General features: G+C 39.7%; 3 protein-coding genes, 1 long non-coding RNA gene and 1 pseudogene across 9 annotated transcripts in view; 3 read left to right on the top strand and 2 right to left on the bottom strand.

Moving 5' to 3' along the window:
- usp43b (ubiquitin specific peptidase 43b) overlaps positions 1-42,654 on the top strand; it is a 73,757-nt gene extending 31,103 nt beyond the window's left edge. The window contains exons 4-16 of the mRNA XM_088343220.1: positions 2,732-2,824; positions 10,874-11,009; positions 14,507-14,651; positions 17,678-17,840; positions 20,529-20,640; positions 26,709-26,812; positions 27,433-27,510; positions 27,603-27,732; positions 30,424-30,754; positions 31,712-31,870; positions 35,107-35,253; positions 35,320-36,342; positions 40,603-42,654. Coding sequence (XP_088199346.1) covers positions 2,732-2,824; positions 10,874-11,009; positions 14,507-14,651; positions 17,678-17,840; positions 20,529-20,640; positions 26,709-26,812; positions 27,433-27,510; positions 27,603-27,732; positions 30,424-30,754; positions 31,712-31,870; positions 35,107-35,253; positions 35,320-36,342; positions 40,603-40,613 — 2,632 coding nt within the window. The 3' untranslated portion in view covers positions 40,614-42,654. The remainder of the gene's footprint in view (positions 1-2,731; positions 2,825-10,873; positions 11,010-14,506; positions 14,652-17,677; positions 17,841-20,528; positions 20,641-26,708; positions 26,813-27,432; positions 27,511-27,602; positions 27,733-30,423; positions 30,755-31,711; positions 31,871-35,106; positions 35,254-35,319; positions 36,343-40,602) is intronic.
- A 4,247-nt stretch (positions 42,655-46,901) lies between these two features.
- grb2b (growth factor receptor-bound protein 2b) lies at positions 46,902-87,999 on the top strand. The gene is made up of 6 exons (XM_088343218.1): positions 46,902-47,109; positions 55,422-55,658; positions 65,040-65,137; positions 81,085-81,207; positions 81,568-81,736; positions 86,231-87,999. The coding sequence occupies exons 2-6, from the start codon at positions 55,581-55,583 to the stop codon at positions 86,414-86,416; spliced, it is 654 nt and encodes a 217-aa protein (XP_088199344.1). The 5' UTR covers positions 46,902-47,109; positions 55,422-55,580; the 3' UTR covers positions 86,417-87,999.
- Positions 69,238-69,327, bottom strand: LOC148374984 (U2 spliceosomal RNA; annotated as a pseudogene).
- LOC148374982 (uncharacterized) lies at positions 86,588-107,403 on the bottom strand. 2 transcript variants are annotated; one of them, XR_015851235.1, is made up of 4 exons: positions 107,253-107,403; positions 94,276-94,403; positions 94,050-94,200; positions 86,588-86,811 (listed from the first exon to the last, which is right to left on the bottom strand). It is a non-coding gene; the product is annotated as an uncharacterized LOC148374982 (long non-coding RNA). The 2 variants fall into 2 exon arrangements; XR_015851234.1 differs by lacking the exon at positions 86,588-86,811 and adding an exon at positions 91,242-91,577.
- bptf (bromodomain PHD finger transcription factor) lies at positions 101,467-143,401 on the top strand. 5 transcript variants are annotated; one of them, XR_015851232.1, is made up of 32 exons: positions 101,467-102,188; positions 103,618-104,440; positions 110,464-110,684; positions 110,781-110,945; positions 111,064-111,213; positions 112,105-112,275; positions 113,132-113,217; positions 113,381-113,733; positions 116,373-116,504; positions 116,612-116,741; positions 116,831-116,966; positions 117,035-117,292; positions 117,468-118,884; positions 118,987-119,111; positions 120,310-120,438; positions 121,482-121,635; positions 121,892-122,000; positions 122,081-122,333; positions 122,900-123,030; positions 123,108-123,165; positions 123,243-123,481; positions 125,386-126,442; positions 126,555-127,894; positions 127,968-128,050; positions 129,862-130,087; positions 130,542-131,071; positions 131,167-131,343; positions 131,409-131,601; positions 135,373-135,457; positions 136,695-136,881; positions 139,821-139,887; positions 142,652-143,401. XR_015851232.1 is itself a non-coding variant. In XM_088343215.1 (31 exons), exons 1-31 carry the CDS (start codon positions 101,657-101,659, stop codon positions 142,686-142,688), a joined length of 9,684 nt encoding a protein of 3,227 aa, XP_088199341.1. In that variant the 5' UTR covers positions 101,467-101,656; the 3' UTR covers positions 142,689-143,401. The 5 variants fall into 5 exon arrangements, 4 of the variants coding, with proteins under 4 accessions (XP_088199341.1, XP_088199340.1, XP_088199342.1 ...); XM_088343215.1 differs by lacking the exon at positions 139,821-139,887 and having other exon boundaries at positions 123,246-123,481; XM_088343214.1 differs by lacking the exon at positions 139,821-139,887.
- The last annotated feature ends 778 nt before the right edge of the window (positions 143,402-144,179 follow it).

Genomic DNA, 144,179 nt, shown 5'->3' with positions numbered 1-144,179 from the left:
AACTGTTTTTTTTTTCTTTTAGAACTTGTTTTTTTCTTCTTGTGAGTACTGTAAGACTGCCTCATTAGTGGACGTTCAGACATTGCACAGTGCACTTCATTAATTAGGTTTAACATGATCAAAATTCAGCCATGGATTTGAATCTGAAGTCTATATCTTGCTATCTATTTAGATCTTTTCTTTGTTACTGCCAAGGTTTTGTTGTTGCGAAGTGTAATTGCACTACTTTCCGTTGCATGGCTGTCATTACTATTCTTTTAAAAAAGAAAATCGTTGCACTTTTGTCATTACTTAAGCCAGTCTCTTAATTTGTAAATAGGGTTAGGGTTAAAGTTAGGGTTGTTTGCTTATTTATCCTGACAGACTTTTGTCTTATTTTTGTCTTTATTACATCTTTACCCTGGAGGGCCATGTCTAATCTTGTTGCATACAATGTTTCACAATGTTGATATAAATGACAATAAAGATTTTTTTAAATAGACTTGCGGTTCTAAAAATGGGTTAAGTGAGTACGAGGCATTTTCAAATGAATTGAAGAGGAGCATTAAATTAAAATAATTTCAAATGCAATCAAAATATATTTATCTAGCACTTTTCAGAAACAAATGTACTCAAAGTGCTGTATGTGACATCTAATGTACAATCAGGATAATCCCACACTTTCTCAATCCCCAACATCCTGAAATTTCAAATACATAAACACACACTTTGATTATTTGAAAATAACAACAATGATAAATCACAATGGCAAATCACAAACTGACCATGATAGGTCAGGAAACTGAGAGAGACTCATCCAAATTGATAAGGGTGGACACAGGAAGTAGTTTAATGCCCTGCTCTCATCAAACAGATAATCAGACCCTACATCCCCAAAATAGGTTAATTTTGTTATAATATCAAACATTGGGTTGTTCAAAATAGTCCTGTCATCAAAGTCTATAAATTGGGTGCTTTTAAATCTGCTGGATTACCCACATATCACCCACCAATTTAAATGTTTGAATGACTTATTATTGTTCAGGAAAGTCTGAAATGATTTACAATTTACAAATAGCATTAGCTTTAAAAAAAGAAATAGTAGGATTTTGAGATAATGTCTAAACGCACCGGAAGCCAATGAAGCGAGGCCAGGATTAGGGTAGAGTGTTCCCCTCCCACGGACAACTGCAAAGTGACGGGCAGCATAATTTTTGTTCAACCCTAGACGCTTTAGGGAGGACTGGCTGACTTAATGATAAAGTGAAGTAATCTTTTGGAGATGCAGCAGAGGAATCGATTAGATAAATAAGTGTAACACAAAGTCATAGTATAGTTATTGTCATGGATCAAAACACACTCGTCTGTAATTTCCAGATACTGTTATGATGGGTGCAGATGATCCAAACGCGGACACAAGGGTCAAGTTGAGAGTTTTAATGGGGTCAAGGGAAATAAGAAAAAGCGTTCTGCAGAGGAAGATGAGGATATAACAGGGAACAAAAATATAGTCCAAGAAATCAAGACTGAAGGAATACGAACATCTTACACAAGCAGGTGTCATGGGTTCAGAAACATGGCATATACAGGCAGAAACGTCAACAATCCGTCGCTAGGGAATTGTCCGTGCGGTTATTGTATGCGGATGGTTTAATGAGCGCCAGGTGCACTTAATCAGTTAATAGTCCATTGGCGCCTTCTGGATGGGGCTGGCATGCTCTCAAATACTTTATTTCAAAAGGCAAAAATTGTTTGGCAAGAGCAAAAACAAAATTCTCATTGCATGATGTGAACTGAAACAAAATAAGACTGCCATCATTTCCTCCCTTTCATTTGGATGTTAATCTGTAGTGCAATTAAAAAGAAATAAGTGGCTCGTTGGCTGAAAAACAATATAAAATACCTAAATGCTATGGGTTTTTTTAGAAGTGAAATGCTGATGTAAGTTAAGATACAATTTCTGTTATAATATAGTAGGGATCCGTGCTTAATTTTGAGTAAATTTGGAGCTGTTTTCTGTTACACATACAAATTTTTTTCCAAATAAATAAACATCCAGTTCTACAGAGCACGTACTCTCAAACTCACACATTTGTCTGTTACAAAAGAATTCACCAGTTTATCTGAAGATGCCAAAATAATGTTCAACTAAAATTAGCTTAGCGTTATACGGCTGTAATCATTCTATGTCTGTTATACTTTCGAAAAAAGAAATGCTCAGCTTAGAATATTCACAGCATTTCAGTATTTTAACCGAAGCGAGCTCTTGCAGACCGATCATTTGACGTTACCTAGCTTCAGCACATTGCCTTAAAGTACTCCCACTGTGGCTTTACAGAGCATTAGCAGCAACGTTGTGTGATGCAACATTATAGGAAGCTTGTCTTTTTCATTCTGAAAATTATAATAGAAGTCCGTATGTGTTTCATTTGGATGATATCTGATTTCCGTTGTGCAGTGGTTAGGACATTCGCCTAACACGCGAAAGATCCCTGGTTCGAGACCGGGTGGAATCATTTGTTGTCCTGGAGAAGGATGGGCGCCATTAGGCTATACTTGCCCAATACACACCACAGGAAATGGTTCCCCTACGACCCTTGTGGTCAAGGGATACACCAACCCAACCGCGTCCACTCACCCACCCCATTTTGCTCAATTGTAAATAGTAAAGAGGGGCAAGATTATTTTAAGGGTACAGCAAAAGTCTGGATGCTAAAATGCTGATGATAAGTGTGTCTTCTGTTTTACACAGATCTTCACTGACATGCCCTCATTGTTTGAAACAGAGCAACACCTTTGACCCTTTTCTTTGCATCTCTCTTCCAATTCCTCTTCGTCAGACTAGGTGAGTAACTCTAAATTTCTTTTCGTGAGCAGCTTCTCTGTAAATCCACCAAAATCAGTTATTTAATTATTCTTTAATACTCGTTGGTGACGATTTCAACAAAGGGAATGTTATGTTGGAAGCAGACATGGGGACTTGAGACTTAGTGACTTGGACTCGAGTCGACTCGAGTCGCTGTTTTTATGACTTGTGACTTGACTTGGACTTGGCAATCTAAGACTCGGGACTTGACTTGTGACTTGACTTGCCCAAGAAAAAAATACTTGGGACTTACTTGGGACTTGAAGGTGAAGACTTGAGACTTACTTGAGACTTGCACATGTGTGACTTGGTCCCATGTCTGGTTGGAAGTAATTGAATCCAGTTGCCTTTCTGGCCTGGTATGCAAATACAAACAGAAGGTTCTGTTTTATACAGCATCCTCAAAAGATTCATTTGAAAAAGCCACTTTGTCAGCTAATGACATCCACACTAAGATGCTTGCATAGCTGCAAATAGGCTGATGCAAGCATTTCGTTTAACAGACTGTTGTGCTTTTCAAAGACGTCAACCTAAACAAAAGTACATTACAGAATGGCAGTAGACACTAAAGGTGCTTTGGGATAACCATTAGCTGCTACTACAGCTGCTTCCGATGTTTTTTTTGTGTTTTCCAGTGAGCAATTTTAAGGTCAGCGATATATTGCATAATCCTTAAGATTTTAAATCATGAGTGATACTGGAAGGAAATGTAAGATTAAAACACGCATGTAAGTCTTACCCTCAAGGTAATCGAGAGAAGATTATGTGGTAGGTGAAGAAAATCATTTCAGATTTTATCTGAGTTTTTACCGGCAGGCAGTACCGGAGAAATGTGATATCTTCTACTAGTTCTATTTAGAAGTCCAGCAGCAGCTACAGTACCTCTCAAGCTAATGTTCAATGGAGTAATGGATGCATAAATGGATAGATAGCTGCAAAAAAAGGCAGTTGTCATGATTAAGGCCGGGTTCAAAATACTGACATATATTATCAATATTACTAAAAACGAAATGGCATCAATGTCCTACTAATGAGAAATTGATACAATTACTTTCACTTGCGCTAGATATTATAAACCGCTACAATAGCTATTATATACCGCAAATTGCATCAACCTCAAGCCACTTTTTTTCTTAGTGCCGTAAGGGATAGTCAAGTCAAGTCAAGTCATTTTTATTTGTATAGCCCTAAATCACGAAGAGTCTCAAAGGGCTTCACAGATTGTTACACTATATTACACAAACTATTTTCAACCGACAAGAGGAGTAGGTTATTCGTATGCAATGGAGTAGAAGTGAGTTTTAAGTTTAGATTTAAACATTTCCACTGAGGTTGCAGATCGAATCTCAGGGGGAAGAGCATTCCACAGCACCGGTGCCCGGATGGAGAACGCTCTCGAACCAGCAGAAGACTTCTTTGCTCTCGGGATCATCAGAAGACCAGCACTCTCAGATCGTAGGCTTCGGCCCGGGACATAGTGGCAGATCAGATCTGAAAGATAAGAGGGAGCAAGTCCATGTATGATTTTGTACAATACTAAGAGAACTTTGAAGTCACATCTTTGGCTAACTGGGAGCCAATGCAGGTTAGCCAAAATCGGTGTTATGTGATCGTACTTTTTTGTCCTGGTTAAGAGCCTCGCTGCGGCATTTTGTACTAGCTGAAGAGACTTGATTCTGGACTTCGGGAGACCGGAGAGTAGTGCATTGCAGTAATCGAGACGGGAGGTAACAAATGCATGAATTATTGTTTCCGCATCAGACTGAGACAGTATTGAACGGATTTTAGCAATGTTGCGAAGATGGAAGAAGGCAGTTCTAGTAATTTGTTTTACATGCATCTCAAAGGATAGTTCAGGGTCAAATATGACACCTAAATTTTTAACTGAGTCACTCTGTGTGATGTGACATTTGTCAATGTTCACAGCAGTTTTTGAGAATAAGTCCCGGCATTTAGAAGGACCAATGACTAACATTTCAGTCTTTTCAGAGTTAAGACGCAAGAAGTTGAGTGACATCCACTCTTTTATCTCAGTGAGACAGGCCTCCAAATTTCCACAGTTTAGTGTGGAAGATTCCTCCAACGGAAGATATAGTTGAGTGTCGTCTGCATAGCAATGGAAGCTGATATTGTACTTGCGAATAATATCACCTAACGGAAGCATGTAAATGTTGAAAAGTAGGGGGCCGAGCACTGAACCCTGCGGAACACCGCAGGTAACATTAAAGGGCTCAGATGTCGTTTCACCATATTTAACACAGTGTGTCCTATCTGAGAGGTAGGATTTGAACCACGAGAGGACAGCTCCTGAGAGACCAATCCATTTTTCCAACCGTTCTAGTAGGATATTGTGGCGCACTGTGTCAAAAGCAGCACTAAGATCCAGCAGCAGCAAAAGTGATGAAGCGCCAGAATCCATTGACATTAGGAGATCATTTGTTACCTTGATCAGAGCTGTCTCAGTAGAGTGGTTAGCCCTGAATCCTGATTGCATGGATTCAAAAAGGTTATTCTCCGATATGAAAGCATTCAGCTGCTGTGCCACTACTCTTTCGAGTACTTTAGAGAGGAAAGGTAGGTTTGACACAGGTCTGTAATTACTTAATATTTCTGGATCAAGGTTGGGTCGTTTCAGTGTGGGTTTAATAACGGCGGACTTAAAAGCTGCTGGAACTACACCTGAGGAGAGTGATGTATTTATAATATTTAGAACTGAAGGCCCAAGGACGCTAAAAAGACTTTTAATAAGTGAACCTGGGAGCGGGTCGAACTGGCAAGTTGTCGGTTTGGCCGCATTCACCACTTGTTTGAGATCATCAAGTGACAGTTCACTAAAACCGGCCATTTTCCCAGGGCAGCCACCCTGTCGTGCATCTGTAAATTTCAGTCCTTTAATACGTGTGGTACTAACAATATCTTTTGCAATTTCTTCCTGTATGCATTGAATCTTCTTAGTGAAGAAGACCATTAAGTCCTGAGCAGAGTGTGTCGAACTGTCTGCGATAGGCTGTTGCCTTGTAAGCGATGCTACAGTGTCAAAAAGGGCTTTGGGGTTGTTCTTTTGAGACGCAATCACCTTCGAAAGGTAGGCCGATTTTGCAGAGGCAAGGGCCGCTTTATACTTTAACAAGCTGTCACACCAGGTTTGATGGAAAACCTCAAGCTTGGTAGCGCGCCATTTTCTCTCCCATTTCCTGCATTCTTTTTTAAGGGTTCTAGTTTCATCAGTAAACCAAGGTGTGCGTCTTTTAGGACGTGATTTTAGTTTTATGGGCGCTATTGAATCCAGCACACTAGTCAGGGTGGTATTGAACTCATTCATGAGTGAGTCAATCGAGCCATTGTATTTAGGAAAGGACGCAACTGCTCCAGGAAGGAGTTCAAAGAGCTCAGAAACTGTGCCAGTGCTTATATTGCGTCCGCTAGATCCCTCAGCTTTATTAACTCTACATTTAGTTAGCACCTCAAATGTCACTAAATAATGATCAGAGATAACAGTAGTACACGGTAGCACCATAATGTTTGAGGTTAAAACTCCTCGAGTCAGAATCAAGTCTAGCGTGTTCCCATTTTTATGGGTTGGCAAGTCAACCAGTTGAGTAAAACCAAATGCATCAATTAGAGAACTAAACGCAATAGTAAGTGAACTGTGTGGGGAGTTCATATGAATGTTAAAGTCTCCCATAATTATAATTTTGTCTGCATAGGTTACTAGTTCAGACAAAAGTTCAGCAAATTCGTCTAAGAAAGTTGTGTATGGCCCAGGTGCACGATACCTACAGACGTATACCACCAAGTCAGTATGAAAAACTGAGGACGACTCTGAACGAGATGGAAGAGAAAGGAATTATTCAGAAGTCGACTAGCGACTATGCATCTGCGCTTGTTCTCATATGGAAGCGGAATGGAGAACTAAGGGTATGTACTGATTTCAGAAGGCTTAATGCAAGAACCATAAAAGATGCCTACCCACTACCGCATCAAGCTGATGCTTTGGCCGCACTTGGGGGAAATGCCTTTTTCTCCACAATGGATCTGACGTCAGGCTACTACAATGTCCCCTTGCACCCTGACGACAAAAAGTACACGGCATTCTCCTCACCATTCGGCCTTCACGAGTACAACCGGCTCCCTCAGGGACTTTGCAACAGCCCAGCAACATTTATGAGGATGATGATGTCAATATTTGGTGATCAGAATTTCATGAGCCTATTATGTTACCTCGACGATCTGATGGTGTTTGCCCCCACAGAGGAAGTTGCACTCCAACGCCTGCAGATGGTGTTTACTCGCCTTAAGGAACACAACCTCAAGCTCGCACCCAAAAAGTGTTTTTTCCTCAGACGGACTGTGAAATTTCTTGGGCATGTCATCAGTGAGGATGGAATTCGGACTGACCCCGAGAAAGTGAGAGCGATAAATGACGTACAAGTCGCTGATCTAATGGAGTCGGATGGCAAGACGCCATGCCCTAGTAAAATCAGATCTTTTCTAGGCATGGTGATGTATTTCCAAAGCTTCATTGAAGCATGTTCTGCGAAGGCAAAACCTCTGTTCAGGCTCACATCTGAATCTGGTGACAAGCATAAGCGCAAGAGAGACCGCAAGAAAGGTCAAGTGAAGCTGACGCCTGCAGATTGGTCCGATGCATGCCAGAACGCCTTTGAAACACTGAAGCACGACCTCGTGACAGGTGTCACTCTGGCGCACCCAGATTTTGATACGCCGTTTATTCTGGCTGTCGACGCATCCTTTGATGGGATTGGAGCAGTCCTGTCACAGCTGCCACCTGGTGGAAAAGTAGCCAGACCAGTCGCCTTTGCAAGTAAGACGCTCTCTCGCTCCCAGCTCAACTACCCTGCACACAGGCTCGAATTTCTTGCCTTGAAATGGGCGGTATGTGATAAATTCAGCCATTGGTTGAAAGGAAGACACTTTACCACGTGGACCGACAATAACCCACTTACATACATTTTGACCAAACCAAGACTTGATGCGTGTGAACAGCGGTGGGTAGCGAAGCTAGCTGCATACAATTTTGACCTGAAGTACATTCCCGGCCCAAAGAACATCGTAGCCGACGCTCTGAGCCGTGAGCCATTTGTACGGTCATGTGTGGGTCATCGCCTTGTTACCGAGCCCTATACTTCGCTCTTGGACCAAGTCAACAGGGTGAACAACAGTACTGTGCAAGAGGTGTTCAGAGTATCCAACAATTGTCACGCTGTTGTAGACGAGAGTGCTGGGACATCAGACGAGTCAGTAAAAAGGGCAATTCCATCAGGCTCCAATGGTTCTGTGACATCAGAAGAGGTTGCTGCTGTCTTCAGTGCTCAGTCCACTGGTGGCGTGGGTCAAGTGATGGGAACAGACGCCAACTTCAATCTTCTGCAGAAGGGAGATCAGTCAACGGCACTCCCACAGAGTCAGCTTGTTGGTTTACAAGAACAGGACAACACAATAAGCAGGACCATGTACTTTGTGCATAGACACAAGAGACCTACCAGGCGTGAGAGAGCTGTCGAGTCGCCTAGTGTGATGAAACTACTGAAGCATTGGAGCAGACTCACCATACAGAATGGCATGCTCTACAAAATAAGGAAAGATCCTCACATGGCCAAGAAAATCTTCCAGTTTGTGGTGCCTGATTCATTGAAACAGAAAGTCCTTCAAGGTTTACATGACTCAGCAGGTCACCAAGGCCAGAACCGTACTTTGTCTCTGGTGAGGCAACGATTCTTCTGGAATGGCTTGGAACGTGATGTTGTGAATTATGTCAAATCCTGTCAGCGCTGTGTAGTAGGGAAAACACCGGAACCACACAACCGTGCACCACTCGTGAACATAGTCACCTCTGAGCCTATGGAGTTGGTCTGTATAGACTTTTGGACTGCTGAGCAAGAGAACAAGTCTGTAGATGTCCTGGTCGTAAATTAGCTCCCTGATCAGAGTGGATACGCCGTGGGAAACCATAGACAAGGAAGAAATCCTGCCACAGACGGCGAGCAACTTGTTTGGCGGTTTGATTTCTGCAAGGGAAGGCGTGCGCCATCTTGGAGAAATGATCAGTTACGACCAGGACATCTACAGACTTGTTCTCTTGCTCAGCAGTCCAAAAGTCTATACAGACCAACTCCATAGGCTCAGAGGTGACTATGTTCTTGAGTGGTGCACGGTTGTGTGGTTCCGGTGTTTTCCCTACTACACAGCGCTGACAGGATTTGACATAATTCACAACATCACGTTCCATGCCATTCCAGAAGAATCGTTGCCTCACCAGAGACAAAGTACGGTTCTGGCCTTGGTGACCTGCTGAGTCATGTAAACCTTGAAGGACTTTCTGTTTCAATGAATCAGGCACCACAAACTGGAAGATTTTCTTGGCCATGTGAGGATCTTTCCTTATTTTGTAGAGCATGCCATTCTGTATGGTGAGTCTGCTCCAATGCTTCAGTAGTTTCATCACACTAGGCGACTCGACAGCTCTCTCACGCCTGGTAGGTCTCTTGTGTCTATGCACAAAGTACATGGTCCTGCTTATTGTGTTGTCCTGTTCTTGTAAACCAACAAGCTGACTCTGTGGGAGTGCCGTTGACTGATCTCCCTTCTGCAGAAGATTGAAGTTGGCGTCTGTTCCCATCACTTGACCCACGCCATCATCAGACGTTTAAAAAACACAAGCGTTGAGCAAAAGCCAGGCACAAATGCAGTCATCCCTCTCATATTTAGTTTCTTTTGTCTTTTATTAGCATGTTTGGTATTGGAGTAATCCAAAAGTAATTGAAAGTAATCAAGTTAGTTACCCTATACGTATGTATATGTGAATATGTATATTTGTGTATATGTATATATATATATATATATACATATATATATATATATATATATATATATATATATATATATATATATATATATATATATATATATATATATATATATATATATATATATATGTGTGTGTGTGTGTGTATGTGTATATATGTACATATGTGTATATATGTACATATGTGTATATATGTACATATGTGTATGTGTATATATGTGTGTGTGTGTACTTTGCGGTTCCACGTTCGCGGGTTCAGAGCTTCGCGGGTCTAAAAAAATAATAAAAAAGAAAATTAATAAAAAAAAAAAAATATATATATATATATATATATATATCGTATCATATATATATATATATATATATATATATATATATATATATATATATATATATTTATTTATTTTAAATTATTTTTTATTTTTTATTTTTTTTTAATTATTTTTTATTTTTTTTAAGCATTTTTGAAGGGGCGTCGCTACTTTGTGGTTCCACGTTCGCGGGTTCAGAGCTTTGCAGGTCTAAAAAATAATAATTAATAAATAAAATAATTGTTGGAAAAAAAAACTTTTTATTTTTTAAGCATTTTTGAAGGGGTGTCGCTACTTCGCGGATTTTCACTTTTCGTGGGTGGTTTTGGTCCCCATTAACCGATTGAATGGAGGGGATTACCGAGGGATTACTGTATATATAAAAGCAATATAAGTCTTTCACTTTGACAAAATGATAGTGGTAAACGCACAAAGAAAAAAACAGTATTTGTTAGGTATTACTTGTATTTCTATCTAAGTCTTATCATTCATTCCACACTTTAACACAAACACAAGTAAAATTGAGTCTTCATGGCCATGCTCTTCAATGGTCAGTTCTTCGAAGCAGGTGCACTTTACAGATATGTTAAGAGCGAGTACTACTCAGTATGTTGTCAGCTTGAAAAGCTGCATGCAAGGGGTGGCAGCCTCTGGAAAGGTCAGACACAAGGGCTCTATGCTTTTAAAAATGCAATAGGTTCCATTATTTGGCAGTCATAAAACTTAACTTCTAATGATTCATTATTAATGTTAAAATGCATTGGTTTATTTATGAAAGTTCTTTTGTCCCCTCCTAGCCATTGCACCGTCTGCTCAAACTCTGAAGAGGACCAAGACTAAATCCAGTTTCCACTAGCCCTCGCTCACCCTCACTGTGTATCTCTTTGACAGGCCCGTGTGTGTGACCTTGGTGTTTAGCACTAAAGGTCAGCGGTACTTGCGAGTTGGTCTTGCCGTGCCTCTGTTCGGCTCTGTTGCCTTCTTGAGAAGAATGGTGGCAGATCAAGGCAACGTTTCCCCGGATCAGGTAAACAAGCATAATTGTGTGAACTTAGAATATTGACAGTGCTGCACTTTAAAACTTGAGCATACAATTTTGAGTTCCTGATTGATTGATTTATTATTTTAGATTTTTGGGGGGATTGGTGTAGTCTAGAGCCTTTACCTAACCGATGGCTTGCAAGCTAGATATGGCTTTACTCATGAGTACATTTGGGTCCGAGATAAAATTCTGGTTATACAAAACTCTTCTATAGTGTTCCAATTCTCATGAGATGTTGCGTCTCGATTGGTGCGTGCATAGCCGACGTAACACTAATCGTATATTGGTTCGGTTCAATGTATAATGGGCACAGTCCCAACTACAGTTTACAGTCAAGGCATCACACCTACAGACTTTTTTTTTGGCTATTGCTAAGGAATCCTTAAAATGGGAGCCCATTAATCAATATACTATGATAAAAACGTGCATTTAAAAAAAATACTTGTTGCTTGAGAAATGTGCGTTTATTTTACATAGCAGGAGCTAATTGTCAGCCATCTTGCTGCTCAGGGTAGCAAAAAAACTCAAAAAGTTGGTCAAGAAAATGGGAGGTAAATTCTGCATTTTGGTCACTTTGGGTCTCTATAGTTTTTATTCTTCCTTGCACTCCTTTTTGGTTGCACTACACAATACAGCAACATCTAGTGGTCAAATAATACACCGCTAATGTAAGTAAAGCCCATGCAAATAATGGCTTCATTTTTACTTTTTCACATTAATTATTTATAATTCAACCTTAATTCCAAATGTTTGTTTGATCTTATATTGTGTAGCAAATTAAAAAACATTTGAGAACAAGAGAATGCTTTTAATCCAAAGTTTTTGTGGAAAACCTGATTTGGTCCAGTTTCACCCCGACCCTAGCTCCAGAGCAGTGCTAGGAATTTATAGACGGAACTATTTCAAGGCAGTGGAGTATTTCCAACGCTGCATTGTTCACATTTTTGTTTTGTTTTCATATTTTTATTTTTTATCCAGCGTGTTTCATCATATTTAAGCTCATCCTGTTCGCTATTAAGGAAAAAAGAGTTTTAAAAATGCTATAAATTTATGACCCAATTTTCCACCCGTCAAAATGATGGACGCCCTGAAAATTTTTCCCATCAACCCATAAACAAATCCGTCAATGCTGGAAAATTTTCGGTCAATGTGACCCTTGCAGACAAAGAATTATTAAAGTTGGTTAGCACATTTGCCTAACACGCGAAAGGTCGCCAGTTCAAGACCAGGTGCGAACATATGTTGGCCTGGAGCGTGAGGGCCACCGGCTGTATTTACCCGAGATACACCACAGAAAATGGTGCCCCTACAACCCATGTGGTTAAGGGATCCAACCAACTAACCAATCAAATGTTTATACGGTCTTGTTTAACTAAGATTCTGTCACAAAACATGGGCTTTCATTTTTCATCATAAATAACCTTTCCTGCTCCCAAGTCCTCACAAATAAAAAGTGAGATTTTGGGTTTGCTTCGGCCTCTGTCCTGCCAAACATCTTAATTGGTTGGGCTCAGGCTGAGTCAGGCTTTAATACATACAGTTTGGGTTGGGCTGAATTTTGTTTTTTAGGCCTGATCTTACCTCTACTGACAATATATATATATATATATATATATATATATATATATATATATATATATATATATATATATATATATATATATATATATATATATATATATATATATATATATATATATATATAGTGGAACATCGGTTCTCGACCATAATCCGTTCCAGAACCCTGTTCGAAAACAGATTTGTTCAATCACCGAAATCGTTTTTCCCATTAAAAGTAATGTAAAATCGTTTTAATCCGTTCCAACACCCTGAATGTTTACCATGAACGTAAACATGAAGCTAACCCATGCTAATCGTACGTTCGCGTTACATGAACGTGTAAAAATAAAAAAAAGGATTATGAATAGGATTTCTTACCTTTGTGGTGGACGGTGGGGAGAGAAAAATCATCAAAAGTTTTTCAACCTCTTCCAAAACTTGCGGCAGTTGCTTGCTTATAGCGCTAACTTCCTCAGCCGCATCACTCGATTTCACAGCCTCCTTATTCTTTACTATCGTACTGATAGTAGATTTAGCCATGCTGTATTCACTCGCAAGATCAGAAATTCGTACACCTCTTTCATATTTCGCTATTATGTCTTTCTTAAAGGCAATAGTTTTACGGAAAACTTGTCTTTTTTCACCTGTCCTGCTTGCACCGACCTTCGGAGGAGGCATAATTAGGGGCTAAAACTCTCAGCATCGCACCCTAGCGTACCGGCGTTCGAACTCCGATTTTTTTGACCGAACAGTTATGCAAGAATTTCTCGAAATTTTTGGTCGAACACAGATTTGTCCGAACTGGAAAAGATAGATAAAACTGTAGTGATATGTAAAAAGGCAAGATTTGCAATACGAGTAGTTGGGCTCCAGCAACATGAGTTTCGTACACAAAAAGCAGATTGAGATTCATTATACGATACAGTGTTCAATAAGTTATTCATTTGCTACTGTTCGGTCCTAAACAATGCATTTTTACTTTTATTTTATTAAAGGGGTCTACAGTTATGATTACTGTTATTTAATGAAACTCAAAACAAGCTACTTTAAGGCGCACCTAAAAATCCAAATTTGGTCAGAAATTTAAAAGTGAGACCTTATAACCTGGTGTTCCTTATATGCTGCAGAATACGGCAGATAATATTGGAAATCAATACAGACATGATAGGTATGTGTTACCATACAAGGTTTAATCATAAAACTTTTTGAGCGTCGATTAATTAAATCTATAAACATCACTTAACTAAATTGCAAACCACTGTACCAGGAGTCAAATCCAAATAGTGGTGGTGAGAGTACCGACACTTTTACCACTAGATCACCAGTGGTACAAAGTCATCCAACAATGCATTAGACATTGTCTTATTTTCACACAATTTTTACACACCATGCCAGGAACACTCATTTGCATAGTGCATTCTGATAGGTAAAACGGTCTTTGCATTTTTATTTGGGTGTCCATATTTTCCCTTTGGATCGATCGATCAATCGTCAATCAATACGTTTGGAGTATTGCTTCCTCCATGATGAATACTAGAAAAAAAGGGGTTATTTCGGACTATTTCTGATGGTTGATAATCACTCCAACCCAATGGTTGGTCTGGTCACCAGCAAATCCAATGTATAAAATAAATAAATATAATTTCAAGCAATAGAAAGACCGCTACTCAGGTTCGAACCCCATTGCATACAATGTTATGCAATTTTTGTCAGAGGCATATAAAAATGCATTACATTAATGCATTAATATGTACCCTTACACACAGAAGCTCTTACTGTAGTCTCAATTTCATGCGCTTTATAGTCCGGTGTGTTTTATGTATAAAAAATATATGACAAAAGACTATTTTTTCGGAGTGTGACTAATCTGGTGTGCCTTATCATTTTCAAACATTTTTGCTGGTATATGTCTTTTTCAATAGGTTATCCTGACTGAAGTTTACTCCACCGGTTTTCAACGCTCCTTCTTTGATGAAGACGATCTAAGCAGTATAGCAGAAAACAATGTCATTTACGCTTTCCAGGCTCCGCCCCTCTACATCAGAGGGGGCTCCGCACGGGCTTCAGGTAGCTTTACATTTGGGAAATCCAGTTCAAGGTTCTCATTCTTTTATGAAAACCCATATGCAATTTAATGTTTATTGTTGTTTGTTACCATTTTTGTCCTTCAAAGTTTAAGAACACTCTCTGTGTTGTTGTTTTTTTCCTTAATTAAACCAACAGGGAGTCCACCTTACTGCAAGGGTCCTAGAGGAACACATTAAAAAATATATTATATCACATAAAATGGAATTATGCTCACACAACCTCTCCTTATAAGCCCTCTTGGAATATATGCTCTATGTTTTCAATGTTGACTAGCAGTGTACATTTAACACCAGGGGGTCTCAAATGTGCAGCCCTGGGGCCAATTTCGGCCCACGGAATGATAGTTTGAGGGCCCCCACCATAATAAGAAGTTTTGTATTATCTATAAATTTTGGCCACTGTTTGGCTTCCAGTCTCGTTCCAAACATCTTTTAAAGGTGAAATTTGTCATGCTAGGGTGAATATTGTGTAGAAAACATCTTAGGTATTCCTTAGAACAGACATTTTGAGCCAGGTTTTCCCTCTGCTCCAGCATCTGAGCGTTAAAATGTTGTAATGCATGAATAAGCCCAAACACTAATAAACCAAGGCTTATATAATGACTGGACCAACAATGGATTTACTTCCAGTATCAGTTCTGTAGAGTGTAGTATGTGTGTGTGTGGAGAGCAGACTCTTTCAGAAAAAGTGGTATCTAAAAATAGTTTGAATGGGTTTAGTCTGCATTCTCCTGGTAGGATGTGGCTTGAAAATAGCCTGAGTGGAAAGAAGCAAATTCACATACTTGGAATTTTGTTAAATTTTCCCCCATGAGTCTCAAGCATTGACTTAACCAGCAGTGGTGAATGTTTATTAGATGCCCTGTCAACTGTAAAATTGTTAAAAACAACAGTCTAAAAGAATGAAAGGAGACAAGAAGCAGACTTGATGAAAGCTTGCAGCGTTTGACAGCAAGCCATAAAAGATTTGATTTAATGAGGAAGGAGTGGCGGCTCTCCTTGGCGGCTGCGGCCCCATGTTACTCTCAGCGGGACAAACCAGGAGGTGACCTCAGCATTTCAGTCTTTCGTGAACATGTTTCACTGGGCTTTTAAAAGGAGATTTCCTTTATGCATCATCCCTAGAGCTGTCAAAGGTCACTTCTCGAACATATTGTCCTCCATGATTTCAAGTGAGTTTTATCACCAGCTTGATTAGAGCAAAATTACAAAATTATAAGCCGTGCATTCTCATTAAAATTTGAATTCCCTGGGACAAGACATCGCACTCAGCATATTCATGTTCAAGAATGTGTAGACTTTGATGAGTTTTGAATAGGTCTTGCCCTTCTTGAGGCATTGAGATTAATGCGCCTGGCACACCCCAATTATTTCTATGAGAGGAAGGACGTGCTAACGGAGTTGGTTGCTACTCTGCAACGATTTCACTCATCACTGTCAGTGGCAGTGATAAATCGTGTCAGGAGAATCACAAATGAATACAGCATTGTGGTTTGCAGAAGAATACCTTTGGCTGATCAATTACCGTATTTTCCGCACTATAAGACGCACCGGGTTATAGGGCGCACCCCGAAAAAATAGTTTTTGCTCCTATATTTTCCATACATAAGGCACACCGGATTATAAGGCGCTACAATGGGAACGTTGACAAAACAGTCAGGTAGTTCAGTCAAACTTATTACCCCCTTAACATTCCGAAAGCTTGCAAAGAAGCAAATACGTGTCTCAGGCATGTACGGAAACAGTGTCTGTACAATGTCACTCAAAGTTCCAAATATCATTCGGAAGGTTAAAGTCTTGGGATTCAAGAAATGCCAACCATTCCTTAGTTTCTATTTTCTTTTTCGCTCGCAACTTTACTGTGCATATGACAATAAACACTTGGAATTGAGTTTAATTTAAAAATAGATATCACAGAAACATCGAGATCAGTCTGAAACAAGATACTGGGTAAATATATAGCCGGAGTAGCTTACCGAAGTCGTTGTGTTCTTATATCCGTGAGTGTAGTAAATCCAGGTGAGTAAAATATTTACAAATACAGTACAGAATAATAAAATACTGTTTCCTCTATACCGTAGTTCAACCTAACATGCTATTCACATTCATCTTTTTCGGCCAATTGCAGGCTTTGTTTTGCCCCTTTAGCCTATGCAAGCCTGTAAATGATACAAAGGATCCGCCCCCTTTACCTCCAAATAACTTTAGCCAATAGTGATCGATTCAACTGATGATTGACATATCTTTTTCGGCCAATTGCAGGCTTTGTTTTGCCCCTTTAGCCTATGCGAGCCTGTAAATGATAAAAAGGATCTGCCCCCTTTACCTCCGAATAACTTTAGCCAATAGTGATCAATTCAAATGATGATTGACACATTGGTTAACCAATGAAACGCCTGTATATAAATCCCAGCATACACCGCGGACTACTCCGCGTTCGGGGGAAAATCTCGTCGGCGGCTGCTTGCTTTAGTTGCAAGACTTTGCGACTTAATGTTGATCCATATATGAGGTGCACTGTATTATAAGGCGCATGGTCAGCTTTTGAAAAGAAAAATGGCTTTTAGGTGCGCCTTATAGTGCGGAAAATACGGTACTTATCATCTGACCAGGATTGTCTGCCTAACTAGTGGTGACCTGCTTGCTGAATGCTAAGATTGTCAATGGTGTGACAAAATGCAGCTCAGCCAGTGTCACATTTCACAGAGGGATATTATAGAATATGCTGTCACGTCAGTCCTTGTGTTAGTCTCAACGTAAGGTGGTGGATCCCTAGCTACATCAGATAAAAGCTCCTGCTGAGAGTTCAAAATGCCATCAGTCCATCTGTTCTATGAATCACTCCCCTAAATAGAAACCCGTGCCCTCATCCGCATAACAGTTACCCTCCTCATTCAACACTCAATGGGCTAAATTTCTACATCAGTCCTGCAATCACTCAACTTACAAAGAAGGAATCGGAAAGACTTTCTACTAATGTTTCTTTCTGTGTGTGTGTCTCCTTAGGATACCATCACAGTCTACCATCTTCAACATATGCCACTGGTCCTGAGGGTAAAAGATTTCCTGCATCTGGGACTGTGTCTTCAGAATTTCTCAACCAGGGCCTTCTGGCAAAGATTTTGCTCTTGGTATGCAACGCAGCAGGAGCCGGCCAGCAAACTGTTCGGTGATTACACAACAAATCCTTCCTTAATATCTATTTGTAAGTATTATGTTATTTCATTGTTGATTGAAACAACTGGTAAAAGGTGTTTCAAAGGTAGGGATAATTTTTAGAGGGACATTTGTTGGACTGATAACGACCCAAAATGACATCAGTTCCACAGCAAAGAAAAAGACTTGATAAATGGTCGCTAGGAGCCACAATTTACTATTGCAATTCCCTCTTTGGCAACGTCATTGACGCATGAGAATGGAAAACCCAAAGACGAAGTCCAGATAGAGACTAAAGTAATTTCTGGGAAAGCTGCAGAGTCAGCAAATACAAAAATGCCAAGGCAGCTTTTCACAGCAGTTTTTGCAGAAATACTTCATGAACTTCTGAGCATTGCATGAACAAAATTTGATTTTGAGCCTTTTAAAATATTAGCACTAATCTGCTATAGTATAGTTAACATAAAGTATATGCTAACATAAAGCAGAAAGCACATAACATAAATAGTTTGTCTCCCTCCTCTGTTGAAGTAGGACGCTCAGTCGTTTTATATTTAGCTCTCCTCTTAGACAGAAGTGCGTCAAGGTCATTTTACCTCCCAGGAACATAAATGCTTCACATCCATCTCCCGGTGAGAGGAGAATAAAATAAAATGACCAAAGACTCCCACATCTGCTTGAATTGCAGACCAGTCCGACTCCTGTCTCGCTCTGTCAGTTGAGGCCGATCAATTAAAGTGAGCTAGCCAACATAACCGTGAGAAAGTCCAATCTCGTCATTTGTGTCTGTTTGTCCTTCAAAACGACTTCCTGCAATTGATCAATGAACCCACCCACCGATCTCTAGCTCATCAAATGATCGTGGGAGACTTGGCTGTGCCAGAAGGATGACATTGATGTCTCATATCTCAAACTGGTTCTGTTTTCTTTCTCTCCTTTTAAGAAAGGGGGAAAAATAGTAATCTCTAATCAGCAAACAAAATGAAAGACCCCTCTTTACTACGCGATTTAGTTATCGCTTGTTCACTCATTCACGGATTTTATATTTCTTTTGTCTTTATTGTAATTGGCATCAACGTATCAAGCATTGTTTTCTGCAGTCTGCGGTTACTGATTAAGGAGAGCGCTCTATTTAAGTTGGTGTAACTGTCTGTGGCAAAGCTCTGATAAGCTGGTGTTACTGTCTTTGTGGTCGTCTGTGATAGGCTGGTCTATGGTGTGAATCAAACAGCGGGCGGGCGCTGCCTCCCAAAACAAACTGGGAAGCTGTTAAAGTTAATCATTATAAAAACTCTTTGGTGGCTGTATTACTCAAATAAAACACAGATATTAAGTTATAAAACTACTTCGTGATAGCTGCTGTCCATGCTCACGCGGCTGTATCTCTTGGCGAACAGACTTACCATTCCGTTGGCGTGGTTTATTATTCGTCAGTGAAAACAGGAAAAGGAACACACACACATGAGCACGACTTCACAATAAAAGAATATAAGATTGATAAACGTACAAAAGATATAATTAGACTGATGATTGAAACGTTACTTTATGTGTGTGTGTGTGAGAAAGATTGTTTTTATATTTAGGAATATAAAAACAAGTTATTTTCATTGCATTGAATTCTGAGAAATGCACATTCCCAAAATGGCCAACTTTACAGAAGCATAGAGGCCGCGAGCTTTTAACGGCTCGTTGCATTAAAAATGAATTATAATATCATAAGTTGGCCTTGGAGGAAAGTCAAACGAGCGCAAATAAATGCCAGCTGGTGCTATGTGGATTGTTATTGCGTCCGGAAAGACTGAAGCGGCGTCAGAAGGGAAAGCAGTAGCCTGGCTGAAGGTCCAGCCTACTGCTAGTGGCTAGGCTAACAACTCTGCTCAGCCACAGTACCTCTGAATAAAGTCAACCTGAGCCTACACCCCCAGTGAGACATTCAAAAAGCTCCCGGAATACATTTTAATATTGCTCCGTCTCCGACATCATGAGCCCCCTAGAAAGACGTTTTTCACCCCCTGGGGTGCCTTGATCCCTACTCTACATTTGGTGGTGATGGAAAGAAGATATAGTCATTAGGTATTAACCTTTTGATTGACCTTTTTCTCTATTTGCAGTGTAGGTCTCTTACTGGGACCACAAAAAAAGAGTGGTTGCCATATAAGTGTATGTGTAAATTTTCAACAATGTATTTCATTTGTTTTATTCTGGTACAAATGATGGTTAGTGGAAATGAATTGAATACTTCATGAACTGATGCAAACGCTTCCGAAGAATTCATTTACTTTGAAAAGGATGTGAGCCTTCAAAAGATGCCGTTTAAAATCACCGGATAATTCAGGCCAAAGCCTCCACGATTATGTGTGTGCCTTTCGGGATTCAACCAGAGAATATCAAGTAAGACGGACTCTTCAAATGCTAACGTTTCCTTTTTCTTTTAGTCTTACCATCAATAGATTTCACATTGTTATTGTTTTAATCGGCAGGCCACGTTCTTTCCTCACCATGCAAAAACATTCCTACAGGGGCTTCTATTTATAAATTGCTAGCAGAAAATGGAAGACTGTCTTCAGTTAAATGTGTTTTATAATAAATGTGTCTTGGGAGCCATCCTTTTGGAGTGATGGTTTTCACTCTTCTTATCAGTCAAGTCAAATGATGGCCTTTCATTTTGCTTGATGAGGTTTCTGTCCTGTTTATGTTTTAGGTTTGGCCCTCCATTCTTAATGAGGGAGGATCGGTCTATTTCCTGGGATCAGCTTCAGCAAAGCATTCTGAGCAAGCTTTACTACCTGATGATCAACGGAGCACCGGCACAGGTACTGGAAAAGGTTAACACGAATGAGTTGGTTAGTAAATACATGGTAGGACCAGCAAGTCCATAGATAATCACAACTCATTTGAGCTCGGCGGCTACATGGTAGAAAACACGATCTCACAGGGCTAGGACTTGTAAATTAAAAAGACAGAAAGAGAGTGAAAGAGTATGAGAGAAAAATGAAAGAGAGAATATATTAGGCCCAAATAGAGATGGAGAGAAAGGCAAAAAACAAGAGCAAGTGAGAGAGACACATGAAGAGAGAGACAAACAAAGAAAGAATGACAGAGGAGAGAAAAAATGATGGAGAGTGAGCGGAAAAGAGCAAAGAAAATGAGTGAGAGAAAAAGACGAGAGAAAGGGACATAGAATGACTGAGAAAGAGAGACACAGAGAAAGAGAGTGAGAAAGGGAGAAGAAAGAAAAAAGCAAAAGAGAGGGAAAAGAGAGGAAGTGAAGCTTATAATGAGAGAGTGACAGAGAAATTAGAAATAGAGAGACAAATACAGAGAGTGGAAGAGCGAGAGATAAAGAGTAAAGAAAATGAGAGACAGAGTGAAAAACAGAAGAAAGAGAGATGGAGGAGATACAAAGAGGGAAAAAAGAGAGAACGCAAAAGAAAGACAGACAAAAGGATAAGCGAGATAGAGAGAGAGAGTGACAGAGAAACAAGAAAGAAGGAGAGACAAGGTGAGAAAGACAGTCGGAAACAGAAAAAAACAAATAAAAATAAAGTAAAGTAAAGAGAAGAAAAAGAGACATATAAATAGAGATCAAGAAAGAGAGTAAGTAAGAGGGAAAGAGAAAGAGAGAGAGGGAAAGAAAGAGAAAGAAATACAGCTACCGATCATTCGTGAGTGGTGCCTGACTTCGGCAATATCCAGTTGATATCTTGTGGACAGCTTTAAAACTGCAGCTCGTTTTTCTCTTGCACTTCTCAGCGTTGCCTCGCATTCCGTATTCAGTCCCTTGGTGGGCCAATACAGCCCGTTGGCTGCATGTTTGACTATCGTGCTATAGGGAATATCCTCCTTGTTATATGGTTTGTGTCAGCAATCACCATAGAAAAGTAAGTAGTGTTTTTAATATAGAGTTATTATATCACTGGTGCAATGGTTTTCTTTTGATCCAGGACAATATCCCATTTCATGTGTGGCTTGAGTATGTAGGCAGTTCCTGGAATAGGAAATAATTGATACCATTGTCAGGCACAAACCACATCTGACCTCAAGCCAATCGTCCTCCTTTGGTTTATATCCATCCTGCATCGCCAACACCTCAGCCTCTCCAGGATCTTTGTGATGTACTGGTCCAGATCTTGACGGAGATCCTGCAAGACACCATCCATTGTGTTATTAGGAGCATGCCCCGATTGTTTCATGCATGTGTAAAAGCATAAGGGGGTGCACACAAATTACCCAGAATCATTTTTAATTGCTACAATGACAGTTTGAAAAACAGACCGGTCTGCTGCATCATTTTTTCCCTTTCATTTGAGAGTGTTCTCCTGACTGGGTTAAGATGTGGGCGGAGTCCTTGGGGTGATCGCTCTATGAGTAAATAGTAACCAATCTCCTGGTATAGGCTTTCCATGGCAGTGCAATTAATTGATTCATTTGCAGTGAGAGTTGGGCAAGGACGCACTTTGATGCACTAGCTTTGTTTAAAATGTAGATGTTATGAAGACCTTGATTGGTTCTTGGTTGGTGACTTCAACATCGCCTGTTTGCATTAGCTTCCATATCTAATGCTAACAATAACGCTACTAAATAATGACCTTCAGACCTACAATTTGAGGACCTCTTTTATTAGCAGCACATCAGTCATGAGCACAGATTGAAGTGGTAAAGCCCCACAGTCTTCTTTTTAAGTACCCCATTTTTTTCTGGGACCACCATTTGCCCTGAAGACAGATGTTTGTTTCACGTTGAAAGCAAATCAATGGCCGCTCCTTTCAATCAATGAAACTGTCGAGTGGATTTTTCCACTACTAATTTTAGCCTCCGTGCAAACTGAAATTCAAAAGAAGTCATTTTTCGAGCAGTTATTTCGCTGCTACTGAATTTGCTGAGAAAGATCTGAAAAAGCTGATAGGGTGACTACTGTTGCGAGAAGAGCATTGTGATCGATTACAAAAGACAGAGTTGATCTTTCAGTCGCAATCTGTGAGAAGAACATTTTGTTTTCTGAGATAAGATCTACTTAAGTTGAAATATTCAGTTTAGCTGCGTGCGTGTGGCGTGGTAAATAGCATTTTGTGTGAAAAATGGCAGTCGCAGTCTTTCTAGCTGACAAACGCTGCAACGTTTTGCAGTGCGAGATAATAAATACCCGTGACCTCATTGAGAGCCTACATTAACGTTAGCACGTTGACACCAAGTGCTTGGTTTGTCCAGAAGACTCTTTTGTGGCATAAAAAAACCTTTTATGTTGTAAAATCTCCATCCAGACTGCGGACCTTTTCCATCAGGCCTTTTATATGAATTTTCTGTTTTTTTCTCATCCTCTTCTCTTACACTGACCGCTGGGATTTTCACAGCATCTTCACATTCAATATCAACCCACACTGCTTTTTATTTACTTGGACTATGTTGTTAACCCAAAATGAAGGGAGTTTTGCACAGTCCTGACTTTTGTTTAATAATTTGGCAATCTATGGCTTTTTCAACAAATTTGCTCCAGAACAAGTGGTTGTTACCCTAATAGACATTATGGTTTTGCCCTGTTGAGGGTGATGCAACTGATTATTGAATTGAATTGATTTTTCTTTATTGTCATTAATATCAACGTTGTGAAACATTGTGTGCAATAAAATTAGGCATGGCACTTCAAGTCATGTTTATTCGTATAGCCCTTAATTACAAGGAGTCTCAAAGGGCTACACAGACCAAAGATTATTGCAAATTACTGACTATTATTACACCATCCCTTGATCGAAAACCTACACGAGGGCAAGGAAAAACTAGCTGTCTGTTTAGCCCCATAATTCCTGTTTACAAATACAGACTAGTAAAAAGTGATTTCGCCATGCCGTAGAGCAACCTAACGTTTGATTCACATTCATCTTTTCCGGCCAATTGCAGGCTTTGTTTTGCCCCACTTTAGCCTATGCGACCCTGCTAATGCTAAAAAGGACCCGCCTCCTTTACCTCTGAATAACTTTAGCCAATAGTGACCGATTCAAATGATGATTGGTTAGGAAATGAAAAACTGGTATATATATATATATATATATATATATATATATATATATATATATATATATATATATATATATATATATATATCCCAGCATACAACGTGGACTACTTCTCCTACGTGGGAAACTTTGCGACTCAATATTGATCAGTGTATAAGGCGCTCTGCATTATAAGGCGCATCGTCAGCTTTTGAAAAAAAATAAAGGCTCTCAGGTGCGCCCTATAGTCTTGAAAATACAGTACTGTAGTTTATAAACTTCTGTACCGTCAAATTATAAAAGTAATCTTTCCGTATTATTGCACGTCTGCATTAAGGACACAATCCACCTTACACGATACTTTGTCGCCATCTCGTGGACGTTATGGAAAACTGCATTTACCTTCTGGACGGAAACTCAAAAAAGACATATTGAACCGAAAAACCAAAACATTTTTTTGTGTGGAGCCGCAAACAATTAAAAGACTTGTATAGGCCCACTAAGAAAGAAAACGTATATTATATTTATATTTAAAGGAAAACATTAAGAATGTATCCTGTTTTGTCCAACAGAAACCCTGTATGTCGAAGTGTCCTTGGGCAAGACACTGAATCCCTAATGCCCCAATAAGCAGGTCGGAGCCTTGCATGGCTGCATGGCCGCTATTGGTGTGTGAGTGTGTGTGTGAAGAACATTGTAAAGCACTCTGGGAGGTCTTTATTGACTTGAAAAGCGCTATATGAATTCAGACCATTTACCATTTATATATTTCCATCATCAAACATTTTTGAAAAACTGCCATGAAGCCACTAGGGAGCGCCAAAGACCCACATGTGGCTTCAGAGCAAGTTTAGAGGGTCGAGAAGTTCAAATTTGTTGGCGCTAGAAAGCATCTTTCTCTAGTTTTGTTGACATTATGACTTTTAGAGAGCCTACAAAAAGAAAAAAAAATGCATACATCATGTAGGTTCGTCAAGCTGTTTTACATATATGAGACTTATATGAGACATAAGCAGAAAAGGGGAGGGGCAACTGTTTAGCCAATCAGAACGCAGAAGACATTACAAGATGAAAATAGCAAAACTGCGATACAGTGAGGGATTACTGTACATTTGTTAGCTTTTCAGTAGGTTTCATTAGGTTTACCAGACTACATGCGTCATTTAAAATAAAACATTTGAGTGCCCTGGGCTTGTTTACTAATTTTCTTTTTGACTTTGAGACGGCTATTTTAGGAAATTAAGTTGAAAGTTTGTGACACAGCAACTATATGAATGTGTGAATAGTTTATTCCTCAGAGGAATTTAGTGTTCTACCATGACAGCTTACAGGACTGAGTGTGGGTTGTTTGTGTTTGAGCTCAGCCGGCATCCACAGACCGCATTTCATAAGGCAAGAGAGGAAATCTGCTTCATTTTTTCAAAGCTGCTTCGTTTCTGTAGCATCTCCTCATAAATTCAAAATCCCGCTCATGTAAAGTAAACAAATCTAGGTCTTTTATTACTAGTTTTGTTTTTGTCTACTTGTGATTGCCTCTTGCCTGGTGGGGTTAAGAAAATGGAAGCACGGAGGCTTGTTTTGTTTTCATCTTTGGCCTAAGCTGCAATGGCCTGCAGTTTAAATATGTCCACTGGGTGGGGCCAAAGCACTACTGAAGCAACTGTCGCTGTATTTGATAACTACCAGTGATCAACCAGAGAACATATGATGTCATTTACTTAGATGAGAAGTCATGGAAATAATCAAGAGAAAAATACCCTTGAATCAATCATTTCAATTATTTGCATTTAAATGAGTGTTGTTTTCGACACTTCCCAGTTTGTATGTGTTTAATTGAAGGAACAGTGTGGACTATGTGAACACTAGATGTCATTGTATTCTGTAGTGCTAGTGAAAACAAATAAGAAGATTACAACTCATGGAGATTCAAAGTGACCAGACAGCACTATTTTTCCAAAAGTACTTTGCCTGGCCTTTTGCAAAGGAAGAAAGAAAAAAAAGACAAAATAGGAAAGAAAAATTCAAGATTAAAGAACAAAAGAAAACACTAAAAGTGGGATTGAAAAAAGCGTGGAATGTAAGAAAAAGTGATTGATTGCTTTCTCTCTCTTTCTCTCTTTCTCACTCGCTTTTGCTCTCTCTCTCTTTTTCTTCTTTTTCTATTTCTTTCTCTTTCTTCCTCATCCCCTCTATTGCTCTTTTGTTCTTTGTTGGTCTCCCTTTAGTTTGCTTTCTCCCTTTTTATCTCTCTTATTCAGTCTTCCCTCTCTCTCTTTCATACTATTTTTTCGTCTTTTTCTGTCATTTTTTATCTCACGCTCTCTTGTTCTCTTTCGTTCTCTCCTTTTCTCTCATTTTCTCTCTCTTTCTTTATCTTTATATTTTTTTCTCTCTATTCATCTCTTTCTTTTGCCCTTTCTTTTTCTCTCTCTCTCTCTCTTTCTTACTTTCTCGCTTTCTATCTCCTTCTTTTGTTCTCACTTCCTTTCTATCTTTCTTTCCCTCTCTCTCCCTCTCTGTCCCTTTCTCTATTTCTTTCTCTCTTTCACTCTAAACTACTACTCTGGCCCTCGTGCGAGTGTTTTTTCTACCATGTGGCCCCTGAGATAAAATGAGTTTGACACCCTTGGACTGCAAGGACTCTCTTCCTTCAACTTTTTTGTTTACATCAAGGTGTTTTGAGGCACATTTTGAGTGTTCTTTCAAACTTCCATCACTTGAACAAATTACCGTAAAAAGAAATTACAGTATATTTGAACTCCAAAGAGTCAACTGAAACACACTTTAGTTTACCTTCTAAGTTCACCCTTTAGCACAAAAAAATATGCTGAAGCAGCATTGCAATGCAAGTTATGCCCTCACATGGTTACACCCTACTGTCTTTCTTCCAGAATAACAGAGTGCTTTTCAACATCCGTGTTGTGGGAGGATCATCGTTTTACAGTTACTTGTCACCGCAGGACAGTCGGCCACTTTACCATCCTGCTGTTGACAGGTCAGTTCCGAGTCAGAATTTTAGGTCAGGACAGAATGTTAGTCATGATTACTTTTTCCTTCTCATTGGAAGCGTGTCTCTGTTTGCTGTGATAAAATATTAGTATAACATAGTTTTTGGTGTGTTTGTAACTGCTGAATTATGTCTTCTGTTAGAGGGTCGAGCGGTCCTGTTTTTTTGGCGCTAGCAAGTATCCCCGTGTTTTTTGTTTTTTTGTTTTTTGTTCTTTTAAGTTTTGTTGACACGACACAGAGAAAACATTGAATGTGTCAATTTTTAACAGAACAATATCAGGCCGGCATCCTAGAGATGTAATTCGTCGTGTACACGAACACTGCAGAGTTTGAATTGTATAGGTTTTTGGGCATGCAAACCAATTTGTTGTTGTTGTGTAATGAGAAAAATACCGTAAAAGGTGACAAAAAACATCTTATACCGCACTGTAAACTGAAAATGTCTTAAGGCTCTTCATGACTATAGTACGTTGACAGGCATTGGCATTGTGACATTTATTGTCTGAAACCTTCGTGACAGTCTGGTGAAGCAAACACTTTGAAAACATCGAATGGATGATGTCACACTGAAAAGAAATCAAGAAAAATGTTGATGCTTTCTTTTAGAGCACTAAAACTCTGCAGTCCAGGAGGACCACCGCATGTCAAGCTCATCATTGAATGGGAGTATAGGATCAAAGATTGGTGAGTAGGTTTTGCTTCAGCCGGGCTTTTTTCTCGCAAACTCTGCCTCAGCTTGACTAAAAACCGATTGTCTATCTCGCTGGGTCTCGTAGTCTGTTTGGGAACATTCAGGAGGAAGTGGTGAAGGATGACGATAGTGTGAGGAATCAACAGCAGCAACATGTCCAGCAATACAGCTGCACCTTGGATGAGTGTTTTCAACTGTACACCAAAGAGGAACAGGTAAGCTATTTCCAAAACACTTAGCATCATTTGAAAAATGTGAGTAGCTAACATTTTAACAACTATGTAAAATAATATCATATAGAGTGATCCCTTGCGTTAACGCGGTTTACTTTTCATGGTTTTTCTACTTTGCGGATTCGGATTGGCTAAGCAGTCTCTGCGCCTCTTCTCTACCTTTGTGTCAATAACGTTGCGGTTTGATTTGTTATTGTACGTAAAATAGTTTGCTGAATTTACATCAAACACGTGCAAAATATTTGTAATTTTACATTTTCACAAAACAATCTGGACCAACAAAAAAACAAGCGGCTGGACGCTATATTGAGCAGAAAATGCTATTAAGCTGATAAAGTTAAACTTTTGGACATGCAATGGCAGTTCAGTACAATGCTTTATCATTCCGCCTACCTTTGTACCCTACAAATTATAATCACATTTATTCAGAAATAATGGGGAAAAGGATTTCCATGTTTGGCATTTAATGTCTTAACGAATTGTTTAACAGTTGAATCAATGCAGCTTTACATCTGAACCAACTCAACACACTAACCAAACTAAAGTAGGATAAACAGTTGAATCAATGCAGCTTTACATCTGAACCAACTCAACACACTAACCAAACTACAGTAGGATAAAACTGTGTTTGCCGCAATTGTCATTCTGCTTTGAAAAAACAATACAAAACTAATACAAAATAAGAGTTTTAGCAGTGAATGGGCAATAACATCAGATACAACTACCAGGCTCAGAAAATACCGCACAATACAATATTGTACTTAACATGAAATGAGATAAATCTTATTTTTAATTGTTTGTGCTAACAAATGTCGTGCTATCACACATTTCCCCTCTATCTCTCAATGCACTCTTGCAGTCTACTTCCTATTGCTGGCTCCTGAAACGTTTTGCCTTTACGAGTGCATCAATGTCAGGTGTCAAATCCTGAGTAGCAATTTCATTCGAGTGTGTTCATTAACCTTACGGAAATAATGAATCTTTCATTCGTTCCATAAAGAAGGAAGATAAAGACATAATGAGAAAAACAGCAATACATTTTAATGAGGATGCAAAAAGGTTATGAGCTGAACAAAAGCAAGAACACTGTATCAAACCTTTGAGGACAGTGGCAGGGAATAGGAAGAGGATGTCAGGCCATCAACATGTGCAAATACTGCTAAAGCCGAAATGTTCGTAAACCATGAATTCAAAGTGACTATTGAGGAAGGGTTTTGTTAGCCCGAACAAGTTTTGAACATGGTTAAGACTGGCTTATTTTGGAAAGGAATGCTCTCCCGCACCTGCCTATCACAATGTCCTTCTATTGAAAAAAAAAAAACACACCGGCACGGCTGACTTAAGAGGAAGAAAAGACAGAACGCAGCGGTGCATTAAGAAGAGCACTCAAATACTGCATTTTATCTTTTCTTTTTTTTTCTTTTTTTCTTTTTTTTCGTCAATGCAGCTGCTTGGGTTGTGGTGGGTCGTGCTAATCTCCGCAATTTGAAGCCATTAGTTCACATTGATGATGAGTTAGCTAGTTAACAGGACAGAACTTCAAATGTGTTTACTTTTATTCATGAAACCTAAATGGGTTTAAAGGGTTTGTTCTTTACTTTCAATTAGTTTTTACCTCACAGATTTTGCCTAGCATGGGTTCTTTTGGGAACGTAACACCCTGCAATAAACGGGAGTTTACCGTATTGTAAAAGACAGTTGTACCAATTTATTCTAGGATCATGCTCCTATTTTGTATTGCTCAAGTAATGAGCACATTTTCCAGAAATGAAATATTTAAAAAGTAATTGGTCCTAACCTATCCTCCTAAAGGCATCCAAGTGAGCTCTAAATAGCTATGAAACACATCGTTAAATCACAAAAGAAACATACAAATAGTTATCAAAGATAAATCATACAGTAGTAAGATAAATAAGATGATATTAAGAAAATGAAATGTGAGTTTATTGATGGTGTGCTAGTGGTTCGGAGGAAGGGGGAGTGTTGCAAGGAGGAGTGACGGAGATCCCAACTTGTATGTTTTTCCCATATTTTATACGTTTTTTGGGTCATTTCAAACAGTATCAACAAACATAACTTTTTTCATACGGGATTTTTTATTCGTCACCCTTTGCAGGCTGGTCATCCTGGAAGGGGGATTACCTCATGTGCGGTCCCTTCTCCAGGTTTTTTCATTTTCCTCATGCTGAAGTTTTTCAGTTTTTCCTTGCCCTCATGTAGGTTTTAGATCAGGGATGGTGTAATAATAGTCTGTGGTTTAATGAGGTCATCGTAGATTGATAATATTGTCGCAGTATGCTACATAATCTGTCTGGCTATGAGTAAACAGGTGCTGCCTTGTGTTTGTAATGTTTATTATTTATTAATTTGGGGATTTGCAACCATTATTACTGGGAGTAATTGGCTGAGGTTGACAGGTATGAGATCGAGAGACTGTTGTTGATGTGTAAGGACTGACTGTACTGTAAACTTAAATTTAAAGTGAATTTTCCTATTTTAAAAACATGTTTTGCCTGGTTTGATGGAACCGGCTGGTGTTGGCGGTAAGCGGTCTTAGTGGTAACCTCTGTGATTTTTGTTTCAAATAAAACTCGTATATCGAAATTTTTGGATTTAGAGGTACTCGTATCAAGAGGTACCACATTCAACCAGACTCTGTCTAATATCTTCAAGCTTGCTCCCGATGACGCTTGGAAGTGCCCACACTGTAAGCAGCTGCAGCAGGGCATGGTGAAGATGAGCCTGTGGACGCTGCCTGACATCCTCATCCTCCACCTGAAGCGCTTCAGGCAAGTGGGCGAGCGTAGAAACAAGTTGACCACCTTTGTGCATTTCCCTCTCGTTGACCTGGACATGACGCCACACGTGGTAAACCGCAATCACGGAGCGCCTCAGCCTGGATGGAAGCAGCCCCGACGATCCGAGCTGGCCCCTTTCGATTTCCTGTATGATCTGTACGCTGTGTGCAACCATCATGGAGGGATGCATGGGGGACATTACACAGGTCAGACGTCAAAATGTCCTCTTCAGGGCATCAATGATATAGTCAAACATTTGAAGAGGACAAAAGCATATAACATTCCAGTGTTTCTAATAGAACTTTGAGACCCTGAGACAAAGCAATCTATTTTGGAGCCAAACATGTAGTTAAAATGAGTCCAAATTGGGATCATTTTCCTGCTTTTGCTCTTTTTTTAAGTTTGCACTCTCCCTGCTGTATTTGACCCGTTCCTTCCCACACTGTGCTGCTAAAGAAAATCTACCACTCCCCCCTCTGCTCAGAGAACAAATTAGCGCTGAGACAGAGCCGAAAACACGCATAGTAACCAATCAACTGAAAGTGTGACAAGACAAAAAATGCTAGCACATCGTTGGTTTTGCAAGCTTTTATTTAATAAGATACCTTGAAGTAATTTTGTTTACTTTGCATTTATATATATCTAAAATTACTAGCATTATTTTAATAATACGTTTATAAGACCCCCTGGTGGCGCGCCAGACACTTCCAATGGTATGGGAAACACGGCATTAGAATTACACTTATATTTTTAACGAGCCAATGTGTATTATTTTGCGCAGGGGTTAGGAACCTTGATTTGATTTGAGGCATTTAATATAGACACAGCGCACACGAAAAACAACATAAACTAATTAACAAAATGAAACAACAGCCAAAATGCACAAAAAAACAAATGTACAATCATATAATACATAAAGTAGAGTAGGCTGAAGCTAAAGCTTTTAAGTGCCTACCCAAATTCCAATGTTTTTCCTTGCAGGGAAGATATATTCAACCTTTTGATTGCCATGATTGCAAAATTGTTCGTTTTCTTCTTTGAAAATTTTGCAAACTCACTACAAAATGCGCCAAATCATATTCACTAAATTGTTAAGAGTTTTATGCAACAGCCATTGCAAGTATGAATTTTTGGAACGCTCAGTGTGGTTTGTGTACTGGCAGCATTTTGTCGCAACTCGGTGGACGGCCAGTGGTACGGCTTTGACGACAGCAATGCTGAGGCAGTTCCAGAGGGAGACGTGTGCACCCGAGGCGCCTACATCCTGTTCTATCAAAGAAGAAAAAACATTCCGCCGTGGTCTGCAAGTTCTTCAATCACTGGTTAGGCCCCTTCATCTTTTTTCACGTTTGCAAGCTTCAGCCCTTCAGCCTCGGGATAGTATTCTTGTACTACAGAGAAAAAGAGGACGCGTCTTTTGCAGCCGAGGGTCATCACTGTATTAAAATAGTTTGTCTTCTGAATTTCCTGAAGCTTGGTGAATCTTACTTTACTTGCGTCAAGAAAAAAGGGGGACAGCAGATAGTCATCAATATCCTAGAATTTTGTTGACGTAGGTCCTATCCTAGGAATGTCGTAGGATTTAAGTGCAGGATAGAAAAGCAAAAACGTGATCGGGATCAGAAACAAGTCAAAAGCCAGGAGAGGAGAGTAGACGTGGTCGAGAACAAAAATGGATCGTTATCCGGGACGGGAGAACAGACGTGGTCGAGATCAAAACAGGTCGTAATAGGAGACTATCGGGAGCAAAAAAACAGCTCAGGCGAAAACAGGCTTGCCGTGTAAAAACAGAGATTCGCAGACGGACCGACAAAAGAGGACTGACACGACAGAGTTTAAATACTGACAGGGAGCCAATCCGTCAACAAGCTGCAGCTGGCGCCACACAGGCAGGGCCAATTGGGCGCCATGGCAACCATGATATATGGGCGGGGCCAATTGGGTGCCATGGCAACCGTGACAGGAAAATAGTTTAGAAGCATCTCAAACGATGCTTTCCACCTCTATGAATAAATTTGACCCTTTAATGTTATTTTAATTATATGTTTCCATTATAACAGTTGAGGCACGGCTTCACCTGCCTCCCCTGAATGCGCCTCAATGCTTACCTCATGTGCGGTCCCTTCTCAAGGTTTCTTCATTTTCCTCATGCTGAGGTTTTGAGTTTTTCCTTGCCTTCATTTAGGTTTTAGGTCAGGGGATGATGTAATAATAGTCCGTACAGCCCTTTTAGACTTCTTGTGAGAAACGGCTATACAAATAAACATGACTTGACCAGAAGCACTGTTATAACGGAACCTTCCATTAATCGTTTTGCACCCCACATACCAAAAACTGTGCCGAATCCCTGTTTATAACTGAATCATATTTCAACTGGCAATTCTAGGATCCCTTATGATACATCAAAATGACTTTAATTTGCAATGCTGATCATTCCAGGAAATTCCCTTTAACCAACTAGATAGAAATACACGACTTTTAAAGGCTTTGTGAAATACATTAAACATGAGGCTTTGCCTCGCTGGACATATAAATCAATTACAGTGACATGTCATGACCAAGCCTATTCCTTTGTCACAATAGTGACGTTCTGGACAGGATGTTCTCCGAAGGAAGTGGTTGCTGAGCATCGTGTCATCAGCAGGTCGAGAAGTTGTGTAAAAAGTGTTGAAATGTCGTGCGATTGAAAACGCAAAAAAAAGGCTGCTATAAAATTTCGATGCCTTTGGCACTCATCTATTACTTTATCTCCAATCGTAATCCACGGGATTTTAAAGGATTTTTAAGGTGCTTCGAGTATTTTTTTATATATTAACGGTTGCTTGTCACACCTGCTTTTTATCAACCCCCTATGTGCGCCTTGAGGTCTCCTGACATGGGTTTGTCATCTATTCCCGGGGCGTACACCAAAACATAAAGCAAGGCGGCAACATTTAATCACCTTGGTCTTTACTTATGAAATAGACTGCAGGAGGACGTGATGCTCCCAAGAACCCTTGATATATTTAAGAGGATCAATACACACTTTTTAGCATGGCTTGGACAGTAACCTTTTTACCAACCTTTTTGGAGCCAAGACAAACATTTTTCATTATTCAGGGTTCGCACGGGTGCTTGAAATCCTTCATAATGCTCAAGGTCTGGAAAACGCGGGAATTTGGGGTGAGGTGCTCTAAAATGCTTGAAATTATTTCCATTGCCGTTTGTCCTGGTAGTCCGACTCAACAAACCATGCTCTTAAAATTCATAAAAGTTTTCAAAAGTGTGTAAAAATGACGCGTTGTCATGTGAAGCTTTACTGCCCCCACTGTTGCATCAGAGACAGGTTTATTAGGCTAGTAATGGTAAATCCGGCAGTTTTTCAAGAAGAGGCTCTTTCAGCTAGGCTCACTGAGAAGCTAACAAACGGCTTTTCAGATTATTTTTTAATTATATATTATCAATAATAATAAAACATGATGCACCAATTTATTTAGTAATTAGTAATTTGGTTACATGAAATATAAATTAAAATATTCACAGACCCTACTGAGAATAAGCTGTGCAGAAATAGACGGATGGATAGATGGATGGATGGACAGATCTACACAATATATATATATATATATATATATATATATATATATATATATATATATATATATATATATATATATATATATATATATATATATATATATATATATATATATATATATATATATATAAAATCATTTTAGATTTTTACACACTGAACAGATTTGAACGCAAAATCATTGGAATCGCAAAACAATAAAATATGAATAAAGCATCTTTACTTTTCAGTGCTAACTAGATGTAATAGAACAAAACATGAACCGTTGAGTATTGAGAAAAAAAAAATCCTGCTACATAAAGTTTCAAAACTAACTACATATAATCAAACAAAACATGGACCTTTTTAAGTATCTAAGTAGGGAAAAAACTAAAATAAAGTGTGAATAATTTAATTATTTACAATTCTATTTTAATCAATTTAGACACAGATCTTGTGAATGACAAGCAAAGAAATATCAATTAAAATGTGTAAAACAAAAAGATCAGCAGTCTCGACGATTGAAGGATTGAACGTGCTTCGGAGCAATCAATATCATTAAAATGAGTACAAATTTGGCTCATTTTTCTGATTTCATACATTCAGTATTATCTTTCTTTTTTTTGTCTTCTGTGTTGAACTCCATTATTACCCAACACCTATAGAGCCTTTTCCGTGTTTGTAAACAAGTGTGATGTACTGAAGCTGTGCGTGCACTGTTGAAGGAGAACGGCTGAATTCATGTCAGTTTATATCAGCCGACATAAAAAGATCGCATATAGGAACAACTCAAAATTGCACAAAGTATGTGCTAGCAGCAAAATAGCGACTTTATTTTAGTCATTTAAGTCCCCCGAAAAACCTGGATTTTTTTTTTCTTTGAAGGTACTGGACATATTGAAAAATTGGCCTTGAAAAAGGTTGTGTAAACTTATTATAAGGAAGGTACATTGAATGTTTTGTTCAAAGATTACATTTAATTTTGAATTATTTTTCATCTGGCAGGCTCCACAAGCTCGAACACATCCAACCACTGGCTAGTGCGGTTAACAAGAAGCAGTGACAGAGATGCACCCTTCTCAGGGCCCCCGATGCCGGACTCCTTTGAGTTCCAGTCGTTCGGAGAAGGAGCCCAAAAAAACGCAGACACAAGTACAAAACATGAAATGACATTTAATTACTATTTTACCACATCAAAAATGATTTTCATTCCAACAGATGGATTTGAGTCGAAACCGTTTGTCCGCGGGACCCAAGCCAGGACCGCCAGCATGAGATCCCCGACCAAATCCAAAGAGTCTTTCAGCAAAGTTCTGCCTTTGCGGTGGTCTTTGGGACCCAAAGAGCGCACCAAGCATTCGGAGGAGGCTCAGACTGGGGAGCTGGTGAAATACCTTGAATCGGGCCGCCGTCCAAGATGTACCCAAAACCCCATCGTGGCGCTGGTGGCCACACCGCCGCAAAGGCACGCCCAGCGCAGAGCGCTTGAAGTCGGGCAGGAAAGCATCTCGCCAAACGGGAGTAGCTTCGGCTGCACAGAATTGTACTACTCGCCCAAAATCCCCGAAGGGCAGTGCAGGCCCGCTACGGAGAGACACCTCGCCAACAGTGTCAGAAGTAAGGAAGATGCTTCCCATAGAGTGAGGTCGCCTTCTAAGAGAGCCAGGCAGGAGCAGTGCAAAATGGTGGACGTGCAACTTCAGAGGGTGGCCCTATTGGGAGCACACATCAGCAGTCATAGCGCGCCTCCCAGCAGAGATTCTACGCTGAGAAGTGACAAGGTCCACTTTGGGGGGAGCACCAGATCACCCAAAGTGGTACATCATGGGCGGGAGGGGCGGAGCCAAGAGAGCCTGCTGGCCTTTTTCAAGCCGGTTTTCATTCAGAAGGAATTCCCCAGGTCGCCGCAAATGGACCACCGCAAACGCGCCAACGGAGTCGGGCACTTGGGCAAGGCGGCGAGCGGTGACGTCGCCAAACTGTCCCGCTCCAACGGATTGCTGAGCGCCGCCAACAATGACGAAAAGCTCCTCTGCCGTAAGGTCCAGTTGTTGAACGGGCAGGCGGAGATCAAGCGTGCTCACAGTTCCAGCAACATTGGGGGCAAGCTGGAGGACAACTTTCATAGATGTGCGTCGCTCCAGAGAAACGGAGACGTCACCGCCTCACATCGCCTCCTGCTCTCCGACAAGCCCGCCTTTGCCACCCTGCAGAGGGCGCCATTTAGCTCCACCTCCTTGGGTAAGCACTGAGCACACACAACTGAGGAGGACCGATCCTGCCATATGGAAAAATAATTGCATCAATAAATATATATACCTGCAAATTTATGCCATACAAAGAAATGAACACGTTATACCTAAAGACAGTATGTGACATGATAGCAATTTCTTCATTTACCTATTCATTTATTATTATTATTATTATTATTATTTTGTTATTTATTCATTTCGGTATCATGTAATTTATTTGGTCACGTATTTTGTCTCAACAAAAAGTTATTTACATTTTGAGGCTTTTCACCTATTGGTTGATCACTGATAAACGAATCAGCCACTATACCCATTAACCAAACGGTGAACAGTTCACCCCCCTCGTTAGAATAACATTTTGTCATGACGAAATACACGAAATAATAAACAACAAGTTACCAAAATGAACAAATGACAAAATGCATAAATAAATGAAGCAATTGCATGTATGTCATACATTTAGGTATTGTGTGATGTATTCATGTATTTATATATGTATATGTCATAAATGTTTTGGTATTCATTTATGAATACATGTATTTCTACATATGACAGGAACAGTCCTTAAATAAATACTGTAATAAATAAATGACAAAATGCATAAACAAATGAATAAATTTCAGTTAGGCCATTCATTTAAGTATAACATGATTTAGGTATGTGTCCATTTAGTTTTATGACTAGTATTTGTAGGTATTTATTTATACATGTATTTCTGAATATGGCAGGATTGGTCCTCGATACATAGTAGCTATCACCACAGTCTATTCAATTTCTTACAAATGACATTTGAAACCTAAAGAAACTTGCTCTAAGCCGATTTTAAATAAATGTTGACATGATTTTGTTGACATGACAGTTTGATAAAATCAGTGTCAAATCGCATTTCCGACAGTTGACTTTGGAAACATTCCGCCTAGTTAACTTTTTTATGTGAATATAGAAAAAAAAGAGCTTGAAACGCTAGAAATTCTTGGATTTTAATTTTGGGTCCAAGGACTGAAAAGCGGTTGCATCTTTTGGTGAGCGCTTGTAAATGCTTGATGTTGTGGCCATGTTTCACAACGAGTCTGTATAAAAATGACACCGACACTGCTTTCGGGAGGCATTGCATTGCATTTCTTCTCTCGTGATTAACAGAAGCTGGCATTTGTAATGTAAATGGTCTGCATTTTATATAGCGCTTTTCAAGTCAATGAACCTTCGCCCCAGCCTGAGGTCAAGAGCGCTCTGGAGAAGGTTTTCATCCAGGTTATCTCTATATATTACTGCATTCATTTTTCCTTCTATCCTGACTAGTCTGCCAGTTCCTGCTGCTGAAAAACATCCCCACAGCATGATGCTGCCACCACCATGCTTCACTGTAGGGATGGTATTGGCCTGGTGATGAGCGGTGCCTGGTTTCCTCCAAACATGGCGCCTGGCATTCACACCAAAGAGTTCAATCTTTGTCTCATCAGACCAGAGAATTTTGTTTCTCATGGTCTGAGAGTCATTCAGGTGCTTTTTGGCAAATTCGGGCTTCCATGTTCCTTTTACTAAGGAGTGGCTTTCGTCTGGCCACTCTACCATACAGGCCTGATTGGTGGATTGCTGCAGAGATGGTTGTCCTTCTGGAAGGCTATCCTCTCTCCACAGAGGAACGCTGGAGCTCTGACAGAGTGACCATCGGGTTCTTGGTCACCTCCCTGACTAAGGCCCTTCTTCCCCGATCGCTCAGTTTAGAAGGCCGGCCAGCTCTAGGAAGAGTCCTGGTGGTTCCAAATGTCTTCCATTTAAGAATATTGGAGGCCACTGTGCTCATTGGGACCTTCAAAGCAGCAGAAATTTTTCTGTATCCTTCCCCAGATTTGTGCCTCAAGACAATCTTGTCTCACAGGTCCTTAGACAGTTCTTTTGACTTCATGCTTGGTGTTTGTGCTCTGATATGCACACTCAACTGTTGGACCTTATATAGACAGGTGTGTGCCTTTCCAAATCATGTCCAATCAACTAAATTTACTGCAGGTGGACTCCAATTAAGCTCAAGGATGATCAGTGGAAAAAAGATGCACCTGAGCTCAATTTTTACTTATGTAAATGTGATTTCTTAGTTTTCTATTTTTAATAAATTAAAAAAAAGTACAAAAAAAACTTTTTCACATTGTCATAATGGAGTATTTTGTGTAGAATTTTGAGATAAGAGATTAAATTAATACAATTTGCAATGAGGCTGTAACATAACAAAATGTGAAAAAAGTGAAGCGCTGTGAATACTTTCCGGATGCACTGTAACTCAGAGTAGTCGGGAATCAAACCTGTGATATCTTGATCCCAAGACTGCGCCCCAGGTCTGTATGTATGGCATTGTCCTATAAGGCGCCATCGCCCCCTATGGGTCACACCCAGGAGCACAGGTCCATGCTACACCGAAATAGGCCACTATGAAATGTTCATTGGTAAATGGTCTGCATTTATATAGCGCTTTTGAAGTCAATGAAGACCTCCCAAAGCGCTTTACTATGTGCTTCACACTTACCCATTCATACACACACTCACACACCAATAGCGGCCATGCAGCCATGCAAGGCGCCGACCTGCTTATTGGGGGCATTGGGGATCCAGTGCCTTGTCCAAGGAATACAAAATTTTGGGTTTGCAATGAGCTCGGTCCCTCAAATCAGGTTAATTGGTCAAGTTGGGGCTGGGTCGGCCTTTAATACCCGCGGGCCTGGGTTGGGCTGGAATTTTTAGGCTCTATTTTATCTCTAAATGATTACGGGTCAATTACGGAATGGTAATATGAGCCATGAAATAAAATTAAAGCAGCGTTTCCCAGGGATAAAAATTGTAATGGGGAAAAACTTCCTATATCTGAAAATGTAAGTTACATATTACTGTCTCAAAAACATTTACACACATATTGTTCAAATCCACAAATATATTTGAGATTTACTAAAGATAAAATGCGCTCGCATGCTTCAAAATAACTAGCCAAATGTAAATTGCAGACATATTTGTGAATCTGCTAAGTACATGATTCCACTGGATTAATTCTTTTAACTCATTCAGTGCCATAATATATAAATACGTTTTCAGAAGCGCTACCCCTGAATGCCAAAATGTAAAATCCGTTTTGTTTTGGGATAAAAAAAAACTATTATAAAAGGTTTGCAGCTCATCAGTAAGTATCAAGCCTCTGGGAATGCATACCTGTCAACCTCCACGGCTCCATGCCCTTACAAACTGTTGTATTTTCCCTCACGAAATACAAAATAATCTTACACCATATTTTTTTTTCAAACGTGTTTATTTATGTAGTTTAACATGTTATATTGTACATGTGTTTCGTTATAGCATACATATTGTTAATTAACATTTTGTTGTGAGATCCTAAAATGCTCGAAATGAATGAGGTTTATTATAAAAAAAAGTTCAAAAATTAAGTAGCTTGGACGTTCACTGTAGCAGGAAGAAATACATGCAAATATAATTAAGTAGAATAATACATTTTCTTATTCAAATTATGAATTCATTTTCTGCATTAAATTATTGTTGGTAATATACTGATTAAAGGGGTCACCACAAACCTGTCTTTTTTAATTTTTTCCTTTTATACTTCCTTTTTTTTCTAAACTTCTTTATACAACATAATAATTCGTAATATAATGCATCAAAGCAAGTGAGCCGTCTTTAATGAGTTGAGCCGAAAAAGCCGGTTCTCTAAAAAGAGACGGACTTCCTTTCACTAGATCAAATCGCTTGCTTCGTTTGCAACGGAAAAAAACAATACCGAGATAGAGGCTTTCGCGGCAAACTCGTTTGACTTGATTGATTTGCCGTTTCGTGATAGTCGGTGTATACCGGACGGTAACTATAATTGACAGATTTGCGTTTTTCCGTACAGATTTTCTTGTACGTCATACACGTCTTAAAATGCATAGTAAACATACTTGGTACGGCAAAAACTTACAGGTTGACAGGTATGGGAATAATTTCATTAGATGGCAGGAATGGCGTTGATCTGATCTTTGTCCACACATCCATTAAATTTGACCATAGAAAAGGTGAAAGAACCCTGTCTTTATTTCCTTTGCAAAGAGCGAAAACACTAGCAATAACTTAAAACTATTCCAAACCTCTTGCAAATATAGGCACTTTGAGGGCATTATGGACTAAAATTTCAGAAAGACTTTTATCGAACAATGTTTGTCTGTAAAAAGTGATCAATATGCTCATTAACTGATCTTGAGCTTTTATTTCCTGTCAGTGCCTCTGTGACGTTCCACCGGGACTCTTGGAGCCCTCGCCCACGGAAAGCAGCGCCGGAAACAAGTTTGGTATCTGCTCTGTTTGTACACTGTTTAGTACTGTTACATCTGACCTGTGTGTGTCTTAAACTTAATCTATGCAGAGTTGAGATACTGCTGTTTTTTGTGCCGATCAGCTTTGTCTGTCATCTGCTAACACCTGACTCTGGAATAATACAGTGAATCTGCCACTATCGAGCCAAATGAATCTTCTATTTTCCATTTTTCATCCCTCTTTAGCCACAAGGTGGCGCCTTTGACCGGGACAAGAAACTGAATTTGTGAGTTGATCATCAAAAGTAAAGGGATAGTTTCACCTTTCAAAAAAGAACAGATTTAAAAGTAGAAACTTTTAGATTTTGCAACATAAAATTCTCAATTAAAATTTACTGTATTTTAAAAGCTGAGACAGTGTTGATCATTTAAACCACAGGTGTCAAACATGTGGCCCGCAGGCCGGATCAGACCAGCCGAGAGATTGAATACCACCGGCGAAACAATGCTGAGAGAAGTGCAAGAGAAAAATGAGCCGCACTTTTAAAAATGTACATTTGATGTTGACAAAGCCAGACGCAACTCAAAAAGACACTGTATTTCTCTCTCACTTTCTTTCTCCCTCATTTTCTTTCTCCCTCACTTTCTTTCTCCCTCTCTTTTTTCTCTTTCTCTCTCACCTCCTCTTTTTCATCTTTCTTTTTCTCTCTCATTCTCTCTTTGTCTGTTTATTTTACTCTTTATCTCTCTCTTTCACTCTCTTATTTATGTTTCTCTTTCTCTCTCTCTCTCTCTTTCTCTCTCTCTCTCTCTCTCTCTCTGTCTTTCTCTTTCCTTCTCCCCCTCTCTCGTTCTTTTTTCTTTCTTTTTTTTCTCTTTCTTTCTCTCTATTTTTCTCCCTTGCTTTCTCTCTCCCTTTCTTTCTATTTCTTTGTCTCTCCTCTGTTTTTGCTCTTTTTCTTTCTTGCTTGCTTTTTATCACTCTTTGTTTTCCTTTTGCTTTCTCTTTTTCTCTTTCTTTCTCTCTCTTGTACTCGTTCACTTTCTCTTTGTGTGTTTTTGTCCCTCCCGTTATTTCATCCCTTTTCTTTAATCTACCACTCAGGCCCCCTTGAAAGTGTTTTTTAACATAAGTTTGACACCCCTGCTAAAACACTGAATTATAAGTCAAAACGTATATACACTGAAAACAATGCACTGTAAATGTGTTTTTGGAAGATCGTTGCACTTTTATGATAGAAATATTTTTTTCGTTTGACTTAGTTTGGAAACCCATCCAAATATTCAAATGTAATAATATTAAGTGGTCAAGTACTGACTGACTGACTGTTCTGTAGGAATATTTTCTACAAGGTTGCACAAATAGAACACAAATTGTTCTTTTACGAAAAATCGAAAACTTCTTTGCTAATATGCCAACAGAACCGAATTTTTGCACCCAGCAGTTTGTGTTTGCGTAAGATTGTTATCATTGGAAGTGAGTCTTGAAGAACAATTCAATGACGTTTCACCTCTGTTGTTAGAACATTCCTATGACCAATTGAACATGTGATTTAGAAACTGGGTGAGAAAGTCATGTCTTCGTAGTCGCGGTAACTATATCACTGTTTTTGTGTGAAGCCTGGTTTTCAAAAGCAGGGGGAAATGCACCACTTTATAACGGTGCCCCTTGAACGTTTCAATTAAAAGCTGCCATTTTTAACGGTTTTATTTTCAGTCATTGTCAATTTTGCTTTTTATACGCTGTATAAGTGGCACACTGGAATTGGGGAATGGGAAGAATTGACCGTCTCCCTGGCGTGGACGGTCCACTCAAGAGTCTTCATCAAAAGGAAAATGGAGGTTGTTTAGAGATTCTATTTTATTACTAACTTTTTTATAAGTCGGCATTTTCTACTGACATGGCATTTCAGAATTGTTTCATGTTATTCTGTGGACACATAACCCTCTTTGGGATTTTCTATATCTGTTTCATGTTCTGACTTTTTCTGGATTTCACATTAAACATTTTCTTCTCACCAGTGATTTCATTCGCGTGGAAATGATTTACATCTTCTTCTAAATGTATTTGATATTGTCAGGACCAGAACGGAAACGGGACCCACTTGCGTGACGTTTACCACAAGTTGGCTGCGCCCACGATCCGGTGTTCGCTGGATGCGTGAAGCAAGTCGCTCTGGTACTCGGATTGTGCCCTGAACGCAGAAGTGGATTTTCCGTGGCGAGCGATGGCGGTGTCAGAGACGGAAAAGGCCGGTCTGTAGCCAGCACAGGAGAGCAAAAATGTGGTCGGGGTCTGAAGCAAGTCGTAAGCCAGAATGGGAAAGAAGACGTAGTCGGGGACAAAAAGACGTCGAAAGCCAGGATGGGAGCGCAGACGTGGTCAGGATCAAAAACGGGTCAAAGCCGGGGACAGACGGGAGCAAAAAACGGGACAGGTGGGAATCAGGCTCGAAAAAAGACTTGCCTAGTATACACTGAGGTTCGCAGACGGACTGACAAAAGGAGAAGGACAGGACTGGGTTCAAATACTGATCGGGAGCCAATCAGAACCTGTGGCAGTGGGCGCCAAATGAGCGGGCACAGCTGAGTCACATCAGTAATCATGACAGATATTTGATGAATCTGAAAGATCTTTTTGGGATTGGTCTCAAATATTATTAATATATTGCTCTTTGGATATGTATAGGCAGCTTTCAAGTTCGCTATCATAAAATCCATATTTGAGCACCCTAACCTTGACTCGGAAAGCTTATGCAATTAAAGGCAAGTGTCAATTCTGCGATTTTTTTGCAACATTACTTTAAAAAGTTGTCACACAGCAGTTGTATGACTTCATCCAACCATCCATTATCTGCACTGATTATCCTCAGTAGGGTCACGGGAGTGCTGGAGCCCATCCCAGCTGTCTTCAGGCAGTGGGCAGGGGACACCGAGAACTGGTTGCCAGACAGTCGCAGGGCACACAGAGACAGACAACTCACTCGATCATTTACACCTCGGGACAATTTGGACCGGCCAGTTAACCTGACATGCATGTTTTTGGGAACGCGTGAGGAAACCGTAGTGCCCGGAGGAAACCCACGCAAGCAAGGGGAGAACATGCAAAATCCACACAAGAGGTTTGATCTCATGACCTCAGAACTGTGCCACACACGCGCTAACCACTGCGACGCCGTGCTGTCGTTCTATGACTTCACATCGGGTCATGCCTGAAATGTCAATTATTACGTTCGGGTTCAGGTCGGAGTGGCCATCTATTGTGCTGATTTTTTTTCTTGAATATCCACCCGTCACTTTTATTTGTTCTTTTTTATCCGTAGAGGATCAGCTCGATGGATTCCGTCCAACTTTTCCCTAGCCGGCGTCCGTAAATTCGGCCCGAATCAAACCTTCTCATCCTGTGTCATCACAAATGAAATATGCAATTTCTTGTTTGCTTGCGGCTCATCCCTCATATCAAGTTAGTTGGTTAGGCTCAGGCTGGTTCGGATCGTGCCAGATTTTTTTTAGGCCCCATCTTACCTCCAACCATAACATACTATTGTATCGTTTAGAAAAATTGATTGATAACTTAGGAATCGTACTGTCATGGTCTAGGTCCAACCATTCAGGCAACACCTGTTGTACTAGTTACGGCAATGTGACCTCAGCTTTTTGGTGTCACCTCGGGAGTTCCACAGGGCTCAGTACTTGTCACCCTCCTTGACAGTATTTGCTTCCTTGACATATCTAATATCTTCCAGAGGGACACATTTCTCAACCTACGTGTATTTAAAGTATAAAAAAGACACAGTTATAACAAAGTTTATGTATTTTTTGCTTAACGATTAAATAGATACTCTTTTTTTGTTTAATGAATGACGTTTTTTAACACTAGGACACACTACATAATACACAATGTCCCTTTAGGTAAACTCACCATTTATATCATTGGATTGTTTCATGCTATTATTTAAAAATAATAGGACAAAATAAATTTGCAAAATGAACTCATGTTTACATAACATACATTTTTTATCTTTTTGAAACAACACATGAAATAATTTAAAGTTTACCTTTCAAATATTTTTGAAACATAATTAGAAAACTTTATTAAAATCACTAATAGATAATGAAGTACTATTTCAGTTTTATCAGCAATTTTTTTTAAATGGGAATCATTTTTATGATTAAAAGAACTAATGTGTAATATTTAACCACTAAATGCCACTGTTGTCTGGTAGAGCATGGGTCAGAAATACACAGTACCACCTGTCAACCTCCACGGCTCCATGCCCGGAAAAACTGTCGTATTTTCCCGTACAAAATACAAAATAGTCGTACACTATATTCATTTATTTTTCGGAGTGATGCATGATGGGAAATCTCCAGGCGGCAGACGCGATTGACAAATTTGCGTTTTTCCGTACAGATTTCCTTGTACGTCATACTCGTCTTTAAATGCATAAAAAACGTACTTTGTACGGCAAAACCGTACAGGTTGACTGGTATGCATTACAGTGTGCCGGCAAGATGCCGGACAATCATGGCGCTGATGTAAGGGGGGATTCCGCGGTTCAAGTTTTTTTTCCTTTTGCATCATAGATTATGAATTTGTGCCTAGTATTCAAGTCAATTTTTGTTTTTTAATGAATGAAAGTTTTTTTTGTACTACAAGGAGACACTAAATTTCACGCACTGTCCCTTTAAGCGCCAACGTTAGCCTGCACCCCAAGTAGAAATAGATGCAATAGAGCATAAGTGAGGTGTTTGGGTCCTTGTAAGTTACGTTAGAGGTAGAAGCGGAGCAGCCCGGGCGGGCGGGGTTTCAGTTCCTACAAGCTCCGGCAGCTACAGGCTGACAAAAAGGAAAAATAAACATGATACGTATCTAGATGCATTTTTCATTGAGCCGTTTGCACTGCTCCTCTTCTCCGTCAGAATGGCTGCCATATTGAATGTGTAATTTCCGCCTCCAATTTAAACCAACGGGGTTCATTTAAGGGTTGGCTTTGTGTACATTTGTACTCGACTCTCACAAGCTGAATCACTCATTAATACAGTAGAGGATTAAGATATATAAACAATTTAATGATTTCTTGAGTGGCATTGACTCCAGTTCCACTTGTAATCATGAACAGTATATGCGTTCTGGTAGGTATGTAGGTAGGTGCAGTAGATACTGGAAGTGTAGATGGATAGATAGATGTAGATACACAGATAGACATAAGTATATATGTAGGTAAAACATATATGATTTTCATTGAATATATATATATATATATATATATATATATATATATATATATATATATATATATATATATATAAAATTTTCATTGAATATATCTGCACCGCTTATCCTCAATAGGGTCGCGGGGGTGCTGGAGCCCATTCCAGCCATCTTAGGGCAGTGGGCAGGGGACACCCTGAACTGGTTCCCAGCCAGTTGCAGGGCACACAGAGACAGACAATTCCTTCGCTCATTCACACCTAGGGATAATTTGGACCAGCCAATTAACCTGACATGCATGTTTTTGGAATGCGGGAGGAAACCGGAATGCCCGGGGGAAACCCATGCAAGCACGGGGAGAACATGCAAACTCCACACAGGAGGTTCGATCTCATGACCTCAGATCTGTGCGGCACATGCGCTAACCACTGCTCCGCCGTACTGCCCATTTACTGTATATATACAGTAATCCCTCGGTTATCGCGGTTAATGGGGACCAAAACCACCCGCGAAAAGTGAAAATCCGTGAAGTAGCGACGACCCATCAAAAATGCTTACAAAATAAACAAATTTTTTTTCTAATTTTATTTTATTATTATTATTTTTTAGACCCGTGAAGCTCTGAACCCGCGAACGTGGAACCGCGAAGTAGCGAGGTCCCACTGTATATAAATGTATGTACGTATATATATATATATATATATATATATATATATATATATATATATATATATATATATATACTGCTCGGAGATGGCTGGGATGGGCTCCAGCCCCCCCGCGACCCTAATGAGGATAAGCGGTACGGCTAATGAGATGAGATATATATATATATATATATATATATATATATAGCCTTTTAATAACTGTATTAAACTTTTTTGCAATATGCATGTTGTTGGGGTAATTCCTAGGTATTGTTTTAAACGATACGCCTTTAGCCCTTCTTTATGGTAGTGCCACATGCAATATGGCGTCATCATCACTGTATGGCAAAAGCAAAATGGCGTAGCAATAGACACATCTACGAAGCTGCTCATCCTAGTTTATTGAAAGGAAGCGGAAACAAACGTCGTCAAGCTTATGCTAACTGCTCAAGTCAGACTCCGAGGACAGACGGACTGGAAGCGATACATGACACACATCGGGGGATTTCTTTTTTCGGCCACTCGGGGAAAAAACTGCGCGAAGAGCGGATAACGACGCCACAAGATTTTACTTTTAGGGTGGTCACGTCAACGCAGAACATCATCGAGTGGTGAGTTTGCTTGTTCAAAGCGTCAAAGTTAGCCAGTTTCCTTTTGGCGACGCAGGCTAGTCAAATCGAGTCCGGCTAGCGGGGCTAACTGCCACTACGCTAGCAACAACAGCTTGCGCTATGAAAAAAGAAGTGTTTTTCTCCCGTTTCATATTTGCCAAAGCGAAGCTCGGAGCGAGGTCCACCTTTGTTTATCAATGCCTTGCTTGAAGTGAAATACGCACTCACTTGTTGACTATTGGCTTCTCTTCTTCAATGATAGATTGGTGTAAAGGAGTCGGAGAATCCTTTTGCTTGTCAGTTATTGTTTTCCGACCGTTAGCCGGCGTGCTAACCTTAGCCTTTTGGTATATCGGGCGCAGTCGTTTGGGGGCTAACGGTTAGGGTTAAAACAGTACAATTTGAGACTAATGTGTTGTTATATTATTAGTCTATTCCTCACAACGCCACTTGAAAAGAATAATTTATAGTTTTGGGGCGCTTTGAAGTTCTAAGCTTTGTTGGCTGGTCAATGTTTTCCTCATTTAAATAAATTATAAATATTCTACCTCTGTTATCAAACACGCTTTTTTATTAGCAAGATAAGGATTTAGTATTGAATTTGTAATTTCATTTAGTAGTAAATGGTTAAAGTCATCAGAATGTGAGAAATGTAAGAATACATCTTAAATTTTATTTTAGATTCGATTTTTTTAAGGGACCGTGCTAGCAATCAAATGGACTGAAACATTTTAAGACAGTGGGGTATTTCCGACGCTGTATTTTTCGCATTTTTATTTTCTTTTACCCTTTTTTTGTTCAAACCAGCGTTATTTTTATCATATTTAAGCGTATCCTGTCCTATAATAACGAAAACAGTTTTACATTTAGTTGGGGGGTGCTTGAACACCCCCCAGAACGGGCTGGTTACGCCCATGGTATAACGTATTCTAGATTAGATAGTGTCACTTGAGGTAGACAGCCTGTCCAAATTTTGCACGCTCTTTTTGACTTTACTAGAAGTGTTTCACATCCTCTGTTGTAACGCTTGTTTCTTGTATTTAGAGCAGTGGTCCTCAACCAGCGTTGTGGGGTTACGTTGAAATGTAATTCATTACAGTTACTAGGGCTGCGGAATTTTGGAAAAAAATACCTAATTGCGATATTTCAGATTCTTATTGAATAGTCGATTTTAAAAGAAAAGTGAATTTTCTGTGCTTTTTTTTAAAAAAAATTGTGAGTACTTAATCCTCCTGTTGTCCTCAGGTCAAAAGGACTTTGTTGTTAAAAGTGGGGTGCTTTGTTATGGTTGCTGTCTGCTCCTACAAGGCTTAAACTGCAGTGTATTGCGATTACACAATCACACTCTGTCAACTCGCAATATTGATTAGATTTCTGTCAATCGTGTAACCTTTCTGGTTACCTGATTAAAAAATGTAATATGTAACGTGATATGAATACCATAATATTGCAGTAATGTAACTTGATTACTATCAATTACTTCTGGATTACTCCCATACCAAATATGCTAATAAATGCAAAATAAACACTATAGAAATACAACTATTTCAGTTTAAGATATATTAACAACGTAACCTTGAAAAAGAATGGGATAAAACATAGGTCAGGTAGTTGTATTCCTCCCCCCAAAAATCTGACTTTTTAACCACATGGCTGAAATGTTATGCTCTTTTTTTACTTCACATTACGTTTATATTAATACAGTAGTGGATTTCAAACAACAATTAACTGCAAAATAAAAAAAAGAAGACAAATTTATTAAGTGTCCCTGAACAGTCTCACAAAACTGCAGGCCCGCACCAATTCAACAAAATGAGAGTTAAATTGAAGCATAATTGAAATACTGAGAAAAAAAGTGCTTTACTTGCAACACAATGTGACAAACGTGCAATGTGTACAATCTGTGCAACGGATACGGACGTTACTACGATGTGCGCACACATTATCTTTGCCCTTTATTTTTCTGTCTTGTGTCAGTGATTAAAATAATGATAGACACACTTTGTCTATTGGCACATTATGTATATGAAAACCTAGTTTGAAACAAAATTGTAATTCCGCAGTTTTATCCTTATGTTTACTTAATATACCTGTTTCAGGGATGTGATTTTTTCCGCTAATTCGCGGAATTCCGCTTTTTTTATCTCCAAAAATAAAATTTTAAGATTTCCGATTTTTTAATTGGTAAAAAAACGATTTAGTCTCTACAGCATTCCATTTTAGTGTTTCCGTAACTGAAATGAAACGTACTTGCAATTGGTTGAAGTCTCCGTGTTGACCAATAAACGCGCTTGTTATAAAGGCGTAGGAGTATGCCATTGTTCATTTCTCACACGTTTTTGCCGAGTGTTTAAAGAAAGATGTCCGAGATCGACCGCAAAGATGCTCCGCGAGGTAAAGAAATTGATAAGATCGTAAAAAACAAGTTTCGATCGGACTGGTTGGAGAAGGAATTATCTACAAATGTTGGAAAGAAGACTGTGACGAATTTGTTCAGTGACTTTATTCGGAAGATCGATCGTGCCGGGCAAGCGCTTTGCATTTGATGCCATGATACAATTGTCTATGGTGGGAGAGGTTTCAAAGCTCTTGAAAGTCACGCAAAGAGCAAAAAACACGTGAAAGAACTCCAGTCAAGAACAACAAATTATTCCATCGCTGGTGGTTTTGGTGCCCAAACGAAAACTCCAAAACTTTAAGGCCTCCATCCCGTATTGACACCACAAACGGAAGCGGTAATAGAGAGACGTGATCCACCCCAAAAACCTGTGCCAGTTGCTGATAGAGTCGTGAATTTTGAGGTAGGTGGTAAACTTTTCAAATTTATTTGACAGTTTTCCCCTTTTTTTCGAAAATATTATAACGTAATAAAAATGGCCATAAATATTTAACAATTACAATAATAGATTTTCATGTGTACATTACACCAACACTTTACTGTAGGGCCTATACTTATTGTACTTTCATTTATAGATAACATCTTCTGCTATAACAAAGACATTTGTGGTATGTTCTAATATGAGTTACTTTTCATTTGGTCATGATACAATTATTTCTTCATGAAATTTGAACTCTTCAACATGATTTATGTGTTAACTTAGTAATCACATGAGTTAGATATGATGATATTCTCAGTGATAGTTTTTAAAAGCAAAGGCAGTCCAATGTTTTTTAATGTGACTGATTTTGAGTTGACTTAAACTGTAATTTTCTATGGGATAGTTCAAAATACATTGAAAATTGATGCTGTTGTTTTGTCTATTTCTTTGTCATATGAGTGCATTGAAAGTACTTAAAAAAACGTAAAACCCATGAGCTCCGGGGGGCTTCGCCCCACTTGTCCCCCCACCAGGGCACTGCCCTGGACCTAGCTGGGTGCCCGCGGCCCCCAGACCCCCGCCTAATTTTCAGATAATTTCACTTTGGTCAAATCACATCCCTGCTGTTTATTGATTCCATATTTTCTTTCTGTAACTGTAATGGAACAACATTGCTTTTTTTTGTTTGTTATCCATTACTCTCCACCCCTGTTCTCAGCTGGTCATCAAAATAAAAAAATCCACTCCTCAAACTAATCAAATATTAGGATGGTGCATTTTAAAACAGAGATTGTAGGATATATTCACTAATCACAAACAAATAAAAAAGGGACTTAAAGTATTGTATATGCTGTCATATAAGCAACCACCTAAAACTGCTTAAAAATAGCAACATACTAGAAAAAGTTCGTACACAAAATTATTTTTAAAAATCGTGTAACAAATCAATTATGACCCAATTTTGTGGGTAAAAAAAGATCAATATACTGGTAAAAAAGCTAGTTGTATAATAATTTTAAACAATTTTCTGTACCATTAAGCAGTGCCTCAATGGCAGACATATTTCTGTATTTTGCAATTATTTACTCCTTTGACTCAATCATTGTTGTCACTGTTATTCATTATTCCTTCCCTTTTTCCTGACCCATTATTATGGGCACATAAAGGAAATCAAATTGAAAAATCGCAATAAAATGAGATGTGGTCCCTCTCAAACACGATTGGGACAGCGCCGGTATACTGAACAGGAAGAACATATCGAGTAGGGTCTTATCGCCATCTACTGTGTAATTGACCGTCCGTTTTTACTTAGTATTATTTATCCAGGGCAAAGGCCCGCGACCTACTGAAAATGGGTCCATGACCCACTTTTGATTGCGACCCCCAGATGAGAAACACTCATTTAGAGTGTATGACACGCACCCCTTCCCCATTCAAACACACCTTAAGGTTTTTTTTTGCAATATTGATGAGATGCCTCTCTGTTGGAAAAACGTGGCTGGCGAAAATATTCAACAATGTAATTAATTATCGCCTTTTTATTTTTATTTTTCTGACATCGTCAACTAAACGCTGCGGTCCTACTGTTATAACCTCAGCCAATTAATAGATACGACAGAGAGTGCTAAGCTACGCCCACCATAGTTATGGTATCTATGTAATACACACAGCAAATTGAGCGGCTGAACCAACTAGACAGTCTCTAATTTCTGTTAGGTAACTGTAGCGTTTTTTTTCCGTATTATGCAAACTTACCTCAAAAGACAGTAGAAAAGGGTCTCAATTATTGTATATAGTTATATTCATAGCATCAAGGTAATAATCTTAAAACCTTATAATGTTGGTGATTTATGAGGAAGTCGTCTGCCCCACACTAATACAAATATCCCTCAATACATTACCTGCACTGATTATCCTCAGCAGGGTCGCAGGGGGGCTGAAGCCCATCCCAGCAGGCATTGGGCAGGGGACACCCTCAACTGGTTGCCAGCCAGTTGCAGGGCACACATAGAACACTCACTCACGCCTAGTGATAATTTGGACTGGCCAATTAACCTGTGGGAGGAAAACCGTAGTGCCCTGGTAAAACCCACACAAGCACGGGGAGAACATTAAACACCACACAGGAAGACTGGTAGCTGGATTTGATCCCATGACTTCAGAACTGTGTTTGGACGCACTAACCATTTAGCCGTCGCGCTGCTATTTAACGTAACTATTTATTCAAATTCCTGACAGATAATGGTATATGGAGGATATACAAATCGGTGACCCAGCACATCAAATTCATAAAACGAGGAGTTCCATCTCCACCCGTTCCGAGTCTCTAGCGAGGAACATATTCAAAGCACATCACAAGCTTGTACACCGGATTACGAAATGCACATCCTATGTATCCCATAAGTTACAAGTTTTTATTTAATTACGAAAAGCCATCGAAGTTTGTCATCGTTAGCATATGACAAACTTCTTTTTGTCATATGCTAACGAGGTATGCTAACAAGGGAGCGGTGACAAACTCAAAGAAAGTGAAAGTAAAGCGGCCACCGTAACTTACAAACTTCTCTCCCTGGCAACTAACCGACCCAACAGCAGCGTAATAAAAGTAAAACTATTACTGTAGAACAAATAGCTTTGTTTTGGTTCCCATCAATCCTTTGCATGTTGAGACGGTAAAGCCGCTAGTATGCCATGCATTCTGTTTAATACAAAAAGGGGCAGGGCTGTCGTCTGCCTCGCTTCCTTATTGGCTGACAACAGCGCTGTCGATTCTATTAATTACTCCCCCTTTTGAATGATTGCAATTCCCTTTATAAAGTGATAAACAACCTTACGAGCACAATGTGGCACCTATTTACTCACCGCAAGACAGATGATGTAGAATAAAAAGTAATTTGTGTAAACAAGTTTATTTCATTTACCAAATAAATAACACCAACAATTCTCTCAGCATATTTCTTACTTGCAGTAAATTCTGTGTTGATTATGATTCGTAGCAGTGTAGTTAAAAAATAAGTTATACAGCGTGCACAATTTGAAATGATCATTAAATGTATAAAGTAGAGGGGAAACATATAAGTTGACAGGTATATTTTTTTATTGGCTGAATTTAGCTCCAAGAAGTGGCATCGAACCGCGAGATGACGAACTGCTGCGCTAAAATTCTGACGAAGACATGGTTAATTTTATCTATCCCGGCTGACGCTCAAAGAAACTGTGCGGGTCAGATGTATCAACATTTCGTTCTGTATACACGTGTACACGAATGACAATAAAGTAATCTGAATCTGAATCTGAAGTCTGTTCCATGAAAGCAGATTAAATTTGTCTCTTCTCAGTTCCTATGGTGAATTATTATCTACTGTCAATCGTGTGAAAAAAATTAATGGGTTTATGGTATTTCTGTGTTCTTTCTTGTTGTTACATTATTTGAATGACCCTCCCATAACATTTTACGTGTAGGCTTTATGGTCATTCCATTACGTTCTGTTGACTGTTTGATTGCAACAATCATTTTACAGTCCATCCTTATTCTATATCTATTGCCTTCATTGCCTTGTTATATTACTATGATAAAATGGCAAGATAAAATGTCAAACTGCCATCAGTTATTTGGTGAAAATATTTAATATTTCTGTTTTTGAGATTATAAGAAGTAACCATAAAACTTGTGAATGTGGTATAAATGAACTATATGAGAAGGGTAATATGGTATGTTTAGGTCAAACTCTCATTTATCTGTTCCACTGTCCAAATGGATTGCGCCCTTTTATGAGGATGTTCTAGACGAGGAAACCCTCGTCCTTAGAAAAGCATTTCGACAATGTAAGGGTCTTTCGGGACACGTGGATTGGAATCACTAACAAATGACTATATTATTCAAAGGTAAAGATTCTCGGGTGATGACATGAGGTATTTATGTAGGTTGCTGGGGGGCAAAAATACAGCCCAAGACTGGGATAAGCTCTATCGCTGGTTTCCCAGCTCCTCCGCTTCATACATAGCTTAATGCGCCACCTGTTGTATGGATTGTTTTTCTTTTGTTTTAAAGAAAAAAGAATCGATAATAAAATAAAACCACAAAAATATTTAAATGGATAACAAACTAGATCAGGGGTTAGGTACATATGGCTCGCAATCCAGGTATGGTTCTATTCATGAGTACATCTGGCTCAAAGACAAAATAAGTACCATGGTTACTTGCTTTGCATCGTTCCAATTTTAGTGTATGTGAAAACGAAGAAGACACCTGCTTTGGTGTAATAATACATATTGGGCAGGGTCTCAACTACAGTCACAACGTTACACCAACAGCTGTACTTCTTTGAGGAATCCTGTATATGGAAGTTTATTAAACAATGTATGTTCATTGTTGAGACACTTTATGATGAAAACTCACAGAACAAACATCCGAAAACACAATTTTTTAATTATTATTTATGTATGTATATAATTTTTTATTTTATTTTTTTCCCCCTATCATGGTTCTTTGCGTCAATAAGGTTCCCATCCCCTGCACTAGATGGTTATTTGCACTTCATAATATTTCTCCAGTGGCACTTACTTTCACTTGCCTCATTTTTATCTAAATGTAAAAAGGTTGATTGGCTTGGGAAGTAATAATTTTATTCTTAATGATTATTGTGGCAGTTCTAGTGAAGCACTGTGTGAATTTAAAATGTTTGCACTTTATGCATTTATCTAGTCGATATTTTTTTTTGCCAAACTATTTTCTGTTCTTTCATATAGGGGTTTGTGTTGCCTTTTTAATGTCACATTCACGTTTATTTTTTGGCTCTCAATCACAAAATGTCTCAAAGGATTGCATAGGCCACGATTAATTACACCATCCCCTGATCTGAAACTAACATGCAAGCAAGGAAAAACTCAAAACCTCAACATAAGGAAAAAAAAGAGACCATGAGAAGGGGCCTCACAAGTGGTGATCATCCTTAATATATTTGTTTTGAAAAATTGTTAAAATTCGTTGTTCACTAGCTGTTAAAAAAAAAGGATGCGCAACACATTTCAGTTTTCCAATCCGTGCTCAGCGAACGTGCAACCGCGTAAGCTTATTTTCAGTTAGCCTGGATTTATTTTTTCCACTTTTGTGCAATACCCCTGTGGTTGCAGTTTGCGTTTAGTGTGTAAAATGAATAAATTGTTAGATCGACTCTTATTAGTAAACAACTTAATGAGATAACTGTTGTGATATCCCTTTAGCTAGTGTAGATTGTGCATTAGTATCACTGACGGCTTTGCATAATCTCAACCCTGCACAGGTGTTAAGCAGGCAATGGCTCGGATTAATTTTAATGTCCTCTCAATGCTCGATATTAACCTATTTTGAAGCAAAAAAAAAACCCATTATCATTTTCACCGTGCAAGAGGCTGCATATTCTTTTGAAGATTTTTTCACAAGTCTGTGTGTATTTTTGCCTTTTTCATCTCAGACCGCTTTGTTTCTCCTCCTCCCCACCCTCTGTTTTACAGGAACCTCACTGCGACCTTTATGTAAGGTCAAACCCCTAAAGCAACGGGTCACAGGAGGAGAGACTCGGGAGAAAAACATCTGGCAGCGGTTGCTGGGATAAGCGCTGTTTTTATTTTTTTATTCAGTCCCTGAATACCCAATTGAGCCGCACTCACGCCATGGAGGCCATTGCCAAATACGATTTCAATGCTACTGCCGAAGATGAGCTGAGCTTTAAACGTGGAACAATCCTTAAGGTAAGTAAAACCCTTAGAAAGTGTTTTGTTTAGCTCTAATGAAGTGGAGTTGTCTGTGCCATCAACTTTGACATTGTTTGATGCTTGTTGTATTTTGATGTCATGTAAGGTGTGCATTCAAGTACTTTGTAGTTGATATTTGTCTTAAGCCACCACACAAGATGCTCATTCAGTTTATAGTTATTATGGTTTTTAACTTAATCTTGTTTACTTACAGTACTGGCGTAAAATAGGTTTGTATTTAAATATGCATTAAGCAGAGTTCATACGGGTGGTTGCAATTCTTAAAAATGCTTGAATTTTCAGGTTGTCTTTTCAAGGATTGAACGATCTTAAATTTTGGGTGAAGTGCTTGTTAATGTTTATCATTGTTGCCATGTTTTTGACTCAGTTTAAGAATGGTGACGATATTTCTCTCTGGTGGTTCACTTTGCCATTGCATTTCTTCTTCCCTCGAGATTAACGGCAGCTGGTATTAGTTTGTACAGCATTATGCTAAGAAGCGTCATCGTCCCATACAGGTCACGCTCAAGAGGACAGGTGCATGCTACAACTAAACAGGGCACTATAACATATATATTAGTGTAAGGTTTACTTATGAATTATGGCCATTTATTATGGGCCATGCAAAATTTAGATTGTGTTTTCAGTGGTAAATTGTAATGGGGAAAAACGTTCTGCAAATGAAAATTGAAGCTACATATTACTGTAATTTCTACCCAACACCTACATGGCGAGAAATTTGTCTCAAAAACAAAGTTATGTTAAAAATAATTTGTCTTAATAAATGCACACGCAAGATTTAAAATCGCATATGTAAACCGCAGATATTTTTGTGGCTGTGCAAAATGTATTTTTTCTGTTAACGGTGCTGGAGAAATTCAAAAATTGGCTTTTAAAATCCTTAAAAAGTGCTTAAATTTGGCAATGATAAAGGAACCCTGATTAATGGTCATCCTTATTTAATTGTTTTAAATGTACATATCCAATGCTTATGCGCACAGGCAAACCATTGAAAATGGAAACTTGAAACCCTAAGGAAATCTGTTAAAATTACTTGATGAGCTTCAATTAGACAACAGTTGAGCTGTTGGCTTCTTGTTACCATAGAGTTCTGTTGAGCAAAGTTGGAGAGTTATTGTTCTTTTTACAATTGTTGTGTGTTACTATTTGTGGTAAGCTTTGGTCTACCATCTTGATCGTAAAAGGCACGTGAAAAAGTCGATGCTATAGTGAACCCTTTAAAGTTGATGCCCAAACGTTAAATCCAAATATACTTTAAACTCATCTTCATGATATGTGCCATGTCGTAAGAGATAAAGTGTGGCTGCTTAAAGGAGCTGGTAGCAGGAGGTTGCTCCTTTTTGACCTGTGACTTGAAACTGTGGTTTGTCTAGTAACTGCAGCATTTGTGTCAAGCTTGCGCAAGTATGTGAGCAAATTCTAAGCAACACTAACCATAACATCACCAGAGGTAAGAGACTTTTGATAAGCTTAAAATTTATAAGTTACCTATCTCAATTTAGGGTTTCTAGAGTTTTAATTGTACTAATGATGCATATGGGTAATATTTATTGTCTACATTATTCCCCAAATTATTCAAACTTGAATTTAGGTTTTCAGTAATGGAGTACTCAAGGGTTAGATAAATTAAAACATTTCATCAACCTTGCATGTATAAATGTCGGCTTTCATATCCGGGTGCAAACCATTAATTCTAAATACCCCATAACACTATTAAGATAAGCACTTGTTACACGAAAGCAGCAAACAAGATTGTTTACGTTTTGTAGCTGATTTTAGTTGGAAATATAGACCAAGATCTTGTTTGTGTGCAGTCAAGAAATGATTCCCCAAAATTGTCAAACCCAAACCAAGGTTTATAGTGATGAAGTAGTCAAAGAGATGGATCCATGAGATTTTGTGACACTAATTGTTTTTCATGAAACTCAGATTAGCCCTGCAACCTGAAGTTATCAAACAAGATAGTTTAGTAGCAAGGCTTAGTTGATAAAACTTAGAGATCCACTATCTTTAAGTGGTCAAAAAAGATAGTGATAAAGAGTCGACTAGCTTCAGATGGAGATGTTATGCTATATTTATTTGAAATAAAATGAAATTGTCTTTTGTCATGAATAACAATGTAGTGAACATTGTTTGCAATGAGACTATACATGGCACTCCAGGATAAACATGTAATAAAGACTTAAGAGAAAAATAGAATAAATGAATGTCAGGAAAACTGGTCACGATTATTTCCAAGTTGTAATTCCAGTGCAATGAAAAATGCTGTATCGTGACAATAGTGCAATAAGGAGTAGTGCAATAACATTTAACAGCAACAATCATGGTTGGGTAGGGTTACTTTAACTTGATTACTTTCAATTACTTTTGGATTACTCCAATACCAAATGTGCTAATAAAAGACAAAATAAACATGAATAAAATGACAAAATTTTGTGCGGGCTTAGGGAGTAACGAAATACATGGAACGGCAAAAATGATGTTGGCAAGCTGTTTGGATTTATTTTCATTTTGTTTCTGTCGCATTTTATGTTGGTTTTGCCGGAGATCAAAGCCAGGAGAGAAAGCTTACCACGTGTTGTGAGTCATAATTTTATTCATATTAAGTTTATTTTGTAATTTATTAGCATATTTGGTATTGGGGTAATCCAAAAGTAATTGAAAGTAATCACGTTAAAGTAACCCTACCCAACCCTGGCAACAATAATTTTCCAAATAGGTCGCTAAATATACATTTTTCAAAGTTTTGCGTGCTTGTTTAGGGTGGTGATGAGCTTGGGGAAGAAACAGCCTGTTAGTCCGTTTTAAGGGACTTATAGCGCCTACTCATAGCGCAACACGTGAAAGAGATGATGCCTGGGTGTGAAGAGTCTTATGTCAATGGTTCTGCTGCTGTATCGCAAGCTGGCAATATCCTCCCGACTGGTACAATGTTCATATTTCTGTTACTGCTCACTATATGTTGTTCGTTGTAGCCTACTATGACTACTGATCTCTTTTGCTTATTGCTGTTACTGCGTATAACACAACTGTCTTTGGTGTACAATATTCTTGCTATTCAAATTATTCTTTTCATCAGAATTTAGTGACATGGGGGCTACTCATATTTTACATTATAACTCGTAACTAACACTAATGTTTGTGGTTCTGATCTTGAAGACATCGTTCATTTCCTTTTTGTACACGACTGCTACAATGACTCCCACTAAATATTAGTAATACTTCTACTTTTATATAACACACGATGTAAGATGTTTGCTGGGAACTGCGAAACCTTGTAAGGCGGTTCCAATGTTATCAATGACAATAAAGACAATTGTAATTCAGATTTCAGCTAAACTTGAGTAAATTAAAATGTATCTGTGAGCGTTCCACTGCAAAAAAAATAACACCGGATGTGAGCCTTGTCGTGTTCCTCTGTAGGTGTCCAGTTCAGATTTGTTTTAATTCACAGCAATTACTCTGGAGGGCCAGACGAACTGTAACATAGTTGAAGGGAAAGTGCAGGACAGCGAGTCCAGGGACAAAGAGAAACGGATTCAAGGCGGGTTCAATACAGAAATCATTACTGATTAATCAGCCTGTTGTTTCCCTATACCGTATATATATTTTTAATTATTTTAAAAACGGTAGATAGCTTACATAATTGTTTACATTTGGTAGAAATGCAGTTAATAATATCTGTCTTTCACAAGACATTTTTGAGCACATGTATTTTGAGGTTATAATTTGGTGTACGTTTTTAGATAGTCCTCGAAAAATGATAAATCTAAAATAGACTGCCATAACACTGTCTTGGGTATTGACCACAATCTATCTGAATCATGTGTTGACTACCATTCTCATTGGACTCATTTGCTTTATGAACCAGTCACTGTGTTCTTCCCTATGTTTGAGGGAATCTCCCTTCCTCTCTCTCTTTCATCATCATTGTTTGGATTCCCTTTTTTTTCCTTCCCTTGCAACTGCATCCATCCTTTTACACATTTGTCTGACTCAGAGCAATATACAGTGGGACCTTGGTTATCGCGGTTAATGGGGACCAAAACCACCCGCGAAAATGAAAATCCGCGAAGTAGCGGCGCCCCTTCAAAAAAATTTTTTTTTTTTTAAATTATTTTATCCTATCATTATATTTTAGACCTGCAAAGCTCTGAACCTGCGAACGTGGAACCACGAAGTAGCGACGTCCCTTCAAAAATGCTTTTAATTTAAAAAAAAAAAATTTTTTTTAATGATTTTATTTTATTATTATGATTTTTTAGGCCTCCAGAGCTCTGAACCCGCGAACGTCGAACCGCGAAGGAGCGAGGTCCCACTGCATAATGCTAAAAGATACCATGTTGTCATTTGTGACCACATGTTTAAGAATTGACATGTAAAGCTTAAGACTTTGATGATTAAAACAATATACTAAGATCAGGAATGTTTTGGTTAGTTTTTAATTTAATCAAATAAACCGGGGAAATATACTTATGTGTTGTTTTTGGAATGTATTAGAAATCAAAACTGGGCTCAGGCTGAAAAATAACTTGTATTAACAATATATTTTGTTTTTGGAATGATGGTTTAAGAATATAAAGGCATTGTTTCAGTTTTTCCTGACTTAATAAAAAATAATAATACACGCACACTCCTATATATGGAATGTCACACGTATTTCCTGGCTATATTTGTACTCAACAAGTTAATGAGTACCCTTGAACCAAAATCCATATGTGAGCGGAGACTTAAAAACAGCATTTACCAATTGTTACTTAAATGCGACTACCATTTAATGATGCAAGAATTGGTTCCCAGTGGTACCGCCAATGTGTATGTTGTGAATGGAAGCCATCTGCCGGTCCTAATGTTAAACGGCTCTGTTCCAAGGACAAGAGGTCTCTCTTGGGGGGCGTGCTTGCCTTGCTTAGTTGAGCATGTACTTCTGCCAATTAAACTGTATTTGGTAGATGGCAACTGTGCATTACATGAGTAGAAAAAATGGCATTGCATTGTAGTAAAGATCATTTTGATGTTAACATTAAAGTGCAATAGATCCAGAGTTATGCATAAATGTATTATATAATGTAATGTTACAGGAAAAAAAATCTGATTATTGTGCTTGCTCCAATGCCACACGTGTAATCTTCAGTTATATGTATCATTGTATTTTAAGTGATCGAAATGATGTCCTTGGATGTGATTGTAGTCAATCGCTTGGTGGGAAAATGCGCTGCTACATACATGTTATGCTTTAACACCAACGGAGATTCATACATTTTCTTGAGACATTTCTGTGGGTGTTTGTAAGATGAAAGAAAGCCCGCATTGTCCTCTATCGCTAGGATATTTAGTAATCAGGTTCCACAACTACCCTGCAGCATGCAATCACTGCGTCACTGTTTCACAACAGCTGGCCACCCTGACCAGGCTCCCCTTTAATTTGCAGCCTTGAGTCATTTGGCAAAATCTAGTTCTGTCATTTGCCTTCTTGTGAGTCATGAAGCAAGCTATCACGTAGGCATATCACAGCATCTTCTTCGTGAGAGTTAACTGTTATGGAAGACTGTGATATCAAAAATAGGAAATGACGCTAATTGCCGTTAAGCAACTAGGTTTCTAGATTCCCATTCAACTTGATAATAAATGTTATACCATTTTTATATCATGTATGTCTAGAAGCAAATCATAATATTTTACAGACGTCCGCTCACTGCCCCAAGCACTGCTCTCATTTCAATGTAAATATGAACAGCCCATTGGGCTGACAAATGCTGTAAGCTTCTGTCAACAGAGCTGTGTTAACTGTTCTAATTAAAGTTAATTGTATTCAGAGTTCACTACTTATCTACTTGCCATGATCAGTCTGGTGTGTCCTTTCTTCCTCTAAAAAGTTGTTCATGAAAGATAAAAGCATGTTTGTGACAAAGATTGTTCTCTGGTTAGAAGTTCTCCTTCAACATCTTTGGGCTTCTGTCATGTTCACTATCATAGCCTTTCAACCAATGCTTCCTTATGTCTTCCTGCTTTTTCTTTATTTGAATTGTACTTCATGCTTATGTAAAAGACTTCTGTATTTAATGCAAAGTATCATGATTCTAACTCCTCTAAATTACACATCTTTAAGTAATGTTGAAAAGCTCATATTTTTTTGGCCCTTAGACTGGAAAAAGCTGCCACGTTTTAGTGGTTTAATTATATTCCTGTTTTTACATCATGTGCATCTATTTAAGAGTGCAACATTTTATCTTTTTTTCCCAAAACAGTGTGCACATTCATGACGCGATTGTCATTTGAGTCAGGCGACTGCAAAAAAAAATGTTTTATTAATAATATAAACTATTGGGCGTTTACGATCTTTCAGGTTTTTGAGATGCCTATTCCCTTCAATTCCTTAGAGCCCCATGTGTAATATTTGATCACTAGATGGCACTGTATTGTCTGGTAAAAGCAAGGCCCAGTAATACTCTGTGGTGGCAGGATGCCGGACAAACATGGTGCTGGCTTGAATGCGGATTCCACGGTGTAAAAGAAACACAAATCTCTCGACCTATGATTTTTATACAAATAATATTGGTATGATAGGTTATGTATTTTTGCCTAATGGTTAGCACATTCGCCTAACACGGGGAAACATTTGTTGGCCTGGAGAGGGATGAGCGCCACAAGGCTTTACTTGGCCATGACACACCACAGGAAATAGTGCCCCTACAACCCTAGTATCTAAGGGATCGACACACCAACACCCACCCCATTCACATCAATGTTTTGTTTTTACTGGAAGAAAGTTTTTTTGTACCACTAGGAGGCACTATTTATTACACAATATCCGCTTAACAATCTAAGACTGAATGATCACCCACCTCCAATTGAGTTGTTGGGGCCCAAATATAAATGAATCCACAACAGAGGGCCGCAACAAGTTATCCATAAAATCGACTTAAATCAATACAGACGCTCCTCTACTTGGAAACATTCGAGTTATGAAAGAATTTGGCATTAAAGTTTGAACTTTGTAGTGTGTGACTGTTTCTTAATTGTACAAAGTTAACCATTTTCAAGGAAACCGACTAAGATTAAGCACACAAAAAAAATGAACCGATTCATCGATAATGTAATGAATCGTTAATTGCAGCCCTAGTGTTCTTTTTGCTTCCCTGCCGAGCATATGCAAGTTCAAGGTTGTATGTTTGATTTTCTTAAGGCCACGAAAACCCAGGTTTTTTTTTTCTATAATTCCATACGTGTTTTGTCACTCAACTGCGATCTAAGGCGTCATTTACCCAGCTATTTTTTGTGTGGACGGCTTGAATGTAGAAAATTAGGGGGTAATAGATAACAGAGCGCATTCACCTTAAAATATGTTTGATTCCCAAGCTGACATTCATTCTACAAAAAAGTCATAAATCCTATTCTATAATTGTAACGGTTAAGCAATGAGTGATGGTTAATTTAATCTTGCCCATTTGTTGATTGAGTGTTTGAGAGTTGGATTTTTCTTAAAAGTAATGTATGAGATTTTTGCATTCCAATAATTCTTTTGTGTTTTGTGTATCGTGTCTGATTACGCCTGTGTCCTGATTTCATATTTGTCAAGCAAAATTTTGTGATATTTGTCAAAATAAGTTTGTCTCTGAATCATTAAGTATTGAAATTCAGAATGTTTTGAGATTTGTATCTCGAATGGCTGAGTGATCACGCACAGATTATCTTCCAGAGTAATCCCTGCTTTTATTTATTTGAATTCCATATGGACGGTGCTGTTGCCTTTAGCCTTTGTACCACGTCTCCCCACTTGCTCTGTCTCGAAATGGGGCTGAGGAATAAATCAAACTAATTTGACTCATTTGCCGCTGAATTATAATATTGAGGAAAGGAGTTTGGAAGTTACTGTACATGTGATTAGAGATGAGATCTAAGATTAAATTCGGGTCGGGCGTGAAATGTCAATTAGATTTGACCGGGCTTCCGTCTCGCCGCAGTGCTGCCTTTTTTTAATCATTTATTATTTATTTATTAATCCCGCAATTCTCTTGCAATAATATATTTATGTAATACTCTCTGCCTCCGCAATTTAACGTGCATCTATTTTGACTGCCAAAACGGAGCAGCGAGTAAAAGAGAAACTAAAGACAGGTAAACTGATAAGGCAAACACTCACCGGTAAGAGTCAAATTAATATGGTATTCTTTATTTATCTAATTTCTGCTTTGGCTTTTTTTTTTTTTTTTTTCTTGGATTTTCCATTTTCATATATAGAAATAACGATTTTATTTATCCTTTCTCGTTTATGGGAGCTGCACAAATCTATTTAAAGCCTAGTGGGCTGCAGTATTTTTCTGTGTTATTGGGCAAGTGCGCATCAAGATCTCTCTTTGGTAGTAATTAAATACTTAACCCCACTTTAAGTGAAAGATTAGTCGTGTTAGTTGGGTTGAAAATTCCAATTATCTGTAAAAGGTTTCAGACAGCTATTAAAGTTTATTTCTAATAGATAACTAATATTCGTCGTTTCACTTTGTACTATTAAAATTGTCTGACAATTTTCAAGCTTTTACAGCAGATAAATATCAGGTCCAAAAATCTATTATCAGCCTGCTCTTAATACGATCATTGATTAACAGCACTCTAAATCATGAAAGATCTTTATGAGAAGTAATGAATTTAATTCCATAGAGATATTTAACATCTCAGCTTTTTGCTCTATCCCTCACTCACTGTCTAGCATGTCCAATGTTAGTCTAGTTGAAGCTAAACTTTAACAATTGTACCCACATTCTTGGCCGCATAAGTAAAGGTCTTCATTCTATTTTTGAAGGGAGCAAGAGGATTATAAAAGCAAACCAGCCGCACACATGAAAACACACGCAGACACACAGCCATACAACAGAGAAATATCACTTATGGCTGTTGCTTTTGGGGCTTAGGTATCTTCTTTCATTGCTGACTTATCATCATTCCCCTTAGTTAAATCCTTTTCCTAACCAGCATAGTGGAATCTGGCTGAAAATCCTTGGTGAGAGGCAAAAAGGGATGATTCTCTTTGTCTTATCAATTTTGTTGAAGTTGTTAAGCTGTTTTACTTGCCTGTAAAATAAATCGAACAATCTTTCTCTTTTCATAAACATTTAGTCATTGCTAATGTTGGTCTTTTTAGGAATCAAATCACACGACTGTGTTTTGAAGGCATATTTCATGCGTCATCTTTTGTGATTTTTGAACCGTCCCAATTTTTTTATTTAACTTTCTTTGTGCTCCACCACAGACCACATAATTAAGATTGTAGTATAAAGGGCCTTCTTAATGTCATTGGTCTAATTTGGTAACATATTTCTGCACAACATGAATGACCAGCTTTGTTTTTGTCGTCACCAGGTATTAAATGAAGAGTGCGATCAGAACTGGTACAAGGCAGAACAAGATGGAAAAGATGGCTTCATTCCCAAAAATTACATTGAGATGAAGCCCCATGAGTAAGTATCTTATTCAGTATTCTATTCATGCTTTTTGCTCCCATACAAATGTTCCACTTTTGATATGATGCAAATATTGCAGACCAGAGGATTGTTAATTACTGATATCAACCTAATCAAAAAAAACATGTCTCTAACGTGGAGAGGGAGGAAGGTCGCAGATTGATGGTCGGACTACAAAACTGCAAAGTTAAACTGAGAACTGTTTTGGGCAAAAACACATTTTACCAATATTATCAAGCTTGCTACTTTTTTCTTTTACTGTCTATGACAAATATTTAATTGAAAAACTAATTGGTAGGGATGTGTTATCCCTTATTCTTATTTCTTCATTCAATATAGTAGTTTAAACTTGCTAATTCTCGGCTCCAACACAGTTCCAACCTGAAATATATTACTTAATACTAAACTGATCTTTTGACTTCACGTTTTCCAATATCAACAATTTTCAGGGTTCGTACATGTTCTTGAAATCCTTGAAAATGCTTGCATTTTAATGGTGTGTTTCAAGGATGTGACAGTGCTAGAAATTGTTACCTTGGTTCTCAACAAGTCTGCTTAAAAGTAAGGGCAACGCTGATTTCTGGCGGCTTCGCTTTGCCGTTGCATTTCTTCTTCCATGGGGATGAACAGCTTCTGGCATTAGTTTGTATGGCATTGTCCTATGACGCGTCATCGCCCCAACATAGTACATATCAGTTATGGACAATTATCATTAGCCATGCAAAACATTACGGTAGCTATTCTCAGTGGTAAATTGTAATCAGAAGAACTTCCTGCAACTAAAGATGTAGGCTACATATTGTAATTTTTACCCAATACCTAAATGAGGTGGGCTTTGTCTCAAAAACAGATACATTTGTGATCGACTCAAGATCTAAAAATCATATGTCTCGATAACTGTACACGCAAGTTCAAAAATCACATATTTAAATTGATTTAATCGCGTCACTGAAAACACGATTCACATCTATTAACGACCATATTTAAACAATCAGGTGCACATAAAAGTATTCGATTTCCTTCAAAATGTGTGACATGCTCTATAGTACGGTGCGCCCTGTGTGTATGTTGTTATTGTACGGCTGTTGTAGTAGTGAAAACCATGACAATTTTAAAAAGGGAACTGTGGGCGTTGATTGTGTATGAAACAAGTGTGTATTACACGGAACATTGTGGGTTAAGAGTGGGACGGGGCCACAATGATTTTGTTTTTAAGACCTTGAGTCTTGACAACTTTAAAAAAGCCTAGGAGAACAAATTATAACTCAATTCTTGAGTTTGGAATGGTATGTTAACATCTATTTTACGCAACAGCTAAAGGGAAGCAATATCTTACATTTTTCATGAAATAGTCTAACTTCACATAAGGAAAATAATGAGAAAAAAAAGCAAAAAATATATATCTTAACAAAATACAGATAGATACATATTTGGTTTTATACTATTTTTGTATACACAAAGGGACAATGGCACACCTTCATTTTTTCCCCTTTATCAATAGTACTTGATTTATTATTACATATATTGTCCTTATACAATGTGTTTCAGGAAATGTGATATCCTTTAAATATTATCCATCCATACATTATCTGTACCGCTTATCCTCAGTAGGGTCGCGGGTGTGCTGGAGCCCATCTCAGCCATCTTCGGGCAGTGGAGGGGACACCCTGAACTGGTTGCCAGCCAGTCGCAGGGCACACAGGGACAGACAACTCACTCGCTTATTCACACCTAGGGACAATTTGGACCGGCCAATTCACCTGAAAAGCATGTTTTTGTGAGGAAACCGGACTGCCCGGAGGAAACCCACGCAAGCACGGGGAAAACATACAAACTCTGCACAGGAATTCCAGTAGCTGGATTTGAACCCATGACCTCAGAACTGTGCCGCACACGCGCTAACCACTGCGCCGCCGTGCTGCCCTTCTTTGAATATTAATGGTTATATGGTGTCCCCTGCCCACTGCCCGATGATTGCTGGGATGGGCTCCAGCACCCCCGCTACCCTACTGAGGATAAGCGGTGCATCATCATCAAACTTTGCCTCTATGCCTGCCCATCTCGAGCCCCGCACAAACCTAATACTGTCTGCGAGCGTCTCCATCAGCGTTGGGCACGTTATCTTAAAAAAGTTAGTGGTAATAGTTACTCACTACTTCTTTTAAAAAGTAACTGAGTTACTCCATACTAAGAAAATCTAGTTACCAGGGAAAGTAACTATTTCCCTTACTTTAAAAATTAGTTGTATGTCAAAGTTTTCGAAATTTCCTGAGCAGTATGATAGAAAGTTGAATAGAGAAGAGCAGATAGGTAGTTAAACACGCCTTTGCACATCTTGGTTAACAGTCTCCAGCAGATTGCCATGTTTTTTTTTCTTGTTAAATACAAACTATCTGCTTACGAATTATTACAGCGAAATGCATATATTATTTATATCTCATCTCATTAGCTGCACCGCTTATCCTCAGTAGGGTCGCGGGGGTGCTGGAGCCCATCCCAGCAATCATCGGGCAGTGGGCAGGGGACACCATATAACCATTAATATTCAAAGGAGGGCAGCAGGGCGGCACAGTGGTTAGCGCGTGTGCGGCACAGTTCTGAGGTCGACCCTACTGAGGATAAGCGGTACAGATAATGGATGGATGGATAGATAATATTCAAAGGATATCACGTTTCCTGAAACACCTTGTATAAGGACAATATGTGTAATAATAAATCAAGTGCTATTGATAAAGGGGGAAAAAATGAAGTTGTGCCATTGTCCCTTTGTGTATACTACAAAAATAGTATAAAGCCAAATATGTATATCTGTATTTTGTTAAAATATATATTTTTTGCTTTTTTTTTTTTCATTATTTTCCTTATGTGAAGTTAGACTATTTCATGAAAAATGTAAGATTGCTTCCCTTTAGCTGTTGCGTAAAATGTCATTTTTGCTGTCATTCTCAATCATAACGATTGCTTTAAAAAAAAAATAGTTCATCAGTAAAAAATGTGATTAAATACTGCAATTGAGTAGGCTATAGGTGTGGTTGCTGTTACACATAGTCAAGTCAATTTTATTTGTATAGCCCTAAATCACGAAGAGTCTCAAAGGGCTTCACAGATTATTACTGTGTGTGTGTGTGTGTGTGTGTGTGTGTGTGTGTGTGTGTGTGTGTGTGTGTGTGTGTGTGTGTGTGTGTGTGTGTGTGTGTGTGTGTGTGTGTGTGTGTGTGTGTGTGTGTGTGTGTGTGTGTGTGTGTGTGTGTGTGTGTGTGTGTGTGTGTGTGTGTGTGTTCTCTCTCTCTCTCTCTGTCTCTCTCTCTGTCTCTCTCTCTGTCTCTGTCTCTCTCTCTGTCTCTCTCTCTCTCTCCCTCTCTCTCTCTCCCTCTCTCTCTCTCTCTATTTTTTTTATTTGTTTGCAAAAATCTCTGGTCTGTTGCAGCCCTTTGAGATTCTTTGTGATTAAAGGCTATCCAGATAAACATGACTTGACTAGTTGTGTTATAGAACTTTGTAATATTACATTTCACCAGCAACAGATTTATCATACATTTGAAGTGCAATAAAAATATAATAAAACGACATTCAGCAGTAAAATATATAAAGTGAGTTCAATTAATTAAATCGAATGGTCAGTTATAGAGATGGGAATTCTGACTCTTTTTAGAGAACCAGCCTTTTTTGCTTGGCTCACTAAAAAGAGCCGTCTCTTTCGGCTCCCAAATGGCTCTCCAGGTTGTTTGTTTTTTTAGTCTATAGCTTACCATTTATTATGTATTATTATGAATGACTTGATGATATTAGTTGAGCATCATGAGAACCTTAAAGGGTGAAGTATGGGGCCAAGGGTTGTATAAAAAGCATGTGCCTTATTATCAGGTGTGTTTCTTAGTACAGCAATGTAACACAAAACAAAGAACACGCCTTAGAATCGTGAAAATACAGTGGGGGGGAGGGATTTTTTAAGGGTTATTGTTCTATTTTCTTTATTAATTATCCGTTATCGGTCAGTTCATAATACGCTACAAAGCCAAGGAGCCGGGACTCTTACTCTCAGTCAAAAGGCCAAGCTAAGGTCCTAGCCTTAAAGCCTTGCTGCGATCATTGCGAATGCACCGTTCCCGGAGGTACTGCAATACCGGGCCGATGCGTGGAGTGGACAGAGCAAGCTCTTATTCCATCTCCGGATTGCAAAAATCAATCGTCACATTGTATACAAATTCAGAACCCCTGACCTGACCAACACAGGTACTCCTAACTAATCATGGGCCCAAGTGTTAACCTTAAAATTTAGGCCTCTCCTTAGCTCATACCTTCCATACCAACAAACATGGGTGTAGGTTTTTTTTTTGTTTTTTTTTTTTTGTTTGTTTTGTTAGACTTAATTGGTTTGCTGAGCCACCTTCAAATAACTACTCAGGTTCATCTTACTGAGTCTTGAATCTTTCAAGAGGGTTATTAACAATTATTTCCGCAGAGGATTATGTCCCGTGGTTATTTTATTACCGCTGATTGTGGCTTGTTTATCACAAGGGCAACGAGCAATAGGTTACTTCATTATTACAGCTGTATATGTATATATATATATATATATATATATATATATATGTAACCGCGGTGTACGTGTCCCACCAAAGATCCACATTCACGCTGGACTGGATGATGAGGTTTTTATTATTACAGTTTCTGCAAATGGATGAGTCACAACATTAGCTTTTTCTGCTGGGTCAGATCTCTTTGATCTCTTTGTAGTACTCTGGTAAGACTGACAACAAAGCATATCAAAGAGCTTTCTTTTCACTTTACAGAAAATACATTTTAGAATATCACAATACATGTATAAATCTTTGCATTTTAACAAGATACTTTTAGCAAGAGATCGTATAGTGGATTTTTAACGTTTACAATGAATTCAACATGTTTTTCTTTACTCTGAATTTTAACCAACATCATCCTTTTTTTTAATGTATATGAAAAATAGGAATAAAAACAATAATGAGTATAAAAATGGGTACAATTTACCTGCAAATGGATGAGTCACAACATTAGCTTTTTCTGCTGGGTCAGATCTCTTTGATCTCTACAAGGGGAATTAATATTTAGTAAAACAGAAACAAAACGAAAATAAACCTAAACAGCTTGACAATATCAATCACATTACTATGCATGTTGAGAGATTTGTCAGCTGGGGTTATAAAGTTTAAAATTAACTTATTTTGTGGAGCACCAAAAGATATGTCTTACCTTTGTAGTACTCTGGTAAGACTAACAACAAACCCCGCCTCCTGGTCACATGTTAGAAGCCAAAACCAAACCCCACTCCATACCAGCAGATGGCACTGTTGGACTCAGCATTGCAGGACATTTACCAAAAACTATACACATATTTCAGCAGGAATTTCAATAAAACAAAAGTTATTATTACACCCGTTACATACACCCCCCTGAAATTCTGCTAAATATGGGAGTGCTACACTAAACAGAAAAAAAAATCACATGCTAAAAAGGCAAATACTGATGAAAAAGAGGACACGAAAACTGGTACAGTATTACAAGGAACAAACTGAAGTGCATGTCAGTTCTAAAACTCTCCCAAAAAGGAGTGTGAAAAGAAAGGAGGCGATCAAACTCCTAACTAAGCACAGACTCAAAGATGCCTGTTACATCTCTGAAATATCAAACATTGTTCCTGTAGTTGTAAGTGCTCACATAGGCACAATTCTTGTTTCTTACTCAAGCTTTGTTACTCAAACTGAAAGTGCATCTCTAATGAACTTAAACTACGAACTTGCAGATATTGCGGACAGAGGATTGTCACCTACCACATGGTCATTCATCTGACAAATAAGACGACTAGGAGGCCTGATGGACTGGCGGACCCTAAGACCATAATGGTTAGGTTGAGCACAAATAACCTGAGCTTGAAGGTCTGGGGCAGTCAAGTCTAAACAGTCAGTATCAGGGGAGTCTGCGTCCAGATGGTCAGTGTTCAATGGGGTCTCGTCTGGGAGACCCATACCCAAAGGGATCATGTTTTCAGAGTACTGTGATAGGCTTTCCGTATTGTCACTTGAAGTATGGTCAACATCTTGTTCGGGGATGTGCTGACTTCCTCGACTGGATGTATCAACACTGCGAGAGTCGGACTGGGCATCAGATCTGCTGTCTAGTGAGTTATCCTCTACCTCTGGATGAACTTGCTCTTCACCTGCCTGTATCACCCAGTTTACTGTACGGACATCACTGTCTTCAACCGCGTCAGGTAAATCAGGGCATACATCACTTCCATGCATAGCAGCGTCAGACTCTGAGTGTTCAGATTCGCTGGCCAGATCATCCTCACAGGGCAAGAAGCTAACAGAGAGCAGCAAATTCCTGTGAACTACCTTCTCTTTGCCCGTCAGACAATCCTTGACTCTGTAGACATTGAGATCAGGCTTGACTGATATGACTTCATACGGGGTTGACTCCCACTTATCTGCAACTTTGCGTTTCCCCGGGACACCTCTGTTGGCGATCAACACCCGGTCTCCCACGACGAGAGGTGATCCTTTGGCCCTACGGTTGTACAGCTTGGCATGACGAGTCTGTTCTCTGAGAGTATTCCTCTGTACAATTTGAGCAGCTTCATGTAGATCTTTCTTCAGATGGCGTACAAAGTCAGAGTAGCTGACAACAGCATCATTGGTATTAGCATGTTGAAACATGACATCGACAGGGAGACGAGGGATCCTACCAAACACTAGGTAAAACGGTGCAAACCCTGTTGTCTCATGCTCTGTGCAGTTATAGCAGAATGTGAGCTGCTGCAGCATTTGTGGCCACTTTGCTTTGGGCTGAGGGGGAAGGGTTCTGATCATATCTCCCAATGTTCGGTTGAATCGTTCTGCGATACCATTTCCCATGGGGTGGTACGGAGTCGTATGGGATTTCTGCACCCCTGCCATCTCTAGAAGCTCTTTGATCAGTTTGCTCTCAAAATTAGCTCCCTGATCAGAGTGGATACGCCGTGGGAAACCATAGACAAGGAAGAAATCCTGCCACAGACGGCGAGCAACTTGTTTGGCGGTTTGATTTCTGCAAGGGAAGGCGTGCGCCATCTTGGAGAAATGATCAGTTACGACCAGGACATCTACAGACTTGTTCTCTTGCTCAGCAGTCCAAAAGTCTATACAGACCAACTCCATAGGCTCAGAGGTGACTATGTTCTTGAGTGGTGCACGGTTGTGTGGTTCCGGTAGTTTTCCCTACTACACAGCGTTGACAGGATTTAACATAATTCACAACATCACGTTCCATGCCATTCCAGAAGAATCGTTGCCTCACCAGAGACAAAGTACGGTTCTGGCCTTGGTGACCTGCTGAGTCATGTAAACCTTGAAGGACTTTCTGTTTCAATGAATCAGGCACCACAAACTGGAAGATTTTCTTGGCCATGTGAGGATCTTTCCTTATTTTGTAGAGCATGCCATTCTGTATGGTGAGTCTGCTCCAATGCTTCAGTAGTTTCATCACACTAGGCGACTCGACAGCTCTCTCACGCCTGGTAGGTCTCTTGTGTCTATGCACAAAGTACATGGTTCTGCTTATTGTGTTGTCCTGTTCTTGTAAACCAACAAGCTGATTCTGTGGGAGTGCCGTTGACTGATCTCCCTTCTGCAGAAGATTGAAGTTAGCATCTGTTCCCATCACTTGACCCACGCCACCAGTGGACTGAGCACTGAAGACAGCAGCAGCTTCTTCTGATGTCACAGAACCATTGGAGCCTGATGGAATTGCCCTTTTTACTGACTCGTCTGATGTCCCAGCACTCTCGTCTACAACAGCGTGACAATTGTTGGATACTCTGAACACCTCTTGCACAGTACTGTTGTTCACCCCGTTGACTTGGTCCAAGAGCGAAGTATAGGGCTCGGTAACAAGGCGATGACTCACACATGACCGTACAAATGGCTCACGGCTCAGAGCGTCGGCTACGATGTTCTTTGGGCCGGGAATGTACTTCAGGTCAAAATTGTATGCAGCTAGCTTCGCTACCCACCGCTGTTCACACGCATCCAGTCTTGGTTTGGTCAAAATGTATGTCATTGGGTTATTGTCGGTCCACGTGGTAAAGTGTCTTCCTTTCAACCAATGGCTGAATTTATCACATACCGCCCATTTCAAGGCAAGAAATTCGAGCCTGTGTGCAGGGTAGTTGAGCTGGGAGCGAGAGAGCGTCTTACTTGCAAAGGCGACTGGTCTGGCTACTTTTCCACCAGGTGGCAGCTGTGACAGGACTGCTCCAATCCCATCAAAGGATGCGTCGACAGCCAGAATAAACGGCGCATCAAAATCTGGGTGGGCCAGAGTGACACCTGTCACGAGGTCGTGCTTCAGTGTTTCAAAGGCGTTCTGGCATGCATCGGACCAATCTGCAGGCGTCAGCTTCACTTGACCTTTCTTGCGGGCTCTCTTGCGCTTATGCTTGTCACCAGATTCAGATGTGAGCCTGAACAGAGGTTTTGCCTTCGCAGAACATGCTTCAATGAAGCTTTGGAAATACATCACCATGCCTAGAAAAGATCTGATTTTACTAGGGCATGGCGTCTTGCCATCCGACTCCATTAGATCAGCGACTTGTACGTCATTTATCGCTCTCACTTTCTCGGGGTCAGTCCGAATTCCATCCTCACTGATGACATGCCCAAGAAATTTCACAGTCCGTCTGAGGAAAAAACACTTTTTGGGTGCGAGCTTGAGGTTGTGTTCCTTAAGGCGAGTAAACACCATCTGCAGGCGTTGGAGTGCAACTTCCTCTGTTGGGGCAAACACCATCAGATCGTCGAGGTAACATAATAGGCTCATGAAATTCTGATCACCAAATATTGACATCATCATCCTCATAAATGTTGCTGGGCTGTTGCAAAGTCCCTGAGGGAGCCGGTTGTATTCGTGAAGGCCGAATGGTGAGGAGAATGCCGTGTACTTTTTGTCGTCAGGGTGCAAGGGGACATTGTAGTAGCCTGACGTCAGATCCATTGTGGAGAAAAAGGCATTTCCCCCAAGTGCGGCCAAAGCATCAGCTTGATGCGGTAGTGGGTAGGCATCCTTTATGGTTCTTGCATTAAGCCTTCTGAAATCAGTACATACCCTTAGTTCTCCATTCCGCTTCCATATGAGAACAAGCGCAGATGCATAGTCGCTAGTCGACTTCTGAATAATTCCTTTCTCTTCCATCTCGTTCAGAGTCGTCCTCAGTTTTTCATACTGACTTGGTGGTATACGTCTGTAGGGTAGACGGAACGGCTTATCATCAACAAGGTGGATTCGATGTACAAACTCTTTGGCCTCTCCACAGTCCATCTTATGGCGAGAAAAGATTGACTCGAATTGTTCGATGATATGAAGGAGCTTGTCTTTACACTGCAGCGAAACCTCACATGACTTCAGGTCAATGTCTTGCAGTCCCAGAGCTTCCAATGCACGCATCATGTCCTCTTCTGACCTGGGTCGGACCTCTTTGCTCTGTACACTCTGCACGTTGCACTTGACCTCCTCTGCATTGGGCAGGTCTTCCGCTGCGATACAAGGAGACACATCTGCAATTTTCCTGTTTCTTCTCAGCACCACAACTCTGTCCGTGGGATTAAAGACTTTAACAGGCACCCATCCATCTCCCCAGAGTGGAGTAACAACTCGTCCGACAAGGACTTGTCTGGGCGCAGCCTTAGATTGGGTTGGCTCAACGACCACTGTGCTGCCCGCTGATGCCCCGGCCAACTCAGGTAACTTGCCCCAAATAACGTACTCGGTCCGTGGATTCAGCGTCACGCAACTCTTGATCTTTACTGTCCCTACCTTGTCTGGAATGCAATCACCTCTCCATCTCTCTGTGTTGGAAAGCATTGACAGGAATTGACTGTGGTTATCGGACAGACCGTTGTCAGGAGTGGAAACTAATCTCCAATAGCCATCAGTACTTTTCAATTGAGTCAAAATATATTTGATGGCATTGCTGCCAAGGATCATCTGTTCTGTCTGGCCTGGCACCACCATTACTGGTATTATCATTTGGCACCCGTAAACTGTGACGTGAATGTCGTACATATCTCTGGGAGAAACTTGGTGTCCACCGCAGCCTACAATGACATAATCATCGGCCGTGTAACTCATCATATCAGGGAATTGCTGCAGGAGGTACTTAGCTGTGTCCTCACTTACTGTACAAGCCATCGACCCGCTGTCCAATAGCGCTCTGAAAGTGGGGCCTTCTTGCACAAGTACAGGTGTGTAAAACAGTTCGTCAGTCTCCGCTATTCTCTGAAACCCCTGAAAGATCAGCTTCTTCGATGGAGGTATCTTGTTGCTATACAACTCATAAATTGATTTATTATCTTGCATGTCAGGCATCACATTAGTGGTGGGAGGTATACTCAGTTGATCTGCACTGTTCTCCCCTAAGCGCAGATCAGTTAGTTTCCCTGAGGCAGTGGGACAACTTTCGTCACTGGACAATCACGTCGAGAATGCCCTGGGGCATGGCAGTGAAAGCAAAGGTTTTTGTCTCGGCAATGAGAGAGAGCACTGTGTTCGACTTCTTTGCAAATGAGACATGGCTTGTCAGTGAAACCATTAATTCTGTCTCCAGGTCGCCTGGTTGGAGCTCGCCTTCTCCCTTGAAACTGGTTTGAGGTAACACGTATCAGAACCTTCTCCAACATACTAATAACGTCCATTAGAGAGACATACTGTGGGCTCGAAGTCTGAGGTGGCTCGTGCATGAGGGTTGGACCATGGTTCACCTCAGCTTTGTGTACGGCAATTTCCGCTCTATTCGCAGGTTGTTGTAGGGAATCTGCTTTGTAGCTCTTCTCAGCGTGGTATTCATTCAGCACCTCTAGTACCTCACATGCTGACCACTTTTCGATGGTTTTTGATCTGTAAGTGAGTGCCAGTTCCTTGCATGGGCAGTTCCTAATAAACATGCGAGTGACCTCTATTTCAGGGTTGTCAAATGTTTTGCCCTGCTCACTCAAGCACTCAGAGGCAAGGTCAGCTGCTCTGTTTAGTCTCAGCCAGTAGTCATAGGGGTCCTCCTGGTGTTTGGGCAAAGTTGAATAAAAATCAGCTAAAGGGACAGCAGAGTACTTGGTACAGCTAAAGTGTTTCCTGAGGAGACTATAAATCATGTCAGGGCGGGTATAGACGTCTATATTACTGTTTCTAATGCCAAACCTAACTACATCTTTAGCTTTTCCTCTCAAATGCATTTGGATTTCCTCTGCTTGCTCTTCAAGTCTCACATTACTCTTCTTAATAAATGTCTTCATTAGATCTTCCCACTCATGTAATTTTATTGAGTCTGAGCCATCCCCATTAAATGATGGTGGTTCTTTAACCTTTCTCTGTGTAACCACCTGAACCTGTGTTACATCTGACACATAACCTGGCTTACTCAATGTGTTTGCTACATCTTGTGTGGCAGCAGCGCTAGGAGCTACTGTATTGTGTGACTGTATACGTGAGAAAATGCTATCAGCCAATGTATGTCCTATCTCCTGAATAACATTTGTCATCTGATCAGCTACACCCTCAGAAATGTCACTCGTGCTCTGATTAAACATGTTTCAAATATGTAAATGAGTCAAAATCACAAAATAAATCAGGAGCCTGCGTAACACGTCACTGTATAGCAATTTTAAATACTGTGAGCTGATGGCATCATGAAACAATGTGGCAGGTAGGACAGTCCTCGGTTCGGAGAGTTTGATAGAAGTCACGGGTCACGGCACCAATGTAACCGCGGTGTACGTGTCCCACCAAAGATCCACATTCACGCTGGACTGGATGATGAGGTTTTTATTATTACAGTTTCTGCAAATGGATGAGTCACAACATTAGCTTTTTCTGCTGGGTCAGATCTCTTTGATCTCTTTGTAGTACTCTGGTAAGACTGACAACAAAGCATATCAAAGAGCTTTCTTTTCACTTTACAGAAAATACATTTTAGAATATCACAATACATGTATAAATCTTTGCATTTTAACAAGATACTTTTAGCAAGAGATCGTATAGTGGATTTTTAACGTTTACAATGAATTCAACATGTTTTTCTTTACTCTGAATTTTAACCAACATCATCCTTTTTTTTAATGTATATGAAAAATAGGAATAAAAACAATAATGAGTATAAAAATGGGTACAATTTACCTGCAAATGGATGAGTCACAACATTAGCTTTTTCTGCTGGGTCAGATCTCTTTGATCTCTACAAGGGGAATTAATATTTAGTAAAACAGAAACAAAACGAAAATAAACCTAAACAGCTTGACAATATCAATCACATTACTATGCATGTTGAGAGATTTGTCAGCTGGGGTTATAAAGTTTAAAATTAACTTATTTTGTGGAGCACCAAAAGATATGTCTTACCTTTGTAGTACTCTGGTAAGACTAACAACAAACCCCGCCTCCTGGTCACATGTTAGAAGCCAAAACCAAACCCCACTCCATACCAGCAGATGGCACTGTTGGACTCAGCATTGCAGGACATTTACCAAAAACTATACACATATTTCAGCAGGAATTTCAATAAAACAAAAGTTATTATTACACCCGTTACATATATATATATAAATATTTATTTAAAAAAATAATAATGATATTACTCATTTAGATGAAAAAGCAACAAAAATAGTTGGAAATTATGTGGAGTGTAATGTGTAATAATAATATAGCAATAAAATAATGTGTAGTTAAGCGTTTGTGCTTCAAGCCCATGCATCATTTCACCAACTAATCAGCTTTGCTCTCTGATCCAGGCAGAGAGCCCCAATACAACTCCGCAATTCCTGCATAATTAAGACGTATTTCTCGGCAGAAGTGTAACGGTAAATGTGTGGGTTCAGTTGGAAACATTTTCGCAGCTCTGGGTTTTATTGGACATTAATGCACGAGACACAAATGAGCTCGCTATCGATCTTTCAGTCTTTAGAAGGCATTTGCACTTTTAAGCACACTTTTTCTAAACAAAATCCGATATGTCGCTTAGTCCCTTTGTTAATATGTTAAAACTGTCTGTTTAAGTTTACAGCAGCTTTCCTAAGTAGTTGCGTAAAAGTTGTGTAAAATGTTTTCTCTGAAATCTACTGAAGGCATGTCAGTAGTGTAGAAATATACAAGAAAGAAAGAAATTCTTTTAAACATCACCTTATCAAAGGAAAATTAGAAACAATTTCAGACATTCATTTTAGCTAAAGCTAAACCAGTTTACATGTAACATGCTGCAGCCCTCTGTCCTTAATTAAATATTGACTTTATCATCGTTGCCCAACGAGATCTCTTTGCCCATTGGGTTAATTGTTCAGAATGCATTGATTTGGATCATGGTTGTCATCCTGTTAGACTCTGATACTGGCCTACGCAAAGAAATGTCTCAAGTTATATTTTCAGCTCGAGAAATGGCTTGTCATCCTGTTAGACTCTGATACTGGCCCACGCAAAGAAATGTCTCAAGTTATATTTTCAGCTCGAGAAATGGCTTAAGGACTGAATTTGGACACTCTTGAGACTGAGATACTGTTTATTTTTCATAGTAAATAAACTCATGAAATTCACGACATCATGTAGGTTTTAGATCAGGGGATGGTGTAATAATAGTCTGTGGTTTGCAATAATCTGTGGTCTGTGCAGCCCTTTGAGACTCTTTGTGATTAAGGGCTATACAAATAAACATGACTTGACTTGACGACATCTGCAGGCAACTTCACACCTTTTTTTCTACAAAATTTGAAAATTTTTCAAGTACTCTAATCCCTTATTTTAGGCAAAATCCGCCAAGTAGACAACTTCATTTTTTGTGGTGAAGTTGATGAGTTGGTGGAATTTCATCACACCAGCTTCGTCTCCCGCAACCAGTATACCTTATTGCAGGACTTTGAGCAGGTCACCCTAGGTAAAACCAAGAACATAATTCAATTGTGATACAATCAAATACCGTATTTTCCGCACTATAAGGCGCACCTAAAAGTCTTAATTTTTTTCAAAAGCTGACCATGCGCCTTATGATACAGTGCGTCTTATTTATGGATCAACATTAAATCACAAGGTCTCGCAACTTACGCAACAGCCGCCGACTCGATTTTCCCCGAACGTGGAGTTGTCCGCGGTGTATGCTGGGATTTATATACTGGCGTTTCATTGGCTAACCAATGTGTCAATCATCATTTGAATCGATCACTATTGGCTGAAGTTATTCGGAGCCTCGGATTGGCAAGAGAGCCAAAAAAAAAACCTGCAATTGGCCAAAAAAGATGTATCAATCATCCGTTGAATCGATCGCTATTGGCTGAAGTTATTCAGAGCCTCGGATTGGCTAGAGGGCCAAAACAAACCCTGCAATTGGCCGAAAAAGATGTGTCAATCATCCGCTAAATCGATCGCTATTGGCTGAAGTTATTCGGAGCCTAGGATTGGCTAGATGGCCAAAACAAACCCTGCAATTGGCCGAGTTTAGCAATGGCGTAGCAAGCTTAGTACACCATAAAGAAACATGTTTTATTAGTCTGTATTTGCAAATAATTTACTCTCCTGGATTTACTTCACTCACGGTTGTAAGAAGACCATGATTGCGTATCATTATTGAACGTGAGAACTTAGGTGAGCTATGCGGCTTTATATTTTCCCGGTATTTTGTTTTAGAACGATCTTGAGGTTGCTGTGATGAGTTGAGTGAATTAAACTCAATTCCAAGTGTTTATTGTCATATGCACAGTAAAGTTGCGAGCGAAAAAGAAAATAGAAACTAAGAAATTTTTGGCATTTCTTGAACCCCAAGACTTTAACCTTCCGAATGATATTTGAAATGATGCATTTGAGTGACATCGTACGGACACCGCATCTGCACGTGTCTACGACACGTATTTGCTTCTTTGCAAGCTTTGGGAATGTTAAGGGGGTAATCAGTTGGACTGAATCATCTGACTGTTTTGTCGACGTTCCCATTGTAGCGCCTTATAATCCGGTGCGCCTTATCTATGGAAGATATAGGACCAAAAACTATTTTTTGGGGGTGCGCCCTATAGTGCGGAAAATACGGTACTCTATTATACATTGAAACCAAAGAACAAACCTTATTTACAGGCTCAAGCATTTGTTTAACAAATAACTGTACTGTTAGATTAAAATTGTAATCATCAAATCAACTGACTGTTTCAAATTGGGGAGATTAAAGCCATTGTAACCTGAGTAATTGAATTGAACTGAAATAATACAAAGTACAGTTCAACAATTGATGTCTCAAGGGTATTTCACTGGTCCTCTTAATGAGCGTCTGCATCCTGACTCCACTCTGCAGTGTTTTCTTCTTTTGAAGTCTGCTGTGTAGGTGTGTTTGATTTTTGAGAGAAGAACATAGCAAAATGATCTTGATACAACGGAATGCAAGGATTTAGGTTTGGGGTTGGCATTGATGGGGAACAAATCATAACCAAACATAAGTCTACCGCGAAATAAGAGTAAGGCACAACCAATACAGTGATCGTATATGTCGTTAATGGATCTCTTCTGGGGGGATGACCACATATCTTTCCAAGTGAAATCTACGTCCATGCCAACATGTCACCATCGATTATTTTGTGTAATGAATGGCTCATCAAAGGGTCCCATTCAAGTTCACGAAACACAAAATTGCAAGGGAGTTTACACATACGTAATGCAAATACAGCAAGTTGTTTTATGTACGTGTACATAGTAGACCGCAACATCGAATGCGCATGTAGAGAAGAGGCGGAGTGACTGTTTAGCTAATTACAATGCAGAACACAATGCACAATGAAGATCCCCGAAGTAGCGAAACCGCGATATAGCAATTGATTAATGTATTTCAAAAAAGATGTTCTGATACACCTCGGTGCCCAAAACAGATCAAATGTGTAAAGGGTCAAAATCGTCACCCAAGTCTTGGTCTTCTCCTTTAGGTGGTTCTTTGGGAAAATCCCTCGGGCCAAGGCAGAGGAGATGCTTAACAAACAAAGGCAGGATGGCGCCTTCGTCATTCGAGAGAGTGAGAGTGCACCGGGTGATTTCTCTCTCTCCGTCAAGTGAGTATCACCTCCCTAATTGGAGAAATGCAATCATGCATTTTGTCATAGTCCTAATAGTCAAACATCTTCACAAATGTTTGAGCTCTGGTGGTCTGAGTCATCAACGCAACCACTTCCTTATTCTGGCGAAGTCTAAACTGGGTTTACCCTTTAGCTTGGATGACCAGTATTTGCTTAGTAAAAAGCTTTACTTCCCCTTCTGCATTTCCATTTTGACCTTTTTGTAAGACGTTCTTTGTCACCCAACGCTCCTTTTGGACTTTTCCCACCAGATTAAATAAAATTTCGCCTTGTAAGCCCCACTTGTTTCTTCTTTTGACTGCTTATTATCATTTTTGTGGCGGCATCCTGTTGCAGGTTTGGGAACGATGTACAGCACTTCAAGGTTCTTCGTGACGGCGCTGGCAAGTATTTCCTGTGGGTGGTGAAGTTCAACTCCCTTAATGAGTTGGTGGAATACCATCGCACCAGCTCCGTCTCCCGCAACCAGCAAATCTTTTTGCGGGACTTTGAGCAGGTCACTCAGGTAAAACCAAGCACATTGTGTAATTAACCCATTTAAGAGCCTCTCAAAACTAGGTTTGTACGGGTGCTTGAAGTAATTGAAAATGCTTTACTTTTAATGTGTTTTTAGGATTGAAAAGTAATGTAAATGCTTGTAATTGTTGCCCTGTTTCTCAACAAGTCTGCTTTAAAATCACACTCAGTTTTGCTCACGTGATCAACGGCAGCTGGCATTATTTGGTATTGCATTGTCCCATGAAGGGGCATCAACCCTACTATTCTCGCGTAAGAGGACAGGTGCATGCTATCCCAAAACGGCCTACTATGTGTATTAATGTGTATTAATGCAAAGATTCTGTATTAATTATGGACATTTATTATGGGCCATACAAAAATTAGTTCAATTCCCGTTAGTATATTGGTATTGGAAAAAATGCCTCCCAATTGGAAATTTAAGCTACATATTACTGTTACTTTTACCCAACACCTATATAGGGAGATATTTTTTTCAAAAATATTTACACACGTATTGTTCTGATCCAAAAATAAATTCGCTATTTACTCAAGATCTTAATCATGTCTTGATGGATGCACACCCATGATTTAAATCGCTTATAGGAATCGCAAATATGTTTGTGGATCTGTAAAACACATATTTCACACCGGAATTATTCTTTTAGGGTATTAGAGAAATTTAAAAAATGGCTTTGTGAAAGGCCTTAAAAAGTGCTTAAATTTGGCCATGAAAAAAGGTGTACAAACCTTGTCTGATACATAACAGCTACCATATAATTGCCAGGAAAAAAACGCTTTTCCTGGATGTGAAACCATATTGTCGATGTAATTTCTAATGTAACACACTCAAATACATTGAAAACATAATTCCACCAAAATTTCATACCCAGCACTTGTGGCTATGACAAAAACCCAAGTTTATTATTACAAACCAATGTTGGACGTTATCGGTCATGATTTTGGAGACAGGCATTTCTAATGATCAGAATCAGAATGTTTTGGACAAAGAGAAACTTCCAAAATATGCAAGACAGGAGAAAGGAATTTGCCAAATTCCAATTCTAATCCCCAAAAAAATAAACCAAAAAATGTCAAACTTCAGACGTTATACAGTGTGTTTCAAAAAATGAGATGTAAGTGTTGCAGAGAGTACATGATTAAGGCAAATAAAGTATTAATGTTGAACATCATAAGATGTATTTTTCCAATTTTGAATGAGATATTCAAAAGCACGGGGATTATGTGAACATTTTCACAAACATCCTATACCAGACCTGGGCACTCCGGTCCTGGAGGGCCGTATGTTCTGCATGATTTTTGAGGTTTCTCTGATCCAATACAGGTGATTCCAATCACCAGTATCGTTAACGAGCACTTGCTAGCTTGCTAACGAGGTTATAATTTGTATCACCTGAGTTGAAGAAGAGCAAACTTCAAAATCTGGCAGGACGTATGGCCCTCCAGGACCGGAGTGCCCAGGTCTGTCCTATACGCACACCGCCAAATTGGGAATCCGGCTCCTGCCAAACACGCCTTTGCACATCTTGGGTAACAGTCTCCAGCCGATTACTTTATATATATATATACATATATATATAAATATATATATATACCGTATTTTCCGCACTATAGGGCGCACCGGGTTATAGGGCGCACCCCCAAAAAATAGTTTTTGGTCCTATATCTTCCATAGATAAGGCGCAACGGATTATAAGGCGCTACAATGGGAACGTCGACAAAACAGTCAGATAGTTCAGTCAAACTTATTACCCCCTTAACATTCCCAAAGCTTGCAAAGAAGCAAATACGTGTCGTAGACACGTGCGGATGCGGTGTCCGTACGATGTCACTTAAATGCGTCATTTCAAATATCATTTGGAAGGTTGAAGTCTTGGGATTCAAGAAATGCCAAACATTTCTTAGTTTCTATTTTCTTTTTCGCTCGCAACTTTACTGTGCATATGACAATAAACACTTGGAATTGAGTTTAATTCACTCAACTCATCACAGCAACATCAAGATCATTCTAAAACAAGATACCGGGAAAATATAAAGCCGCATAACTCACCTAAGTTCTCACGTTCAATAATGATACGCAATCATGGTCTTCTTACAACCGTGAGTGAAGTAAATCCAGGAGAGTAGAATATTTACAAATACAGACTAATGAAACATGTTTCTTTATGCCGTACTTTAGCAATGGCGTAGCAAGCTTGCTAAACTCGGCCGATTGCAGGGTTTGTTTTGGCCATCTAACCAATCCGAGGCTCCGAATAACTTCAGCCAATAGCGATCGATTTAACGGATGATTGACACATTGGTTAGCCAATGAAACGCCGGTATATAAATCCCAGCATACACCGCGGACTTGCTACGCCATTGCTAAACTCGGCCGATTGCAGGGTTTGTTTTGGCCATCTAGCCAATCCAAGGCTCCGGATAACTTCAGCCAATAGTGATCGATTCAAATGATGATTGACACATTGGTTAGCCAATGAAACGCCGGTATATAAATCCCAGCATACACCGCGGACTACTCCACGTTCGGGGTAAAATCGAGTCAGCGGCTGTTGAGTAAGTTGCGAAACCTTGCGAATTTAATATTGAGCCATATGATAGATAGATAGATAGATACTTTATTCATCCCCTAAGGGAAATTCACATTTCCAGCAGCATCCTTGAGCTGAGAACAGTACAATAATAAAGCCAAAAGAATACAATATACAAATACCCAGTGTGACGTGCAAATGCCCACTGTAGCGTGTTATATAGAGTAACTAAATAGTGCTACACAGAATACATTTTGCAGTAAGATTTGGTAATATCCAATGTAGGTGGTGTGGTTTAATGTGGGCCTTTACTCTGCTATATATAAGGCGCACTGTGTTATAAGGCGCATGGTCAGCTTTTGAAAAAAATTAAGACTTTTAGGTGCGCCTTATAGTGCGGAAAATACGGTGTGTGTATATATATATATATATATATATATATATACACAAATTATCTGCTTGCGAGTTAGTACAGGGAAATGCATATATTATTTTTATAGCCATTAATATTCAACGGATATCACGTTTCCTGAAACACCTTTCATAAGGACAATATATGTATTAATAAATCAAGTACTATTGATAGAGGACAAAAATGTAGTTGTGCCATTGTCTTTTTGTGTGTCTACTACAAAAATAGTACAAAACCAAATATATATCTATCTGTATTTTGTTAAAATATATATTTTTTTGCTTTTTTTTCGTTATTTTCCTTATGTGAAGTTAGACTATTTCATGAAAAATGTAAGATATTGCTTCCCTTTAGCTGTTGCGTAAAAGTTCATTTTTGCTGTCATTCTCAATCATAACGATTGCTTTCAAAATGAGTTGCACTCATAGTTCATCAGTAAAAAATGTGATTAAATACTGCAATTGAGTAGGCTATAGGTGTGGTTACTGTTTACACATAGCTCGAAAGAAGTTAACGTACCATTCCAAACTCAGTAATTGAGTTGTAATTTTTTCTTTAAAGTTGTCAAGATTCAAGGTCTCAAAAACAAAATAATTGTGGCCCCATTCCGATCTTAAATAGTTCTCCTGGGTGTGTTGTTTTATCAATTTATCTATTGCAGTTATACATTCAACAGCGTTTAATGAAGTTACAATAAAGCCTTTATGTTAAATTTCAATGCAGGATAATTCAAATATTAAAGTCCATAGCTATGCTATTAAACCCATACATTTTTTCACACGCTTGACAGTGGCAGTGCCTATGTATCACTCGGGATAATCTTTGCATTGAATTGAATTCTCTCTAATGCCACTGATATCAACGTTGTGTAACATTGTATGCAACAAGATAGGACATGGCACTTCAGTGTAAGCATCTAACGAAGATCAAAGACGGTTAGGATAACTGTGCTAATATTTACAAAGTAGTATGACATTTCACTGTAGTAAGTGCGCCAAGCTAAATTTAACCTTCTTTTATGCAGCCGAATTGAGGCTAAAGTCAGCTAGAAGGCCTAACCCCTTATCTTGGTTCTGTGCATTATCGCCAAGGTGTATGTATGTATGTATGTATGTGTGTGTGTGTGTGTTATGCCTTCTGCAGATCACTGAAACACAGTGCTGGACAACACACCTCAATAAATTATTGGGTTTTACAGATTACCCAGACATAATTTTTTTTATTGGTTTGCAAATAATCTGTGGTCTGTGCAGCCCGTCTTTGTGATTAAGGGCTATACAAATAAACTTGACTTGACCTTTTTAAGCATGTGACCTATTTTCATGTCTGTCCTGGTTGAAATTTGGGATTGCAAGTTAATAACCGCTAAGTGCTTTCCATCCTTAGCTTAATACTGTCATTAAGAATGACATCTGAAATGTTGCTGTAGTGACATTTTGGGTCAGTTTTTGCCCCCTTAGCTCTGCCCTGCCAGATTTGTATTCTCCCCATGCACCCTGGCTAACCTCGGTCTGCGTGTTTCCTTGTTTCCACGGAACAGCATCCCACATACGTGCAGGCGCTCTTTGACTTTGACCCCCAGGAGGAAGGCGAGTTGGGTTTCCGACGCGGCGACTTCATCCAAGTCCTGGACAACTCTGACCCCAACTGGTGGAAAGGCGGCTGCCACGGCCAGACGGGCATGTTCCCGCGCAACTACGTCACGCCGGTCAATCGGAACATGTGAAACAGTGGCGACGTGTGAACGGCCACCGCACCAACTCCTTCATCATCATTCTAGATGTCATCAGTCCCTCCACCCTCATTCAATCCACAAACTACCCCCACCCACAAGCCTTCCTCGTCGCCAACCCCACCATAGCAGGAGCAGAGAGGAAGAATGCAAACAAGTGAAAAGTAAGAGATGAGACCGCCGGTTTATTTGGCGCTTTGCAATGGGCGGCAGCTGAGCAAAATCCACCTAGACTTCCGCTGAGACTTTGCGCGCCTCGCTGAGGATTGCAATCACCTTTGAGGGAAAGCGAAAACCAAATGATTTGACTCCCACAGTCTTCTCCTTAACTTCTTAACATTCTGCCGCCTTGTCTACGCTTCTGATGCATGTTCTTTTATCAGCCGCATCTGTTTTAAAGGAAAAACAAAAAAAAAAGAGATAAGGTTTTTGGGGTTTTTTTAAAGGAAAAAAAATGACCACTTATGGCGTATACAGCAAGTTTTCATGTCTATGATGATTGGCTCGCGAGCGTTGTACGTCAGCTACTGGCTGTATAGATAAATCAACTATAGAGAGAATCCATTTTTTAAGAGTATATATTATATATATTTGTATGTGTTTGTCAGTCTTACCTCCCATCACATCTTTTTTTAAATTATGTCAATTGGTTTATTTACCCAAAAAAGACCTCGTAGCTCTAGAATGTGCTGAATTATCCCTCACGTTTTTATCCGAGGTTTTTCGGATAACTCGCGTGACTTTTCTTGGTCTTCCCAAAAGAAGTCCACTTGAATACCAATTGAGCAGGGGAGATCCTGTCACGAGCACCAAGGGCAAGCAGCCATGAATACAAGCCATGTATGACATCAGTCACCGCCACCACGATTTGGGGTTATTTTTTGCAAACATTTGAATGTAGCTGGCAGAGTACGCAGACATTAGCATGAGGGAAGCAGCTCGGAGAAGTGAAGTACGCGGCCGGGCAAGGGAAAAGGCGCTGTCGTTTTGTCGATGATCAGTCTACACATATACAGTACAGCTCAGTAATTTAGCTAAAAGCTCTCCTGCTCATTTTTTGCACTTGTTGGTCTAAGATTGGATAATCACGCATAATCACCAGTCATCCACACTTCCCACAACCGAGAGCTCATCATTTTGGAGGTGAAGACAAATCTGCTAAAATGATAACAGTAAAATGACATTTTTGTCTTTATTTTTTGGGGGTGAAATGTGGTGTGGAGCACTCTTCTTTTTCTTGGTGTCGATGGAAGATTTTCTGGTCCAGTCTGTGCTGTTTTGTTGGTTTCTTGCTCTCTCTGGATAGTGCCTTTCTCTCTGGTCTTTTAGTGTCTGTGACCCTCCCATTTGATGGGGCCTGCCAGTCCTGAAGTGAGAAACGAGTGTACATAACCGAACCTATCCCACCGCCCTCTCCCACATCAACTCGCCTTCACCTTAGAACCCCACCTACATGGTGTTCTTATTTAAGTGTCTTTCGCCTTGTCTTACCTAATGATGCCGTTTCAGTTTCGCTATTTTCTTTTTGCATTATTTTCTTGTTTTCAATTAATAAAATGCAAGATGGAAAAACAGAACATCTGTGTGTATTATTAACAGGTTTCGTATAGGTGCTTCAAATGCTCGAAATGTGTTTCCAAGGTTTGAGAATTGCTTGAATTTTGCTTTAAGTCCTCACAAATGTTTGAAATTGTTGTCATGGTTTTCTCCAGTCTAACTGGATAGACCGTGTATTAAATGAAGCAAAATTCAAACAAGTTTGCTTGAAAATGATGTCAAAAAGTCTGCTACAGTTTGCCACGACAACTATTCCTCCTTCATGCTGTCAGTAAGAAAACAAACAAGAACATTTGATACAACGTAGACTAGGGATCTCAAACTTGCGGCCCCCAGGATGACAGTTTGTTGCCCCTTGTTTGATATGAAAGTTGAAGGGACAGTGTTTTTTTTTGGGGGGGGGGATTCATTGTGTCATGCAACTTGTCTTCCAGATATCCTTTCTTCTGTCCATTTGTCCTTTATGTTCAAGCCTTTTTTTAAAATGTATATATGTCTAAAATAAGTCAAAACATGTAGTGGTATTTACTAGAATAGATACACCTTAAAGTATCATTGAGTTTTAATATTTCACCACCAGATTATAATAATGATAGTAATATTTTTTGTTTAACAGTGCCTTTCTGGACACCCAAGGTCACGATACACAGAACAAAAACAGTGATATAAATAAAAAAGTGGAAAAAAAATAAAAGTCACCACAGTATACCTTATAGTGTAAATGAAAACAAGTGCCAAAGAACACAGAAAAATACAAAAGAGACTGAAGATTAAGCATTGTATTTGTTTTTTGGCTCAGCCTTTTGCAGGGTTTTTGTTTTTTGGGGGGGTAATTGTAGCAACAAATCAATTCAAATATATCCACCGAATTATAATGATAGTAATATAAAATGGGCAGGACGGCGGCTCAGTGGTTCTGTGGTCATGAGATTGAACCTCCTGTGTGGAGTTTGCGTGTTCTCCCCGTGCTTGCTCAGGTTTTCTCCAGGCACTACGGTTTCCTCCCACATTCCAAAGACATGCATGTCAGGTTAATTGGCAGGTCCAAATTGTCCCGATGTGTGAATGAGCAAGTGATCTGTCTGTCTCTGTGTGCCCTGCGACTGGCTGGCAACCAGTCCAGGGTGTCCCATGCCCACTGCCCAAAGATAGCTGGGATGGGCTCCAGCACCCCCGCGACCCTACTGAGGATAAGCGGTGCAGATAATGAATGAATAATATAAAATGATAGTTCATGTATTTTGTTTTTTTAAATCAGTATTGTCTTTTGATGAGTGGTTTTCTTTTTTTATACCGCTAAGAGAATTTAATAATACAGTCCCTTTAAGTCCACCCCATGCAGATTATAGATTAATTTGATTGATGCTTTTTTTTTTTTAATTAGGCCTTATTTTGGATAGATTTTTTATAAAGCTTTAAGAACATTGGAACCTGTTCAGTGTTATTTATTTTTTGGGGGAAAACCTGACGTTGCTCAAACTTACTTAGACCCAAGCTCCAGCAGCCCCCAAGAAGTTTGAGACCTCTGACATAGCCCTAACAGACGCCAGCAAACACTAACGAAATGGGGCACAGGAACTCCTTCATTTTCTATGCCTTATCGAATGATAGCCGCTTGTTTAAAATTCGGCTTGAGATTGATCAAGTCTTGTCATTCTCTTCCTACAGGCATTATGCAGTGACCTCAAACAACAGGGTTACTGACTGAATTACGCTTAATTTCTTGTTTATATGATACTATATACATTTGAAAATTGGCTTTAAAAGTCCCTAAGTCCTTGAATTCTGCCATGAAAAATTTGGAGAAACTCTATATAGGAAAATTATGTAAATAGAACCGCAATGCCTTCTTCGGTCTTTATTACAGTTAGCTAATTAATACAATTGGTCGTGAAAGGAATTGCCCCTGAGGATGTGAACTGCATCAGGTTTACGTCTTTGCCATTAAATCACCAGTTTGTTGCGCAAACTCCTATTAAACCAAACGCAGCATATTTATTTTGCACTGGTATTGTGTACAGGAGTTTGAAGAATGTACTCTGTGGTAGTGGGAAATATATGTTGGCCTGGAGAGAGGTGGGTGCCACCATGCTGTACTTGCCCAAGACACGCCACAGTAAATGGTGCCCCGAAGACCCTAGTGGTTAAGGTATCCAACCAACTAACCAGTGATCATCAAGAGTGGGTAACACAAAAACTAGCGGGGAATTTCATTGTGAGGTAATCATTCTACTGTGTTTAAAACTTGAAAAATAATTGATTAAAAATTAGAAATCCGATTGTATTTCCTTTTGGCTTATTTGACGTTCATTTTGTTCCCTCTGTTCATCCGTATACAAGGTTTGATTCAAAATCCTCAACTTTATGAAACAATTGAGAAAGAAAAAAAGCAAGAGCTTACTTTGCTCCCGGTCCTGTGACAGCATAAACACTTTACCATAATTCATTCAAAGAAACCAAATTTCTAGTATGACATGTAAACATGGGTAGGGTTACTTTAACTTGATTACTTTCAATTACTTTTGGATTACTCCAATACCAAATACATCAAAGCGGCGCTGCCACGAGCGGCTGCCTTTTCCAGCAGCTGCCCTATTGTTTTATTGTCTGCTCCTATCTTCGGTGTTTTTTCTTCCCATTTTGACAACTACACTTTGGATTACTTCTATCCTATGGACATGGGTTTTGTATTCAAGGAATTTCAACTCCTTGCCCTGAAAAATTCTCGTGCCGGCGTGATGAAGGGGCCTATCGTGGAAGGAAAGCCGGAGCTAGCGAAGCGGCGTTATAAGTCTTCGGTACCATCCGTAATCATGGTAAATGCGAACTCACGACCAAATAAGATCATCGAGTGCTGGTGGAAAACATCGAAGCGCACAGGGAGCGCAGTTGCTGTGTTTTGCGGAAACGTGGCTCACATTTAGCATTCCGGACGCTAACGTGTAGCCACCCGGAGCAATCCGGCTTCAACGCCGCTAAACAGAGACACGAAAGCCGGGGGGAATCGGAGAGGAGGCGGACTTGCTAACACGAGGTGGTGTATCCCTGGATTTTCACAAAGAAAAGTTTTCCATCTGCCGCAGGGATGTCGAATTTTTGGACTGGCGTGACGTCATCCACTTCTTACAAGCACCCCTAGGGCATCATGTTCATCTGTTAATAAACAACGGGGTAGACTGCTGGAAGTGTGAATTTCCCTACGGGGATGAATAAAGTATCTATCTATCTATCTATGCTTATAAAAGACAAAAGAAACTAAATATGAATAGTCAAGTCATTTTTATTTGTATAGCCCTAAATCACGAAGAGTCTCAAAGGGCTTCACAGATTGTTACACTATATTACACAAACTATTTTCAACCGACAAGAGGAGTAGGTTATTCGTATGCAATGGAGTAGAAGTGAGTTTTAAGTTTAGATTTAAACATTTCCACTGAGGTTGCAGATCGAATCTCAGGGGGAAGAGCATTCCACAGCACCGGTGCCCGGATGGAGAACGCTCTCGAACCAGCAGAAGACTTCTTTGCTCTCGGGATCATCAGAAGACCAGCACTCTCAGATCGTAGGCTTCGGACCGGGACATAGTGGCAGATCAGATCTGAAAGATAAGAGGGAGCAAGTCCATGTATGATTTTGTACAATACTAAGAGAACTTTGAAGTCACATCTTTGGCTAACTGGGAGCCAATGCAGGTTAGCCAAAATCGGTGTTATGTGATCGTACTTTTTTGTCCTAGTTAAAAGCCTCGCTGCGGCATTTTGTACTAGCTGAAGAGACTTGATTCTGGACTTCGGGAGACCGGAGAGTAGTGCATTGCAGTAATCGAGACGGGAGGTAACAAATGCATGAATTATTGTTTCCGCATCAGACTGAGACAGTATTGAACGGATTTTAGCAATGTTGCGAAGATGGAAGAAGGCAGTTCTAGTAATTTGCTTTACATGCATCTCAAAGGATAGATCAGGGTCAAATATGACACCTAAATTTTTAACTGAGTCACTCTGTGTGATGTGACATTTGTCAATGTTCACAGCAGTTTTTGAGAATAAGTCCCGGCATTTAGAAGGACCAATGAGCTGGAGAGCTACGAGCCGCAAGCATGTATCCATGCGCAGCCGAATAAAATTGTTCAATTTTGTGCAGGCTTGGGGAGTAACGGAACAGCAAAAATGATGTTGGCAAGCTGTTTGGATTTATTTTCAATTTGTTTGTCGCATGTTATGTTAGTTTTGCCGGAGATCAAAGAGATCAAAGCCAGGAGAGAAAGCTTACCATGTGTTGTGAGTCATAATTTTATTCATATTTAGTTTATTTTGTCTTTTATTAGCATAGTTGGTATTGGAGTAATCCAAAAGTAATCAAGTTAAAGTAACCCTACCCAACCCTGCATGTAAATTGAATTACATCTTACATCTCATTGTTAAATATTTTCATTGAAGATTCACCATAACACAGTCCTGCGACTCATTTTTATGAGAAAAGATCGATCAACATATGGCTTAATATGATTTGGTGTATGTAACTTCGAAATATTCTTCTTGCACACATCATTTCCTTGGACTCATTGCAGCTCCTTATGTTGTGTGTGCAATTGTGTGAAATTTTTAGGATGCACTCATATAAACTGATCCTTTTTCATCTGTTTAGGAGTTTGGGTTGGGATTTGGACTGTATTTGAAACAGCCATTTTCTTACTTTCACCATTTTGATCCTGGGATAAAAGAGAATCCACGACCACACCCGCAATATCAGACATTAGCCCCCTCCCCACCTCCTTACCATCAGCGTGATGTGCTTCATGGCCGTAACACCAATGATAAAAGTAAGATGAAGCAGGTGGGAAAACATATAAAGGCTCTTTGAACTAAATGGGGCATTGTTAACACATACTTAATAGAGAAAATATTTAATTTTAACGTTTTTCAGGACACCTCAAACTACCCGACATTTAACTCGGCTGCAGATGTTACTTGAAAGAGTATTTGCCAAACTATCCTTAAAGGGACACTCCGTAATATCTTACCACTAGATGTCACTTCGTTGTGGACTGCAACCGAAAATGAATGCTCCAAAGAATAATCTCATCTATAGATACCCAAAGCGGCAAAAGAGGACCATTTTTCCTCTTTTTTTTTTTTCCCTTCCAGACATTTTTGGCGGTAGCCGTAGCAGCAAGATGGTGGATAATTATGTCAGCTCCCTCTAGGTGAGCCTTTTATGTCAAATAAATACAAATATCTTGACCTATGAATACCTAAAAAAATAATATGTATATGATGGTTGATGTATTTTTGTTTAATATTCAAATCAATATATGTTTGCGTGGAGAGGGATGGATGCGAACAGGCTGTACATGCCTAAGACACACCACATAAAATTGTGCCCATAAGAACAACCAACCAACCAACCTGTATATTTTCAATGAATAGTTTTGTTTTGTTTTTTTTACCACTGGGTAGCGCTAGATATTTAAATTTAATTTGAACGTTTTTAAAGACACCTCAAACTATGTACCCCACCTTTAGTGATGAATGTTGATTTATTTTTTTGTTGCTCTGACCTCATTTTTCGCAACCGTTATTCAATATTTTGAAAACTCACTGGTTACATCAGCAGTCCCCTTTTGATTTGATCTCCTCTGTACTCTTTTCTACTTAGGACAGCTATCAGCCTGCTTCAGTGCTCACATTCATCCCACAGCACTTGTGACACATCCACTAAGTACAATGCCAGGAAAATGGACCGAGGGAGAATATGATATAGGTTTGATAGACATAGGAAGGCTCTTTTATCACCCTTTTAGATGATGACCTATTTGCCAAGAAGATGCATGTTAGTTGTAGCGCGTGGCCTGTGGGCTGGTTACCATATGTTGTGGCCGGCAGCATTTTAAGATGATTGAAGGATTTGCAAGAGACAGGACATTCCCATTGAGAAGATTATTATTTGCGATTGAACTCTCGAGATCCGTTAGTGGAGGTTATGTTATAAGGGTAACTTTTTCCTTCCTTGGTTAAACAACAGATTTTAAAGCCAGGTTCTAGGGAGCAAATAAGGCCCTAAGAGTTACTTCATATGGCCTCACGGATCCTTGAACTGCCAGGGTCGTAGGAGCACCACTTCCTTAGGTGTTGTCTTGAGCAAGTACAGCTCGGCGGTGTCCATCCCTCTCCAGGACATTTTTGGGCAGAGGTTTGGTCGCCCACATGGCAAAGATTGTACTGGAGAAGGTACAAGGAAAAAACTCAAAAACTTCAACATGAGGAAAATGAAGAAACCTTGAGAGGGGGCCGCACATGAGTTAATCCCCTTTCGATGGAGAACCCTCTCGAACCTGCGGATCTCTTCTTGGCTCTTGGGATCACTAGTAGACCAGCATTTCGAGAGCGAAGGCTCAGGACCGGGACATAGGTGGAAATAAAATCTGAAAGATATGAGGGAGCAAGTCTATGCATTACTATTTGTATACTACCAACAGAACCTTAAAATCGCATCTTAAGCTAACAGGGAGCCAATACAGGGTAGCTAAAATCGGGGTAATGAGATCAAACTTTCTTGTCTTCGTCAAAAGCCTCACTGCAGCATTTTGTAACAGCTGAAGGTTCTTGATACTGGACTTCAGGAGACCCGAGAGTAGTACCTTACATAATCGAGGCGGGATGGATGAATTATAATCTCCACATTCGACTGAGAAGGCATAGGACGAATTTTAGCAATGTTGCGAAGATGAAAAAAAAAGCTGTTCTAGTAATATTCTTAACCTGTGTTTGGAAGGACAAATTGGGGTCAAATATACCACCTAGATTTTTGACTGAGTCCCTCTGGGTGATATTACATCTGTCAATATTTAGAGAACAAGTCATGGCATTTAGATGATGGACCAATAATTAACATTCAGTCTTTTCAGAGTTAAGGCGCAAGAATTTGAGTGACATCCATTCTTTTATCTCGATTTCGACAGATTAGTGGGCAGATTCCTCCATCGGAAAATATAGTTGAGTGTCATCTGCGTACAGTAGTTGAAGTTGTTTTGGTTTTGTTGATCATTTTGTTTTTTGAAAAAAATGTGAATATATACTGGTATCCCTGCTTTAAACTGCACAATCCTTTCTTTAAATACGTTTGAGAAGTGGAATTTCTTGATTTCGGTCGCAGCTTGTCATTAGGGTTAGATGGTGAGTCCTCAAGTCTGACTAACTGAGAACCAGTAAAGGGAACAAGTCCACGCAAGGGCATATTTTGGATGTGGGGGACGTGTCCCCCACCAAAAACAAACAGTAGTTTTGTCCCCATCAATATTATGAGATCACTTTAAAAAAAGTTTCCCCACCAATATCGTCCAAAACATTTTACATCCCCACCAATATTATATAACTTTCAGACGTGCTATCTCCCCCACCAATGCCAAGACCAAACCTAAGGCCCTTCATTAAGGATGATACTTTATTGTAGGCCGCTCCCATATTGCAATATACTCGAAAAACAATAATATATGTGAGAAAAGAGCACCTAAATAATGTCTGTGCATATAAAATGACGGATGAAAAGTCTTGCCATTGTTTCATACCAATTGCTTTCCTTAGCAATGATTGTCACTCCCCTTTTCAAGCAATAATAAACGGTACGAACGCAACAGAACACAACACCTATTTACTCACAGCAAGACAGACTGTCGAAAAAAAATATGGTTAATTTGTGAACAGACGTTTGTTTTATTCACCAGATAAATGATTGACTTCATTTTTACATTTGCTAGTGTACCGCGACAATTTTAGCAACATACTATGACGTTATCTGCTAAGAGTGACCGAGACGATCCGGATTAAAGCCGAAATTCTCACGACGAGATAATTTTAACAAAAAAAAACAGTCGTTTTCTTTTTTAAAATATATTTCTTAAAGAAAAACTCCCATATAAACATTGTTGTACAGTTTACACGAGAAAAAGATTTTTAAAAACACGTATAAAATACGGAGGAAACGTATACATTTAGAGGTACAGTACTATACAGTATGTCGTTTTTATGGTTGTTTCTTCTGAGCTACACGGTATTGTCCTGCCACCTGGCGGTCATCTATTGTACTCGACTTCATATCCTAACCGTTAGGACCTATACTTGACCGCAAATATTTATCCTCTGTAATTTGGAGTTACTATTCATTCTTTTTATATTGTTAATATAAGTGTGCACGTGTGAATACTGTTGCTATTAGAATGTATTTTGAATAATGTGTCTACCTATCCTGCATAGTCAACTGAGCAGAAGTCAATGGAAGGAGACCAAGAAGAAGGCCACGATTGACGTGGATGGATTGTGTTATGAGTGCACTGCAGGAAAGAGATCTTAATATAATGGAAGCTAGTGCTCTTGTTTGTGATAGAAATGACTGGAGAGGTGTTGTGAAAGGATAGTGGGATTGTGGACGCGTTCTTAAGGATGGGCTGGGCACCCGTATGATGCGGCAGGGGTAAAGCAGTGAAAGCTGTCTGGCCCCGCTGTTGAACAAAAAAGTGTGTTGTGTCTCCCTGACCCGAGTGACATGGCCGCTTTCTGGTGTCCCGTTTCATCTGGAGGGACGAAAGCATGACCAACTTAGGTGCCGAGGTACCTAACTTGTTTGGGTGTTTGGGCAATTGGGTTGGCCGTGGGTCCAAAAATTTTTGTGCGTGTTTTTTTGTCGGTCACCCCCCTTGAGGGATATGACCAAGGTAGATAGAATAGATATCTTGCATAACTCGGCCAGCAATTAGTCTCTCTAGGCCCCGTTCTAGCCCAAATCATCACCGGATCAGCACCGGATGCGTGAGCATTGTTGACCCAAAACAGCAGGTGTAGGAGTACGAGTTTGAATGGAGCAAGACAAGATTTGTATGTAGAGTTTTTAGAGTTGCAATTTACAAAAACAACATGCACAGCTGCTGTGTATAAGGGTACATAAATCGCAATTTCAAGGAAGACCATTTTTTGTCCGTGGTAAATTGGCCTTTTCATAATCATTGTAGGCTGCAATCCATTTAAATAACTGACTGAGCAGAGAAAATCATCAGACATGTGTGCATTTGCGGTGCTTGTTTTATATCTGGTAAGTTATCAGGGTGATCCGGTTCGGATTTATTTGATTATTTGAAATACATTTCGAGTTTCCCTGGGTTGTCTTGGTTTGATGATCTGAAACCTTTGCAAGTAAAAAATATGCAAAACAAAACAGAAGTCAGGAAGAGGTCAATCGTTTCCATGCCAATCAAAACAACTGCTTTTGTAAATAAAGTTGCTATTTTGCTGCTTGCACATACTTATGCTTATACATATGCTTATTTGGGTCGTTATTATTTACGATCAACAAACTTTTTGCGTTAATGGACTGGTATAAACTGACATGAATTCTGCCGTCCGGCCTCAGAATGCGCGCGCAGCTTGGCTACATCACACTTGTTTACAAACACCGCAAATGGTCTATTTTGTCCCAGATTTCTTGCTATTAGAAAATTTAACATGTAAAGAACTGGTTGTTACTACAATGATATTGTAGAGACTGAAATTGTTTTGTGTTTGTATCCCTTGTAATGAAAAATTAAATAATAGAAAAAAAGAAGAGGAAATAAACTTCAAAACAACCTTAATCAAGACTAAAAACGTAAATTAATGGTCCCCAAATTACAGCCCGATTTCACATACGGTATGGCCCACCAGAGAGCATTTCAACACGCATTTTTTTCACCTAAAAAAGAACTTTTTGTTCCTGTGTCCTTTTTTGTTAAAAAAGGGATTTGATTTCTGGTTGCGGTGGTGGGAGCGCCAAACTCTTACCGCAGGAAGACCAGCAATGTAGATGACACATGAAAAGACATTGGGTTTCAGCTCATTATCAGACTATTTTTAGTCACAGTACAAGAGATGAATGTTAGTTTCATTGCACAGTTTACATGTTACAATGACAATGCGTTTGTCAATTACAATGCTTAGGGTCCACGCAAAGGACAGCGAAGGAGCCAGCTGACCTGTTTTGAAAATAGATCACCAGTGCAGGGTCATTGTGACTTTCTTGTAAAAAAAATGTTTTAGTGGTTGACTGAGTACATCTAACCATACTTCCAATAAGTAACCTGGTATTAACATAGTAACCAAATAGTAATATGATCGGTTGTTACATTAGAAATGCATATCGAACTGGGTGCCCTTTGTGTTAATTAAGAGAAAGTAGCTCTCTGCTTGAAAAGGGTTGAGAACCTTTGGAATGGAAGAATATGATATAATTCACATTCATTGTAACATTTCAAACACACGGTGAAATGAATATTTGTCTCCGGTACCATGACTGAAAAAAATGTACTTCCTTTTTGCAAAGTCTTCTATACCGCTGATAGTCCAGTGCTGTGACAACTATCCTGTAAAACTGTGCACAGCACAACATAAGGTTTATGTTCCATGCATTTTTTTTTCTGTGAGGTACCCAGAGAGTTCCATTTGGGATTGTTTATTTCACAGTGTTATTATTCATTTTCAGACAGACGGACAGACGGACAGACGGACAGACGGATAGACGGATAGACGGATAGACGGATGGATGGATGGATGGATGGATAGACTTTTGTTCTGTTCAGAATCCAGAAGGGTGATTTGATTGTGGCTTTCTGGAAAAGAATGCATCTTTACATTCAGGTACTCCTGCAATTGTCACAATTTTTCTGATAGAAGCAGTCCCCGGTCCCTCATCAGAGAAGAGAAAATTTAACCCACACAGGAAGTAAGTTTGGGGACCCCCCAGGTTTAAATATTAGTGGCAATACTATTAGTTTTTCTTGATTGCTTTTGTACGTGTCTCTGTTCAGACTTTTAATCCTCAAAACTACTTAGTCTATCCTCACAGCATTGTATCTAGTGCACATCCAAAAACTAGCTTCTCAAGTTGCAGCTATTTTTCGTACATTCATTGAAACTGTTCAGTACAATTCTCTGCTATTTTCTACATTATCAGCTACATCTGTCGTGTTGGTCATAGTGGATTATTCCATCCATCCATTATCTGCACTGCTTACCCTCAGTAGGGTCGCGGGGTGCTGGATGTCGCGGGGGTGCTGGATGAGTTGTTCTCAAAAACCATCTCAGCTGGCTTCGGACAGTGGGCAGGGTACACCATGAACTGGTTGCCAGCCGGTCGCAGGGCACACAGAGACAGACAACTCACTTGCCCATTCACACCTAGAGAAAATTTAAACCGGCCAATTAACCTGACATGCATGTTTTTGGAATGTGGGAGGAAAACGGAGTGCCCGGAGGAAACCAACACAGGCACAGGAAGAACATGCAAACTCCACACAGGAAGGTTCGTCCTATTAATGTATTTGTTTCTATTGTTTTTTACCGCTGATTAAATAGAATGAAATTTGTATGAGATAAGGGAGTATCAACCTTTTCTGGATCACGGACAATCTGATATTGTCATGATTGCCTTATTTGGAACACCTGTGGCAGCTTGATAGGCGCCAACAGTCCGGACAAGCTGATTGATGGCCACACCCTTCTTAAGCCCCCGACTGCAGTTCAAACTTTGTCAGTTCGTTGCGAGCTGTTGTGTTTCACTCAGTGAGCGTTCCCGTCCGACTCTGTCCTTGTTAAAACCTGCTTCCTGCCCGATTCCCGTTTTCGACCCGTTTCTGAACCTGACTACGCCTGGTCTGCCTGCCGCCTGCCTACGACCACCTATTACGAACTTTACATCGCCTCTGATCTCCAGCCATGGTCAAACGACTTGCCATTCCCGCCTGTCTTCTTCCGGCACAGAATTGTCACTCCCGCCTTGCTGGTTCCCGCTCTCCGCCAGTCTTCGGATCAAGCAATCAAGCAAGCCTTACTCTCACTCTCTTTCAATAAAATCTGAGAAACGCATGCAATTGAGTCCTGTGTCCGTTCTGGTCTGTGACAGATAAATGATAATATTTTCACATGCATGCGCAAGTTCTCTTTATTTTTGTACTTGTTTTAAAATCATAATATAAATGATAATAAGTAAATGGAAGGAGACCAAGAAGAAGGCCGTGATTGACGTGGATGGATGGTGTTGTGAGTGCGCTGCATGAAAGGGGTCTAAATATAGTGGAAGCTAGAGCTCTTGTTGGTGATAGGAATGAGTGGAGAGGTGTTGTAAAAGGATAGTGGGATGTTTAGACGCATTCTAAGGGATGGGCAGGGCACCTGTATGATGCGGCAGGGGTAAACCAGTGAAAGTTGTCGGGCCCTGCTGTTGTGTCACCCCGACCCGAGTGACATGGCCACTTTCTTGTGTCCCGTTTCATCTGGAGGGACTAACATATGACCAACTTGGGTGCTGTGGTGCTTAACTTGTTTGGGTGTTTGGGCATTTGGGTTGGCCATGGTCCAAAATTGTTTGTGTTTTTTGCTACTTTTTCCTTATTTGTTTTTGTGTATGTGTTTGTTTTGCTGTCGGTCACCCCTCCCGAGGGATATGACCAGGGTAGATAGATAATAACAATTATAAAATTTCTTATATTGATACAATTAATGATAACCTAGTTCAGGGGTGGCGAACACGCGGCTCTAGAGCCGCATGCAGCTCTTGGCTAATAAGAATGCGGCTCTTTGCCTCATTCTATTTTCTATATACTGTGGCTCTTTGCCTCGTTTGATGTTTAGTTTTTTTCCCCCTCTTAAAACACACTTGGCGAAGGCGAGGTTTTGAAACAGTATTTTGTGGAATTAATTGAAACTCTGGCTCCAGGCAAGTGCGTGGTATGGCTCTTTGACTCTCACAGTTAAAAATTTCGGCTCTTTGTGTCAAACTTATTCGCCATCCCTGACCTAGTTGTTGCACTGTGGGTGCATTCCAAGCCATCCTTCGGGAACTTGGACCTGACGTGCGCCATCATTTCAGAACCTGCTGCATCAGTCAAAATTTTGTGACAGGAGGCTGTCAACTGGAGATTCTGTTATTAATTATATTTGTTGTTGATGAGTTAATGATTACTGTGTATTGTCTGTTGATGCCTTTGCAGCATCCACTGCAGCCTGGTCATCCTGGAAGGGAAATTACCTCATGTGCAGCCGCTTTCTCAAAGTTTATTGATTTCCTCACGCTGTTTTTATTTATTTTTACCCTCGTGTAGTTTTCAGATCAGGGGACGTTGTAATGGTGGTCTGTGCAGACCTTTTAGACTTTTTGTGATTTAAGGGCTATACAAATAAACATGACTTGACTTGAATAATAGTTTTGCAGGAAAAAAAGGCTTATCCGGGTTAACCCATGGCGTTTTGCTACTTGTTCAATGTGTTTTGAGAAAAATGACCATCTCTTTTGAGTATTTCAAGTCAGATCTGAGACACGTACTAAAGTTATTGAGGGAAAACTGTAAATAATTGAAAATGTTTGTTTTTAAATTCTCACCACTAGGGAGCGCGTAGCTGTACCACGTGACCCGTGTGGTAGGGGCCTGTAGTGTTTTTTCGAGCCAGAGACGAAGATGCAGAAAAGAAAAATGGCGGCTCTGGGACAACCTAAGCGGGACGCCGGGCTTACATTTTGAGCTTCCACATCCGAGAAAACACACAAGGGGCTCTGCAGGCGTGCATGATCGGCGCCAATCCCGACGGAAGGCGGCTTTCCGCTCATTTCCTCGTCAGCTAACCATTAGGATTGTGCACCCGCTAGATTTCAGCGATCATGAGAGGCAAAAAGAGGAGGCCGTCCAAGCCGCTAGCAACAGAGGAGCAATCGCCTACTCCGGCTGCGACCAGGGGCTTGCGGCCCAGGAGGAACATCAAGCCCCGCTTCCGGGACAGCGGCGACGAGGACACGGAGAGCGTTGTTCGGGAGGCTCCCAAACCCGCCAAGAAAAAGAAAACTGGCCCTGCCGTCTCCACCCGGGGCAGAGGACGAGGCAGAGGCGGCCGCGGAGGAAGAAGAGGGGGTCGCGGAGGCAGGAGAACTCCCGGCGGCCGCAAAACGCTCGTCTACGACGACCACGAGAGTGACGAGGACGACGACGCTGTCAGTTTGAGGTCGGAGGAGGAAGAATTGGTCGAGGAGGAGCCCCATTCCGACGAGGACGAGGCCCTCAAAGAGGACTCGGACTGCCTCGATGATGTGCTGGACCAGGAGCAGAAGCATGAGGAGGAGGAGGAGGTGGAGGAGGATGCGAGCTACTGTACCGAGAGTAGCTTTCGGAGTCAGAGCACACGCGCAAGCACTCCGGGTAATTAAACCCCATACCTGAGTATTATGTACCAACGTGGCTTGCAAACTCTGCCCCACAAGAGCTGCACGCAGTTTGGTTATTGTTCAAAATGGAGAATGCAGAGTAAGGAACACAGGCCGGGGTGTTCTTTTCGATTTGGCAGGCAGGTGGATTGGAAAGTTAGCCTAGCTACGCGTTGCACGTTAGGGGTCTGGTCATTGCGTCACCTAATTCGAAACAAATACTTCCAGGGTTTTTGTTTTGCCGCTCAGGTGAGGAGTAGCTTTCGATGCTAACGCCAGAAAAGATACATAGACCATACGAACAACCACCTAAGATTCCACTCAACTTTAGTGTTGTCTTATATGCTACTAGCACAACACATAGCACAAATTAAATTACTTTCTCTTCCCGCGTGCAAACATGCACCAAATAAGACCTAATACATATCAACTACAAGGTAAAAAAAAGAAACGCATTTGAATATGATACATGCCTTTTTAACATCTGACACGTTAGATTGTATGTGTAGCCATTTACTTCTTTTTCTGACTTCATCCATTTTGTGACAAATTCACGTGTAAGACTGTCATAATTCTTGGTGTGCAAACACAATTGTCAACTTCTATCCATGCATCCATTATCTGCACCGCTTATCCTCAGTAGGGTCACGGGGGTGTTGGAGCCCATCCCAGCTGTCATCGGGCAGTGGACAGGGGACACCCTGAACTAGTTGCCAGCCAGTCGCAGGGCACACAGAGATGGACAAGTCACCCGCTTATTTGCACCTAGGGACAATTTGGACAGGCCAATTAACCTGACATGCACATTTTTGGAATGTGGGAGGAAACCGGAGTGCCCGGAGGAAACCGACGCAACCACTGCACTGCCGTGCCGGCAACTGTCAGCTTATTTATCATCAATTCCCCTAAACACGTTTTTGGAACGCTTTTTTGTCCTTAGTTGTAGGGTTGTTTGAATTGACTCATTAAATTTGCCATATTTTTTGTGTAGCCTAACTTTACAACTAATGCAAGAGTGCCTCAGGAAAACCTTCTGGATCTTCCCGAAAGATTCTTATACTCTTTTAAAATATTTAGTTATATAAATATCTTTCAAAATTGTATGTTTTGTAAATTGTACTCGGACCGAACTGTTGGTTGGACCAGGATGATGGTTGGTGATGAGGACAGTGCCTTGAAATGTCATTTATATTATCATCTAAAATCAGTAGAGGTTGTTACTTTATTTTTCAAGCTTTTCTCCGAAACATCTTTTATTTCAGAAATCTGGATATTTGTTGAAAATGAGTAATAAGGAGAACTACAGTAATTAATTGGAGTAATTAAGACATTGTGAACACTCAACACATGTGACTATGAAAATATTTTACATGTGCTCATCATGGACATTAAAAGAAATGTTAATAATTTTGTGTGTTCTCCAGGGAAGAAAAGGGCATTTGCCCCCCGGCCCCGCACTCCAATTTTGGAGGAGAAAAACATTCCCCCTCTTGATCTACCGGGATCCTCAGAGGATCTTCTGGTGCCAAGCGAAGAGCTGCTAAACGCAACCTCCATTTACGAGGTGCTTCGGAACTTCAGCACGGTTCTGCGACTGTCCCCCTTCCGCTTTGAGGACTTTTGTGCAGCACTCATCGGCCAAGAACAATGCACTTTAATCGCGGAGACCCACATTGCTCTGCTCAAGGCCATTTTGCATGAGGAGGAGACATCTAACACTAGCTTTGGGCCTGCTGACCTCAAGGACAGCGTTAACTCCACTCTGTACTTCATCGATGGTATGACATGGCCAGAGGTGTTGCGTGCTTATTGTGAAAGTGACACAGAATACCACTGCGTCCTCCCGTATCAGGAACAAGATGACTATCCTTATGGTGCTGTTGAAAGTAAAATCAAGGTGCTCGAGTTCCTGGTGAATCAGTTTCTTACGACCAACGTTGCTCGTGAAGAGCTAATGTCCGATGGCGTCAAGCAGGATGACGACCATTGTCGCGTGTGCCACCGCTTGGGTGATCTGCTCTGTTGCGAGACCTGCTCTGCGGTTTACCATTTGGAATGTGTCAAGCCACCGCTAAAGGAGGTTCCGGAAGACGAGTGGCAGTGCGAGGTCTGCGTGGCACATAAAGTACCTGGTGTCACGGATTGTGTGACCGAGGCGCAGAAGAACAGGCCCTATGTACGGCAGGAACCTATTGGATATGACCGCCACCAGAGGAAGTACTGGTTTCTCAGCAGAAGGATTATTGTGTAAGTCACAGCCAGTCTGCACCAGTTTATGATTTTGTTCAAAAGCTTCACCAATTGCAGGTTCCTTGGTGCTCAACCCTACTGTGGGGCCTTGAGATAAGAGTGGAATTTGTGCCCAGACTTTGCTCTTAACTCAAACCCCCAAATGATCTTTCGCCATTGAAATGGAAACCTAATGATTTGTTCCAACCTTATACTATACCGTATTTTCCACACTATAAGGCGCACTCTCAAAAATGCTGTGATGTTTTTTTTTTTTTTTCATATTTAGGGCGCACCGGATTACAAGGCACATGGAATTAAAACTACAGTTAGGGCTGTTGTTGCACAAAAAATAAAAAAATACTGTATTTGCATTTGATGATCATTTGACATATATCACTGATCACAATTGCGTGTAATGTAAACGTTTGTCACCTACAATGCTTAATTTGAGCTGAGAAAAAGTGAAACCAAACTTTATACTGATTTTTAATCACTTTGTTACTCATGTCTCCAACATATTTGGTACCATGACTCTAAATCGTGTTATAATGACATCAGGCCCAATGTCTTTTCACACGATATGTATCCTTAGTGGTTTAGTAAATCGGATTCAGCGCTGTCCACGACGCGATCCAAGTTTGATTCCCGTTGGACTTAATGTTATGCAATTGTGAACAACCATCCATGACCGTAGCAGCCTTGCGCTTCGGATTCGGTGCTATTATTATCAAGTTCGATCTACGTCGTCGCTATTAATATGCAATTGTGGTCAGAGATCAAATTTATCGACTGATTTATAATTGCTCAAATATAACGCATTTCAACTTTTCTCCGCATATAAGGCACATGTTCAATTTTTTGGACAATCTTGTTTTTTGGGTGCGCCTTATAGTAAGGAAAATACGGTTCTTCGTAATTGATTACAAAATTGGAATGAAATAATTTTTTCACTCGTTATGCATCTTATTCTAGTCATTGTGCATTCCTCGCAACCTGGAGGCCCTACAGATGGAAGAATAGGCCCATTTCTTCAGATTTTTATCTTGGAAGTAGTATTGGTCATCCTTTGCAGATGGTTGAGAATATGCACTTTTAATTCGTGCAGTACTTGCCAACAAAGGAAATAACACTATCATTTGGATTTAGATAACTCCTCTTTGAGCAAAGTATTTGCATTTTTTTTTGTCTGATTGCATCAAGCAGAAAAATTTAAGCTTACGGGGGCCACTTTGTTTGCCCGACCAATTTACCAAGTACACAAACATCTGTTTTTGTTTGGTTTCAAACTGAATGAAATGATCTGCATTTATATAGCGCTTTTCAAGTCAATGAAGACTTCCCAAAGCGCCAAACAGAAATACAAATTGGTTTCTTTAAAGGGACAGTGTATTATTTAGCGCCCCCTCCAGTGGTGTTTATACAAAATATATAATGATTTGAATAATAAAAATACATGAACTATCATACAAATGTTTTTTTTAAATATTCATAGGTCAAGATATTTATTTATTTCACATAATGCTCACCTAGAGGGTGCTGACTTAATGTTCTGCCATTTTACTGCTATAGGTAGCACCAAAAACTTTAATAGGCTGGGTAAAAAATAAAAGGAAAATGGTGCGGTTTGGTAACTTTGGGTCTCAATAGGTTGGATTATTCTTTGTGCTTTGTAGCATTTATTTTCAGTTGTACTCCAAGATGGATTGGCGTGTAGTGATTAAATGTTACGCAGTGTCCCTTTAAATATAGTTTAGCACAGTGGTTTGGAGCCCATGGCTCGCTAACAATATATGACTACGTAAGGCTCGGAGATCAAATAAGCCTTGAACGATTATTTGAAGTATTGTCACATAGGAGGTAACTGTCACACTTGCAAAGCCAAATTACACTGATGCCAAATGGTATGTTTCAGTAAATATAGGACACGATTTTAACCACAGTTTACAGTCAATGTGTCACACCAACAGACCTAGTTGTTGCCGTGAATCGCTAAATAATCCTTTACTTGGAAGCTTATTAAACAATATATGTAACCATTTTCCTATCATCTTGAAGTTATATCTATCCATCCATCATCTGCACCGCTTATCCTCAGTAGGGTCGCAGGGGTGCTGGAGCCCATCCCAGCTCTCTTCAGGCAGTGGGCAAGGGACACCCTGAACTGGTTGCCAGACAGTCGCAGGGTACACAGAGACAGACAGATCACTCGCTCATTCACACCTAGGGGCAATGTGGACCAGCCAATTAACCTGACATGCATGTCTTTGGAATGTGGGAGGAAACCGTAGTGCCCGGAGAAAACCCACGCAAGCACGGGAAGAACATGTAAATTCCACACAGTAGGGTTCGATCACATGACCTCAGAACTGTGCCGCACACGCGCTAACCACTGTTCTGCCATGCTGCCCTCTTGAAGTAATAGGAGGACATTAATCCAACTGTTTCCTCTGAACAGCATTTCTTTTAAAGGGCAAATTTGCATCAAACATGCATGGAGATGAACTAGCTACAATATGAATGAAAACGAAATACAATATTTCTCCTCATTGCACTTTAGCGAACACTTTTATATGCTTAACCCCTTCTACAAATATCTCATGTTGGAACGGCAAATATTAATATAATGAATATTTTTTACATTATATTCATAGAAGCCTGCGATATATGCATTTGGTTAAGCATAATATTCTGTTATTATATGGTTGTACATGGTCTATTAATAATTTCAAAAGTCATATTTTTTTTTTTGCAAATTACAAAAGTTGCAGTTACCTGACTCCCCTGGCATTCACAAAGAGCGATTTAGCTAACTGTTGGCTCCACCCACCTGTGGACTTCCTGGTCTTGTTAACCAGTTGTTTCCTCTCAGCGCAAGTGCGGATCAACAAACAATTAAAACTGTTAAAAGATAAGAATAAGATACTCAGTCGTTTTTCTTAAACTAGGGTAGGAGGTGATAATGTTCTGGTGACCTCATTGTTTACTTAACTGTTGAATAGAAGTGAGATGAGTTTGAAAGCGTGATGCGTGTATGTGCTCTTTGTGTGTCATACTGAGCAGCTGTCAAAGCTATATTGAATTGAATGAAAACTTTATTCGAACATTAAAATAAAAACAGAACAAAAACAATAACTCAACAAGATATTCAATTAAAAGGTTGAATGTAATAAAAAGCACCATAGAACCCAAATAATAGGAAATGCATCAATGAATCACAGATGGGAACTCAACAGAATAGAATGGGTTTCATGAATGATAAATTTCCTAGTTTACAAATACTAATCCGCCCTAAAGGATGTGTATATCAAGGAAAAGCAATTTGATTAACGGTTAGTGACAATGATGTAATCCATGTATAATTTTAAACACAACGAACAACAGTGGGGTAGAATAGTCACAACAACAAACTGATCACATTTTAAAAACAATAAACCTATTAATAACAAGCAAAGTCCCATTTATTCATATAGCCCTTAATCAGAAAAATGTCTCAAAGGACTGCACAGGATTACAATTACACCATTAGATGATCTATAATTTTCACAAGATCTCAATCTCGTTAATTTCCCCATCTATATCATATTGTCAGAATACATTCTGGCTAAACGCCAACAAGACTATACCAGTTTGTGTTTTCAAACAATTGAAACGTTGTGAGGTAGTGACTGAATGATGAGGCAATACACTTGTAAATGGCCTGTTCATAATTAATTGGCTGCACAGGTATCACATCAAACCAGAAGTCAAATTTAAGAACGTAGATTCCTAACAGCTTTACCAAAAATCAAGTCAGATAAATGTCCTCACCACACACGGTACGACTTGAGGATGGTATTTTTCTGTTACCTACCACAAGAGAAAGCCAGGGAGATCGGTTCAGTTCCAGCGCTGCACATGCATCTTTGAGAATTGCGTCCCTTGAAACTAGTTATGGACATTATTTGTTATCACAAGAGCCTCGTTGCATATGAGAGTGAGCAGTTTTATGTGTTTGGTGTGAAAAGCCACATGCAATTACCATTGCTCTGTTATCGCTTAACACAACGTCTTGAAGTTGTTGTCTTGAAGGAAAACAAGTACGCTTCCAGTAGACCAGAGATCCCAAATCCATGTGCTAAAACATTTTTTTAAAGACCCGCCTTAAAATGAAAGTTAGTTAATATTGTGGCTTGCGTAAGTTTGATAAGTGTGCTACCTCTGTTCTAATTAGTTGGCCTGGGCTCAAAATTTGGACCAATTCACTCATATATGTTGCCACAATGACATCGTGTGCGGGCTAAAAAAAATATATGTAAAAGGTGAGTACTTATTGTGGAAGAATCAGGTCTTCCAACATCACCCAGACCCTCTGGCAGCCAGAAAGCGAGAGGCAGCAAAAGGATGGTGAATAACGGTTGTGGGACAACAAAAAGTTTGTGCTTGTGCTATCCTCTCTCCTTTGACAAAGCCTTTTTTAAGGTCACTTTTAAGGGACTTGTGTATTATATGGCACTTCCTCGTGGTAAAAAAAAACTCATTGCATTTTATTTGATGCCTCTTAGTCCGCCATTTTGCTGCCATGTGTACAACCTAAAACCTTATGAGAAATGGTGCAGTTTGGTCACTTTGAGTCTACGTAGTCTGTATTGCTTTCTATCAATCGCTTTCCGTTGTTTTACACAATACAGCAACATTTAGTGTTCAAATGTTGCAGTGTCCCTTCAAGTATAGCTGCAAGTCCTCTATGCTTATTATCAAGTCATGTCTACTATCGAGAGGATTTGCAAAAAGACTGTTGAACCTGGAAATATTCATGAATGAAATTGGTTTGAGTATGATGCGAGATACTTTCCATTCAAATTGTGTTATGGAATTTGTTTTTCTTTTGAGTTTAAAGCAAGGGCCGGGAACCGTTTTGACCCAAAGAGCCATAAAAGCAAAAAAAAAAAAAAGAATAAATATATATCTATTTATTATATATATATATATATATATATAGATAAAAGAGAGTCTCGCACCGTATAATTTAAGACAAAATTCAAGAAACCACCAAACCCGCTCTCCAGACAAAAGCTAATTTCCAGCACATCACTGTGTGATGTTTGATGATTTGATCAAACCTATGAAAAAATACCAGAGCCGTTGTCTCATATCAATATAAATCCATCCATCCATGATCTGCACCGCTTGTCCTCATTAGGGTCGCGGACTGCTGGAGCCCATCCCAGCTGTCTTCGGGCAGGGGACACCCTGAACTGGTTGCCAGCCAGTCGCAGGGCACACAGAGACAGACAACTCGCTCGCTCATTCACACCTAGGGACAATCATTTGTGTCACCATTTCTTTGGGCAACCAAAAAGGTTTTGTATATACAGTGGGACCTCGGTTATCGCAGTTAATGGGGACCAAAACCACCCGCAATAAGTGAAAATCCGCGAAGTAGCGGCGCACCTAAAAAAATATACATATATATTTTATTTAAATTTTATTTTATTATTATTATTTTTTAGACCCGGTTAATGGAGATCAAAACCACCGGCGAAAAGTGATAATCTGGGAAGTAGCGACGCCGCTTCAAAAATGCTAAAAAAAAAAAAGATTACTTTTTTTTTGTTATCATTTTATTTTATTTTTTATTTTTTTTAGACCTGCGAAGCTCTGAATCCGTGAACATGGAACCACAAAGTAGCGACGCCCCTTCAAAAATGCTTTAAAAAATGTTTAAAAAAAAAAAAAAAAATTATTTTATTATTATTATTTTTTAGGCCCGCAAAGCTCTGAATCCGCGAACGTCGAAGCGCGAAGCAGCGAGGTCCCACTGTACTGTGTGTATGTAATATATATATATGTGTGTGTGTGTGTGTGTGTGTGTGTGTGTGTGTATGTATACATACACATACACACACAAACATGAACTACAATTTTGTAATATCTGTCTGTTCAAATACTAGTTTTTCACTAACACCCAATCGTGCATTCACATAATGTAGTGGTTCGTATATATATATATATATATATATATCAGTTGTCTCATGTGCTTGTTATTACTTGCTTGCCAGTGAAGAGGACGGAGAACACAAGAAGAAAAAGATCTGGTACTACAGCACCAGAGTCCAGCTAGAAGAACTCTTACAGTGCCTGGATAAAGAGTACTGGGAGATGGACCTTTGCGCCAGTCTGGAGGAGATGAAGGATGAAGTTCAAACTCACATGGACATCACAGAGGACCTTACCAATAAAGCTCGCGGAAACAATAAAGCCTACCTCACTGCTGCCAACGGTAGGGAGTTGGTCTTAAGTGGGCCCACTTGCACAATACATTCCTAATGAATTAATTCCTACATTTACAATTTGTGATGTGCTTGCTCATTGATAGATATGATCACGGGACGTTTGAAGCTCAAACAGGAAGCAAAGAGGCAAGCACAGGAAGTGAATCTGCCAGAACGAACAATTTGTGAACAGACTGTGGGGGATTTTGCACAGCCTGGCGATGAAGAGCACAGACACACAGAGGCCACAGAGAAAATTGCTTCACCAGGTAAACCTAATAATGGCATGCAAATTACTTACCATGCGGCAACTCACTTCCATGCAGTTTATTGTAAGAAGGCAATACAATGTAAATAAAAACACATTCAAATATTTATGTACAACAGCAGCCGTCATTCCAACTGGTGCCCCTGAGACTTGCACGTCTGATTCTAAATTCAGCCCAGCTCCCCAGGACTCAACTGAAATTCCCGGTCCAAACATGGATATCAAAAAGGGAGAGAAATATCCTGCAGTGGCAACACAGGAAAGCACAGGTACTCTTAAATTCACTCTTTGTTGTCATGGTTTGCACCTTGCTGCATCTTTAGAGATTGCTTCAGTCGTAAATGACAGACAGATATTACAAAACTGTAGCCATACCCTTTTCTCTTTGGGCTAATGTAGGGCACCCTTGAAAATCATTAATCATTTTTGGCCTTTTAGTTTATTAGGCTTATTCTAAGCTGTTCATTACGTTGCAAACAGCACTCTGCTAACATTGGTCTGCTAACTATACTTTTCATTCACCTTATCTGACAGCTACTGCATTCTCCCCTGTTCATCATTCATCTCCCTTCCAAACAGGGGTGGGCGATATGACAATAGAAGTTAGTTAAGGACTTAACCATGATGACAATCTGGAAAAAGCATCAAGATCTTTAAATTGTCCATATGAACATTGTTGAAATGAAATAAAATGATCTGCATTTATATAGCGCTTTTCAAGTCAAGACTTCACAAAGCGCTTCACATTTACCAATAGCGGCCATGCAGCCATGTCAGGCGCTAACCTCCTTATTGGGGGTATTAGGGGTTCAGTGTCTTACCCAAGGACACTTCGACATGTAACACGGAGGAGCCGGGATTTGAACTGTTATCTCTTGATCCCAAGCACTCTACCTCCTGAGCCACTGCCGCAGTCTTCTTTCGCAAATTATCTTCTACATTTGCCAACTTGAAAAGCCTTAATAGGTTATCTTTTAAAAATGTCACAGGGAGCCAATAAGCATGCAAGTTTTACTCTCCTACCATCTTTCTGCTTGCTAACAAAGGACCTTCTGGCAAATAACCTGCAAACCAGGGTTCAAGCGTATGTGCTGGAGCCCTTTGTATTGCAGTAATACTTGACTGTAGCTCAGTGTTGCTACAAAGTTTTTTTTCTGTAGATGACGATGCAAAAGCAAAGCCAAGCAGTGAATCCATGCAAGCACAAACCCTTGACCAGCATCCAGAAGCAAGTAGTTCGGTTTCGAACAAATGGACTTCCTTGAAACCAGAGCAGCCAGATCTATATGAGAAGTCCTCTCAATCTTCTTTTACCAGCCATGATGGGATAGGTAAGTGAGGGTGCACTCCTGTTTCGTAAGCAATACGACTGTGGGTCTTACTGTATGTTTGTTTTTTGTTGTTAAGGTCACTGGATGAAATATTTATTTCAGCCAGGAACCCTAAAACGGCACAAAGCTTTTTATGGTTTGGGATATTAAAAAAATGCCTTGAAACGAAAATTTGGGTTCAAATCCGAAAATGTGTATTGCTAATATGAAATACCAAAACAGCAGAACCAAAATAAATTACCGCAAAATGAATAGATAATAAAAATACCATTTTAAAATAATAATTGACTGGCATATTACTAGCTGCTGATTTTAAAGATGTATGTTAAAACAAAAAAGGCATAGAAGTGCTTTAACAAACATTCCTATCAGACAAGAAAGTGCAAGAAAACTGTTAAGAGAACTTAAATGCAGATAACACGAATACTGTAGGTTCATCCTCAAACAGCAAAGGAATCTCACCTTTCATTGTAAATACATGTTTTGTGGACATTTTAGCTTGTAATAGACAGTGAAATAATGAATTAAATTGTCGCACTTGGCTTTGCACCAGCCTATAAACTTGGAAGACAAACTTATTAAATCTCACACAAAAAGTACATGTTTACAAATGAAAATTGCTGAACCGTAGATGGTTAGCTATGTAGATTTAGCATGCAAACATTAGCCAAAGTATGACTAACAAAAACGTGACGCAAAAGAACTTTAAAGAAAATGTTATGTTTGTAAAAGCTTAAATTACAGGTTTGTTATGTAATGGAATCAAAAAGAATGTTTGAAATAAGAAATATTACATCCAAGTGGGGCAACGTTGTTTCTGCACTAATTTCTATGTCATCCATCTTCCGATTTTCAGAGGAGTGTAATGAAAATTCGAGGCACCACAGTGCAACTGGATCGGTACTGGAATCTAAAAATCCAACTTCTGGAAAAAGCAAAGAGGTGATGCACAAAACCCCCATTTGAAAACAAAGGATTTATGATTTGTTGTGTAAAACTCAATTTCGTGCATTGCATAACACCTACATTTTTAAAGGAAAAGATCAAATAAAACAGGATATTTGACAATATTTTGCTGAAAAATGCTTTTTCTGCTTTGTTTCAGTCATCCCCTGTGCAATCTGAATGCGAATCTACACAGTCCGGCTTTTTCAAAAGTGACTTTGCACTGAACTTGAACAACTTGTTTAAATTGGGCCAGGAAGGTAAATATAGGGTCTACCACAACCAGTACAGCACCAACGTCCTAGCTCTCAACAAGCATCAGCACCGGGAGGACCATGACAAAAGGCGCCACCTGTCCCACAAGTTCAGCTTGACGGCTGCTTCGGAGTTCAAGTGGAATGGCTCCATCTATGGATCCAAGAGCCAAACTATTTCTACCCTGCGTTTCAACATCATCCAGTTGGAGAGCAACGTCCCACCACCGTTTATGCACCTTAACTGGGCGTCACACAGGTTAGAACTTTTAACAGTTTACCGAAAAAAAACTACCACACCTCAGTTGACTTTTGTATGTTTTTACGCACCTAAAAAACGAAATAATACCAAGGTTTTTAATTGGGTGTTTTAATGTCAGTTAGATTTAAATTCTGTTGAATTGACTTTTCAGTCATGCTTGAAAATCCGTGCAGTTTTTGTGAATCTGAAGGAATTCAGAAAATAAGAGTTTGCAAATATCTGCGTAAGAATACAGCTTTACACAATATCCTGATTTCAGATGTTAATAGTTTTTTTTTTGGGAGCATGTTTTTTTTCAGACACTGCAAAGCTTTTTTCATTGTTAATACGTCACCGTATATGTTGATTTATTCCGTCCTCTTTATTGACATTTTAATGACCATAAACACCAACGCAGTGTAGTGTGTAACCCCTTCCATTACTGTAATGTTCTGACTATATGCCGCAATTTTTTTCACACAATTTTAACCCTACCCACGGCTTATGCAGAGTTGCTGCTAATGTATGCATTTCTTACCTAACAGCGGCCAGTGACTCCTAAGCAGAAAAGCAAAAAGTGAAGAAGTAGTTTAACATATGGCAATGCTCTTTGTAAATGAATGAAATAAGAATAAACTGAACCTCATCATGGAAATTGCAAAAAGAAAAGCATATGACGCAGCTTTCAAGTCAAAAGTTAATGAGTTGGAGAAGAAAATCTCTGCTTGCGTGTAAACTGCAAATTGATGAATCGATGATGAGACACTGGAAATGCATCTGGAGCAATGTAAAAAGTAAAAATATAAAGCTTTCAGTGGTAACAAAAGCTGGTGGCCTGAACTGCAACACATTCTTGAAGGCTGGATGAACGCAAAAAGCAGGTGTCTGAGGTGTTTGCACTGTGCAGATCAGTGAATTTTACCATTGTGTTTTCTTAACCAGTAGAGCTGTCATGATTAGGAATTTCTGGAGACGATTAATCGTCACACAAATGATCACGGTTGATGCATATATTGTCCATAAGAAAAAAAAAATCCCCCCTTCATCATATGCTACTATGATAATAGTACTATGATCAGCATAATATTACATATACTGTACACCTTAATGAACAATGTACTGGTCAAGAAAAATGATCAAGAATTTTTGATTGACTTAACATTCTGTTGCTTTCATTATAACAAATGCAACCATGCAGGATTTCAGCCCGTTGGAATAAAATGTTTTGAGAAACAATGCACAAGTGAGGTCAGAGGTCGTAAGATCTTTGATTCAACTTTTCAGTAATAAAGTGCAAAATCAAACAAAATGAGGTGCACAGATGAGAAAAGATACTCTCATTTCAACACACTCTCCTAAAGTGAAGACAGCAGCAGGGCAGATAAATTTCTTATTTCCTTCGCTGCAAGATTTTAGAGTTGAACACATTTAAAGTAAATGTAGCTAACAGCAGCAGGCAAATGTCTCTTTTTTTTATCGTTCTTAGGCTTTTGAAAACAGACTGGTAAACCGTAAAATGAGGCGTGTAATTAAGTAAACGTACAGTTTCTCTTAGAAACTAAAAAAAACGACAGCTATTGCACAACTACATCTTAAGCTCTGTTAACGTGACATACAATTGAAAATTATCTTGTAAACTTAAAATTATTTTGCCTGGCAGGTCATACAAATTATCAAACTTATGGAGCATGTCTGAACAATGTTTGTCAACCGTATTGAATGGCGTTCATTTCAGTAGCAACGTACAGTGTAATACAATCTGTTAGCGTGCTCCATTTTACACATATACTTGTTTGTATGTTGTGAATTTACGTATATCCAATTGACAAGCTGCAACCCCTGGATTATTTGCCATTTTTCCTTTGTCAACTCACTCAGCGAAGTGTACCGGGTGACTGGACTCCAAATGCTGCTTGACATTAGTTGTGTTGGCTCCTTTCACTGGCCCCTTCGTGAGACAATGTTCACAGACTGCTTCTTCTGTATTATGGGGCTTACCCAAAATGTGTCCCAAATACTAAAGTGGTGTGTGGTTTTGAAAGTAAAAGTTGCACCGCCATGATGACCACATAACAGATAGCCGATGTTGTTTACTTACGCATGTGTGTCGCTACGCGTTGTCGTATAATCGTCATTTCAGTCAAGGGTGGTTACAAAGTTGGTGTAAAGAAAAAAAGACTACTCGCGAATGTGAAAAATATTCACGAATATGAAAACAGATCGCGATTAGACGAATATGTCATATTCGCGACAGCTCTATTAACCAGCCTTGTTAGGGCTGTGTCACTCGTGTTGCTGCTGGGTTTTATGCTGTGTGACTTGTTTTCCTGTATCTCAGTGCCATTTCACCATATGTGTTGGTTGTTAAAACTTGGAAAACACTTTTCTGTCGTTATTTGTAGGTCTTATCTTTCAAAGTTGGCACACGTGTATTATATTATAGTCTATTACGAATTATGTACGTACACAATGTTTTTCCTTTGTTACTGTTTTGGGTGCGGCCTATAGTCAAAAAATTATGGTAATCAAATTTTTTAAATGGGGAAATACAGCACATTGAGACATTCCAACCGTTTATAAAGCTTAATGGCTTTTGTCAGTATGACTGAAAAACATCTGTTGGCACATGAGAATAAAACTGTGTTATTGTTTTCTAGAACCAACTGGAACAAAGCAGTGCAAATGTGCAGCAAAGCAAGGGAATTTGCTCTGGCCTTGGCCATACTGGAGTGTGCCATCAAACCCGTTGTCATGCTGCCTGTTTGGAAAGATTCTCTTGGTCACACAAGGTAACATATATATTAATACCACAGGATCTGTATTGCATCAAACAACTCATATGTAACCTGTGGCTCTAAATTTGGGAGCTTATGAATTGGAAATTTTTCTGCCTCAGGCTACACCGCATGACGTCCCTGGAGCGTGAAGAGAAAGAAAAGGTGAAGAAACGTGAGAAAAAATTGGAGGATGAAGAATCGTTACAGCAGGCCACATGGGTGAAATACAGCGTCAACATCAAACACCAGGTACCAAATCATCATCATCACATTTGCAGACCACTGAACAATTGTGAAGGTTTCATTTGCGTATTTTATAATGACGTTTGTCTGGCCAGGTATGGAAACAGAAGGGCGAAGAGTACAGAGTGACTGGGTATGGTGGCTGGAACTGGGTCAGTAAGACACGTGTACCACGGTTTGTCCCTAAATTACCAGGAAATACAAACGCAAACTACCGAAAAGAACTCAATGGTGAGTAATAAAGTCGAAATTATGTCCTACAGATGCAAGTTGCATATCTAACTATGTCTTCAAAACAGCCAAGATAAACAAGGAAAGTGCTTCTTGCACAAACAAACAGGAAAATAAAGATGAAACACAGGTCACTCAAAGTCCATCAGAGGACAAGGAGCCGGTTTCCATTACCAGTACTAAGTTATCCCAAAGTGCCTCCTCAAAACAACAAGAGGCATTGCAAGAGGAAATGAAGCCTACAGAAGAGGAGCAAGAAAAGACCGAAGAAAAAGACATGGAGGTTGAATCCAGTATTGGTACCGGTCCATCAGATAAAGGAAAGGGTAGGTAATACGTTTGTTGGTTGATATGTTGGTAAACAGTAATTACTTAAAAGTACAAAGTTGAACAAAGTATCTTGTCATTCGTCTATCAAAGTTAGATATGGGTTTATAAAAGAACGATGGAGAATGACTTATGATTTCAATGTATCACAATCGAAATTTTTGTGTATTCTAGAACATGCTAAAATCGAAAGCCCATCTTTACCTGCTGTAGAACCTGTCAAAACAGAGCCAACCCAGCAAGTCGACCCACACAAAGATGAGCCCGCTGCACAGAAGCCTTTATATGACGTTGTCAATGTCAGCGAAGGATTTCATTTGCGAACTGCTTACAAGCAAAAGGTAAAGCCTTCTAAATTGGATGGACTGTTGGAGCGGCGTGTAAAACAGTTCACCTTGGAGGAGAAGCAGAGACTGGAGCGGTTGAGAAAGGCAACCTTGCTGTCAAAAATGGTTTCTGCAAGATCTACCTCTGTAATCAAGTCTGAAGCCAAACATCTACCTGCTGTCAGTCCATGTGTGAAAGTTGAAGAAAAGGAAGTTGACAAAAAAGATAAAATTACCATTGTTAAAAAGCTTGACTTTGGTCAGGAAAACAGTGAGGAAAAAATAAACTCCGATAACAAGTTGGACTCAGCAGTCAATCACTGCATTCAGACAGAACCCAGTCATGACCACCGAGCTGCTGTAGTTCATAGCAAATTGAATGGAGAATCTACGGGAATAACAGGTCTTAATTGTAAAGAGTTTATTAAAACTGAACCAATAGTGAGCCAGGCCAAACTTCCAAATCAAGAAGTGGATTTAGTGGGAGACAATGCAAAGAAACGTGGGTATGAGGAAATGGAGCAAGGTAATAAGCAGGCTAGTGGCATGATCATGGAGGCTGACCAACGCAAAACCATTGCAGAGCAAGTGAATGGAGACACTGGAGTCTCTTCACACTTGAACAGTCAATTCCAGGGAAATGACAAAGAGCCTGTCAAACCGCTAGTAAATGGAAGTCTCTCCCAAAAGGACGACAGTCATCCACCTCCCTCAAAGATCCCTAAATTTGAAAACCACATGACTGATACAGAAGAGATTCAAACTTTAAGTAATAATAAAGATGCTCCCAGTAGTAACAACAGCAATAGTACGCAAAATGCATTGCAGTCTGGAAACACCCAAACATCTGGAGCAGATAACACAGTCTCTTCCACTCCAACATTCTCAAATAATCTGTTGCCTGAAGTCTCCAAAAATTCCAAGCCCACCAGTTGTGATGTTACGAGTACAAAGCTGGGTAATGCTGCCTTACCTACAAGCAGCTCCATGACTATCAGCAAAGAATACAGCACCAGTAGCAGAGTGAGCCTTCTCAAGTTCACCAAGTGCAAGAAAGCAAGATCAGGCACAGCCTTGCCATCCTATCGCAAATTTGTAACCAAAAGCAGCAAAAAGAGCATATTTATCCTACCTAACGATGACCTCAAGAGGCTTGCGAGGAGAGGAGGTTTCAGAGAGGTTCCGATCTTCAATTACAACGCCAAGCCATCGCTAGATATATGGCCCTACCCTGCACCTCGGCCTACCTTTGGAATCACGTGGAGGTTGGCATCACAGAGACATATTGTGCACCTTAATTGTGACATTAAACAGGGAATATTTTCTTTTGTTTCTTTATACAAATTCCCTTATTTTTCTCTGTTTAGATACCGGCTTCAAACAGTGAGATCGTTGGCAGGAGTTAGCTTAATGCTAAGGTTACTCTGGGCTTGTTTAAGGTGGGATGACATGGCTGTGAGGACCTCTGCTTCGGCCGGACTAACACGCAGAGGTGGGAAGCAAATTGTTTTGTATCAATTACCTTCTCTACTGGTCTTTCATGAATGGCTCATTTGCTTTTCGTGTGGTACATTGTCGGCATTCAAGATTATGCTATCTAGATTTCTTTGAAGGCTCTCTGAATCAACAAATAGATTTACAGGATTTTAGACGCATGAATGGATGGATTGGACAAAAACGATGCAGTGAATTTTTGACCCTAAAAATGTTTCCCCCGAAAATAAACAAAAATGCAATGTACGGTTTTAGCTGAGAGAAAACATAAAAATAAAACAGGATTCCAAAAAACGACAATTTGATAACGTCCCGTCTGAAGTGGAACAAGCTGTTTGAAGCTGGCTTTCACTCAGTCAGGAGTTTGTGCATGATGTGGCTTTTACTTTTCTCTTTTCACCTAAGAAGAAAATAGTTTGAGGAGGTTGTCATATCGGGTGCTCTGCCAAGGTTCTACCAACGAGACATTTTCTCAAAAGTTTGAGTGTCCCTCTGCTTATACATCTTTGTTAGCCGCTAGCCAGACTAATGTTTACGTGCTAACACCTAGGCGCTCATTTTCTATAACTGAGCAGTTTAATTCGTAAACACATACTTAGCAAATTAATTCTTCCCTGAAGTCGACTGTCTAGCGCTGAGCGACGTGCGAGGAAAATTTCAATTATTTATATTTTGTATACCGAATATGCCAGTATCAGGGCCTCATTAGACTTTAACTACGGTGCCATAATTATCATTATCGATACCTTCCTCACATTTTTTTATCTACTGTCCTAAACATGTTTTCATCTACTGTCTCTAAATGCTAAAATGCTCCCAAAATATGTCTTTTAAAAGTGATAGGCATTTAATTCTGCAATCACAAGCTATTTATATTTCTGTCGTAACCAGCCACTTACTAAAAGCACTAAAACAGATCTGTCAGCAGTTTTACTTCATATGTTGCACTTTATTGTCCCGCAGGAATTATTTTGTTTTATGAGAAGTTTAAATTTAATACTTAAAACATGCAGCTTTTAATATGTCTGTTAGCAATTTTCCTTTTTATTTTATGTCTTCTAACCAAGTCGGTGTAAAGTAAAAGTTTTTTTTTTATGTGTATTTTTTTCACTGTTTCAGTATCTGTTAATTTTGGCGCCAAATTTACATTTTGTTCCTATTTGAGACTGTATTGAAATATATTTTTCATCCCCCAGAAACTACAGACACAGATGTCACAACAACAGAGATCATAAAACGCAGAGAAGTGGGGCCCTATGGTATTTACTCAGAATACTGTATAAGGAAGATTATCTGTCCACTTGGGAACAAAGACAATGCAAGAGGTAAGAATTAGGTATTTTTGTTGGTTAGAGAGTGCAAGGCCATCTGCACGAAAAGGAACACAACGTGACACATACCTTGTGGGGTTGATTTTTTTTTTTAATTAAGAGCTGCTTTTAGGTTAAGCGGGTGAATGTCAAGTAGAGGTAAGATCGGGCCTAAAAGAATCCATGGGTACATAAGCCCGAACCCTGCCGAACCAGACTGATTAACTTGATTTAATGACCGAGCCCAAAGTAAGCTTGAAGCTTTACCTCGGCGCCTGAGTAAAACCGAAGCTTCACTTCGGCAGTGTGCGTACTCCGGCGCCGAAGTGCGCGTTTTGTTGCAGAAGTGCGTGTTTTGGCTAAAGCACGTGGCTTCAGGTTTACGTTGGGCCGAGTCCCTCAAATCAGATGTGCACTTAGAAATACAGGGCCGAAATGAACACTTTGACGGCAGAGTGCGCATTTTGGCGCAGTAAACTAAAATGAAACTGAGCGAAATGGCATGGAAAAGAAAATCAAAAAAAGAAATGCGAGGAGCCTGACCTAATGATTGACATGTTAAGCCAGAACCCGGCCCGAAATCTGGGCCCAAGATCTTACTTCTAATGTGAAGGGCTGCCAGTTTGCTACAAACTTGGAAAATCAAGATAAAATGTATTTGTAAAGCATTTTTACCCAATGAAGTGAAACTCAAAAGTGCTGTATAAAAGCGTTAAATGAAACAAAAAATATGACACTCCTCTTTCTTCCCACCCAATTTCCCTGACTGTGAAAAAAAACTAATACACGAAAATTGTGATGGGAATGATAGCGGCTGGCTGCAAGGAGTTACAAGTCGTCCTATCAACCAGTTTTCCACCCCATTCCCCCTTGACAATAAGACTAGGCTAAATGGAGCACTAAGAATGTTGGATATCTGTCACTCACTAATTAATTTACCATTTTAAACTTGAGTGCCCTCAGTTACGTTGCTTTGTGTGCAGATGAATATGATAGGACAAAATAGTAATAGGTTAAAATTAAACAACACTTAAAAAACTGTTTCTATTCAATCTCAGTAGAAACACCGACTCCACAAAGAAAAGGCCTACGATCGAGTGCCTTAAGGCCCAAGAAACAGGAGTCAACCAAACCAACTGGACCTATTGCTGTAGAGACATGGATTCCTGAAGAGGAGCTGGAGCTGTGGGAGATAAAAGCATTTGCTGAAAAGTGAGTTTCCAGATCAGGTAATGGTGTAATTGTAATCCTGTGCAGTCCTTTGAGACATTTTTATTATTAAGGGCTATATAAATAAATGTGACTTGACTTGACAGATCACCTATTAAGGAAATACTTGACTTTGGGCCTATGTCCTTGCTATGAGAGATATTTCAACTAGTTTGTGACTGAGGCAGTGGATTTAGGTACCTCAATAGAACACCATTTTATACATTTAGCTCAAATACTATTTTCCTTGTGTTCAAAGAATGGAAAAAGAGAAATCACAGGGTGTAGATTCCACAAAAAGAAGCGCAGAGGATGTCAAAGCGCATTTGGAAAATCAACTTAGACAGACAAGATTGGCTGCACAGAAGGTGAGCAGACATCAGTAGTCAGAAGCCAAACATTTGTTACAGAAGGTCTTCATATTAGTATTTGTGGTAATGTTTTGTAGAAGCGCCTTGAGCAACATGCCATCTCCACACCTGTGACATCACCAAGCGACATCAGCACCACAACAACTTCCTCATCCAGCTCCTCATGTTCAGTTAATCAGCCTGTGTCCACTAGCCAGAGAACAGGTCAGGTCACATCAGGACCCAAAATAGTGTTGAATTCCAGATCGGGCTCTCCAGTCACTTTACAGCAAAACAAGAACCTCCACCAGTACTTTGCATCCTGGGTCAGGCAGGGTCAGAGTAATTCAGGTAAACTTTAACAAACATCTTCCTAAAATGTGTATCTTAACAATTATTGTTGTTAATCTTAAATATAGAATGATTAATTGTATTACCAGTTTTGGTCATTGAATATCAGTTCCTTGCTTATCCTATTTGTGCATGAATCCACAATATTCTTGTTTGTACAGGACCGTCTCAGATAATGTAAATATTGTTATTAAAAAAAAATATATTTTCTGTAATGCAATCGAGAAAAAAAAACAAAAATATATTATATTTCAGATCCTTTACAAATCAACTGAAATATTTTAAGTATTTTATTGTTTTAACATGGCTGATTCTGGTTTAAAACATACTGTTACACTTTTTCATATTCTAATATTTTGAGATGGGATATTTGAGTTTTTGACACAATTGACAATATTAAAACAATATGAATATTTCAGTTGATTTGTAATACATCCAGAATTTGACTTTTTTAATGCATTACAGAAAATGGATAACTTAAATATTCCAATTTTCTGAGACGGTCCTGTATATAGAGATTGCATACCGTGTATACAAGTGTTTTTGTGTCCTCTCTTTTGTGACAGAAGAGCAGAAGTGTACCAGCATTTTCCCATCTGGGCCACCTGCAAACCTGAGAACGTACAGTACACTTCATCCTACAACTGGCAATATAAACCTCAGAGCTACAAACTCTGCTTCTGCTATGCAACAAAAGGTATTTACCGCCCTCATTTGAACTTTCTTTAAGCCTTTTTCAAATGAAGCATGATAAAGAATTTGTTGCCCCTCAAGACGGTGAAAGCAGCAACCCAAATGCAACCTGGACCAAGTTCTAAATTGGCCTCTCAAGGTGTTCTTTCAATTTTGGATTTACTTTTTGCAGACACCTAATTCTTAGAAAAAATAACTCCGGTGTTTTCTCTCAAGTAGCCCATTCAGAACAGGCCCAGATGGGCCACAGTCAAGTTGGATCTGCGGCTTTCTCTGAATCTACTCCTGTGCAAACAATTGAAGATCAGAGAGGTATAGCTCCTAGGCCGTCACCTTGTGCACCCATCACAACACCCGGGCAGCGTCCTGTAACACCTTCCCAGCCCAATAGACCACAGCAGGGTCAAGTCAAACTCACTATGGCCCAGCTCATGCAGTTAACACAGAGTGCTCAGGTGAGTGACGGGCCAGTTCAAAACTCAAAATGTTATACAGTGGAATATTCTATATTCATATAGGATTAAAATTGAGAATATAGCGTTTAGTTTTTCAGTCACAATGTAGAACACGCCATTGCACTTTGTTTTGATTTATTTGTTGTATACAGATTAGGGCTGCAACTAACAACTATTTGAATAGTCGACTAGTCATCAACTATTGATATGATTAGTCAAATAATCGGATAATTAGCAAGGTTAATTTGGCATGAAGTTGATTTAATTATTTGGAAAATTATTATGAACACAAGATAAATGGGTTTTATTGAACATACTGCAGATTTTGACAAAAAGTTAATACAAATCTAAAACCAATTAGGCACACTGCTGTCAGTGGAGACATAAATCCATAAATAAATGTATGTCCATTTTAGGGACAGGCAAATAAATAATACATTTAAATCAAATAAACATTTTGTATAACTAAACCAACAACAGGCACATTAGCAGCAGTAGAACAGTATATACAACAAACGTATGCATTTTGTGACATACATTTAGTGGTCAACTGCAAAGTCTGTCACTAAGGAACTTTAAGATTAGCAACCGTCTGAAATCAAATGGTTTAACTAATGACATTTGTCATTGATAACATTTTAACAACTTACGTTTGTTCTTTTGACTGTGTGCTTTTAATTGACAACAATTTCAAATACGTTTGTCAGGCAAAGTCACACAAAATGCCTCTCTGCGAAATATGCACAAATTGAATGTACAATGCATGTCATCAGAACTGTACAGTGGAACCTCGGTTCTCAACCATAATCCGTTCCAGAACCCTGTTCGAAAACAAATCTGGTCGATCACAGAAAATCGTTTTTGCCATTAAAAGTAATGTAAAATCATTTTAATCCGTTCCAACACCCTAAATGTTTACTAAGAACGTAAACATGAAGCTAACCCAGGCTAATCGTACGTTCGCGTTAGCGTAATCTTCCGTACGAAAGATTACGCTAACATGAACGTGTAAAAATAAAAAAAAGGATTATGAATAGGATTTCTTACCTTTGTGTTGGACGGTGGGGAGAGAAAAATCATCAAAAGTTTTTCAGCCTCTTCCAAAACTTTCGGCAGTTGCTTGCTTATAGCCCTAACTTCCCTAGCCGCATCACTCGATTTCACAGCCTCCTTATTCTTTACTATCGTACTGATAGTAGATTTAGCCATGCTGTATTCACTCGCAAGATCGGAAATTCGTACACCTCTAGTTGGACGAACCACTTGGTTTTTTTTTTCACCTGTCCTGCTTGCACCGACCTTCTTCGGAGGCATAATTAGGGGCTAAAACACCCGTACGCCGCTCAGCATCGCACCCTAGAGTACCGGCGTTCGAACTTCGATTTTTTGACCGAACAGCGAAGCAAGAATTTCTCGAAATTTTTGGTTGAACACCGATTTGTCCGAACTGAGAGGCGTTCGAAAACCGAGGTTCCACTGTATTAGCTTGAATGTTAGATGAATCTTACTAAGGCGAGTGACACTGTTTCGTTCAACTGTCCGACGTGCTCTTTAAATGTTGGTGCAAGTAGTCTTTTTATTTGCCGTATGCAGGCTAAAATGGTCCCAAACTTTAGAAGTGTTGCTATGCATACTTAATGTTGACTTCACCAAACACTATTGCGCATGAGCGACTCACAGCATAGTTTATGTAGAGATGCCCCGCTTTGTGGGAAAAATGTGTCTAACGACAATAGTCAACAATGGAATTCATTGTCGACTATTTCTATTAATCGATTTTTGCCAGCAATTGTCGACTATTTCTATTAATCGATTTTTGCCAGCAATGCTGACTAATCGTTGCAGCCCTAACATAGATTTGTTATACTTATTTTCTCCTTTGTTGTGTAATTGCACCACCTCAGGGAGGAAATCCTGGTCTAACGGTGGTGATCCAGGGACAAGGCCAGACCGAGGGTCAACTTCAGATAGTCCCACAGGGTGTAACAATCATCCCTTCCCCTGGTCAGCAGCTGATGCAGGCAGCTATGCCCAACGGCAAAGTTCATCGCTTCCTCTTTACTCCCATGCCAGTGTCTTCCTCTGCTTCACCTTTAGCACCCACAACAACCGTTGTAGCGAAGTCTGCTGCATTACAGAGCACGCCAGCCCAAATAGCAACTCCCGTTCTACCTGGGTCCAACGTCCAAACGACTCCTTCCTTGTCACTGGCCCAATTGGCAGCCCCTATTCCTGCTCCATCACAATCAATTTCACCTCCGTCTTCAAAACCTAATCTAGATATTGGTCACTCGCTATCCACTGCCTCAATAAATCCTACAGCAATAGCCGGAGTTCCTACAACAATGCAAGTTATGCAACAGGCTCCGATACAGCCCCATATATCAGCCCCAGCCTCACAATTATCCCCCGATGCAGCCCAATCTTTGTTACCAACTCTAAATTCATCCTCCTCAACAACGTTTGCCACAGTACAACCTCAAGTGGCCAAATCTGTCCTTGCCACTCAACATGATGCAGGGCCAAACATGGTTCAAATATTAGACAATAAGCAAACATCAATTTCTGCGTCTCTCTCTGCACAAGTTGCCTACCAGTCCCAGGACCAAGCTCATACTTTGGCCACATCAGCCCCGGTCCAAATGCATGGCATCACTCCAGCCCCTGCTCCTGCTTTAGTTGCCGTTTCAGGCAATTGTGCTCTTCAGTACTCTAACCCTCCCCAACTTCAATGCATTTCTGCATCCCTCCCCTCCTGTGTCCAACACCCAGTACAAACATCTGCTGTTACTCCCGCTTCTGGTCCAGTCATCTCTGTAGTGTCTAATCAAAGTGGAGTTCTGTCACCCGCTAAAGTGATAAACCAAATTGGAGCGGTTGCTCTTCGTCATCTTCATGGGGCTCCAGGAAATGCCGTGGTCACACCAGTCACAGCCACGTATACTACACCTTCAGTGCCAGGTAATGAGCCTGTAACTTAGTGGCACCACAATATACCTTTTATGAGTAGATATTGTAACTTTGTGAATATTTTACCCTAATTTTTAACTTTTTTTCTCTTGTCCTGTTGTAGCGCTAATAGAGCCGAGGGCTGTTCCGCCCCATGCGTGGAAGCCAACTACATGTGAATCCCAGATTCCAGTCCCCTCTGTTCAACAGCCAACCATTTCCAGTCCACCTGCCCAAACTGCAGTTTCTGGTTGTACCCAGGCATCTGTTTCCACATCTGTTTCCCCACTGCCTCTGCCATCACTTTCCTTGCAATCACAAGTACAACACCCAGGAGTTGTTACAATGAAGCAGGTTTCTCAAATTCCCCTCTCTGCTGTGCAACTTCAGATGAAGACATTGCCTGCACCCTCTGTAGTGACCACTCTAAGACCGCCCCAAGCAGTCAATCAACTGCCGTCTTACCCTCCAAACCAAATCCGTACCCAGATTCAGGTCCAACCCTGTGGTCAAATCCCAAAAATCCAACACGTTCAGTCACCGCCTAATATTCAGCCTCAGTCAAGTATCCGCCCCCAAATTCAAGTTCAGTTTCAGCAACAAATGCAACCTGCGACACAACCCCAAGTGCAGCAGCTTCCTCAAATTCACCATCAAGTGCAGTTTCAGTCCCCCAAACCAACTTTGCCATTGGTTCAACACCAGTACCAGGCACAAGTACAAGTTCCAATTCAAACACAGGTTCAAACCCAAAATCCGACTCAGCAACAGCCAATGGCTCAAATCCAAACCCCCTCGCATCCACAGGTTCAGTTTCAGCAACCGAACCAGATTCACTCTCTTCCTCATGCTTTACAGCAAACTCAAGCTCAAGGTCAGTCACCTATCAAAGCTCAAATTCCAACACAAACTCAATTCAAAGCACAGTCACCAACCCAAGTTCAGGTACAGACTCAACCGCAACTGCAAGCGCATGTTCGAGTCCAGTTTCAATCTTCAAACCAAACCCATGTTCAAGCTCAGCCTCAGCTTCATGTTCAGCCCTCAATCAGGCATCAACTCATCACTGTTCCCGGAATTCAACAACCAGTCCAACTGCTCTCAGCTCTTCCCGCTCATGTTGCTGCCCAGATCCAAGCTCAGATACAAGCACAAGCACAGCAACAAGGTGGTGCAGTTCCACAGCAGATAAAACTGCAACTGCCTATCCAGATCCAGCAGACAGGGGGTCAAATTCAAGCCCACCAAATCCAAAATGTGGTGACGATACAGGCACCAACGAGCCTGCAGGATCAACTTCAGAAAATTCAGCAACACAGAGACCAGCAGCAGCAACATCAACAGCTGCCACAACAAGCAGCACCTCTTCTAATACCACCAAAGAAAAACTACCAAGAAAATAAAAGGGAACACAAAGACCATAATCAATTGGCTATGAGCCCAGGAGATGGTGTTCATAAACAGGTGAGTAAATCAAAGATATAGGACCCGTTGCGGCCTATCTCAGCACCAATGTCTTGCTTATGCCTAATTTTAGGCCGGGGTGAAGCAGATTGCAACAGCAGAACAGATCAAACAGAGGAAAACTCAAGCTGCTGCTGAGCGGGAGGAGAACCAGAGGTTGGTGACTTCACTGGCGTTGTTTTCATTAGGGATACACAATAACGTTATTTTCCCCACATAAAAACATAAAATCCTGCTTCTAGGGACTGATACCACACAAAATCCAATCATTTTATGTATGTTTTTATTTTTATTTACAATTACAATAACATTATACAGGTACTGTAAACATGACTTCAAAAAGTAGTCCTGGAGAGAATAGAGTTAGACTCTGTCAATACCTACTTTATGTGTCAATAATAACTAAAATTACTTTAAATATGTTGTTATGGTCAACATGTTGACTTATGGAAACTGCATACATGTATGATTGTGGGAAGGTTCTATTTGTGAAAATATATAATTTCAAAACATTATACAAGAACTAAATAGCACACATGCCTTGTCCTATAAAAATATCATTCATTCTTATTAAGTGGTGTCAACTAAGCGGTAAAAATTATCTTTTTGAAATACAAATAAATATTCAAATGTTGATGCATAGAGCATCAGGCAAACTTATCGCTCGGCTTATACAGCTGTAGAGGTCTCATTGCCGCACAAGCAGCAAAAGTTATGGCAGCGATGTCTCACTATTTGGCAACAAATCATTAAAGTATACATTCCACCTTAGGTACCGTACAGAAACTTTAAACATGGTGTTGGAATTGAACACTCTCCTGCAGACTGCCCCAGAAGTGGTTAATCCTAATTAAATCCGTTTTTAAGCCCAACACATAGGAGTGCAACAAAGAAATTTTCTATAAAGAATACAAAACCCAATGTACTTTGTAAAGTTCAAAATTCCATATCGTTGTACACATCCTGAGGTATTGGACTGCTCTTGGGGCGGCAGTAGCTCAGGAGGTAGAGCGATCGTTTTAGGATTAAGGGATCCCAGTTCGAATCCCGGCTTGTCCGTGTTACATGTCGAAGTGTCCTTGGGTAAGACATTGAACCCCCAATTACCCCCAATAAGCAGGTTAGCGCCTTACATGGCTGCACAGATCACGGCCGCTATTGGGAAATGTGAAGCACAATGTAAAGCGCTTTGGGAAGTCATTGACTTGAAAAGCGCTATATAAATGCAGAATGCAGATCATTTCATTTCATTTTCTCTCCAATGCCTCTCGCACATTACACAGCGTTCGACTAGACACGGCCAAGTTGTGCTATTACTACATAGATCACAAAATATTATATTTAGGAACTTAAAAACTTGGATTTTTTTCTAGCATCTATTATACACATTGATTATTATAGCATGGCTCCAAGGAACTTATTATCAGATATATTTGATTCTATCAGGTCGATGAATGTGATGTCATATTTGGCCATTATGTTCTCGTTAATGAGTGTGCATCTCTAGTTTCTATGCCAGATACCGTTATTACTTAACAGTTGCACTTTTGTGCCCTCCCCCTATAAAAGTGCTCTAGACCAGGGGTGGCGAAGACGTGGCTCTAGAGCTGCATGCAGCTCTTGGCCAGTAAGAATGCGGCTCTTTGCCTCATCATATTTTCTATATACTGTGGCTCGGTGCCTTGTTTCATGTTTAGTTTTTTTGTGTGCATTGAGGGTGGACACTTTCCTTGAAATCAACACAAGAACAATACTTGTTGTATTAAAAGGAGAGGAGTGTGTTATGGAAAATAATATGTTTTTAATTGTGTGTGTGTGTGTGTCTGTCATGGCCGGTCAGTGTGTGGTGTGGCTCTTTGACTCTCGCACTTAAAAATTTCGGCTCTTTGTGTCAAACTTGTTCCCCACCCCTGCTCTGGACGGTGTACAAAGGCCCACCATAATATAGTTTTGTTTACATTCTTCAGGATGATTGTATGCAACCAGGTGATCAAGTACATCCTCGATAAGATTGAGAAGGATGAGAAGCAAGCAGCTAAGAAGAGAAAGAAGGACGAGGTGGTTGAACAGAAACGCTCCAAGCAGAATGCCACCAAGTTGACGGCGTTGTTGTACAAGCACAAAGAACACCTGAAGGCTGAAATCCTGAAAAAGAGGGCTCTCCTGGACAAAGACCTTCAACTGCAAGTGCAGGTTAGCTTGCATTCAACCTAGTTCAGAGAACTCTGTATGGATCAGAATATAGTAGCCTAAACTACTCAAAATGTAAATGGAAAGGAGCTATAGCAAAATAGGTCGAGTTCATAAATATAAAAATGAGCCAATACGTGGTCGCTACTAGATTAGAACTTTGCTGGGTGGTCTATTGTATTCTGGGGATTATCTCCTCATGTGAAGAACTAAGCCAAACATTGCATTTGCATTATTTTGTGCTGGTGGTGGACAGTGTTGAGTGGTTTCTAGTGGTTGCCTCCGGAAGTTTTTGCACTTTTATGTGGGGCAGGATCTTTACTAGAAAGACATTTCGTATCTTGAGTAGCTCGTAAAGGTGCCATTGTATATACACTAAAAGGGAACAACAGTTCCCGATATTTTTATGGTCCATTTCTTAATGCCATACCGTGTTTTTCCTTCTCATTAAACTCAGGAGGAGCTAAGGCGGGACATTGCTAGGCTCCAGAAAGAAAAACAAAAAGGCAGAGCTGCTGTCTCCCAGGCTGCAGCAGCAGCAGTCAAGTCATCTTCCCTCTCCTCACACTCTTCCCACTCATCACATTCTTCTCGGGCTTCTCACTCACCACATTCATCTCACAGCAACCGCTCAGCAGGACCCCATCCCGCCCCTCACAAACGCAGGCGAGAGGAGGAGCGAGATAAAGAAAGACAAAGGGATAAGGAGCGACACCATGACAAGAAACGGGAACGAGAACGAGACAAAGACCGGGATCGGTACAAAGACAGAGAGAAAATTCGAGAGTGTGATCGAGAGAAGGAGAGGAAGAGAGAACAAGAGCATCCTCGACATCAGGAGAGGGAGAAGGACGGGGAAAGGGACAAAGACAGAGAGACGTTCTTATTAAAACACAAGAAGAAGAAAAAGCTCTCCTCTAGCTCAAAGGATCACAAGAAGGACAATAAACTTTACTGTATCTGTAAAACGCCCTATGATGAGTCCAAGTAAGCTCTCCATCAGACTAAAGCACAAGGAGAACTTCGTTGTGTGAAAGATTTTGTTGATTCCGTTTTCTAAACACAATTGTCTTTTCTTTCAGGTTTTACATAGGGTGTGACTTGTGCTCCAACTGGTTCCATGGCGCATGTGTGGGCATCACTGAGAAGGAAGCTAAGAAGTTAGAGGATTTTGTGTGTAACGATTGTAAACGAGGTCATGAAGGAGGAAGCAAGGAGGAGCTCTACTGCATCTGTCGGACGCCGTATGACGAATCACAGTACGGCCTGTCGCAACCGTCCCATTTCAAAGCTCGAGTCCTGAACTTTCAAACACTCCCTTCAGGTTTTACATCGGTTGTGACCGCTGCCAGAACTGGTACCACGGGCGCTGTGTAGGCATCCTACAGAGCGAGGCCAATCACATCGACGTCTACGTTTGCCCGCAGTGTCAGTCGACTGAAGACGCCATGACTGTATTCACGCCACTTACAGACAGAGACTACGAGGGCTTGAAAAGAATTTTACGATCTTTGCAGGTATGCAACTGACCCACTCACTTCAAATCCGGATAATACATTTATTTTAAAAGTATACAGGACTGTCTCTGAAAATTAGAATATTGTGATAAAGTTCTTTATTTTCTGTAATGCAATTAAAAAAACAAAAATGTCATACATTCTGGATTCATTACACATCAACTGAACTATTTCAAGCCTTTTATTATTTGAATATTGCTTATTTTGGCTTACAGCTGAAAAAAACTCAAAAATCCTATCCTATTAAATACTTCCTCAGACCAAGTAAAAAAATAATTTTATAACAGCAAAACTAAATCAAACATTTGAAAATGTCCATTGATGCACTCAGTACTTGGTTGGGAATCCTTTTGCACGGATTACTGCATCAATCCGGCGTGGCATGGAGGCAATCAGCCTGTGGCATTGCTGAGGTGTTATTGATGCCCAGGATGCTTCGATAGCGGCCTTCAGCTCATTTGCATTTGTAGGTCTGGTGTCTTTCATCTTCTTAACTATACCCCACAATTTCTCGATGGGGTTCAGGTCAGGGGAATTAGCAGGCCAAGACAGTGATGCCATGGTCAGTGCACCAGTTACTGGTGGTTTTGGCACTGTGGGCAGGTGCCAGATCATGCTGGAAAATGAAATCCTCATCTCCATAGAGCTTTTCAGCAGATGGAAGCATGTAGTGCTCTAAAACCTCTTGGTACACAGTTGCATTTACTCTGGACTTGATGAAACACAGTGGACCAACACCAGCAGCTGACATGGCTCCCCAAACCATTGCTGACTGTGGGAACTTCACACTGGATTTCAAGCAACTTGGATTTTGCTCCTCTCCAGCCTTTCTCCAGACTCTGGCGCCTTGACTTCCAAATGAAATGCAAAACTTGCTTTCGTCTGAAAAAAGGACTTTGGACCACTCTGCAACTGTCCAGTGCTTCTTCTCCATAGCCCAAGTCAGACGCTTCTTCCGTTGTCTTGAGTTCAGAAGTGGCTTGACCATGGGAATACGGCTATTGTAGCCCATTTCCCGGACACGTCTGTGAACTGTGGCTTTTGATACCTGGACTCCAGCTTCAGCCCACTGTCTTTGAAGCTCCCCCAAATTCTGGAAGCGGCTCTTCTTCACAATTTTGTTAAGGCTGCGGTCATCTCTCTTGGTTGTGCAGCGTTTCCGGCCACATTTTTCCCTTCCAACAGACTTTTTGTGGATATGCTTTGAAACTGCACTCTGTGAACAGCCTGCTCTTTGAGAAATTTCTTTTTGTGTCTTACCCTCCATCAGGAGGGTATCAATGATGGTCCTCTGGACAGCAGTCAGATCAGCAGTGATTTAGTTTACTGAACCAAGCTGAGTGTTTTTAAGGCTCAGGAAACCCTCGCAAGGTGTTTCGAGTTAATTAGATGATTCAGGTGATTAGTTGAATAGCCTACTTGTATACTTTTTCATGATATTCTAATATTTTGAGATAGGATTTTTGAGTTTTCTTAAGCTGTAAGCCAAATTCAGCAATATTAAAATAATAAAAGGCTTGAAATAGTTCAGTTGATGTGTAATGAATCCAGAATGTATGACATTTTTGTTTTTTTAATTGCATTACAGAAAATAAAGAACTTTATCACAATATTCAAATTTTCTGAGACAGTCCTGTAGTGGTACCTCCTTATACGAGGACTTCTAAACATGAGAACTTAGGTAACTTAGGTAAACAAGTTTTTTTTTCATGAACAAATATAAACTTTGCTATATGAAGGAAAATCCTGTTCACGAGCAGTCCCAAAAGCCACCGCCAGGGACTGCTCACTGCTTTCACTATCTACCGCCTTTATCTGCTCATCCAGTTTGTGCATGCAAACTACTTCAGGCAAAAACATTAAAAACAATTTAGCTGTAAAATTATATGGGTGTACGTTCATTTAAAGTTATAGTAACTTAAATTTTAAGTGCTTGTGTATCATAAACAGTTTAATAAACAGTTTCTTGATCTCTTACCTGTCCATCTCCGTCAAGTGCTCCCTTTTTTAATGAGTGCAAATTCTCCCTTATTAGGCGATAATAAACCTTACACACACAACGCGGCATCTACACACCTGCAGCAAAACAGACTGTAGAATACCGCGACAATATTTGCAATCTATGATGACGTTGTCATCTGCTACTAGTGATAGAAGATCTAGATTAGATCCAAAATGGGCAAGCCAAAAAGGGTCTTTTCTATAAAATCAAAATCAAAGAAAGTTACTGTATAAAACTGTTGTATGGCCTACTGGTAAAAAATAATAAGCTGACATATGTTATCTTCACGGCAGCACGGCGGCGCAGTGGGTAGCGCTTGTGCGGCACAGTTCATGTCATGGGAACCTGTCGTGGGTTCAAATCCAGCTCCAGACTTCCTGTGCGGAGTTTGTATGTTCTCCCCGTGCTTGCGTGGGTTTCCTCCGGGCACTCCGGTTTCCTCCCACGTTCCAAAAACATGCATTTCAGGTGAATTGGCCGCTCCAAATTGTCCCTAGGTGTGAATGAGCGAATGAGTTGTCTGTCCCTGTGTGCCCTGCGATTGGCTGGCAACCAATTCAGGGTGTCCCCTGCCCACTGCCCGGAGATGGCTGGGATGGGCTCCAGCCCCCCCGCGACCCTAATGAGGATAAGCGGTATGGCTGATGAGATGAGAAGAGATGTTATCTTCATGCCCCCCCCATACCACCCCCCTCCCCTCGCATCATGCGCACACATTTATTACGATGCTCATATTTAACTCTCATTTTATATGTTATTAATACCTTATTTTTTCTTTTAAATGTATTTTTTATGTTTAATGACTATTTGAATGTTTATAGTGACAATGTTTTATAGCTATCTAGGATTCACTTGTCTTGTATGCTTTTAAAAGGACGTGAGCGGACCAATTAGGTTTTGATTATTTTATATCGGGAAAATACACTTGTAGCAGTATGTTCTACTTCTTCGATGGTGTTTATTGTTGGTTGGTACTTGCGTCTTCCTCGACATCGCCTGTTTCATTCTTCGCTTTTCTGCTCAAGTGCCCATGGCGGCTCTTAAAAAAGTGCATACATCAGCCATATCTCTGCAAGAGCCGTGGGAATGAAATTTTGTGACAAAAGTTGTGATTTATTTTTAAGTTTGTAAATTATAGTAATGTCACTGAAGTGATTGTCGCGGTTTACTTATCGCGGTTTCGCTAATTCCTGGATTTTCATCACGCATTGTGTTCTGCATTCTGATTGTCAGAACAGAAGAAAATGCTTTCTACCGCCAACTAAGTTGAACTTCAACACACGCTAAAACTGTTTTGGAGCCTCATGTGGGTCTTTGACACTCCTTTGTGGCTCTCTGGCACTTTTTCAAAAATGCTTGATAATGGAAAAATATTTTTTTTTGTAGGACAGAACGAGAATGTAAATGCAGTTTCCTGTAATGTCCACATGGTGGTTGCAAAGTATTATTAATGTATTTTATCCATTCAGTTGTGCAATAAAACAGCAAGATTATTTTCTAAATTATAATTTGACAGTACAGAAGTTAATTGTAAAAAAAGATTTAGAAAGTACAGTACTTTTATTTCTTAAACAAATAATGGAGCCTTTAAATTGGGTTTGTTGTTGAGAAATAAGGAAAATTTTCTACTTTGCAGGTTTTGACTATCACGGGACAATTTTGGAATGCAACCTCACGAAAAATGATGGACTACTGTATTTTAATCTTTGATAGACTATAATTGCAGTTTTAAAACCTATTTACAGAAACATTATGTTCCATTTTATCAGTCTCACAAAATGGCGTGGCCTTTCCTTGAACCAGTGGATCCGCATGATGCGCCAGATTATTATCGTGTCATCAAGGAACCAATGGGTGAGAACAAGCTTGTTTGTCCTTGCTGTTGCATTTTGGGAACAGGTTAAACTCTTTACGCACCAAAGTTGACCATTTCCAACAGATACAGATGTAATCAGATGAGAGGCCATTTGAGAAGAAAATCTTACTTGCTTTCACCTCATACACTCAAATATGCACTATGCTCTCATATAGACAGTCGTGCACAAACACTTCCATACTCTCATACTCGGCTACTGTCTGTTAGTACCACTATATTCTCTCACACATACTAGATTGTCGAGAGGGTTTGTTCAAACCTCACATTGTTTGTTGGCTGTTATTAGTGTCAATAAATTTGTTCAAACCAAAAAAATTCTCATACACACATTATTATGCTTTTAGACACATATTACTTTAGTCCCACTCACACTCTACTATAGACTCACACACACACTACTAATCCCCCCCTCCTCCAGCCCCCTCACACACACACACACTACGATAGACTGTCACATGCACTATAATACTCAGACACTATTCTCTTTCACACACACTTTTAAACTCTTTCACACGCCATTTAAAGTGCTATTACTTTAGGGGTTTTTTCACACCTATTATAATCATCACCTCACCTCTCAGTGTTGTTTTTCTTTGGGTATTTTTAGTAACCACGGGCATGCACGCAGATCTGTGTGTATATGTTGTTGAGTTTGACGTCAATTTGGAGTTTCTCCAAGTATAGTGTGAGAGAGTATAGTAGCATGTGTGTGAGGGCTTCGAATGTGTGTACTAGAGTATAGTACTGTATTGTCACGACCTTAAGGCGTACACGCCTTATAGTCCGGTGCGCCCTGTTTGTGATGTAAAGTTGCGGATGTAGCTGAGGACATCATGAGGCTGTGCGAGAAGTGTGGGCGTAACCGCTGAAGGGTAAGCTGTCTTGTATGCTTGTGTGTGTTGTCTTAAGATGGCCGCAGTAGAAGGCACACGTGCCCTATCGTGCGGTGCGCACTGTGTATATGTTAAATACAGAACTAGAACCAGCTACGGAGACTGCACCTTTTAACACGGTGCACCCTGTAATCATGAACATGCGGTAATGTGTGTAAGGGAGAGTAGTGTGGATGAGAGTATAGTCAAATGAATGAGAGTGTAGTGTTTGTGCATGGGTATGAATGTGTCCGTATGAGAGTATAGTTGTGCATGTGTGAAACTATAACGTTATGTTAGAGAAAGTGAGATTTACGTCTCATGAAATAATTCTTCCTTGCAGATTTTTCCACAATGGAAAGTCGTTTACAGAAGCGCCATTACCACAAAGTCACGGAGTTTGTAGCGGACGTGACCAAAATATTCGACAACTGCCGCTACTACAACCCCAACGACACGCCGTTCTTTCAGTGTGCCGAGGTGCTCGAAGGCTTCTTCGTTCAGAAGCTCAAATGTTTCAAAGCTGGCAGGTGAGCTCAAGTTGTCTTCTTGCCGCACTTTCATGTTTGCATGTTCACAACTTGGAATCTTCTACTACACGTGTGGGGAAAACGGCGGCCCGCAAAAAACATGCGACCAGGCAGGCTTTTTCAATCTGGCCCGCCAAACAAAAAAGTTCAATATATAATACATAAAATACATTATATATATATATATATATATATATATATATATATAAATAAAAGGACTCCATAAATCTACTACAGAATTATTGCGAATATACTACAAAAATCCAACTACAGTGATACTACAAAACTAAATGTCAAATTAAGTGCTTAAAACAGCGACATAATATATTATTTTGCTTTAATTGTGAGTGTTTCAAAAATAGGTATACCCTGTAGAAATCTGTATGTATATTTTATATTATTTTAGATGACTCAAATTGAATAGTTCTCCAGCTTCACCCCTTGGCCAAATGCGTCCTACAACTTTAAAAGTTTGACCATAAGTTGCCCTTATTGTCTATGGTTCAATTACATTTGAGACACAATAATGAAGTGGAAGCAGGTTTTTTCAACACTTTGTTATATATCACAGACAAAGTGAAAAGTAGGTGTTGGTGCCTCTCAGCTAAGCCATCCAACTCCAGAAGTTCCCAGATGACTTCTGAATGATCCAATGTCAACCAAAATGACAATAACAATGACAGACGCACCAGCGTGTAATTAAGTCTAAGTTTAAATGCACCTGAACAAACATGACAGCATTATGAAGACCAAAAGAACATACCAGGCATGTCCTGGAAAAAGTTATGGAAAAGTTCAAAGCAGGAATAGGATTCAAGAAGATTTTTGCAACATTTACACATCTCGCGGGGCACTGTGTGAGTAAAAATGGAGAGCGCATAAAACCACTGCAAATCTACCAAGACCTAAACTTTCAGCCCAGTTAAGGAGAAAACTAACCAGAGAAGCAACTAAGAGGTGCATGATCACATTTGATGACCAGCCGGCATATACAGCTGAGGTGGAAAAATCTGTGCACAAGACAACTATTAGTTATATTCTGCATACTTCTGCGTTCTATGGAAGAGTGGCTAAAAGAAAGCCCTTTCTTGAAGAAAATCATAAAAAGCCAGACACAAATCGCGTGTGGAACATGGAGCTCTGGTCATTTGAGACCAAAATTGAACTTTTTGGGCTGAATGCAAAGCGTTAGGTTTGGCAAAAGCGTGACACTGCAGAGCACCCTGAATACACTATCCCCATTGTCAAGCATGGTGTTGGCAGTGAATTGCTCTGAGGTTGATTTTTTTTCCAGCAGGGACGGGGAAGATTGTTAGAGTTGATGGGAAAGTGGACAGAGCCAAATAATCAGGCGGAGTCTGCAAGATACCTGAGAATGTGGTGCAGTTACACCTTCCAACAGGACTCTCACCCTAAATATAAAGCAATTAGGGCTACAACAATTAATCAGTGAATTTAAAATCGGTGAATAAAAAGCAATTAGAACAAATTAGATCATTGATTCTTTGTACCATGTTATTTATGAGCCTGGAAGTACATGAAAGCCATTCAAATAAGAGTGCACACTATTCCATTGTGACGTTGGAAGTTGCAGTACTGCTTTGGTCCTGCAGAGGGCACCAAGACCGTTTTTATAAAAAAATATCTTACACTTTTTAAATCCTAAATATTGAACATTTAATCAGTTCAAACAAAATTGGCATGAAAGCTTAAACTTTTTAGTTTTTGACTCTTTCATCTTAAAACAAAGTTAACCATTTTCAAGGGAACAGACACTGCTGCAGAGAGACTGAGAGAAAAAAAACTGAAAATAGGTAAGAAAAATGATATTAAGGACATGGTTAACTCTACACAAGGGCAGGATTTTTGAGCATTAATCATTTTCATATCTGGAATTCTTATGAGATTCCAAGATGTACCCCAAAAAACAAATTTGTTGGCAACATTTTGAAAAGTGGGTTTATTTACATTTTGGATATATATTTTTTGTGTATAAAAAAGAATTGCATCGCATAAAAAAATGTATTGCTTTTTCTTCTTTGTTTTGTATGATAAGTTCAAATATTGATATTATCTTTGGATAAGGTGGTAGGAAAAGAGTATCTTACATATTTGCAGGTGTATAGCATACATTTCTATGTATTTTTGTTTATTATCAAGTTCATTTTATAGTTTTATATTACAGAATATTCTGTTGTTTTGTGCACTATTTTTCCATCCGTCCAAAACATTAATATTTGAATAAAGAGGTGGAAATGAAAAAGAGTCTTTGAGAAATATGATTCAGTGATCAATCAAAAAATTAATCGACCGATTCTTTGATTATTAAATCGATTGTTCGATACGGCCCTAAAAGTTCTATCTACAAATGGAATGGTTTAAACTAACAATATAAATGTGTTAACATGGCCCAGCCAAAGTCCAGACTTTAATCCATTAGAACATTTTTGTAAAGATCTGAAGAATGCTATGCACTAACGATCACCATCAAATCTTAAGGAACTTGAGCTGTTTTCTTTAGCAGGTATTTTTCAAGATGTGCAAAATGTATAGACACATTCCCAAAAAGACTTGTGACTGATATTATAGCAAAAAGAGGTTACACAAAGCATTAACTCAATGAGGGGGCAATAATTTTGCAATGCCTTCTTCTCAGTTTATGTGCTAACACAATATAAAACGTGGAATACATTTGGTTTCTTTTCACACCCGTGCCACATGTCGTTTGATTCCTAAAATGCATTTTTTTTTCAATCTTAAGTTTGAAGCTGGGGAAAAATGGCAATACTCCCAAAAGTGATTGGAGTGGGCCAACAGTTGCTAGGCACTCTAACGTGGAGACATGTGCATGGTGTCCTCATTTACTACATCTGACATGCTTTGCTCATCTTTTTTGCATGCTTTTGATTTATGCCATCCCATTTTCTTGTGTCTTGCAGATTGTCAGATTCTTAAAGGGCCAGTCTAGCTGCAGTCTGGACTGGATGCTTGCCTCTAATAATCATGGCAAGTGTGTTCACTGGCAGCCATGTTGACTTTACTCCCATCAGTTCAATGATGACAATCATTTTTCTTCATTCCACATGTAGTTGTTGGTGTCCACTTGTTGATTACACTTAAGTTTTTGTGGTCATTTTAAATACATTTATTCATTTTGTGTTCACTCCTGTTCTATACATCGCATCGGATTATGTGCTAGTCAAGCTTACCAGCTGCAATGCTGTAGATTTTATTACAGAGAGATATTTATTACAAGTCTCCCCTTCTTGATTGATCAATGTTTAAGGTTAATATATATTGAGTTTGATCATGTACAGTGGTTGTAAAGTTATGAGAGGCCGTTTGAGAAGTAAATCCTATTTGCTTTCACGGGTAATATTGTACTCTCACACATTCACAACTATACTCTTACAGTTATATTATTCTCTCACACACAAACTACTATACTCTCTTGCGTGTACTATTATACTCTTACGCACGCACAACTACTCTTTCACACGCATACTACTATACTCTCTCACAAATACTACTATACTCACACGAACACACTATTATAGACTATTTCACACACTATTACACTCCCACCACGAACTTACACTGTCTCACACACTACTTTGTCAAACATCAGTAAAATTGCTATTACTACTTTGTGTTAAGATCACCTCTGTGTTGCTTTACTTTGGGTACTTTTGGTCAAATGGTAATCCACACTGATCCATGTGTATATGTTTTTACAGTTCAACATCAAACTGGAGTGGCTCCCAGTATAGTTGTGTGTGAGAGAGTATAGTAGTATGTAAAAGAGAGGGTATGATAGTGTGTGTGACAGTATAATGTGTGAGAGAGAGTAGTGTGTATGAGAGTAAGTATGGTAATGAGTGTATGAGACTGTGTGCATGAGAGTATAGTCATATGAGTAAGAGAGTACAGTATGTATTTGACGGAATAGTGTTTTTATGAAAGCATATGTGTAAGACATAGTATAGTCGTGTGCCTGCGTGTGTGTTTGAGAGCATAGTAATAATGTCAGAATATTGTAGTGTGCATAACAGTAAATTGGTTTGTGTGAGGGTGTATAATAGTGTGTGTATGAGAGTACAGTAGTATGTGTGTGTGACAGCATAGTAGTGTCTATGAGAGTAATACGTCCAGGAGAGCATAGTAGAGTTTGGGGGGCAGTATAGTAACATGTGTTCGGGGGAATAGTAATGTGCATGACAATAAAGTGGTATGTGAGTGTGTGAGAGTATAATAGTGTGTGTATGAGTTATATGTGAGAAAGTATAGTACAGTAGTGTGAATGAGAGAAAAGTAGTATGTATAAAAGAGTATGTGTTTGTTCATGGGTATGACTGTGTCTAAATTAGAATAAAGTCTTATGCATGAATGAAATTATAATGTTAAATGTGAGAGTTAGTATGATTTATTTCTGAAACGGCCTCTCGTGTAAAGTTTTAAAATGTTTTAAGAAGAATGTTCACGAGAGTAAGCTTGAGCAGCATTTATTGTCATTAAAATCAGGATCGTGTGGTTCGCCGATTTTCGTCGCAGAAAAAGGCATTAAGAGTAGCATATACCATCCAACATGGCTGTAGGATCATCTGCCAGTGAGGCCCTTTTGCAGCTATTGTTTGTTTGACGTTTGTGGGTGTGAGCACGTGCTCAATTATGAGAGGCCATTTGAGATTCCATCACACTTGCTCTCGTGAAACATCACACTCTTACACCTGAACTGTTATCCTCTCATACAGACACATTCATACCCATTCTCAAACACTACTGTACAGTACTCTTATACACACCACTATACTCTCTCACACATACTATTATATTACCGTACACACACTACTTTGCTTTCACACACAAACTACTGAAGTCTCACTCACATACTACTATATTACCACACATTACTTGAGACTCTCACACACTATTGTACTCTCTCTCACACACACACATACACTACTATACTATCATATATGTATATGTAATCACCTCACCTACTTTTTGTAACCATGGTGATGCACATTAATCTGGGTCTATATGTGTACGGTTTGACATCTAACTGGAGTTGCTCCCAGATAGTAGTATGTGTGTGAGAGTATCAAGGTGTGTATAAGAGTATAAAAGTATGTGTAAGAGTGTATAGGATTGTGAATGAGTATTGTAATTTGTGTAAGAAAGATTATAGTAGTGTGTGTATGAGGGTATAGGGGTTTGTGTGAGAGTATTGCAGACATGGGACCAAGTCACACATGTGCAAGTCTCAAGTAAGTCTCAAGTCTTCACCTTCAAGTCCCAAGTAAGTCCCAAGTATTTTTTTCTTGGGCAAGTCAAGTCACAAGTCAAGTCCCGAGTCTTAGATTGCCAAGTCCAAGTCAAGTCACAAGTCATAAAAACAGCGACTCGAGTCGACTCGAGTCCAAGTCACTAAGTTTCAAGTCCCCATGTCTGGAGTATTGTGTGTGCAAGAGATTATAGTAGTGTGTGTATGAGAGTGTAATGGTTTGAGTGAAAGAGTGCAGTAGTCTGTCTCTAAGAGTTCAGTATTATGTGTGCGAGTATAGTAGAGTGTATAAGAGAATATAGTCGTGCTTGTGCACGGATATGACTATCAGTATGAGAGTATGGTTGTGCACGTGTGAGAGTATGTTACATATGAGAACACATATGATTTACCTCTCAAATGGCCTCTAATACTCAATGTCTACGTCTTCCAACAAGAAACTATGTTGAAGGTTTCTCAACTTGGCCCTCTTTCCACATGTTGTAGGTCTCATAACAACAAGCTACAGTCTTCATCCTCTTAGCGAGCTAGAGAGAGAGAGAGAGAGCGAGCGAGCGAGGCGCACGCCAAATGCTGAAAAAACAATGCACTTGCCAAGACGTACGTTTGCGTTTTCCCGACTGGCTCTTTCTGTGACGCACGTGTCCCGTGTTGGGTGACGTGTTCACTGCTGCTTTCACAGAGTCCGTCCGGTGGACCATTTCAGCTCCAAGGGACCTTTTTTTTTGCGTGCGTACCGGTCTTCAGAAGCGAAACTGTACAGCCGAGCTGGTATTTCATACGAAACATTACCTCGGAGGAAAGACTCTTAAGGAGACTTTGTTTCCTTGTATTTTATTTTTGTCAGGGTTGTATGGCTCTTTTTCTTTGTTTCAGTTCATGTCTTTCTGGCCATGCAATTGGATGACTTGTTCAAAGAAAAGTAGGACGTTAAAAGTAATGGCTGAGTTTTACTGAGCATATTAAAATATTTTGTGTCTACTTCATTTTTGTACTATTTCCATCGTTCAAGGTTGAAGTAGCATGGAAAAGCAGTAACGTACTTCATGCACCAGTTCATGCTTGTTAGGCTCTTTACATTGCTCTTGCAATTGCGACTTACTCGAGAATGATGAGTCTGTGTTTTTGAAGGTTACTGTTCTGTTTGTAAAAACAAAAAAAATGTCACATTTGTTTTTTTAATGATGACCAAGAAAAGATGGATGTATATGGAAGTTAATAAAAATCCAAAATATTGTGTTATTTGTATTTATGAAGAGGTCATTTTAGTGGGAGGTGAAGTGATTATGGGTAATGTTTGACCTTTGGGAGCAGGGTTGGTATTCTGATATTGCCTTTTCTTTGTTTTTATTGTCCTTAGACATGGTACTCCAGGTTAAACATGTATAAATGATTTTAAAGTGAAAGAAAGATAGAAGACAATCAGGATCAAGGCAGGAAAATATCGATAAATATGTTTACAACAGTGCTTAGACACTGACCTAAGTTATGTCAATAGTGCATTGTTGTAAAGGAAAAATAATCCATCGTAACAAGAGCGTAATGAAAAGAAGTGCAAAACATTTTGCAGCAGCAAGTAATAAACTAAAGTCACAAAGTATATGTTTTAACAGTTTGGTACAAAAACATTTAACAACATCAAAAAACAATCGGTTGCAGTTTTTTACAGTTTTGTTTGCTCGTTTAGGGTGGTGATGGCCCTGTGGAAGAAACCGTCTCTGATTCTGTTTGACTTAGTTTTTAGAGACCTGTAGCGCCTACCAGACGGCAACTGGTCAAAGAGTGTTGGCCGGGGTGGGAAGATAATAATGTTGATGGTTCTGCTACAGTATCTAAAGCCGGCAATGTCTTCCAGACTGGGCAGAGAGCAGATCTTCTGGGCTGTGTTGATTACCCTCTGTATGTTTTTCCTGTCCACTGCCTTGCTCCCATACCACACGGTGAGGCCATATGCTGGAATGCTTTCAACTGTGGCTTTGCAGAAGGATACCAGCAACTTTTGTTCCAGGTTTTT

Source organism: Urocampus carinirostris, chromosome 1 (assembly GCF_059441175.1).
Source record: "Urocampus carinirostris isolate Australia breed hairy pipefish chromosome 1, RoL_Ucar_1.0, whole genome shotgun sequence".
Classification (NCBI taxonomy): domain Eukaryota; kingdom Metazoa; phylum Chordata; class Actinopteri; order Syngnathiformes; family Syngnathidae; genus Urocampus; species Urocampus carinirostris.
The sequence above is the reverse complement of the archived record's forward strand: the minus strand, read 5'-3'. Positions and strand labels throughout refer to the sequence as shown.

Coding starts and splice junctions, on each gene's coding strand:
- bptf (XM_088343214.1), top strand. CDS start 101,657: ATGAGAGGCAAAAAGAGGAGGCCGTCCAAGCCGCTAGCAACAGAGGAG. Junction 104,441..110,463: donor CTCAGCAGAAGGATTATTGT/GTAAGTCACAGC, acceptor CTTGCTTGCCAG/TGAAGAGGACGGAGAACACA. Junction 113,734..116,372: donor CTTAACTGGGCGTCACACAG/GTTAGAACTTTT, acceptor ATTGTTTTCTAG/AACCAACTGGAACAAAGCAG.
- grb2b (XM_088343218.1), top strand. CDS start 55,581: ATGGAGGCCATTGCCAAATACGATTTCAATGCTACTGCCGAAGATGAG. Junction 55,659..65,039: donor AACGTGGAACAATCCTTAAG/GTAAGTAAAACC, acceptor TGTCGTCACCAG/GTATTAAATGAAGAGTGCGA. Junction 81,737..86,230: donor ACTTTGAGCAGGTCACTCAG/GTAAAACCAAGC, acceptor TCCACGGAACAG/CATCCCACATACGTGCAGGC.